We start from the raw sequence: 144,179 nt of genomic DNA on the forward strand, positions 1-144,179 counted from the left end.
AAAAGTAGGGCGTTAACCACTGACTGACCCAACCCATCCAGGGTTGAAATGGACCCCAATGGAAATAATAATTGTTTCATTTTAGTTTGTCATTAACGTGGGTTACTCATTCAGTGGATAATAAAAGTTATTTTTCCTCTGTTCTTCCATGAGGCCCGGTGAACAAACGAGCTCACTTGGAGCTCACAGTCAGTTTCAAGAAGAGTAGGGTGTTAACCACTGACTGACCCAACCCGTCCCGGCGATGAAATGGACCCCAATGGAAAATTGTTTTATTTTATTTTGACTGTAACGTGGGTTACTCATTCAGTGGATAATAAAAATTATTTTTCCTCTGTTCTTCCATGAGGCCCAGTGAACAAACGACCTCACTTGGAGCTCACAGTCAGTTTCAAGAAGAGTAGGATGTTAACCACTGACTGACCCAACCCGTCCCGGCGATGAAATGGACCCCAATGGAAAATTGTGTCATTTTATTTTTGTCTATGGGTTACCCATTCAGTGGATAATGAAGTAATTTTCCCTCTGGTTTTCAATGAGCCCCAAGATTGGTAGATCACATAAGGATGTGGTCAAAGAGCAGACATCTTGTGTCACACAAAAAATGCTTTAATGCGTGCACGGACATGCCACTATGGCCTAATATGAGTTCTTCAATTTACCAATACCATGTTAAAATCTTGTCAATCATCCAGCAGAGTTTAGTTCTTAGTGATTATATTTCCTATTTCGCGTTTCGAAGGAATCTTTGATTTTGAGCGCGTGCCAGATCAGGCGCGGATTCAAAGTTTTGAAAGGGGCGGCTGGAAAGAGTTGTTTTACATTTTACGGATGTTCCCATTGATGACGCAAACCGAAGGCATAAAGATAAGATTGTCATGGCAAGAAGTAGTTGACATCGCCATAATGTTTTACGGTCAGTCAGTAATACAATAGAGGTACGATGCTTCCCTATTTTTGTTATTATAAAATTATCTTATTTAAAACCTGAATGAATCATTCAGTCCATGCGGACTGCCAAATTGGGTATCAGATGCAACCAACCATCAGACTTAAACTTGAAAAGGATGAGGCCAAAATGCGGTAGCATACTGAGCGTACGGCTTTTTGACCCGCTATTTTCCGGGCACAAAATACCGATCATAATCCGGCCACCGTTACCCAGCTTGTTTCTACTGAGACCAGAAAGCCGTGTCTCGCACGATGCACGGCATTTTTTTCCTGTAAACCGGAAGTACGGAAAACAGATTTGACGGTTGTATCCTAAATTTAAATGTCTACATATGGCAGCTCATGGCATAGGACCTAATCACAATTTAGTGTTTTCGTTAATCCAAATTGCATTAATTTACCAGTGGATCTAGTAATTGGCCATTATGATAATTAATTTACAGCCAAAATATAACCAACTCATTAACTATAAAGAAGTAGGCCTAGACTATGTAAAGTCATATCCACTTTACTTCATCAAGTTCATGCGAGTCACACATGTGGCCAGTGTATATAATATCAGAAAGAATGAACTTACTACATTATAGGCCTATATGCCCCTACTAAAATACAAATAGAATATAAATCGTGTTATTTTTGCAACACAGATGACCTCGACCCGGCAACCGATCACACGGCTCGTTTCTACTGAGCGGGTTACACGCTTTGACCCGGCCTGATCCACCTCAAGAGGTGGATCACGAAAGGCGAGCACATGACCCGGCATGACACGGCAACCGATTACCCAGATCGTTTCTACTGGGCTTGTTACCCGCCATGACCCGGCACGGCACGGCATGGCACGGAATTTGGCCCTCAGTAGAAACACGCAGTATGTCACTATCTGGCTATTCCTGCCAGGGGTTCTCTTGTCCTTTGTTTTTGTTCCTGGTTAAGGCATGTTCATCCTATCATCCCAGACCCAGACAACTTGATTACTATAATTTTCATCACTGTGACTGTGTATTTTGTTCTGATACCTTCCGATAGGGATGCGACGAACATCATTCGAACCTAATGCCTATAAATTTAAATCTTCCACCCTTCTCCATCTAGAGAACGATGGAGGAACTTGAACACCAGCCTTATAAATCTGATGAGCTTGCTACCCTAAATAAGCAGATGGAAGACCTGAAGCTGGCCGACGAGATGGGGAATTACACCACCACCTGGAAAATCATACACTCGCTTTCTGGGAAGAACTCAAGGAGAGATGGATCAGCTCCAACCAGTGACCATGAACTGCTTGAGGAATGGAAGGAATATTTTAGCTCACTCCTTAACAACGACAGTGGCACAGCAGCTTCAGAACTTCCTGCACCAGCTGTTGAAAGTCTTCCTATTATCACTGAGCCCCCAACTCGTGATGAAGTAGTCGAAGCAATAGCAGCCATTAAGACCAACAAGGCAGCAGCATTGGACTGTGCTATAACTGCTGAAGCACTTCAGGGAGGAGGGGATAGCATGATTGATATGCTTCTCAAATTCTCTATGGAAGTATTCTCAACGCTGACACCGCCACGTCAATGGGTCACAAATGTAATCATTCCTCTACCGAAGAAAGGCGTCCTCTCTCTCTCATGACAAAATACCGTGGTATTTCGCTATGTCCATTGCCGCAAAAGTGTACAACAAGATCTTTCTGAACATGATCCGAGCTCACATTGATCCCAGCCCTTTACTGAGAAGCAACCAGGCTAGCTTTAGATCAGGTCGCAACTGTGCTCAGCAAATACACATTTTGAGGAGGATCATGGAAGGCTTCAAGGAGTACCAGCTTTCCTTGACAGCCACTTTTGTGGACTTCAAAAAACCCTTCGACTCCATCAACAGGTCCGTCATGTTTTCAGTGCTGCGGCATTATGGAATACCAAAGGTTGTGGTCAATGCCATCCAGGTGCTCTACAAGGACTCCAATAGTGCCGTTATGGTAGATGGAAGTATCTCTCAGAATAGCCTTTCCAAGTAACAACAGGAGTGCTTCAGGGTGATGTGTTGGCACCATTCCTGTTCATTATCCTGGTAGACTACCTTCTGAAGAAAGGTATCCTGCTAGGATGCTGAATGACCTAGATTTTGCTGATGACATTGCCCTGTTGGAATCTTCCATAGTCCGGGCCCAGTCACAACTTACTAGGACTGTAACTGCAGCAGCAGCAGCGCACATAAGACTGAATATATGACTGCAAACTGTAATGCCCAACCAGCACTTGAAATATATGGTAGTACCATCAATCATGTCACAGACTTCAAGTACAAGTGCTTGCCAGAGTCAAGATTCATCAACTCATGATTTCCCGGCCATATACTGCGTCTTGAAGACGGCGAGCCTGTGAAAGAATATGCCCTTTATATTCCACCACATGGGAAGAGGAAACCGGGATGGTCGCGCACCACACTGTACTTACAGTATGTCTATTATCTCCTGGGAGATACTGAAGGGATGCTGCAGCCAAACAAAATTGTTTCGCTTGCCTAAGATCGCAATAGTCGTAGAAAGCTTGTAGTCGCTCCGCAGCCGACTGATGATGATGAATCATTCAATGTCAGACCCTAGCTGTTCTCCTATGATGCCCAGGGAACAGGGTGAACAGACAGCCAGGCTAATCCAAACGGAGCTGGCTGGCTGCGAGGTCTTTGACATCAAAGATCATCAACACTGGTCCACGCAGCTCTCTCTGTTTTGTTTTTGTTTATTTGTTTTGTTTTGTTGTTTTGGGGTTTTTGTTTGTGTGTTTTTTTGTGTGTGTTTTTTTGTGTATGGTGTACAGACAGCCATGTTAACTGGCTGTTAACTGGCTGCGAGGTGTTTGTCATTACTGCATCTGCCCCAAAATTTGATTTTGTCTTTAACGTGTATTCTTCCATGAGGACGAACGAACCATCGGCGGCGGAACCCAACCCGTCCCCAGTGTTGAAATGGACCCAAACGGAAAACTGTTTCATTTTATTTTGACTTGAACGTGGGTTACTCATTCAGTGGATAATAAAAGTTATTTTCCCTCTGTTCTTCCATGAGGCCCAGTGAATAAACGAGCTCACTTGGAGCTCACAGTCAGTTTCAAGAAGAGTAGGGTGTTAACCACTGACTGACCCAACCCGCCCCCAGTGTTGAAATGGACCCAAACGGAAAAATATATTTCGTCTTTAATGTGGGTTACTCATTCAGTGGATAATAAAAGTTATTTTTCCTCTGTTCTTCCATGAGGCCCAGTGAACAAACGAGCTCACTTGGAGCTCACAGTCAATTTCAAGAAGAGTAGGGTGCCATTAACCACTGACTGACCCAACCCGTCCCTAGTGTTGAAATGGACTCAAACGGAAAATAATTGTTTCATTTTATTTTGTCTTTAATGTGGGTTACTCATTCATTTCAAAATTCAAATGCAGTAATGGAGAGAGTGAATAATAAATGTTTAATAAATATTGACAAATGCCTCCACCGGGAATGGAACCGATGACCTCTTGCACTAGAGTCAAAGACCTCAACCACTGGTCCATGCAGCTCCCTCTGTTTTGTTTTGTTTTTGTTTGTTTGTTTGTTTTTGGTAGGGTGTACAGACAGCCAGGTTAACTGAGTTTTGTCTATTTTGTACTGTAAAATTGGGTAAAAACCTATTTTTTGATAGTCAATGATGTGAAATTTTGGGCGCTCCCATACAAAATCACCCCATTTTTGACATTGCCAACACCGAATGACCCCTTTTTTCTGAAAATTTCTACGCCGATAGACCCCTAGTTTCGTACGCTGGTGGGCACAGGTACGTCACTTTCATATTCGAGTGACTCCCCCAGGGACAGACCACTGGGCCACGCTGTTCTCCCTGTTTTGTTTTGTTTTTTGTTTTTACGGTACTGAATGACACCCTTTAGAACCCCCTTTATAGAATTCTGTCATTCCTCTTCTGTGCCAGTTTTATTTGTCTCAATTTTTATCCTCATCAACCTGCCTTTGAATCACTTAAAATACTGCTGAGAGCAGACCCTTGTCATTGGCCAATAGCGATAGAGAGTTATTTGTGGACCAACATGCATTTTGAGCTGAAAATCACGTTTTTTGCCATAATGACCTTTGGCCCCCACTTGGTCATTTTTTACAGTTGTGGCACCAGCCTATGATCACAGTGAAGTTATGTTACAGTTAGCAACGGTGGCTCAATTTGAGGTTGACAGAATGAAAAATACGACTAAAAACAGACCTTATGCAAATTTATCTCAATTTACCTAATTAATCGCAATATTAGAATACGTTAGTTAACATAGGCCTACATCCAAGACTAGTACTAATATGCCTACTACTACTACTACTAGTACTACTACTACAACTACTGCTACTTCTAATAATTAGGCCTAATTATTATTAATTAATAAATGAATAATGATGAAAAACGATGATGATGATAATGATGATGATGATGATGATGATGATGATGATGATGATGATGATGATGATCAATTTAAAATTGGGTTAAAATTAAATTATGTTGAAATCAGATTAAAACTAAAAAGGTATTTTAATAATGGCAAGTTAAATTTGGCCAATAATCACTAAAACCAAAGGACAGTTATATTATGGTTATTGTTCCAAATTTACATGAATATGCCAAAATAGTAATAATCAATGAAACATACATGATGAGTGAAACTATATCAACCCAAGCTGAAATATATTTACATGGAAGTAGGCCTACAGTTTGAAGGCAAAAATGAATTGTCTCAATAGGTGCAGGGGCAGAACCCGGGGCAGAACCTACAGAACAAACATGTATAGGCCCAGTAAATGTTTACAAAACCGATAAGACCGAGTGACCCATCGGACATGCTAATCTTTAACATTTTAAGCCAAGTGGTTGGGTTGTCTGAAGTTTAAAGATGCAGTCGTTCTCAAGCATCTTTCTCATTGTGGTGTCCGTCTTTGGGGTTTGCCAATACCCATGGCAGATGTGATTAGCATAATGTCTTGGGAGGTGGATATGTCTTGCCAGTGGTGTACGGTCTGTTATGGCGAGCATCAGCAGAATGCTCAACCAACATGTTTTCCAGGCTATGACTAATCTCACCCTCATACTGCGCTTGACATTGTGTGCATGTGATAAGGTAGATCGCATTTTCTGTTTAGCAACTGGGGTGTTTATGGATGACATAACTTTCACCCGTGGAAGAACTGGTGAAAGTAGTGCCTTGCTGAGAGTGTAAGACTGGGCTTCCCAGTTTAGAATGAAGCGCATGGTTATATGACCTATATGAACCACATATAATTGAGCCTCTAGAGAAGCTGGTCTAGAGACAAGGATGAACGTGCTACCATGTGCTTGATGTTGGCACTTCTACGATAAGCAACATGGTTAAGTTAGCAATAGCTTTCTTAAATCCATCAGAAGAATGCAAATAGGTAAATATTTGTGAAGTATCTGAGAAAGCTATGGAAATGGCGGATGGTGTATGATGACCAGAGGTATGCACTCTCGATTGTCAAAATCCGACATCCTAGACTCCAGAGCTTCAGATCTAGAAATCGCAATAGAGCCTTGCTAATTTACTTGTTGATAACAAAGCTGGGATATCCTCTGACCTTAAGAAATCCTTCAAGCTCATCTACTCTCTTCTGAAGCGACTCAGAAGAGGAACAGATGCGATTAAACCGGAAAGCTAAGCTGTATGGGAGACTGGACTTGATATGTTTGGAATCACAGGAAGTTTAGTGTAGAAACTGAATGGTGCGAGTTTGTAGGTTTTGAATACAGATCAGTATGTAGTTTGTTATCTTTAATGGATACCAGTACATCAAGAAAGGGTATATCCTTGATTGAAGATTCTGGTGTAAACGTAATCGTAGGTTGGGATGAATGACAAAAGTCGATACAAAGCGACGAAGTTCACCAGGTCCATGTGACAACAGTCAGAAGAGATCATCAGAGATATATCAGTACCGTACGAAGGGCCATCTTATCAACTCAGGGCAGCAGGCGTTCTAGACGGCATGAGAAAAGACAAGCCATAAATGGGCCCCTTTATGGCTTGTCTTTTCGTGTACCGATTTACAAGAACGCCTGCTGTCCTCAATCTCCAAGAACCCCTCTGGCTCCGAAATATCGATGGTAACTTCTTCCTGCGATCATATGGACCGGATGAATTTCATCGCTTTATAGACTTTTGTTATTCATTCCACCCTACGATCAAGTTCACCTCAGAATTTTCAACCAATGATATACCCTTTCTCGATGTACTGGTATCCATCAGAGATGACAAACTCCATACTGATCCATATTCAAAACTTACAAACTAATACCATTCAGTTTCTACACTAAACTTCATGTCATTCCTACCATATCAAGTCCAGTCACCCATACAGCTTGGTTTTCAGATTGAATCGCATCTGTTCCTCTCCCGAGTCGCTTCAGAAGAGAATCGATGTACTTGAAGACTTTCTTAAAGCCAGAGGTAATCCAAGTTTTGTTAGCAACAGGCTAATCAGCAAGGCTCTATAGCGATCCCAAGATCTGAAGCTTTGGGGTATAGGATGTCGGATTATGATAATCCAGAGCGCATTCCTCTGGTCACCACATACCATCCGCCACTTTCATAACTTTCTCAGAATCTTCACAAATATTTATCTACCTGCATTCTTCTGATAGATATAAAAAAGCTATTCTTAACTTAACCATAGTTACTTATCGCTGAAGTGCCAAAATCAAGTACATAGTAGTAAGTTCATCCTTGTCTCCAGGCCAACCTCCATCAGAGGTCCAGTTACATGTGGTTTATATAGGTCATGTAACCATGTGCTTAACTCTAAACTGGGAAGCCCAGTTTCACACACTCAGCAAGGCACATCTTTCATCAGTTCTTCCACGGGTGAAAGTTGTGTCATCCATAAACGCCTCAAAGTTGCCAAACAGAGAATGTGATCTACCTATTACATGCACATAATATCAAGGGCAGTATGTGGGGGAGATGAGTCATAAGCTGAAAACAGATTGGTTGAGCATTCTACTGATGCTCGCCATAACAGAAATACACCAGTGGTAAGACATTTCAACCTCCCAGGACATTCTGCTAATCACATTATCTGTCATGTGCATTAACAAACCCACAGACAGACGCCACAATGAGAAAGAAACCTAAGAAAGACTGCATCGATAAACTTCAGATAACCCAACCACCTGGTTTAAATGTTAAAGATTAGCATGCCCAGTGAGTGATAGGTCTTATGGGTTTTGCAAGCATTTACTGGACCTATATATGTTTGTTATGTAGGACCAGTCCAAACACATATTGAAACAATTCATTTTCGGCTTCAAACTGCAGGCCGACTTGCATGCAAATATATTTCAGCTTGAATTGATATATACTGACTCAACATGTTGTTTACATTGATTGTTACATATTTTGACAAATTTCATGTCTCAGTATGTCCCGTAGCCAGGGGGTGCGGGAATGCCCCAAACAAAAATGACAATCTGAATGAAAATCTGTTGAAAATCGATCCTTTTGTGAAGAAAAAACATCCTCTTTTTTTCTTTTCTTTTTTTTTTTTTCTTTTTTTTTTTTTTTTTCTTTTTTTTTTTTGTTGTTAAAAACGTTACAAATCGACCCTTTTTGGAAGAAAAAAATCACAGAACGTCCATTTTTCGGTAAAAACGTTGAAATCTATCCCCCCCTTTTTAAAGGAAAATTTGTAAACGGTCCACTTTTGAGCCCGCACCCCCAATAAATCGTGGCTACGGTCCTGCTATTAACTATCCTTTGGTTTTTGTATCACTGACATACACACCATTCTTACCATGGCCCTTTGACTTCATCACCTATTCTTGAGTCATTATTCCCGGTCATTATTATATCTGCCTCTTCCAATCCGTCCGATACATGGCGTACATCCCGGCGTGCATACACTGCAAGTAATGGAAAATTAAAAAACAAAATATTAACAATATACTGAATTCAGTGATCCCAGTGAAAGTAGAAAAAAAATTAAAATTGTTTATAAATTGCTTAAAAGTGAAGGATAAGTTATTCAAATTGTCATTTGGTATTTTTTAAATGCAAAATTTGGCAAAAAACGAAGAAAACAGTAGTATTGACGAAGTTGATGCTTCAAAAACCTGATTTATGGGAAGAGGAAACCGGGACGGCCGCGCACACTGTACAAAATTGTTGTTGATGATGATGATGATGATGATGATGATGATGATGATGATGATGATGATGATGATGATGATGATGATGATGATGATGATGATGATGATGATCATCATCATCATTTAAAAAAAAATACAGTGTAGGCATATAGAAATGGCCGATGGCTGCCCACAGTTGACAGTTTTTTCACATAATGTTTCCGCCTTTTTATAGAATGTTTCCTGTTTTTACAATACATTCGTTTTTTTCACCAAAAAAAATCAAAACACGTGTAAAATCAATATTCTTTGACAAAATAACCTGAATATATTAGAAATGGTAAAATCAGAAACAGGTCTTGACATTGATAACAAATGAACCCTTAACCTAATAAGTTGTCAAAATCCTGCCCAGGAAACATTGTCGGACCAGGCAGCATGTTGCCTGGACAGGCAACATGGTATCCCACAATGCAACACTCAGTGCATTTTTCATCAATTTTAGCTAAAATAAAGGAAATTTGCATGCATATTTAAATTAAATTGTCAAAAAACCGTTATAAATTGTTTTGTTACTTGAATTATTTCCCAGTGGCGTAGATTTCTTTTCGACATTGGGGGGATGGGGTTTGAAAAAATTTCTTGAAGTAAAGTGAATTCAGCACCTTTTGGTGAGATAATAAGTTTATGGTACAAATGCGCGCTAAAGTTTGATATTTTGAAGCTAAATTGTTGAAATAAGGTGCAAAATGGAATAAATTCGCGAGAAGCGCGAAAAGATTTGCACTTTTGTTGCTAAAATGGCCAAATATGAGGTTCATTTGGTCAGAAACCCACATACAGGCGTCAACATTGGGGCATGATTGTATGGACCATTCCCCCTGACAAAATATAGGGGGGATTTATGCCCCCCCCCCGGGATCTACGCCTATGTTATTCCTCCTGGTGCGTTTGCTACTTGTTTAAGGTTTATATAGCAACTATTTTAAACTATTGCGATTTGGTAGTTCACAGCATCTTGCAAATGGTAGTGAGCTTTGGCAAAAATTGCCTTGATCATTTCATAGCGAGTGTGCAGAATTAAAATATTACATGTGAAGCCAGTTATGAGATACTGTATACAAGAAATGTTCAAATATCACGCCTCTATGCAAGACACTTATACAGGGTGTCCCCCCCCCCCCAAAAAAAAAGAGGCCCCTCATTGCGCCCTCTTTTTCTCCTATTTCTGAAAAGTTGATTAAATATATTTTGGTATGTTAAGAAACCTTTAATCGTTAGCTTTAATAAACCAAAACAATTATTTCAATCGGCTCGCAACTTTTGAAGATATGCCCTTTTGAATAAAAGTACTCGTTTTTCACTCTGTCCACGGATAGCAAACATGCAGAGTGGTTGGGATGGCTCATGCTGTGGAGTGGCCTGCACGATCACGAGACCTCACACCACTTGATTTTTTTTCCTTTTTGGCAAAATCCAAGATCTTCGCAAACGTATTACTGAATGCATTCGAAAGTATCCGGCGCAAAAGGATGGCACGCAACCAGGGGCGTAGCAAGAGCCTCGGGGGCCCATGGACAAGAAATAATGCGGGGCCCTTTTAGCAGGGCCGGATTTGCCATTGGGCCAGAGGGCCCCAAAATTGCCCTGTGCATGTTCCTCTTAGCCCGACAACACCATGTTTTAGACCAAAATATGGTAAAAATTGGAAAATTTTGCGCGGTTCGCGCTTATCATACTTCACATAGCAAAATGCACATTCATTTTGGGCTAAAATGGCCTAAAATTAAAAAATGTATTTCGCGTGCAAATGTCCTAGTAAGATCGGAACAAAATAATATATGCTTATCTCCAAATTTGCAATGCTTCTGCCACCACCGTCGATCTAATAATAGGCCCCCATTTTGTAAACCAAACTTGGCCTCTTGAGTGTAGGCCTACATGCTTTTCTCACGGTGAGTTTGGCGCCTGCAAATTTTGGATTCGGGGCCCAGATAAATTCAATCCTGCCTTTTAGCATCTCCTTAATCAGCGCTTATTTCTTTTTCTCTTTTGCTTGGGGCCCCTGAACCCTCGGGGCCCATGGACTTCGTCCACCCTGTCCCCCCGCTTGCTACGCGCCTGCACGCAACGCAATTGATGCAATGAGGACCAGGGCTGAAACCTGTATTCGCCAAGGAGGCAACCAGGTAGAGGGCAGAGCAGCACAGTAAACTCACTTCAGAAGAACCAAAGACAAACCAAACAGCCTTTTAGGGCTACCTTTTATGCTAAAAAGAGAAATGACTTATGTTGTAAATATTAAAAAAAGAAAGCAAGAAACAACAAAGTAAGAAAGTAAGAAACATAATAAAACAAAAAGGCATAAATAACCAAGAAAAAATAATTGAAGGTAAAAGCAAAAGAAGTCCCATTCGGCATCCATTTTACCCACAAATTAATGACACTATTAACACAATCCATTGCCCATAAACCCACCGGTAAAGCCCATTCCATAAATTAAGTTATTTATAAAGTTCTCATGGAGGAATGTTTGATATTCATGCATGGTATGTGTACTCCTTTTCAATCTTTAAAATAGCCAAACCTTCTCCGTGAACAGAGTGAACAACAGGTACATTTCTTTAAAAGAGCATATCTTCAAAAGTTGTGAGCCGATTGAAATAATTTTTTGGTTTATTAAAGCTAACGACTCAAGGTTTCTTTACATACTAAAATATATTTGATCAACTTTTCAGAAATAGAAGCAAAAGAGGGCGCAATGAGGGGCCTCTTTTTTTTGGGACACCCTGTATGAAAAAGTCATATTTTATTCAAGACACTTCAGTTTCGTAAGACGTGTCTTTGAAGCCAGTTTTGAGATAAGACTTAAATTGTGTCTTCATTGTTTCTATTTATTGTTGAAGACGGGTCTATTGTCAAAACATATCTTAATCTCTGCTGACCAGGACCGCCGCTATGGGATGGGGTGGGGGAGGGGTGGGGTGTGACCCCTCCCCATTCATAATTTTGTCGGCAAAACCATTTTATTGTCGGCAAATTATTATTTACAGGGGCGTAGCAAGCGGGGGGACAGGGTGGACGAAGTCCATGGGCCCCGAGGGTTCAGGGGCCCCGAGCACAAAAGCGAAAATTAATAAGGGCTGATAATGGACAGCATGGCCGGATTTACCATTGGGCCAGATGGGCCCGGGTCCATGGCCCTTTGCATCTTTCTTTTAACCCTAATATTAGCATGTTGTTTGCCCAAAATAGGGTAAAATTTAAAAAAATTCCGCGCTTCGCGCGCATTCAAATAGCAAAATCCATGTTGATCTGAGGCTAAAACAGTCTGAAATAGATTTTTTTCGCGTGCGTTGCTCGCAAAATAATGTCCCAGTAACGTTGGAACAAAATATGTTAGTTCCCTTATTATACGTAAACCAAAACGTGGCCACTGAATTGAGTGCACATGCCTTCCTCGTCATGTGATTTCGGTGCCTCCAAATTTTGGCCTGGCCCTGGGCCCTAAGGTATAACCCCGCCCTGGTTAAAAGGGCCCGTACTGCTCCTTGTCCATGGGCCCCCGATGCTCTTGCACGCCCCTGATTATTTAGTCCTATAAAAGATGTGTTACGTGTTACCAAGTTGTGCTGTTGCTATACAAAATGGGCCTATAGTAGTTAGTAATGAAACAAAAATGTTGAGGAAAACATTTGGCCATAAATTATACGGGGAAAATATTTCCGTCGGCAAATATGCTGTGCCCCCCCGCATCCGATTGGTCTATAGCGACGCCCCTGCTACTGCAAATCTGCTGCGCTGAGGCCCGTAGCCAGGGTTTTGTTATTGTTTGGGGGGGGGGCAAAAATGGGACATTTTGCCTTTGTGAATATTTCTTTTAACGTTTTTACAGAAAATAATGGACCTTTTCTGGATTTCTCCTTCCAAAAGAGGCTGATTTCCCAGTTTTGTTTGTTTTTTGTTTGTTTGTTTTTTTACAAAAAATGGCGTATTCTTTCGGATTGGCATGGTGGGGGCACCCCAAACCCCCTGGTTATGGCTGGCTCTGAATCCGTTCAATTTCCATGCACACACACCTGCACGTGTAGGCTAAAAGGCCCATTCAGTGATTTGCTCATCCGGACGATCATAAAAATCATCAAGATTTTGGTACCTTTGTCATTGTCATAGATGTGCTATTAAAATAACATCGTCTGCTAGTGATTCAGCTGGAAGCCGTCCGAATAAAGCATTATACCAGATTATACTAGTGCATTGTAATTTATATACTGACAGTATAATGTGGTGGAATATATATAAAGAGCATAATTCTTTCAAAGGCTTGTCGTTTTCAAGACGCAGTCTATGGCCGAGAGAAATTTGAGTTAATGAATCTTGACTCTGGCAACCAGTGGAGTGGTGTTGGTCACAATATTATAAATAGCTATAGTACAAAGTAATGTTGGCCTACATTAGGCCGATATACTTGAGGCAATGCATGAAAATGAACAAGCAACGATTCGTGGTTTTCATGAAGGCCTAAGATGTTTAAATCACATGAAAATTCACTTTTTGTTTGCGACAGTTTAGGCTAAAAAGGTTTGATTTTACTAACATTTCAAGATTTGTTTCTTCTTTTACCATTTCCAAAATTGGTTCAACCAAACAAACTCAAAGTCTCAAACACACGCAAATATGACTCAAGACGTAATAAAAATCGCGCGAGGTTCATCCATTTTTTTAGCCAGTCTCATTATAATCGCCCATTGCACGGTTCCAACAAGGAGAGCCTAGTCCGTCGAGAAGGACCACGCAATTGGCACAATGAGAGGGCGTGGATTATATCGTACTAACAACTGAGTGGTCCTTCTTGACGGACCACAAACATGGAGGTAAATAACATGAAGCTGAGGTTTGCCCACCCAGTAAATTATTTTGCCTACCCAGTAAATTCAACTTGCCCATTGCCCAAAAATGCCTACCCAGTAAATTATTTTGCCTATTAAAAATTGGGCACCATAATATAATTACCGTAAAGCTCTTGAAATCGGCTGTTGCTATTTGAAAGTATATATATATACAGGGTGAGTCAAAATAAAGTGCAATAGAGCAAATAATCGATATTCATGTAAGAACCAAGTTGAACTTTCCCATTATTGAGAGATTCTATAAATGCCACACTCAATAGTCACCTTCTGTGAAAAAATGAAGTGACTCGCTATTACCGTTTAATTTTTATGAGTCCTTTTGCTGCGATACCCAATTTCATTATTTGTCCACGAGGTACCATGTATTTTGAATGAGAGCACACAATGCACGATAAAGGCACCAGCTCTGAAATTGACTTTAACTTAAATAAGGTTGATTTTTGCGCTATTTTAATTTTGTTTTCTGTTCAAACAAACTTTCTAACATTACTTTAAGTCCTTCATACCTAACTCGATTCCAACTCCAGTTTTTTTAATCGCAATATGTCCACACTTATTGGATATTTTGTAATTTACTCCGCCTACAAATTTACATGATTTTGATAGATAATAAACATCTTTAAAGTAAAGGGAAGATGAAAATAACAACAAATAATGTTTCTTTTCCTTAAACAAGACCAAAGACAGTAACACTTTGCGTGCTCCATTTTATTTTAATGCCAATGAGCCTACATAATACAGTTGTTCCAAAGCAACCTTACACAGAATGGGCTGACATTCAAATTTTAGATGTCTCTTGGACAAACATTAAAATTGGGTATCGCTATAAAACCAAAAACCATAAAAACAAAACAGTAAATGCTAATTCTTTGATTTTTTCCATACAAGATTACTCATGGATATGTTATTTATAAAATGTATTAAAACCTAAAAGGTTCAACTCGATTCTTAAATAAAAATGATTATTGCACCTTTTTTTTTTTTTTTTTGTATTAAATGTATTTTATCGTAGCATTGCCAAGCAGAATAATGATCACACAATACACACAATTAATACGAAGCTAAAATTATTAAAAATATTCTTATCAATTTCTACAAAAAAACCCTGAAAGAATAATTGAGCCATGCATACATTTGAAGTCTTGAATGAGGTGTTTTTACTCGGGGGAGGCACTTAACACAAATGACCATTCGGGTATGTTCCACTAGAAAGACCCCCCCCTTTTTTTGTATTTCGTAGTTCCGAATTACCCCCTAAATTTGACCAAAATAAAGCTCCGAAAGACGCTTGATTTTGATAAATATTAAGCTCTAAAAGACCCTAAATTGTTCATTCCTCACATTTCTGTTTTTTTTCAAGCGATTTTCAACCAAAAGGTAAGAAACATTTTGCAGGGGTCAGGTCAAAGGTCATCTGGGGTCAAATATTATTGCAGTTTCTGAACATCTGTAAGGAGCACTTTTTTGCAGCTATGTTTGTGGTCATTTGGGACTAGTTCATTTTGATTTGGGATCAAGTTTACATGGATAGGAACTAAAATAATAGGTTTGATGCTTATTTTCAGCCCTCAGTTTTATTTATTATCATGGATGTTAGCTGTTTTGCAATTCAACAAATTGACCCTTCTCTAGAAATCACTTTTACATAACAGTAAAATTTGATTACAGCTTTGAGCACTCTATTGATAAATGTTTGTAAAATCAAAACGAAAAAATTAAATATCTCATTTTACTCTGGTATAGCAGCCTATGCACGTCATGTTTCCATTCATGTTTAATTGTGCTAGTGTGAGATGCGTAATTATCTCATTTACTTTTTTAGTTATGAATTTGTAATTAAATTTGTCAAAAATGCGCTTTTCTGCCATTTTAAGAGGTATTTAAAAAAAAATTCCAACCTCTGTTAGTAAAAGTAATTTCTACGAACATAATGACCTAAAAACAGTTTATTTTGGTTTTAAAAGTTAGGAACATTAGGGGCTGGCATTTTCTTCGAAAGGGGGTCCCAAATTAAAAAAAAGTCAGCGTCAATAAAATTGCGACCCCCTATTTCGGCAACAAAAATTGTATGACCGCTCCCCCCTACCGGTACACTTTACCCCTTAAACAGGCTAAAATTGTTTTTGAAATCAGTCTTTTTGAATAAAATAATTATATAAACACACTATCTGTGGTCATCTTGTGACTCCCTACATGTTGGTCATCAAAACTTTTATGACCCCCCTATTTTTCTTTCCAGAAATTTATGACCCCCAGTATATTTGAGACCCACCCCCTTCCGAAGAAAATGTCATCCCCTTAATTACTATCATAAAACATAAAAATAATATTAAAAATTAATTTCCCTTAGATTTTAGAGCCACTTTAATTAATTAACATTTTCCGGAAATTCCCGAAGATTCTCAAAAAGGAAAAAAATACGATATCTCAGAAAGGGGTGGTGATATGAAAGTCAGACAAGCACCAAAATGCGTATTTTGACTGGCGTAATAACGTTACGCGAATAATAGAGAGCTTGCAAAATGGCGTTACTTTAACTTTAACTTTAACCTCTGGAGGATTATAGAGGATTATGTATTCAAAACCACCTTGGTTGAATACATAATCCTCTATAATCCTCTAGACGTTAAAGTTAAAGTTAAAGTAACGCCATTTCGCAAGCTCTCTATTGGTTCAAAGTTAACGCCTCACTCACTCAGTCTACTGCCGAATCATGGAGCCCAAATTCCAACATTTGGTCTTTCCGCAAATTATTCGTATGTATAGGCCAAACTTTATATTTTCTATAATCTTGTGACCTGAGGAATATTTTGGAATAAATTTTAACCAAATTGGAACAAATTTGAACTTTGACCCTGAATAGGTCTACCTCGGAATGCTCAAGGGTTTTGACGGCACCCGAATTTTTCCGGGGTGGCGTGGGGGGAATTTTAGGGGGGAATTAACAAATTGTGCACAAAATTGCTTCAAAAAGTGGAAATTTGTGTGATTTGGGTTTTTGGCCTCAAAAGTGGGAAGGGGAAGAAAAATATGGGGGTGGGGGGGGGGGGGCAAGCGGCTTTCCACACCCCCTCTTGCATCCCCTCCCGTAGTGCCGCCACTGCTCAAGGGTGCCCACTGGACACCTGTTATGTTATAGGCCTATTCTTATTCAATACACCTTTGATGTCAATATGAAAGCAAACCATGTCAGTCATACCTAACTTTACACCTCAGTTTGAACATTCAAAACCGTTTACAGCATTTTTGGTTAAATTTGGTACACCTAACATTATGCCTGCATGTTTGTTGATTTCATTTTGCAGATCAACGACATGAAACAAATCTAAACATACACGGATAGCCATTGGATAAATGTTGATGTTCGGCATTCTGTTGTTGTAAGAAAATAACATAGTGGAATCCTGGTAAACAGATTTTGCAACGGGGTGTTGCTAAAATAATTTGCAGCATTTGGACTAAGTTTGTCCTCAAATAACATAACAAGCTAATATAACGTGCCAAATCAGTAGGTAAGATTTTAGAAGGGGAAAAGGGTGTCAAATGCGACTTTGAAGGGTGAAAACGTGACGAAAATGGAACCAAAAGGGCAAAAGGGTTCAAATCTATCATACCACTGCGGCCAGCATCCCACATGCAGTACAGGGAGGGGGGTGAGGACCCTCCCCCTTCGCTGCACCCAACATGATTGTATCGTCAGTACAGATATTGACATTGATCTTGCCAAAGGATTAGTGTTCCTTACTAAGAAAATAAACTGATAACGTAAACCTGTAATTTCAGACAGAAATTACAACTGAACAACAACTACACGTAAATTGTCCAAAACACTCTAATTTAATGGAAACTACAAACATGAAGGCCTATAAATGCCTTCATTTGTAACTTCTTTTGTCAATAATAACAAAGTATTTTAGCCATTTTGACTCACGTTTTCACTTTTGTAGGTCTTGTAAAATACTGCGGCTCCATGACAGTCTGGTATTTTAGATGAATTCAAGTTCAACTTACACCAGAAGCGAGCGAGTGAGCGAGCAAGCAAAAACAAGCAAGCAAGCAAGCAGTCAAGCAAGCAAGCAGTCAAGCAAGCAAGCAAGCAAGCAGTCAAGCAAGCAATCAAGCAAGCAAGCAAGACTAGAGAAGATCCTGGACTACATGCGCATGTACAACACCAGAGAAGCTGCTTACACGAATAAATGGCGCTAAAATTTGGAAAATGTTAAAAGCACTCGCAAGTATTTAAGATTGATCGATAGAAACAGACTCTACAACAATGCTCTATTAATGCTGGTTATAAGTATAGGCTACCACGATTAAATGGTGAATCCACATGTATGAGTAAGAAACTAATAATACATGGGTATTTAGATCGATAGGCCTACTTGACTCTTGACATTGAGACATAATACGCTGGTTCCCTCTGTGTAGGCTCGACTGAATACACTGATTATTTCTCAGTTTTACTGAGCTCATTATCAATCAATGTAGGCCTATTGTTATTCATTAAGATAATAATTGTTTAAAAAACCAACAACAACAAACGCATTTTCTTTTTATACGGAACCGCGGAAGGGCCAGAGGCTGAGGCGGTTAAATTTTTATAAAGAGGATTTACGATTATTTTTACGGCGCGATTTTTCACAATTTCATGCAAACATTTTGACTGAATATTTCTAACATCTAGGAAATTATAAACAAATGATTACGAAAGTTTTTAAATGATTTTTTAAAACTTTATTTTGAATTAATTAATTAAAATTTTCTTCTGAATATTTCTCAGAATTTCATTAATTTACAGCCAAAAACTATGTATATATAAAAAAGAAAGAAAGAAAGAAAGAAAGAAAAAAAAGAAAGAAAGAAAGAAAGAAAAAAAAGAAAAAAAAAGAAAAAAGAAAGAAAAAAAAGAAAGAAAGAAAGAAAGAAAGAAAGAAAGAAAGAAAGAAAGAAAGAAAGAAAGAAAGAAAGAAAGAAAGAAAGAAAAGAAAGAAAGAAAGAAAGAAAGAAAGAAAGAAAGAAAGAAAGAAAGAAAGAAAGAGAGAACCTTTTGGCGACAAATAAGTGTTGTAAAATTGCGGGGGCGGCCGAGGGGCAATTACCCCCACTGCCCCAGCTACGCCACTGTTGCTATCTGCAGTAGATAGCAATGCTAGATAGCTAGTATTTGAACGAAGATGTTGTTATCTACAGTAGATAGTAATGCTAAATAGCTAGTATTTGAACACATATATTGCTATCTACAGTAGATACAATACCGGATAGCTAGTATTTGAACAAAGATATTGCTTTCTACAGTAGATAACAATGATAGATAGCTAGTATTTAACAAAGATATTTAACAAAGATATTATTATATGCAGCAGATCTACAGTAGATAGCAATAAAGGGTATAAAACGTTTTAATAACATTAAACAATTTTTTTTTGAAAACTTGCTGCAAACCTTAATATTATTCACAATTTTTTTCCCAAAAATGTTTGTCCAAAATTATTTTAAAATGCCATTTGTAACGTTTTTTCATATAAAACGTTTTCATGATCTTTATGTAACACTTAAATGCTATGAAAACGTTTTGACCAATACCAAAACGAATTTTTTTTTTTTGCATTTTTGTATTTGCTGGGTAGTAGTTGAAGAAACATGTTGCTATCTATACAGTAGATAGCAATGCCACATAGCTAACATTTGAAGAAAGATGTTGCTATCTACAGTAGATAGCAATGCCATATAGCTAATACTTGAACGAAGATGTATCTACAGTAGGTCGTAATGCTAATGTTATTTGAACAAAGATTTTGCTATATACAGTAGATCGCAATACCAGATAGCTAGTATTTGAACAAAAATGTTGCTTTCTACAGTAGATAGCAATGCTAGATAGCTAGTATTTGAACAAATATGTTGCTATCTACAGTAGCAATGCCGGATATCTAGTATTTGTACAAAAATGTTGCTATCTACAGTAGATAGCAATATTAGATAGCTAATACGGTATATGTACAAAGATGTATCTACTGTAGATAGCATCATAGCAATGCTAGATAGCTATTATTTGAACAAAGATGTTTGCTATCTACAGTAGATAGCAATGCCACATAGATAGTATTGTATTTGAACAATTTTGCTATATACAATGTTAGAAAGCTGTTGATAACAATGTCAGATAGCTATTATTTGTACAAAGATGTTGCTATCTGCAGTAGATAGCAATATTAGATATAGTATATGAACAAAGATGTTGCTAGCTACAGTAGATAGCAATGCCACATAGCTAGTTTTTGAACAAAGATGTTGTTAGCTACAGTAGATAGCAATGCCACATAGCTAGTATTTGAACAAAGATGTTGTTAGCTACAGTAGATAGCAATACCACATAGCTAGTATTTGAACAAAGATGTTGCTAGCTACAGTAGATAGCAATGCCACATAGCTACTATTTGAACAAAGATGTTGCTAGCTACAGTAGATAGCAATGCCACATAGCTAGTATTTGAACAAAAATGTTGCTATCTACAGTAGATAGCAATATTAGATAGCTAATACGGTATATGTACAAAGATGTATCTACTGTAGATAGCATCATAGCAATGCTAGATAGCTATTATTTGAACAAAGATGTTTGCTATCTACAGTATGATAGCAATGCCACATAGATAGTATTGTATTTGAACAATTTTGCTATATACAATGTTAGAAAGCTGTTGATAACAATGTCAGATAGCTATTATGTGTACAAAGATGTTGCTATCTGCAGTAGATAGCAATATTAGATATAGCATATGAACAAAGATGTTGCTAGCTACAGTAGATAGCAATGCCACATAGCTAGTTTTTGAACAAAGATGTTGTTAGCTACAGTAGATAGCAATGCCACATAGCTAGTATTTGAACAAAGATGTTGTTAGCTACAGTAGATAGCAATACCACATAGCTAGTATTTGAACAAAGATGTTGCTAGCTACAGTAGATAGCAATGCCACATAGCTACTATTTGAACAAAGATGTTGCTAGCTACAGTAGATAGCAATGCCACATAGCTAGTATTTGAACAAAGGTGTTGCTAGCTACAGTAGATAGCAATGCCACATAGCTAGTATTTGAACAAAGATGTTGCTATCTACAGTAGATAGCAATGCCACATAGCTAGTATTTGAACAAAGATGTTGCTAGCTACAGTAGATAGCAATGCCACATAGCTAGTATTTGAACAAAGATGTTGCTAGCTACAGTAGATAGCAATGTCACATAGCTAGTATTTGAACAAAGATGTTGCTATCTACAGTAGATAGCAATGCCACATAGCTAGTATTTGAACAAAGATGTTGCTATATACAGTAGATAGCAATGCCACATAGCTAGTATTTGAACAAAGATGTTGCTAGCTACAGTAGATAGCAATGTCACATAGCTAGTATTTGAACAAAGATGTTGCTAGCTACAGTAGATAGCAATGCCACATAGCTAGTATTTGAACAAAGATGTTGCTATCTACAGTAGATAGCAATGCCACATAGCTAGTATTTGAACAAAGATGTTGCTAGCTACAGTAGATAGCAATGTCACATAGCTAGTATTTGAACAAAGATGTTGCTATCTACAGTAGATAGCAATGCCACATAGCTAGTATTTGAACAAAGATGTTGCTATCTACAGTAGATAGCAATACCACATAGCTAGTATTTGAACAAAGATGTTGCTAGCTACAGTAGATAGCAATGCCACATAGCTACTATTTGAACAAAGATGTTGCTAGCTACAGTAGATAGCAATGCCACATAGCTAGTATTTGAACAAAAATGTTGCTATCTACAGTAGATAGCAATATTAGATAGCTAATACGGTATATGTACAAAGATGTATCTACTGTAGATAGCATCATAGCAATGCTAGATAGCTATTATTTGAACAAAGATGTTTGCTATCTACAGTATGATAGCAATGCCACATAGATAGTATTGTATTTGAACAATTTTGCTATATACAATGTTAGAAAGCTGTTGATAACAATGTCAGATAGCTATTATTTGTACAAAGATGTTGCTATCTGCAGTAGATAGCAATATTAGATATAGCATATGAACAAAGATGTTGCTAGCTACAGTAGATAGCAATGCCACATAGCTAGTTTTTGAACAAAGATGTTGTTAGCTACAGTAGATAGCAATGCCACATAGCTAGTATTTGAACAAAGATGTTGTTAGCTACAGTAGATAGCAATACCACATAGCTAGTATTTGAACAAAGATGTTGCTAGCTACAGTAGATAGCAATGCCACATAGCTACTATTTGAACAAAGATGTTGCTAGCTACAGTAGATAGCAATGCCACATAGCTAGTATTTGAACAAAGGTGTTGCTAGCTACAGTAGATAGCAATGCCACATAGCTAGTATTTGAACAAAGATGTTGCTATCTACAGTAGATAGCAATGCCACATAGCTAGTATTTGAACAAAGATGTTGCTAGCTACAGTAGATAGCAATGCCACATAGCTAGTATTTGAACAAAGATGTTGCTAGCTACAGTAGATAGCAATGTCACATAGCTAGTATTTGAACAAAGATGTTGCTATCTACAGTAGATAGCAATGCCACATAGCTAGTATTTGAACAAAGATGTTGCTATATACAGTAGATAGCAATGCCACATAGCTAGTATTTGAACAAAGATGTTGCTAGCTACAGTAGATAGCAATGTCACATAGCTAGTATTTGAACAAAGATGTTGCTAGCTACAGTAGATAGCAATGCCACATAGCTAGTATTTGAACAAAGATGTTGCTATCTACAGTAGATAGCAATGCCACATAGCTAGTATTTGAACAAAGATGTTGCTAGCTACAGTAGATAGCAATGTCACATAGCTAGTATTTGAACAAAGATGTTGCTATCTACAGTAGATAGCAATGCCACATAGCTAGTATTTGAACAAAGATGTTGCTATCTACAGTAGATAGCAATGCCACATAGCTAGTATTTGAACAAAGATGTTGCTAGCTACAGTAGATAGCAATGTCACATAGCTAGTATTTGAACAAAGATGTTGCTAGCTACAGTAGATAGCAATGCCACATAGCTACTATTTGAACAAAGATGTTGCTAGCTACAGTAGATAGCAATGCCACATAGCTAGTATTTGAACAAAGGTGTTGCTAGCTACAGTAGATAGCAATGCCACATAGCTAGTATTTGAACAAAGATGTTGCTAGCTACAGTAGATAGCAATGCCACATAGCTAGTATTTGAACAAAGATGTTGCTATCTACAGTAGACACACAATACTATCTATCTAGCATTGCTATCTACAGTAGTGCTGTTATTTGTACAAAGATGTTTGCTATCTACAGTAGACAGCAATGGCATGCCACATAGATAGTATTGTATTTGAACAATTTTGCTATATACAATGTTAGAAAGCTGTTGATAACAATGTCAGATAGCTATTATTTGTACAAAGATGTTGCTATCTGCAATAGATAGCAATATTAGATATAGTATATGAACAAAGATGTTGCTATCTACAGTAGATATATAAACCAATGCTAGATAGCTATTATTTGAACAAAGATGTTGCTAGCTACAGTAGATAACAATGCCACATAGCTAGTATTTGAACAAAGATGTTGCTAGCTACAGTAGATAGCAATGCCACGTAGCTAGTATTTGAACAAAGATGTTGCTATCTACAGTAGATAGCAATGCCACATAGCTAGTATTTGAACAAAGATGTTGCTAGCTACAGTAGATAGCAATGCCACATAGCTAGTATTTGAACAAAGATGTTGCTAGCTATACAGTAGATAGCAATGCCACATAGCTAGTATTTGAACAACGATGTTGCTAGCTACAGTAGATAGCAATGCCACAAAGATGTTGCTAGCTACAGTAGATAGCAATGCCACATAGCTAGTATTTGAACAAATTGAACAAAGATGTTGCTATAAGGAAGGAATAAAGGTAGGAAAGAAAGAAGGAAGGAAAGAATGAAGGAAGGAAAGATGGAAGACAACAAAAAAGGAAGGAAGGAGAGAAAAAAGAATGAATTTAGGAAAGAGGGGATTTTCCTTTTCTTTCCTTCTTACATCCTTCTTCCCTTCCTTCTTTCTTTCCTTCCTTCTTTCCTTACACAGTTTCTTCCATATTTCCTTCCTTCCTCCTTTGCTTCCGTTTTTTCTTTTTCCTTCCTTCTTTCCTTCCTTGCATCCTTCCTTCATTCTTTCCTGTTTTCCTTCTTTTCTTCCTTCTTTACTTCCTCCTTTCCTTCATTCCATTTTCCTTCCTCCTTTCTTTCCTACCTTCCTTTCTTCTTTCATTCCTTCCTGTTTCCTTCTTTCTTTCCTTCCTTTCTTCATTCCTTCTTTCCTTCCTTCTTTATTTACTACCTTCATTCATGCTTTCTTTCGATCCTTCTTCCCTTCCTTCATTGCTTCTTTTTTCCCTTCCTTCTTTTTTCCTTCCGTCTTTCCCTTTTTCCTACCTTTCCTTCATTCTTTCCTTCCTTCCTTCCTTCTTTTCTTCTCTCATTCCTTTTTCCTTCTGCCCTTCTCTCTTTCCTTCTATCCTTCCTTTCTATCGTTTCTTCCTTCCGGCGTTCCTTCCTTGTTTCATTCCTTCTTTCCTTCCATGTTTGTTTCTTATTCCTTCTTTTCGTCCTTTTTAAGTTCTTTCTTATCGTATTTCCTTTTTCATTCTTAAAAATATTTTCTTCCTTCCTACCTTCCATGTTTTCTACCAATCCTTCCTTCCATCCTTCCTCCCTTATTTCCGTTGAGAATATAATTTCCTCAATAAAGAACAAAATTGGGCAACATCATACCGAGTGTTTCATTTACCCCCAACGCCATACGTTCCGCTTTTGTTTCATACCCCAAACTTGGGTTTACTTGGTATTGGAGTGCAAGAAAATCTCAAAGGTTGTCACTGACCATGAAGTGGTGCTACGGTTCAGTGAACAGTACTAATTGATTCCTAAATATTTGAATATTGTGCTGAGAATTGTCATACAATTTTGGCAATATGTTTGTTATCTACATAACATAAATGTTTTAAACAAACAAAATAGCAGATTTTAATGATGAAATTATGCAAATTAATAGGCTATTTAGCTAATTAATTAGTTCGGTGTTCCATTTACCCCACAACAGATCCACTTGAGGTAAAAGAAACACGGTTTACTGACTTTAAATAAATATAACATCATTTTTTGGTAATTGTTTAAATATTATGAATTTATATACTACAAATAACTAATTCATGGTAAATTAATTAGGCCCCCTATTGTTTTTTTTAAATCTGAAAACCATTTTTTTCTGTTATGTACCAAAAGAAAGTGTATTTTTTATGTGGTATTTTACCGGACCATGTTTATAAAAAACATGAAAACTAAATTATTGTTGCTATTCTTTTGTTTAGTCACAAAATATATGTTAAATAAAATATTCTGATGTCTTTTCAATGTAGGCCTAAATATAGTTATGAATATAGGCTCCTTGCAAGGGGTTGGGGTAACTGGAACACGGCCATGACCATGTAGGCCTATTTGGACCGAATACAAGAAACAAACTTGCATAAAATGGGAGTTAATCTGTTAAAACAAGTTGTAAAAACATATTATCTACTTATTGAAACAAAAATAAATCATAGCCTATATGAATAGGCCTACTCTTCCGACCGACCACAGAAAGTGATTTACTGCGTTCCATTTACCCCAATTTACCCTACATCGCCAGATAGGTCTACTGAATCCTAATGAGAGGAAAGTGAGGAATATTATTAAAGGGCATTTCGTGATCCACAGCCTCATCCCCCCCAATTTTTTCTAAAAAAGTTGAGATTTTTAAACCACTGGATACCTGGCTACATAATGTTTATGTACCAAATATTTCTTGCAGATTAATTCGTTTAGCAAAAATATCGCCAAATTTGAATTTCGTTCTGGTGCACCAGAACGAAATTACAACACATTGCCTATGGAGCAGTGTAATAATCATGCATAACTCCGGCATAACTCGCTAACGCAAAATCGGAATCAACTGAAATTTTGGAAATAAGCTTTTTTCGTGGATATCTAGGGCCTACTGAAAAATGTCATAAAAAGAGGATGCTAGGATCACGAAATCCTCCTTTAAATTTATCCATATTCGCCTAAATTTGAGCCCTGCATTAGCGGCCATTTTTGTTTTATGCAAATTAGCATTTCTTCCTACTTTCTTTTTTTCCTTAGGAAAATGGACGTGTTCAGGAGAAGGTGCAGTAAAAATAGGCGCTCTAAATTTGCGGTTTAGCCCTTTTCAAAAATTGGGCTACATTTGGGCGACTATTGTGGCAACCTAGAATACCCACGCTGCTGCGCTAAAAATAGCCAGACTGCCAGAGGAAGAATTTCGCAGTAATAAGCTTAACGTTATGCCAGAAGTTATGGTCCTATAGTCCCAAAAATGATCAGACGAGGACCAACACGAATAGTTCTTAAACTTGAAGATCTAGAAGAATTTGAAAACTACAAGCAAGAACTGCTGGAAAAGAGGAAACAAAAAGAGGAAGCCAGCGGTGAAGGACCCAGTTCCACAACAACAAGTGAAACCGATCTTGCAGCAGCAGCTTCAGCAAACGTTGCAGCAGCAGATCTTCTGTTGGACCCAAAAGCAAGACAGGAGAGAATTCGGGAGAGAATTGGTTACGATCCAAGACCGGTTCCTGCAGCTTCAAACAGAATTGGGGAACTCAGAGAATAGAGTTTGTTGGTGAAGTGAAACTCGAAGTAAGCTTAAGCTTATTTAATTTCAAGCTTCCATTCATTGTTTGTTGACAATAACAGCTTACCGAAGCGGAACTAATTTTCCTTACTTGAACTCTGTCTATCTGCGTGTCTTGGATAATCACAGGAAACAATGCAGGTTTGTGTGTTTAAAAATTCAAGCATGTCTTACTATAGAAAAATTATTAAATTCATGTATATCGTGGAACATTCAACTATGGCTCTACGCTTGCTACTCCGCGACTCATGGACTAATCATGCTAATCAATACACAAGCGTACAGCGCTACTCTTCTACTCGTCCATATTGCGAGGTTATCTGAGTACAATAGCTTACTACGCACCGCACAGCCACGCAAAGAGTATGTTCCACGATGTACACGAATTAAGTAATTTTTCTATTCCCTCGGTCGGGGCCACGTCACATCCATTCATGCATTGGAGTGAAAACAACTTATCGCATATTTTTATTTGCTGAGAATCGAACCTGGCACAATAGTGTGATAGCTTGTGATACACTCCAGAGTTCAGTGAATGCGAATGTTGTTTTCACTCCAGTGCTATTGTCAGCCGGTTCATGCTCGGATGTCCGACCGACAGAATACAATGTACATTCTAGTCTGCAAATAAATATCAAAATATAAAGCCACGGAGGATTTGGAAATCATTGATTAATATGATCGAATTGCTGCAGAATCCTCCCTAGACTTACTCTAGAAGTCTAGCTTTGAATTTGCACACAATCAATAGTTACACATTCAATGCTAGAGTGCTTTGCTGTGGTTTTTCGGTCAGAGAACGGTGTAATTTTTTGCACCGGGTGTTATTTCGGTTAATGTTGAAATTTGGATGAAAATTAAATTTCAATGAGTCAACTGTATCTTTTGAGTAAGATTTGCCCATTTTGGGTAGTGTAAAATGTTACTGAAGTGTAACTTTAGCAACATTTTGGATGCAATCGCATGTCGTTCGATCATCTGTGTTTACTTCTGAACTTCCATTGCTTTACACGGTGTCATGCTTCACCGAATACGACTAGATTTTGAATGCAATGGTCTCTAGCCTAGAATGTGGAGCTATCGGTGAGCAAATTCTTGGCTAGACTTCTCGAGCAAAGTACGCCCTGTGCCGCCCTCCATTGGTGGACAGAAGTTGGATCAACAAACATCATGCCGATTGGATCCCAGGGACTGTCTTTTGGAATTAGCAGGAGAGCATTAAATAACTCTTCTGGAGCCTTTCAGGAGAGCTGTTTAAGAGCATTTACAATAGAATGTAAGGAGAGAATTGTCAACTAAGGAGAGCTAAAAAAAGTAAAAATTGCTCTCCTATATCAGATTTAAGGGATCAGTAGAGAGCGATTGCTCTCGCTCTCCTTAAAAGGCAGTCCATGGGATCCAAAATGGGTCCACTCCTTGGTCAAAACTTGCTTCCAAATTTAGTTTGGGAGGATAGGGTGAAGCTTATTTAGGACCATTCATTAAGGTTGAATAAAAAAATTAATTTGTTTCACATCCGCCTGGAGCCCTCCTCACTTTCTGGGATCAGTCCGTATTATTTTTATTTTTCAATTTTCATATTTAATTTTAAGTTTTCAATATGGTAAGTCTAAGTTAGAAAAATGTTAATACTGATAAAAAGTTGATCATGAATCACTTGCAAGTGTTTTTGTGGAACTATTATATGGGTATAATCAGAAATAATGGCACCAAAGTGTGACAAAAGTGTCAAAATTATAAACAGTGTTCAGAGATGTAATTATTGTCTTATTGTAAGCAAAACATATGGTCGCATGTCATAAGTTGGGTACAATTTCCATTACATGGTCAAAAATGACAAAAAAAGTGTTTTTGGATATGTTGTATATATTGACAATCTCTAATAATTAACACCATTTTTAACCTTAACACATACTTAATTTTTGAGATAATGCTTAATTAGTAATAAATTAATACACAGGTGTCTATGTAAATCTCAATTTTCAAATGCGTTTTTCTTAAATTGGACCTCAATTACAAAAATGACTGTAAAATTTTTATTTTATGCAAGGATGTCATCAGATTTAGAGGATATGTTCTCAATACATTAATGCTTGAAATGAACTATTTAAAATAATTATACGTATGTTAATTACATTGTGGAGGTCAATGACCTTTTTACGAGTAATTAGCGAGATGGTTATTCTATTATTGAGGAAATGAATATCAAGAAGAGAAATGTACATTAGCATATTGCTAAAAATGCTGAAATTCAACTAGGATTTCATTAAAAATTAAAAAAATGGAACATATATATTATAACCTTTTAAGGTGGTACTACACACCTTGATAAATTTGTGACTATTTTTGCATTTTTCTCAAAATATAATATCACACTGGTAACAAAAGTTATGTATATTAGAGGTAAGGAATCCAGTTACTACACTGGAATTTCAGTGACTCAAGACAAGCGATACGTTATTTATGATAAGAAAAGAGGTACCGCTAGAATGTACCTCATTTCAGTAACATATATAATGAACCCCTTGTCTTGAGTCACTGAAATTTCAGTGAAGTAATTGGATTCCTTGCACCCTATAATATACATATAACTTTTGTTACCAGTGTGTAGTTACTTTTTGAGAAAAATGCAAAATTAGTCACAGAATTTATCAGGGGGTGTAGTACCACCTTAAGTAGTCAGTAATTGTTTTAGTTGTACAAATTCAAAATTCAAAGCTGTCAATACATCATACCCTCCCTAGATTTGAAAAAACCAGTAGTTTTGACATGCTGACATGTGAATTTTCACATATAGGCCCTATTGCACACTCCCGCATCCGCCTGCTCCACATCCGCCTGCTCCTCCACCCCTGGCATTTTTCATTTCAACTGATGTGATTTTTTTACTGAATAATGTATAATTATATGCTTCCGTAGACTGAAAGAGTATAATATTAGGCTTAAAATGAGGTATCAACCACTGCTGTAGGATATGGGGTTACGGAAAACCAATCAAATTTGTATCACAATTTTCAGAAAAGTGTAATCCCTCCACCCTTTTAGCATACCCAACTTATGACATGCGACCATATCTAAATTCAAGAAAAAATAAAAAAATTACTTCAGTAATATTACTAAATATATTTTTTCAACTGGTTTATTGGCAAAAGTAGTCCAAAATCTTCAGAAACATAACACAAAAGACCCATGTCATTCCTTGTTATATTTTGACAAAATTATGCAAATATGTAATTCTTTGAGTTTTAATTAATTATTTAGACACTAAACTAAAATAGTCATGTATAATTTTTCACATGGAAACAAAGTTTTGGAAAAAAAATTAAAATTTTCATTTAAACACCTAAAAATTTGTGGAAATCAGGAACAAAAGTTTTTATTTGTCAAAAGAAACATCTTAAATTATTTGTTGTTTAAGTTTATATCATGCAATATGATGTGCAAAAACTGTGTTGAAGTTTTTAGCATCACATTGTTCTTCAAACTGATGTAAGGATCTATCTAAGTAGTGCTATTGTGTAACACTCCTGACACTGTGCACTGCCTGTATGGCCCGAAATATTTGATAAACTACATTTTCTAAAACAGTCTTTGTAATTTTTTGTTGACAACATCTATGGCCCTCTCAAAAAAGGCACAGAATTTAGGTGATTTACGGTCATTTTTGTTTTTCGAGCCCACCTTGCATGTTTTTGTAACACTCCTGACACTTTGCTACAGTAACTGTATAGCCTCAAATATATAAATTTGCAAATCACATTTTCTAAAGTAGTTTTTGTAATTTTTTGGTGACACTATCTATGGCTATCTCAAAAAGGGGCAAAAATTGAATTACATTAGTTCAATTTTATTGTTGAGCCTACATTACTTACAATTGATTGTCAGGAGTGTAACATTTTGGTCCAGCTATGAAAACCGTGTGTTCATGTACATATTTCTTGAATATGAAGGTCTTTACATCAAGATTACAGCAGTTTGGCTTCAGGAATATATTTTCAGGGCTAAAAGAACACCAACAGACTGGTAATTTCTTCAGAAATTTGAATTATTGCCAATTAATTAATTCTGTGTAACACTCCTGACATTGCCTATTTAGATAGCTGTAGCAAACATGTTCAAGCAATGGCAAATATTTTTCTTGTTTTTGAGTTCCTATCCCAATGCACCAATAAAATAAAAAGTAATGTATGAATATTGCCAACTTGGTGTATGAAAAAAATCAAGTTGAATTCTGATGTAACACTCCTGACGAGACAGAATTTCTCTTTTCAACCCGCTCTAAAAAGAAAACGGTTTTGATATCATGCAAGTTTAATTTTTTCCAAGTTTGGCCCAAATGTTGCTTTTACTTTAAACAGACTGAAATATATTATTACTGTCATCATAACCTTACAATGCTACACAATCTGGCGAGAAGTGATTTTTGGAACATATTTTATTTTTCACACCACATAGTCTTCACATGTTCCCAAGTAGACTATTAAGCGACTAATATGAAAGAATTTGGTACTTAATAATAGCAGACACTTCACAAAATGCCATGAAAACCCATTCAACACTTTGCAACTTGTATATTTTTTACAGTGCATGATTAAAAAACAAGTACCTCTTTTCTTGTCACGCTAAAGTGTAACACTCCTGACCATATGGGGAAGAAAATTGGGCATATTATTTTTTACATGACAGCTATGACACTACAAATTGCTGTGGTTAAAGGGAAAATCATAACGCACTTTTTGAAAGATGAATTTCTTTGCTCGTCTTTTTCATTTGCATAGCAGGCATCAAAAACCAAACGGTGCCATTATTTTTGACTTTACCCATATAGGGTATAATAGGATCTAACAAATAATTAATCTTCTGTAATGAAAAAGGGCCTCATTGTTTTCCTGGCAGATGCTGAAACTGCTAGCAATTTCAATTTTATGTGAAAACTGCACTGTATTTTGTCAATTGGCAACAAAAAATTTAAACCTCCCTACCTCCTCACTTTTCCAAAACGGTGGAGATATGAAACAAAGTTTTGATTTTATCCGGCAATTTTATGTAGACTAAATTTATAACTTGTTAGATTTACAAATTGCAAACAAAATTCTGACCAGTATGAAAACATTTTATGAAATTTTTGAATACATGTAAAGAAACTTGGGAACTGTAGTCTGCAGTTGACACTCTTCTGAAGAGGGTTAAAACATAACTTTTCGTATGTTGTTATTTTATATTTAGGCAAATCAGGAGAAAACTTTGGAGACATCTTTGGAGAACATTACCAGTCGTGTGCAAGATTTGAAGACTGCTCTGACTTCTTTTTTAGCTAAACTTGAACATGAACATCAGACGCTCAATTGGTAAGTAATTTCAAATGGAGTCACCCATTCCGGTAATCCCATTTCAAATGGAATCACCCATTCCGGAAATCCCATTTTAAATGGAATCACCCATTCCGGTAAACCCATTTTACAGTAGGAATTCCAATTGAATGAACACAGCTTTCAACAGCTGCCACTCAATCAAACTTCAACGCGAACACACGACCTTGGATACAATACTAACCAATCACAAGTGCGTTGGCATGGTTTGATTCACTTCTGCGTTACTATCGCACATGCTGGCGTACATCGCGCAGTTTACGCAAAAAACGTCGCGCTATGTATCGCTGCGTTCATTCAATTGGAATTCCTACCGGAACTGCAAATTCATACTCGATATTCCCAGTGAGGAAGATTTTCCAAAGAGGGTGGATGCCTATGAGGTATTCCATATCAAATCACCTAATTTTCAGAAAAGGTTGGCTGGTCACCCTCTCAGATTTTCTTTAAAATCACTTATATCATAGACCTATGGGTCAAATGAACACATTTCAAACGGTAGGTCTCAACTCCTTGTCGTTTCAGAGTTATGGCTTGTTGAATATTTGATGTTTTTTGACGCAATTTGTTCACTTCCCATTGAAATACACACAAAATTGTCCTAAATACCAACCCAAATTTTATTATGTGGGAAATGAGCCACCATAATCAAACTCACACATATTCAAAATACTTCTATGATGTTCCTCTGTACCAGAAATCAAAGTGGTGTCAAGCCATCTTCATGGTTAAATGACTGTTTGGAGATCGCATTGAAATACACAGTAATGTTCTAATTCCCAGAATGCAAAGTTCATCAATTTACTGTGTATTTCAATGAGAGATTCAAACACTAATTTAACCATGAAGATGGCTTGACACCACTAAGATTTTTGGTACAGAGGAACATCATGCAAGTATTTTGAATTTGTGTGAGTTTGAATTATGGTGGATTATTCCACAAGGTCAAATAAGGTCACTGAACGGGGTCTTTTGGCTGAGGAGTCATATTTGAGCCCCTGTGAAATTTTTATTAAGCCAATGAGTGGTCTACCCTGCTATAGGGGGTCACACCTGAACCTATATTGCCTACTAAAGGCAAAATAGATGATGTCTGACATCTAGGATGAAGAAGAGGGGGGTCAAAAACAGGAATTTGTCATGTAATCCAACACGAACATGCATTTTTATATGTCTATATCAGCAAATGGGGGTGAGATACATTGTTTATGAGTCCAGAATCTGGTTATTTGGGTCAAAGACACCCTAGATTCCAATTTGTAGCCCTGTAGCTTACCCCTAGGTGAAGATATGGATGTCTAAACTCGGAAGAAAATTAATGTCGCGACATCGCGTGCCCAAAAAGGGGGGTCTGACCCAATTTTCAAAAGGCTGGTTCTCAGAAACGACAAGGAGTAGAGACCTACCGTTTGAAATGTGTTCATTTGGCACATAGGGCTATGATATAAGTGATTTTAAACAAAATCTAAGAGGGTGACCAGCCAACCCATTAGGTGATTTAAGATGGACTGACCCCTATGGATTTCACCTGGAATAGCTTATTGGTCCCTTGATCTATTTATACTAAATTATAAACTTTTGAATCATGCTCAAATTTATTGTAATTTATTAAATTTATAAATTTAAACATTTGCCATTAAACAATTTCATCTTGATCTTTTCTTTGTCTTTTCTGCAGGCCTACTGTCTTGGACAACTTCGCACTTCTCTCAGGTAAAGTGTTTTATGCAGGATACAAATTTGTAAACTGTATGAGGATAATAATAATGCTCAGAGGCATAGCCAGGGGAGAGCTGGGGGAGGGGGCACCATGCCCCAGAAAATATTCAGAGATAAAATGGGGACGGTAAAGACTAAATTGTTATTAAATATGACTGAAAATGGGACAAAAATGGGACAAATGGGGACGAAAATTTGGCTTTATCCCATCACACTAGAAGTCCGAAAGTAACATGTCCATATATTTGATGTCTATCTTTGGTTTTGATATATCAGTGCTCAGTAGGGGTGCATAGGTGTGTGCCAGCAAACAAGGACATACACTCGCACTTCACATTTAAACCATGTACTGTGGGACTGCCCAAGGTTCGTGGAGGTATGCAAAAGACCACCATTATTGCATGTGCAATGTATTTGTGAAATACATCCTTATACGCACAAATATACAAAAAAATATGGCAGAAAACGTCCCAGGTATGTCGATTGAGTACGGATTCAGGGATCCACGTGTGCATAGTCCTAAATAGCATCCATGTTTGGAGGCAATTACACGTGGGGTGGGGTTGTAAAGATGAGTTGACTTCTGACATCAATGCCTGGCAGTATGTGCACGCATCAATACAATTTCCATTGTGTTTTGCCTGGCAGTATGCGCACGCATCATATTTCGTTCAGGGCTTGTGTTTTTAAAACTCCCGCCACATTACAATAAGGCTATTGAACAGTGCAGTGGTTGCGTGGGGTTCACTCAAGCATATCGATATACCAGTCCCTTGCCTTTGTTGGTAAACATTATAGTCAACTCATCTATACTTTTATTGTGGATTCAACTTTACTGTGCCTTTGTTTTTGTTTTTTGCACAGGTCAGATCAACATGTTGAACAAGGTGCTTCGTCATGATAAGACGCCATCACTGAAGGAGTATGTGTTACTACCATTAAACCTAAAACAAGATAGAGATGAAGAACTTGAGGTAGGGGCAATGACATAGAATCAAAGAATACCGACTCCCCCCATATAGGTTAACATGTTGAACAAGGTGCTTCGTCATGATAAGACTCCGTCATTAAAGGAGTATGTGTTACTACCATTAAACTTGAAACAAGATAGAGATGAAGAACTTGAGGTAGGGGCAATGACATAGAATCAAAGAGTACTGACTCACCCAATATCTGCGTGCCACTCATGGAGGCAATTTATGTACCTCTGGTTTGTCTCGCGATGTGCCTGGCAAACTTGTTCAAAGAGTGTTATTTGCATTCTTAACTTTTTAACCCCATGAGAACTACCTGCCGATTGGCCAAAAAGAAGTTTTCATTATCGATTGAACCAATCGGCAACATTGTTAGAATAATTTCACCACGCAAAAAAATTGGGGTGAATTATTTGCAAAGCTCCATTCTTATTGGTGATTAAAGTGAAGATATCATGTAATTGACCAATCAGAGGCAATGTTAGATCAACAGGTAGTGCCCAGGGGGTTAAAAACACAAATTATTGTTTGATTTTGGACTCCATGAGCGACAATACCAAGATGGCAGATTTTACAAGAGCCTTCTTCTCTTCAAATTTAGCAATTGACATAATGGGTACTTCACATTGTGAAAAAAGGCCCTCTTCCTTTTTTCAAAATTTAAAAAGGCTGGACGCTAAACATGTTATTTTTACTTGCCCTTGGTTAATTGGGTGAAATGTTGATATGATAAGGAGATAAATGCATATTGGTTGAATCTGGATGAACCTGGTATGTGTTTAGCACATGGTAAAATTCTGTATCAGTTATACGAGCACACTTGGGGGTGACCAATAATTCTCTTCAAGGATATTCCTTGGTTTAAAGTGAACCAATACCCAGTGTTTGATAAATACTCATTATCTTTGCCTGAATTTTTGCTACAGAAAATGACAGAGGGGAGAGTGGGAGCCTTCAACCATGAAGTCGTCCCCAACTATCTGAGGACCAAACTCGTACCAGAGACTGAAGAGAGAGAACTGGTGTTGATAAAGGAAGCTGTTCATCTCACACCAGAGGTTGCTCAGGTAAGTAAGAAGCATTTTGATTGGATGCAAAGAGCACTATATCCTGGGGCTATATCATGTATTGAGCCAATCAGAGATATGGTAAGGGCTGAAGGGAATCAAGGGATTGTGTTTGCTTGTCACTCATGGAGGGCAAAATGGATGGATATCATCTGGATTAATATCTTACCTTTCCCAGAATCCTTTGCAACATGATGCATCACCTCATTTCATCAAGTGACACTCCCATTACTTTGTACAGGTTCACTCTGTTTTCATTCTGAGAATATACTGGCTAAACATGGGCCGATAGCAGGGGCGTTTATTCTTCCGTTAATCGCCCCCCAAAGGGGAGGGAATAATTTTACCTCTTTGGGGAAGAATTTTGCATTTTGAAAAAGAAAAAAAAGAGAGGGAAAAACAGAAGAAAGTCAACAGGATTCAAGGAAGATTAAAAATAAAATTAACTAATTTGGGGAAAAATGTATAACTGGAACATGTATTATTATATAATAATACAGGGTGGGTGAATTCATCAAGTGTCATTTAGGGAAGAATTATAATGGGTATATAACATTAGCATACATGTAGTGATACGGCCATTCCCATCCAAAAAATAATTATTTCAGGGAAACCATGGACTTTATCATAAAACAGGGAAAAGTTGGGTCAGTAATTCTTCCCTGCCTGGGCAATAGTGACTAGTGGTCATACTATAGGTAATAATGCACAGTTTGCACACTAAGATTAAGAGAGCTCTGCTTTGCAAATTTCATACAAAATCCATTTTCTCTTTAGTTTGGACATCTGCCTATAAATCTAGGGAAGCATTTGGGATTCTAAAGCTTTAATTTATAATAAATCAGGGGCATGCGAGTCACCACATATATAAAATAGCTGACAAAAACCAGATAGCAAAAAGCTCAAAACACCTAGCAAAAAGCTACAATTTTGGAAGATCCTATACTTTTATACAGAGCAAGTGTAGGGCCTACTGGTCATGCTGGTACAAAAAAGGCTGAAAATCAAAACAAAAAAGCGGAACTCTCACACCCCTGTAAATAATAAATCACAGCTAGCTCTGAAAATAATAAAGAGCCTAGGGGTGTTTACCAGCCTGTCTTCCCTTTGAACCATTAGTCCTTAGATGCAATGGTTCAGTGTCCAGACTGCACCATCTAGGAAAGAATTTGATGTTATAGGGAACACAGAATAGAACAACTCACAACACATATTCAGTCAGGGAAGGGAGAGAACAAGAAAATAAGGAAAAGTAGGCCTACATGTAGATAGCACCCGGAGAGACACTCAAATATGAAAGTGACATACCTGTGCCTGTTTTCAGAAAAAAGGGGTTCATTTGATGTTGGCAATATCAAAAATGGAGTGATTTTATATGGGAGCGCCTAAAATTTCACATCATTGACAATCAACAATAGCTTTTTACCCAATTTTACAGTACAACATAGATAAAACTCATTTATTTTGCTCAAAATGTGTGTGAAGCGCGCCAACATTTCAAATTGTTCTACATGTAATTGACTAATTGTTCAAGAAAGGGGGTCCTTCAGTGTAGACTAGTTGAAAAAAAACCAGGGTCATTTGGTGTAGGATTTGCCAAAAATAACGGGGTCTTTTCATGGGCTCATGACGTACCGTATGTCAATATATGGGAGTGTCCCCCCCCCCCTCGGAGATAGCAACCAAGCTAAAATTTTCCCTTTTTGGTCCATTTTGGGGGTTTTCAGTTGGGGAAGAATCTGGGGATGGATGTGACACAGCGCGGTAGGGTGAGGGAATAATTTCAATTTTCTGGAAGAATAGACACCCCTGGGCCCGATAGTCAAGAAATAAACATTTTTTGCAAGATCGGACTGCTCTGTTCATTGAGGTACATTTCGTCACTATCAACCCATGTTGCACTAGATTGCAGATCACCACAGAAAATTGAAATCAGAGAAATGCATTATGGGAAGTGTAAGATATTTTCTCTGAACACACGCTAAGCCATTAGTGCTAAGTACGCAAAACATTTTACAATAATTTGCAAGCTTGAAATTCAGTGATGATATTTTGCAGGAAATGTCTTGAATTCAGGAAATTTAAAAAGAAGTGCCAATTTAGGAAATTTGTGCCTCCCCTATTGAAAATTCCTGGATCTGCCCCTGATATCTCCTATGCCTCCACATTAATATCCAGCAAGTATTTTCTCTACCCTTCCTGTGCAAAAGGATAGCAAAAAGTGCATTTCCAAGATTTTTCCATGTTTTTCGGGAAATTTTGACAATACTAAAAAATTGGCATCTGTGGAAGATGCAAATTAATTGTGTTTAATCTCTTTGGTGCATTTTGTACTGCTTTTTAAAAATTACTAACTTTGCTGCAAAGTGATCACATACATTATACAGTATCAACAAACAAAGTGAAGGGAAAGGGATATACATGTTAATTTTGTTCACTTTTCACTCACACAAATAAAGTGGAGGGAAAAAAGGGATAATTTTTTTCACTTGTCAATTTGGCAAGTAGGTCATAAAATTTACCTATTCTTGCCCCTGTGAGAAATCTTGCCCTTCTGTGAGATGCTGGTTGCTCTGATATTTTTGTCAAATTTTACCCCCATGAAAGTTGCTTTGCCATTCCCCTTGCCCCTCCCTCCTTTTCCATGTACTCCTTTACATAATAAATTAAACCTAATTTGATGACAATATTTTACTCATTACAGAGACAAATCAATGCATTGAATAAGTTATCCAACCATGTACTTGACATCGTCAACAGTGCCAGAGAAGAAAGAGAAGCAGACACAACTGGTAAGGGTCAAATATTGTTCATTTATAGGTTTCATTACCTAAAGAGAATTGATCAAAAATTCACTCCTGAGGTTGGTATCTGTCAATAAGTTGACCAGTTCACTAGTCTGCCATTATAGCTAGAGGCAGTATATAACACAAATGGGTCAATGAGTTACATAAAAATTTGTGGCTAAATGTTGATCCCTCACTATAAGAGTTATTACCGTCAATTTGGTTGAAAAAGGAGGTGAGACATGATCAATTATGTTCTGGCAGTGAAACCTAATGTATGAGTTTGGTAGATGGCTAAATCCAGATTCATCTGTTTGTTTAATTCATGCTTTCCATGAATTATTTTGAATTAGAGAACAAGGGACCAGTGCATTTGCTCTATAGGGTGCACAATAGTAATAAATTTCCCTATACTTTGTGTACAAAATGGCCTCTATTCAAATGGCTCTACCTACCTTACGAAGCGACTCAATTTTTCAAAGTGATGTTTTCCTGACTGACAAACATACAAGCAAGTAAACAAACTAAATTAAATATATTGGTGACCATTGAATTTTCGAGCTACCGGACCACGAATGCAATACACTTTTTTCACCCAATTTTCAAAATAGAAGCACTTTTGATTTTATCTAGAAGCAGCCGGTTTAAGAAATACATGAAAATCTGAATAAAAGCCCAGAATCTTTTCCAATCTTGGCAGATGCTTAGATTCAAGCCTACATTTATTACCTGGCACAAATTTTTCCCAAAATCTGCACAATTTGTTTGGTTTTTAATATTGATTTATAGTTGGTTAACTTTTACCGAAATGTAAAAACACCGCAGATCAGGACGGAATCCCACAAGAGACATTATTTGGTGATGTGAAATCTTCACGGACCTCAAGATGTTTGATTTTATAATTTCCTAAGAGCTTTAATACTAATTAACATTATATAACTTCACTTTGAGTGACCGATCACAAGTTGACATTTTTGGGGCCAAATTCAACTTGGCGCCAAATTCAAATAATGTGCTATCTACTGTAGATAGCACATGTAATGGAACAAATTAAAATCAATTTATTTTGACAATGTTGATCCCAATCTGTAGGTCTATAATGTCTGAGACATGAAGTTAATTTGGTAATGCACGCAAACAAACAAACATAAAGGCTGCTGGAGCTCATGACACGGGCCTTGGATCAGGTAAACTTACCTTATGTGTGTGTAGAAGGGGGGGGTAGGCAGGCTAAACTTATGACAGACAGCAAGACAGACACACAGATATGACAGAAGCAGCAGGGAAAACATGACTACAAAGGCAAATGCATGAATTATACAAGTGTTGAATTACATGGGTCTTTGATCATGTGGGTGAAATCATAAGCTTAGCCTAGCCACCCCCCCAATCCAGGCAGTTACATAACAGTGCCACCATACCGATGTTTTCTCCATCTCCAATTTGGCTGCCTGTCATAATTAAGCTTAGCCTACCCTACACACACACACCCACAAAAGGTAAGCTTACCTGTTCATGCATTGACCTAACAGTGCCTCTATACTGATATTTCTCCAAGTCTCCAATAACGGGCCATAACTCACCTTAGCACTGATAGCCTAGTAGGCCTAAATGTTGCTTTTTTCTGCAATTTTAGCTATAAATTATATGAATTACAATCAAAAACACCTCATCAGTCAATATGCAAATGCTAATCAAAACTTGTTTGGCACAGGTCTAACTTGCTGAATCAAAACGTCTTCCGTATAGGCTCACACACGTACTCTCGCTTGACGGACCTCAAGATGTTTGATTTTATAATTTCCTAAGAGCTTTAATACTAATTAACATTATATAACTTCACTTTGAGTGACCGATCACAAGTTGACATTTTTGGGGCCAAATTCAACTTGGCGCCAATTAAATAATGTGCTATCTACTGTAGATAGCACATGTAATGGAACAAATTAAAATCAATTTATTTTGACAATGTTGATCCCAATCTGTAGGTCTATAATGTCTGAGACATGAAGTTAATTTGGTAATGCACGCAAACAAACAAACATAAAGGCTGCTGGAGCTCATGACACGGGCCTTGGATCAGGTAAACTTACCTTATGTGTGTGTAGAAGGGGGGTAGGCAGGCTAAACTTATGACAGACAGCAAGACAGACACACAGATATGACAGAAGCAGCAGGGAAAACATGACTACAAAGGCAAATGCATGAATTATACAAGTGTTGAATTACATGGGTCTTTGATCATGTTGGTGAAATCATAAGCTTAGCCTAGCCACCCCCCCCAATCCAGGCAGTTACATAACAGTGCCACCATACCGATGTTTTCTCCATCTCCAATTTGGCTGCCTGTCATAATTAAGCTTAGCCTACCCTACACACACACACCCACAAAAGGTAAGCTTACCTGTTCATGCATTGACCTAACAGTGCCTCTATACTGATATTTCTCCAAGTCTCCAATTTCGGGCCATAACTCACCTTAGCACTGATAGCCTAGTAGGCCTAAATGTTGCTTTTTTCTGCAATTTTAGCTATAAATTATATGAATTACAATCAAAAACACCTCATCAGTCAATATGCAAATGCTAATCAAAACTTGTTTGGCACAGGTCTAACTTGCTGAATCAAAACGTCTTCCGTATAGGCTCACACACGTACTCTCGCTTGAGGGTGCACAATAGTAATAAATTTCCCTATACTTTGTGTACAAAATGGCCTCTATTCAAATGGCTCTACCTACCTTACGGCGACTCAATTTTTCAAAGTGATGTTTTCCTGACTGACAAACATACAAGCAAGTAAACAAACTAAATTAAATATATTGGTGACCATTGAATTTTCGAGCTACCGGACCACGAATGCAATACACTTTTTTCACCCAATTTTCAAAATAGAAGCACTCGTGATTTTACCTAGAAGCAGCCGGTTTAAGAAATACATGAAAAATCTGAATAAAAGCCCAGAATCTTTTCCAATCTTGGCAGATGCTTAGATTCAAGCCTACATTTATTACCTGGCACAAATTTTTCCCAAAATCTGCACAATTTGTTTGGTTTTTAATATTGATTTATAGTTGGTTAACTTTTACCGAAATGTAAAAACACCGCAGATCAGGACGGAATCCCACAAGAGACATTATTTGGTGATGTGAAATCTATAGGGCAGCATATCAATTCTTCGACCGTGCTGCGCTGCACTGTTAGCTAACCCTGTATGCTGCCTTCGTTCGCTGAACACCGTTAAAAAATTGATCGTTTGCCATTTAGCTAAAGAGTTATACCTCTTTCTCTAATTCAGAATAATTAAATGTGTAACATTAATTTACCAAAGAAGGAATCAGGATTTGGTCGCCTGTCAAACTCATAACCATATGGATCACAGGCCCATAGCACCCCCTAAATCAACTTTTTTGCAAATGTTAAAAAGTGCTAATTTGAAGACATTTGTATGTGACATGATCAAGGGGAATTAGTCGGATGTCGCTAATATTGTTTTTGAGATATTGGTAAAAACAGTGTTCTAAATTATTCTTTTATTTTCAGCCATTGATAAATAGCTCATAATTCAGTAACGAGATGTCCGAAACTTCTAATTGAAAATTGCTGACATATGTGACTCATTCCCCTTCATCATGTCCACATTGTTCAAGTGGAATAGCCTAAAGTTGTTACATTTTTCATCATTCAATTTCCAGGTGGTAGAATACCATTCACCACATCAGCTTCCAATGATACCAGCGTCTTGATGAATTCCATGATAACAGGACGAGGACTGAGACAGATGCATCAAGTACCACAGCCAGGAGCTTACATGCGAACTGGACCTGGGATGGTACCGGGTCCGGGGCAATACCACCTCAAATACCTAGACCACAGGATCAACACGGTGAGAAGGGAGGCAATACTTTGGGATTGAACCAGAGAAGACATCTTACACTTCCCATAATGCATTTCCCTCATTTCAGTTTTGCTATCTACAGTTTGTCCACTTTGAAGTACAAAGTAAGGTACGCACATTTTGCGTAAGCACATCGTGCGTCATGTATTAAGACAGCATGTTAATTCCTTTTGACATCACGGCGCGCAGAAACTGCATAATTTACTGCGTACTTTACTTCGTATTTCAAAGTGGGCAAACTGTAGTGCAACATAAGTCGATAGTTATGAAATGTACCTCAACAAACAGAACACGCCCAGTTCTTGCAAAATATGTTTATTTCATGACTATCAATGCATGTTTAGCCAGTCTCTTATCAAAATGAAAACAATGGGAGTGTCATTTGATGAAATGAGGTGATGTATCAATTTGCAAAGGATTCTGGGTCAGGGTTGTAGCTAGACCAAGTTGAGTGCCGGCTAATTTTACTATCAAATTAGAGTGCTGGCTCGGGGCACAATCTTTTTAGCGAACATGAAGATAGGAAAGGGGTATACCCCCCCAAATTTTTGGTTTTTACTCTTTTCATGATGAATAAATCATTTGTGGGGGGAAATTTTTTTTTTTTTTTCGGCACCGACCGGCGTGGCTACAGCCCTGTTCTGGGTAATGTAAGATTTCTTCTCTGGGATTGACTATCTTGGTATTTTCTGATATCATTTGCAAAAGAAACCAAAACAGAGCACTAATTTTGCTCAGTGGGATATTCTAATGGTGTTACCTGAATGGATGACTCCTTTAAATTTACACCAGTTGTAATCCATACACACCCTATGAAAGACATGATCTTAATCTCCCACACAGGAAGTGTAGATTTCAAATGGAGTCACCAATTTGAAATTCACACTCCTTGTGTGGGAGATTAAGGTGTCTTTCATAAGTTGTGTATGGATTACAACAGGATTAGCCCATTGTGTCTGGAATCGTGAAGTTTGATACTATTTGTCAAGTTCAAAAACATTTAGCAGGTTTCTTTCCCTTATAAATATTGTTATAGTGAATTTAAGATAGGCATACGATTAAAGTTGAATATATGTCTTATCGTTTGTTGGTATTTATTTTTTTATTACAGGGCCTATGAATAAAATTCCCAGCTCCATCAAAACCAACATCAAGTCAGGATCAGCCATGCATCCATATGGGCATAGACCAGGCATGCAGTAACAGCCATGACAGCGCCAATCACAGGGTCAGAATTTCGGCGAGTTCTCGCAAAAATTCTTGTAAACATATTTGTGTGAAACAAAGTTGATTATTGCAAACTTTTGTAGTTTACACAGCAGTTGATTTGCAAGAATCAAATGATTCCTGCTGATTTGTTCTGCAAGAATCAAAATTGATTCTCACACTGTGAGACAAAATTCTGATGCTGCAACCACTCCTGCATCAAGGACATATCTGACCACAAATAGAACAAAATTATCATTTGACAGTTGACATTGCATATTTATATGCATGGCATCATCAACCATTATGGCAACTTGCTACCACAGAATGATCATAAAGTTGGGAGTTGGTAGGTTTAAGACATCCTGACTGCTAAGTTGATGTTATTTGTTTGCCGTGCACCAAGCCAGTATTCCTTTGTGAATGGCCCATTGTGCCAACCTTTACAAACAGAATGGTTGACTGCAAATCCGTCGGATAACGCTTTTTCAATGGGAAATGATGATGTCACGATGAGGTTAGCATTTATTCCGTATTGAAAAGCGTGTCCCGACAGATCTGCACTCGACCGGCCTCCAAAGGACATGTATACAGAAATACTATTGGCTTGGTGTGTATGAAATAAAGAATTCAAAGTTACCAACACAGCAACCAGGACATCTCGAAGCTACCAACTTGTGACTTTAAGGTAGTAGGTCATATATGCTTCAACATAAAAGGTTTTGAGATATTTTCTCAAAGTATCAAGAGATATTCTCAAGAAACCATGAACCAATACTAGGTCTGTTTGTACTCATTTTAATTCATTTTTAATGCTGATTCCAAATATGGTCATGTATAATTCTGAAATATTTGGAAGTTTCAAAGAAAATTTGAAACTTATCATCTGCAGTCAACACCTGGATGGGTCAGGTTAACATGAAGCACACAAAATATTCCATAGCTGACTACATAGGAACATAATGTAGAAGTGGAAAAGATTGGTGGACACTTTACACTTTACCACCAAGGTGTATCAGGCCAATGATAGGTTAATAAAAGTTAACTTGAATTTCCTGTCATATTTTTTGCGGAGAGCTGAGGTGACTCTTTCATTTATTTTTGCACATTCAATTCATTATTTAACACATGCTTTTTAATGGCAACAACAAATATCGAAGGTGAGAAAATGACGGGTCAATCAGTGGCGTAGCATGGATCATCATATGGGGGGGGACACCATCCATGATGAGGGGGGTGCACAAGCCATTTTGCGGTAATTTTCCTATGGGAGTTTCTAAATTTTGCAATCGATGGGGGGGGGGGGGGCGGAGGGGCATGTGCACCCACACTCACCCTCTCCCCATGTTCACCTATAATGCCATGCCACTAAGGCCAATGTATACACTATGACTTATTTAGCATATTGACCTCTATGCATGGGCAGAGATTTGTTTACACAAGAGACTATAAAGAAACTTTAAAAGAGACTTTCTGATGCGGCATGAAACTATTGCTATACCAGCAAAAGGATTTAACAGAATTTTAAACAGATACACACAACTATTATGTCCACTTGCGTGAGCTTTGGACACAACGACTCTGTGTCTTTTTCAAAACTGATAGAAACTGGTTATTGATCATGGTTGTCACATGACGAGCTGGCGATGTCATGCGACAGAACAGGTTCTTAGATCAGTGGTAGCTTTTAATAAATATTACTATTTGTAAGAATATCTCAATAAAAGTGATGGACAAGTCAATAAAGTTGTCATGATTTATTTTTTCATTAATGAAAAATTGTCATAAAAGAAGAAGAAAACTAGAGTGTTGTGTTAGCACATAGAAAAAATTTTAAACTGCATTCAATTGACCCTAAAGTTAAACAGAGCTTGAGAGTGGTTGTTGGGGTACAACAACAACAACAACAACAAACAGGTATTTAGGACGCTATTCACAAGGTACCATATCGTTTACAACAAATAAATGAAATACAAAGTTCTTAAAATAGAAAAGTCTTAAGATTTCCCTTGAAAATTTCTGTAGTTCCAGCAGTCCGCAATTGTCTCGGCAAATAGTTCCAGGCATTTGCTGCGACAACTTTGAAACTTCGATCACCAACAGTGACCAATTCCGACATCGGTATCACAAGCCGATTTGTGTCCATGGCTGATCGAAGGGGCCGGAATGGAACATAAACAGTGAATTGTTCAGCGATGTACTTAGGAGCTAAGTTGTTAAATGCCTTGTAAACATACAAAAGGACTTTGAACAGAATTCTCTGCTCAACAGGCAGCCAGTGCAGTTTATGAATAAGTGGTTTAGCTTCGACTCGGCGTCAACCGCAAACACAAGGCGTGCAGCATTATTTTGCAGTCTCTGTAAACGATCCTTATCCCTGGCAGATAGTAAAGTGAAGACAGCATTACAATAGTCCAGCCTGGAAATAACTAGAGCACGAACTGCATGGTGACATGTTTCTTTGTCAATGAATCTACGTATGTGCCAGAGATTTTTGATGTGGAACAGGATTGTCTTGCAAAGATTGTTGATGTGAGCCGTGAGGGATAAATTTACGTCAATAAAACAGCCAAGATTCCGGATGACAGGGGAGAGCTTGATACTTGAGCCACCAATGACAAGTTCAGTGTTTTTAGTATCAACAAGTTTTAAGTTGTGGTTAGATCCAGTAATGAAAAACTCGGATTTTGAGTCATTGAGTTTAAGGTAATTTGCTGAAAGCCATCTCCTGATTTCAGCAATACAGTTTGTTATATTAATGAGAGTGTTTTCCATATCTTTAGGAATGCGAGGATCAAAAGATGCATAAATCTGGCAATCATCAGCATAGATGTGATATCTTAATTGAATGCACGAAGCTGAATTTCCCCAACGGGGTTGGAATAACAAGTAAACAAAAGAGGGCCAAGCACTGACCCTTGTGGCACACCATAACTGAGAGTGACAGGTTCTGATAACGTGCCAGATATACACACCTTGAAGCCCAACCTTTAAGATAAGACTCAAACCATGCTTTGGCAGTACCAGTGATTGCATAGCTCTTTTCAAGACGGTCCAGTAGTATTTTGTGGTCTACAGTATCAAAAGCTGCACTCATGTCGAGAAGTACAACAAAAACAACCCGTCTTGAGTCAATATCAGATGTAATGTCAGACAGTACTTTGATCATAGCAGTCTCCGTACTGTGCAGAGCGCGATGCGCTGACTGCAATGGATCAGTAAGATTGTTTGAGTTGAGATGCTCAACAAGTTGGGTAGCAACACACTTCTCTATAACTTTAGCAACATAACTCAGGTTGCTCAAAGGGCGGAAGTTCTTCAGTATCTCTTTATCCAATGAAGGCTTCTTGATGAGCGGTGTCACAATAGCATTGTGAGCGGCAGATGGAAAAATACCCGAACAGAGGGATTTGTTAACAATCGCAGTGATTGCAGGTAGATGTTGGTCAATGTGTTGCTTAAGTAGCCAAGTTGGATGCGAGTCTAGAAAACAAGACGCATTTGATGAAGCAGTTATCACTTGGCGAACTTCGTCACAAGTCATTTCAACAAATCCAGTGAGAGGGACGCAGTTTGCTGGGCAATTATCAATGAACTGTGAAACATCAAGCTTGTCTGGATCATTATCCAGATTATCGCGAATGTCACTGATCTTGTTTGTGAAGAATCTAGTAAATCGTGTGGCAAGATCTGTAGGATCATCAAAAGTACTGGAATTGCATCTTGGCTGATAGTTTTAGATGTCTCTTGGACAAACATTGAAATTGTGTATGCTATAAAATGTGTCCTAAAAACAAAACGGTAAATGCTAATTCCTTGATTTTTTCATACAAGATCACTAATGGATATGTTATTTATGTTTTAAAATCTACAAGGTTCAGCTCAGTTCTTAAATAAAAATGGATTCTTTTCTCTATTGCACTTTTTTTGACTCGCCCTGTATTATGCCTATGAATCTTGCCCTTACCCTATATTGGCCCTCTATTTTTTTCATTTAAGATTTGGCCCTATATTTATCCCTATAATTATTTTTGCAAGGGGCTACTTCCGGGGGGGGGACATCAAAAATTTTTGGTGGGTATGTTCCCCCGGAATTTTGAGGTGGTGGTCTTTGGGAGCTGACGGCCTACTGGTAAAAGGGGGTCTTTTGGAGCTGCGAACAAGTAAAATGGGGACTTCGGAGCTGCGAACTTTCAAAATCAAGGGTCTTTCTTGGCTTTCTGGTTGAAAAAAACCCACAGAAATACGAGGAATGGGCAATTTTTGGGTCTTTTAGGGCTGAAATTACCAAAATCAATGGTCTTTCGGAGCTTTATTTTGGTCAAATAAAGTAAAGATATAATAAAAAATACTGTCCCCACCGTGGCTGATATAGGGGCCTAATGCGTGAACTGTCATATGGCGATGACTGACTGTGTGTGAGTACGTGTGATACACAGATGCACTATGTATAAATTTGCTGTTTATGTAATGCTTGCTCTGTGCAGAGACACACTTATGTCCTGGTGGGACCAGCATCGCATCATGACCATACTAAAAAAAATCCAAACAACCCCTAAATGTGGTTATTGAGTAACCCTATTATAAGCAACCCTTTCAAATAGGTCATTTCATTTGACCCCGAAATGTGGTTATATTTTGACCCCCGGTGGGGTTACATTTTGAAAATGACCACAGCTAATGGGGTCAATATTGAGTAACCCAAATAAGGCAAACCTTTTAAAGGGATCATTTCATTTGACCCCCCGAAATGTGGTAATAATTTGACCCCAATGGGGTTACTATTTGACCCAAATACATAGTCATTGCAATGACCCTCACCAATGGGGTCAAAATGACCCCGTCTGTAGTATGGTGTTTAGTTGATAACTATGCTGTGGTCAAAAATGACCCCTACTGACATTTTTGGGTCATCCTCATAACTCCTGGGTCAATATTCACATTTTAAAGTCAGGGGTTAGGGGGGCTCATAATTATTGCACAGCCCCTGCTACGGTGACATCCCGCTATCTCTAAGGTCCGCTATCTCTAAGGTTCGCTATCTCTAAGGTTCGCTATCACTAACGTGTAAAGTCTATGGAGATCAGAATCCCGCTATCTCTAATAGCGAAAAAGGATCGCTATACCTAAAAAAATGTCCGCTACTTCTAAGGTTCGATACCCCTAATGTCGAATAAGGTACACTAGTTCTAAGGTTCGATATCACTAATTTAAAATAAGGTTCGCTATCACTAATTTAAAATAAGGTCCGCTATCACTAATTTTGAATAAGGTCCGCTATCACTAATTTATTGAAGGTTCGCTATCTCTAAGGTTCGTTATCACTAATTCCAATAAAGGTCCGCTATACCTAAGGTTCGCTATCACTAATTTTGTTTCAGGTTAGCTATCCCTAATTAATTAGGTTAAGCTATCTCTAAGGTTCGTTATCACTAATTTCGATTAAGGTTCCCTATACCTAAGGTTCGTTATCACTAATCTTAAAAAAGGTCCACTATCTCTAATTTTAAATAAGGTCCGCTATCTCTAATTTCAAATAAGGTCCGCTATCTCTAATTTTTAATAAGGACCGCTATAGCGAACCTTATTTGAAATTAGAGATATCGAACCTTATTTAAAATTAGTGATATCGAACCTTAGAAATACCGAACCTTTTTCAAAATTAGTGATATCGAATCTTAGGTATAGCGGACCTTTTTCGTAATTAGTGATAACGAACCTTAGAGATAGCGAACCTTAGAGATAGCGGACCAAATTTGAAATGAGAGATATCGAAAGAGAGGGATGACGGGATTGTGAGAAGTAGAGATAGAGAACCGTATTTTAAAATAGAGATAGCGAACCTTAGAGATAGCGAACCTTGAGATAGCGAACCTTAGAGATAGCGAACCTTGAGATAGCGAACCTTAGAGATAGCGAACCTTAGAGATAGCGAACCTTAGAGATAGCGAACCTTAGAGATAGCGAACCTTAGAGATAGCGAACCTTAGAGATAGCGAACCTTGAGATAGCGAACCTTAGAGATAGCGAACCTTGGAGATAGCGTAACCTTAGAGATAGCGAACCTTGAGATAGCGTAACCTTAGAGATAGCGAACCTTGAGATAGCGAACCTTAGAGATAGCGATGGCGAACCTTAGAGATAGCGAACCTTGAGATAGCGAACCTTGAGATAGCGAACCTTAGAGATAGCGAACCTTAGAGATAGCGAACCTTAGAGATAGCGAACCTTGAGAGATAGCGAACCTTAGAGATAGCGAACCTTAGAGATAGCGAACCTTAGAGATAGCGAACCTTAGAGATAGCGAACCTTAGAGATAGCGAACCTTAGAGATAGCGAACCTTAGAGATAGCGAACCTTAGAGATAGCGAACCTTAGAGATAGCGAACCTTAGAGATAGCGAACCTTAGAGATAGCGAACCTTAGAGATAGCGAACCTTAGAGATAGCGAACCTTAGAGATAGCGAACCTTAGAGATAGCGAACCTTAGAGATAGCGAACCTTAGAGATAGCGAACCTTAGAGATAGCGAACCTTAGAGATAGCGAACCTTAGAGATAGCGAACCTTAGAGATAGCGAACCTTAGAGATAGCGAACCTTAGAGATAGCGAACCTTAGAGATAGCGAACCTTAGAGATAGCGAACCTTAGAGATAGCGAACCTTAGAGATAGCGAACCTTAGAGATAGCGAACCTTAGAGATAGCGAACCGTAACCAGCTACACTTCTCATCGTGCTCATCCTTTCACTTTGATGCGGCTCCAATTTGTTGAGTGAGGAGGTTCGTTTTATTTTAAGATTGGAGGATTAAACTGTAGGCCTAATAAATTGTAACATGCCGTAAAATGGGGTAACTTTGGGCACTTTTCCGAGAATTTAAACCACTGCTTCCAAACAAAACCAATTATATTTCTAATTATCTCTTTTTTGTGACATTTAGGGTTCCCTTCTACCAGGCCTGCTTCTACACAGTTGAAAAAGTTTTTTTGATAAATTTGTAAGGGTGCTCTAGGGGTTAAAAAATAGCCTGACCAAAGTTACCCCGCATTTGGGGCAACTTTGGTCACAGTATTACATTCCATGAAGGAAAAAAAAAGAGATCTTCGTTGTATATGGGCAAGTTGCTGTTTTTTGCGACATTTGTTCCCTTGCAAAATTAATCAAGCACACGTCCTTGCTCACAAATATTGATTTTTATTTTTTCTGATAAAAATGTAAAAAATGCTCATTTTTGGTCAAAAATCCCGTTTTTTTTCGTAAATTTCAAGGAAATTGGACATGAGCAACTATTATTTCTTCCAAACATTTCTTAACAAATTGTCACCAAATATGACTAAAAACAATATTGCTGTAGGAAAATATGACCATTTAAAAAAAATTGACCGACCAAAGTGAGCTGTCGCCGAAGTTACCCCATGAGAAGGGACTGAGGAAGAAGAACGGCCTTAAAAACTTCGGGGGGGGGGGGCATTCAATATGAAATGGATATAGGTCTAGGGCTGGCACTTTCGCACTAAGGGGATTCGGTGAGAGCAAAATGTAAAAAAATATGGGGTCATTGGGCAGGGCCGGATTTACCGGTACCTTTTTGGGGGCCCTGGGCCAGGCTAAAATTTGGAGGTCCCCAAACGCACCGTGAGGAAGGCATGTGCACTGAAGTGGCCAAGTTGTTAGATGCTACTAGGACATTTGCGCGCGAAAGAAATTCAATTTTATACTATTTTAGCCCCAATTGAAGCTGAATTTTGCTATATAACAGGCCAGTGCGCGCGAAGCGCGAAAATTTTGCAATTTTTGTACCCTATTTTGGCCCAAAACATGGTGTTTTTCGGCTAAAATAGAAGATGCATACTGCACAGGGCAATTTTGGGGGCCCAAAAATTTTGGGGCCCGGGCTCGGGCCCATCTGGCCCTATGGTAAATCCGGCCCTGTCATTGGGTGAGAACCGTGACCTTTTTTTAAATGGAGTCTTTGGGTGAGAGAGGCCCTATGTCACAGGGGAAGTTGCCCAAATTGGTCCAGAATTGTCAAAATAGTATAAAGTTATTCAAAGTTTCACAAACTTGCTTAAAACTTCCTCGAAATTGCGGTAAGTTGCACAAAGTTGCTTTTTAAGTTTCTCAAAATCGCGTGAAGTTATTCAAAATTTCACAAAATTGCTTTACATTTTCTCAAAATTGCTTAAAGTTGCTGAAAAGATGCTCAAAAGTTTTCAAAATTACTCAAAATTGCTTCAACTCCCGCGCAAGCTGCGTAAAGTGAGCGCGGATTCCATCAAATTGTCAAAAATTTTCCAGTGCAGCACAAATAGGTCATGCAACCTCACGCACTTTTGGGGAACTTTACGTAACATTAAAATTTGTTGCAAAATTTCGGACATTTTTGGAGAATTTTGACACCTTTGGGCAACTTCCCCTGTGACATGTGGCCTTGAGAGCCACCGAGGTCGGTACCGTATATCTTTGGTGAGCAGTGAAACAGCGCCACAGAAACCTCGAAAATCGTCTTTCTAGTTGTAAATGGCTCCAAATTTCTTTGTTTTTTCAAAATAAGTAACAAAATCAGTGATAATAAAAGTTGCTGTTCAAATTAAACTCAGGGTCTTTTGGCGACAGATTAAATGGAAAAGTCTTCGGGTGACAGGGCATCATGTGTGTTCGTAAAAAATGGGGTCTTTGGGTGACAGCGATGCTGAAAAAGGGGGTCTTAACAGCCCTACATACGCGTTACCTCCAAAGTTGGCGTGCCCCCCCCGGGAAAAACTCTTAAATAAAGAAACCCCTGATCTGTGGCGCACAATATGACGCGTGACCGTCCTCCTCTGCTCTGAAAATATCATCTCTTTGCGCCCTCTCCTGACCAATATTTGCTCACTCGAATTGCATTGTGGGAAATTACTCAGCGGCGATTTCAAAATAAAGCTTTCGCTGGTAAGTTTTATTGGCAACTTTTTACATTTTTAGACTACATAGCGTTTTTTTATGATTATTTAAACATGTCCATTTCGTACCGGATAATATGAAATTGCAGTGCAATATTTTTTATTGGTTAAATTGGTATGGCTTTTATGCAAGAACTACCGGTTCTTATCATGTAAACATTTATTTTTTTACTATTATCAAGCTGCAAAATTCGGCACCCTCGGCGTAGGCACTTTTCTTTTAGACCACCGAGCTAAATATAGGGCGATAGGATTAAATTACTCATGTACTAATTTATAAACCTGGCGATCTTTTCCTAGACCACCCTCCCTATAGTTAAAACTTGTAGTAAAGTTCTACAAATTTCGAACGTCGAACGTCCGAGGACTTGTTCGGTCTGAGCCGTGAGTTCCAATTTATTGGAACTACCTCGCTAGAGAGACTAAATAATGAATAATTGTATTGGAAGGAGGGCAGGGCTTCAATAAATGAGGGAAATTATATATGGGGTAAAAAACAAAGTTAGAACAACTTTTTGAAAATAAGTGAAAACGGCTAAATTCTACTATAGAAAAATTACATAATTTGTGTACATCGTGGAACATACTCTTTGAGTGGCTGTGCGTAGTAAGTTGTTGTACACACAGTCACAGGTAACCTGGCTAATATGTAGTCCGAATAATCAGACCCAGAAGTAGAACAAATATTAATTTTTGACATGATCCTGTTCTGGGTCTGAACTGTTTCTATATTCGAAATCTTGATGGCAAAGTGGACAAAAGAAGCACATGGTCCTACACAAGCCTTACATTAGACAGGCGCCGGGCGATTTTTACCCAGTGGTTCCAACCTTTTGGCTCCTGGTTCAAGTGAAAAATGCATAGACCAGGAGCCACTAAAAACAAGTGTTTGGCTCCTGGTATAAAAGCTTAAATTGGCCAGTATAAACTATAATTGACTGATTTTGTGCTCAGTTGGTAGGTCAACATACATGACAAACCACTATATTGCTTCAAAAAGAAAAAAGAATAGCAGTTTAATTAATCTTACAAGCAACTAAAATGTCCTTAAAGTCCTCAGCAAGTAAAGTATTAATACTAGTCCAGGTGCAATTTAAATTTATCTTGCCACTTTGACCTTCTTGAATCCCAAAACACTTGTTCATTGAAGTTATTGCACTTTTTGAACGCAATTTTCTTATCTGGTTCAGTTCATGAAAAGAGTGGGTTGCCAGTTTTATTCATTTGATTTACAAATTTAAGTTTTTTCTTTGATTTTGTATGATTTAAGTTTTGTCTAACATGTAAAAATTATAAAAACTTATTATTTTTGTTTAAATTGGTTGGTTTAATTTTGTTTACACTTTGGTATACACATAATGCTGGAATGGATAAAAACCTTTAAAACTAATTCATTTCTTCATTTCTTGAAATTGCTCCTGGGTTTGCAAAAATGGCTCCTGGTTCAGCAAAAATCCCAAGGACCAGGAGCCGCTTTTTGGCTCCTGGTCTTGACATGCTTAATGTAAGGCTTGGTCCTACATGTACGGTACTTCACAGTTTTTTAAATGTAATCCCCTATTCATGTTGCGTGAATCACTCTATTGTTGACCATCCTTTTGATACTTGCTTATTTGTACAAGCGGAACAGTTTTGACAGACCCTTTGTCTACCTCTCTGTTTGTAAACAAACGAGGAGGCCGAATAGGAAAGTCAGCGTAATAGTACGGCACTGGCTAATATTAAGGCTGGCATTTTCGGTCGAATAAACGGGTACCGCCGAGATTACATTACCGGGTAGGAAATACCCTCCCGGTACCAAATTCAAAAAAATTTTTTCGGTTTTGTAGTGTCCCTGGACCTAGACCTAAATGCTAGGATCATTCATGGTTGACCTAAAAAAAAAAAAAAAAAAAATTAATGATTTCAAAATGCATTCAAATTCAATACATTTTGAAATCATTAATAGACTATGACATGAATACAAATTATCAATTTTCATATAAAAAATAACAAAATATCTTGAAATTTTTTTTTTTTTTTTTTTTTTTAGGTCAACCATGAATGATCCTGGCATTTAGGTCTAGGTCCAGATTTGCAATTTCGGGTACCCGGTTACCCGCCCGAAAATTGCGGCGGGTACCCGGGTACAAAATTACCCGAAAATGCCAGGCCTAGCTAATATGTAGGTATGAGAGGCAAACCTTAGTTAACACATTTGCTAGTCAGCCAAATTCGCCTAGATCGGGGCCTAAACACAATACTGTACATATTGAAAAGAACAGATTGGACAGGCTGGTCAAGGAGACCTACATTTGTTTTCTATACTTCACTTGACCCAAATATATGATTTTTTATGGTGATGAGACACTCACACATGATATGGAATTATTTTAGGTGGGATTTTGATAGCAGTTCCATTAAAAAAAGCTGCTATCATCATGAGACTAAGATCTAGAAACACCCCGTAATCTTTTTGATGATTTGTCGATCTTTGACAAGATGTAACTTTGCCACGGAAAGTGCTATGACAAAAAAGGTTTTCAGTTTTGGCTTTCTTTACTCAAGGGCTTTAATTTGATATAAAATGATGCAGTTTGATGGCCAATTTAAATTCACCTGGCATACCTATAATATGGACGCGTAGGAGAAGCGTTGCACGCTCGTGTATTACTATTAGCATGATTGTCGCGGAGTAAGAAGCGTAGAGAAGTGTTCCACGATGTACACAAATTTAAGTTTTTTGTCTCAAAAAACAATTAAAAAATTTATCGAAAAAGATGATCAGATGAGTGGAAAGTGGCAGAGAATTTGGGATTTTTTAAAGAAAAATACATGTTTTTCGAGAAATTCGGCCATCTTGAATTTAATGCATTTGCGTCATGCAGTAAAATACTGACAAATGGGCTTGAAAATGCTTGATACGCGAGCGTAAATCAATTTAGGATGTGATGGCGCTTTGCATAAAACACTCTTTTCACAGGAAATTTTAATTATGCCAGTTTGAAGATAATCATATGTGGCATATCCTCAAGAAATTTGCGCATTATATTTCTTTTCGTTTGACCATGGCACCATTTTTCGTATCCTCAGGAAGCCTTCCATTGAAACATACACGTTTTAAGGGGGTACTACACCCCTGTGGTAAATTTGTGGATATTTTTGCATTTTTCTCAAAAAATAATAACACACTGGTAAAAAAAGTTATGTATATTATTGGAGCAAGGCATCCAATTACTACGCTGAAATTTCAGTGACTCAAGACAAGCGGCTCAGTATATGATAGGAAATGAGGTACATTATAGCGGTACCTTATTTCTTATCATAAATAACAAACAGCTTGTCTTGGGTCACTGAAATTCCAGTGTAGTAATTGGATTCCTTGCCCCTATATTATAGTATACGTAACTTTTGTTACCAGTGTGTTATTAGTTTTTGAGAAAAAAAGTGCATTGACCCCTGTACAGTTAAATGGCAGCGTTCTATGAAATATTCAAATGGCTGCCAAACTCAAACCATACTATGTAGACCACTCAAATTTCTTGAACAGGTACTATGATTATCTTTATATACAGTCATTATGAGTCATACACTGGTTGAAATTTCTGTTTGATAGAGTGTTTGAATGTTAAATGCAAAGTGCCCTCACATTCTTATTTGGACATAAAATGGCCATTTTAAGAAAATGACAACTCCAATTTTAATGCAAAGCAAAAATGGAAATCTAGACATCAATTACATTTACATACAAATCAATACCGGTACCAACTTTAACAGAATCAGGCATAAAATGATGATTATTGATGAAAATATTGATTTAGACCCCCACAGACCCCCCTGTCCAAAAACTTGTTTTGGCCAGCACCAACTCATTTTTTGGCCGATTTAGATGAAAATGGTGTCAAAATGCTCAGATCATACCGCATCAAATAAGCTAGTTCCTTAAGAAATTTGAAACACCAATTATCCTTAAAACCCACCACTATTCACAATGACATTTCAAATTTAATTTAGGGGAGATTGGGGTTAGTTGAAAATTTTTTCACAAAATCATCTTTTTAACGCAAACCGATTACTTTCAAGAAACACTAATTATATCAGTATAAACATATACATAATACATGCTACAAATACAGCCTTAAACTTTATACATGTAGGACCTGCTTATGATTATTCATATAATACAATTTGAAAATTGCTGTTTTTGAATTATTATGTCTTCACATTGGGACCTGGATCACTATTCTGAGTCTCTGGCGTGTTTTGCTCGGGAAAAAAATTTTTGGCTGGCTCGGGTGGACGATTGTTTGTCATGTGCTGGTCGACGGTTGTCTACCTTGGTCTGTCGGGGTGATTTCTGTGGGCTTCAAATTTCCTGGGGATTCGAGTAGTGATTTGGATTTTAGTGTGTTGTTTATAATTATCATGCTTTTGTTCATTATATGATATGCTATTCTGTTTCTCTTATCAAGTGTAATTGCTTTATAATGTTTTTAAATGTGTTTACTATAATTATTTTGTATTGGTTGTATTATGCCTAATAGAATATGTTCTTTTGTAGTTTTTGCATAATGTATTAGTAAGTTTAGTTCTCTGTTCAGCGCATTGAGGCCTGGCATAATGCGCTTTATAAATTACTTTATTTATTTATTTATTTAAAATTTGAAAAAAAGTGTTTCAACTAACCCCACCCCTGGGGTAAGTTGAAACATAGGGTGGGGTTAGTTGAAACACAGCTTGTAAAAATTTCAAAATAATTATTATTGTGTTGTTAGGGTTATACTTCCCTATAAGAAATACAATAAAACTTTTATTTAACATTATTCTGAGACTTACTACTAGTGCTTATGGTACTCAAAAAATAATCCCCTGAATCTTCAAACAACGTGGAGATAACGCATCTTTTCTGATTAAAAATTAGTCAGTAAGTCAAAAAACAGATATTCCTTTCCCAAGCCAACACTGGTGGGGCATCGGTGCCGTTGCTAATTTGGTGGATGACCTTACTACAATGTAATACCTATTACTAGGTGCCAGTATTTTACCAAATTAATTTTTTGTGTCAGAAAAAAATACAACGTTTCAACTTACCCCGCGTTCCAACTAACCCCAATCTCCCCTACACTTTTAGGTTACCTGTACAGGATATTTGAAATCAGTGCTATCAAGTTGTAATAATGCATCGTGGCAGGTCGTCATTGACATCAGGAAGGCGGTCCTCGGCAGGTCCACTGCGCATCAAGCAAGATGGTGGTAAGTTGGTATGAGGCAGGAAGATGTTGATTGATTGTGTATTGGTGTATCCAGGGAGGCAGGGGAGTAGCTTAATTTGGTATAAAAATTGTGGCAAGGCTATTATATCATATGACATGATCAAGGGGAATGAGTCAGCTGTCGCTAATATTGTTTTTGAGATATTGGCAAAAACAGTGTTCAAATCCTTTTGTTTTATATTGTTTTCAGCCATTGATAAATTGCTCATGACTCGGTAGCCAGATCTCCGATTTTGGTGGGGTTTTCATCAAAATGTAGCATTTGCAGACATGCCAACTAGTACGGTTTCACCGTATTTTGTACGGTAAAACGGTAGTACGGTCACCCCCCAAAAAATACGGTATTCCAGAATTTTGACCAAAATAATAAAATGTTGTGTCTTAAAAAGATAAACAGCTGCAAGATTAGACTACCGACTGAATTACTGGTATCATTTTCTTGGTCTGTTAAAGTGGTTGCCTACATCGTTTTTCTCTCGACTTTCGGTGATGCATGCACATTAAAAAATTATTATTTAATAGGCCTACAAGATGCTTTCCGAAATAATTTTCTTCCGACTTGCAGATTTTTCATGCACATTACTGTTTTTTATTATCCACCTAATGCTATGTCTTCTGAAGGTATTTAGTTAACTATTTAGCTCTTTTGGTGCAAAAGAATAAGCATAAAAGAAGGTTTCCGACTTCCTTTTACTTCCGACTTTCGCACTTTCATGCATGCACATTAAAGAAATATTTAATAGGCCTACAAGATGGTTTCCGAAATAATTTTCTTCTGACTTGCAGATTTTTCATGCACATTAATATTTTTTATTAACCACCTAATGCTATGTCTTCTGAAGGTATTTAGTTAACTATTTAGCTCTATTGGTGCAAAAGAATAAACCTACAACTTCAGACCTCCTTTTACTTCCCGACTTTCGCACCATGCATGCACATTAAAGAAATATGTATAGGCCTACAAGATGCTTTCCCACTTTGTTTATTCAGATTCAGATGATGATGATCAATGATTTTCTGAACTTGAAAGTTTTAACAAAGCATGCTTCTATCAACATTAGAAGTAACACAACCCAATTTGTTTGGTCTACATACTTTATCCAATTTTGTGAGGTCAAAGGTCACATACAAGGTCAAAGGTCGACTGAGGTCACCAAATCTTTTAAAAATTAATTTTCAACTGTGCATCATATATCCGGAATTCAGCTTGATCAGTTATGTAATTAAGGAAATATGACGACTTTAAGATGGCCTCTTTCCATGTAAAGTATAGCAAAGTAGCACTTTCAATGAGTGATAACTCGTAAAGGAAGCATCTTTCTGTATTGATTTATTACTTTGATGGAATGGTTCTTTGGTATTGCCAAATTTGATTGCAAATTTGTAAAGTGGGCCCCTGGACCCGGGCCGTTACGTGCTCGGGCGCACAAGTGCCACTGCTCCCTCTCAATTATGTGTTCTACTTTTGGAGTTTCTAGGTTTGGCAGGTATGCAAAAGGTACATATTTAAAAAATACGGTTTTAGGGTGCAAAATACGGATTTTTGTTCTTCTGAGTACGGAAATCTGGATTTAAAAGTTGGCATGTCTGCATTTGTAAAGTGCCAGAAAATGATACAAATAAACCCTTATTGAAAATTGCCGACATGTGACTCATTCCCCCTGATCATGTCACATGAGGTTACTGACTTGACAATTACAGTCGGTAGGGTTGTTTTTAACTAGAAGAAGCTGAATGATCATAAAAAAATCACAGAAATCTTGAAAAAAATCTGCAAACTTTTTCATAACATTTTGAAAATTTTCAGTCAAAGCCAATCCACTTTGGTCAAAAACGTTTTTAAATTGCATACAGCTAGTCAGCAAAATGTTGTTAAAAATGCATACTTCAGAAATCAAAATTTTCGTTAGTTGGGCAATGGGTATGTCGATTATTATTTTGACCTTTGGCCTAAATGGGTTACATGACATCATTCTTATATTTAACAGCATGGTAAATCTAAAAAAATATGAATAAACTTTACAGTATCTGGATGATAAGGTACCGGTACCATACCAGTTTATGGATGTGACCCTACAGTCAGTGTCTGTGTAGCACTTGGTCCCTGAAAATGCTTTGCAGTATTTTCAAGTAGGATAAAACTGCTCAAAACTTATTTCGAGTTGTCAACTTTCACATGAAATGAAAGTGTCCATAATCAGAATCACCACATGATTATTGTAGGCAAAATATTAATTACAATTTTGTTGATACTTTTTGACACCAGGTGTCCAGAGTACTAGCAGTGCTGGTGGCCGACGATCGAGTGCTGGTGGCCGACGATCAAGTAGCGATCGAGACAGAGGGAGAAAATCAGTTGGAAAATTTGGACGTGGTAGGCCAACATCCAGGTATGTTATGATAGGCAAGCTTTGTAAAGTGGACCAGGACCAGGAGCCATACATTTGGAAAAAATGGTTCTTGGTCTTTTGACTTTTGAACCATTTTTGCAGGACCAGGAGATGTTTCCAAAAATCAGGAAAATAATATTTTATTTTATTGCATGCAGAGACTCATCCGTTGTAACATTAATGCTATGGCTATACCTGGCCCTGAGCTGAGTGAGCTCATAATTATTTCTCCTCAGATCGCTTTAATTATAATATATTTTTTAACCTCCTGAAGTTCATGATCAAGACAGGTTTTACAGATCTCCATGTTTCCGTTTTTCGCCTCCTAATATTATATCTGTCATTCTGTGTCCGGCATGTTGGGTGTTATCAAATTAAAGTGCTAGGTTTAGCTGTAAATTTGAGAAAAAATATTCCTGAAGGATAGTAGCATGCCAGTAAATTTCTATCATGCTGTAGCCTTGGTATATGTAGTTTTTCTTGTTTTTTTCACATGTTTTTCACCCCATGAGAACTACCTGCCGATTGGCCAAAAAGAAGTTTTCATTATCAATTGTTAGAATAATTTCACCAGAAAAAAAATTGGGGTGAATTATTTGCAAAGCTCCATTCTGATTGGTGATTATAGTAAAGATATCATGTAATTGACCAATCAGAGGCAATGTTAGATCATCAGGTAGTGCTCAGGGGGTTCATCAAGGTTGACATGTACCTGACAACATCTTAGTAATATCACATTTTATGTCATAATTTCAGACCATCCAGTGGATATGGAAGGCCTACTTTTGGTGGCCATGACCATACATTGAAAGACCCCAGGACTTTAAACAGCAGATCTTTCATGCAAAGGGAAATCAAGGATATAATTGAGGTAAGAATCATTGGGCTATTCCAGTTGTAATCCATACACCCCCTATGTAGGACACAACCTTAATCTTCCACACAGGGAGTGTGAATTTCAAATGGAGTCACCCATGCAGTGTTGTCTGCTCCAAAATGTGGTTATTCCAGTTGAAATCCATACACCGTCTATGGAAGATGTGATCTTAATCTTCCACACAGGAAGTGTGAATTTCAAATGGAGTTACCCATTCAGTGTCATCTGCTCCAAAATGGGTTTTTCATTTGAAATCCATACACCCCCCCTATGGAAGACATGCCCTTAATCTTCCACACAGGGAGTGTGAAATTTAAATGAGACTACCTGAATGGGTGACTCCATTTGATATCTGCACTCTCTGTGTGGGAGATTTAGGTCATGTCTTTCATAGGGGGTGTATGGATTTTAACTGGATTAGCCCAATGTACCATTGTAGTTTAAAGCAACGTGTTTCTACTGAGCAAGGGGATGCAAGTGATGTGTGCCTTGTGAGGGATTGCAGTAATGGTCCCAGTAGAAACAGCCGGTGATGCATGGTAACTTCGCCGTCATTCACCTTTACATGAGTTGCAGGGTTGCAATTTCATCATATTTACAGGGCTCCTGTCCTCCTCAAGATTATGGGGAGGGCAAGTTAGCGCAGCGGTAGTTCCCTCGCTTTGCACTACTGAGGTCCCGGGTTCAAGCCCGGGCGCGACCCAAGGACTCATGTGCACTTGGTTTATCCCGATTCCATGCTCGCTCTCGCAGGTTTTCTCCGGGATCTCCTGTTTCCTCCTGCTTTCAAAAAATCGGTGATCAGTTGTTTGGTTATCAAAAACTTCCTTCACCCAATGGAATTTGGGGAGCTGCACAGATAATTGGTGCATGTTACAAGCTAAATGCGGATAGCTCTGCACCTGAGGTTCGGCTGCATAGATAATGCGATCTGATTGTGATTATTCACCATGGCAGCGAAATTACGGCGCTTTGAATCCTTCAAGATCTAGCTGGAAAAAGGCCCTATATAAATCCGAAATTTATTTATTTATTTTAATTTTATTATGCCATATATAGTCAGTTTTTGAGAAATCAAAATATTCTATAAAATCATAATGTGTGCTTTCACTTGAACTTGAAATTATAAATACAGATGTTTATCAAAAGTATTCAATAAATCATCATAAAATGGTTTATATTAGTCGCAATGAAAATACAGTATGTATGATATCAAATGCAATATCTCAGCATAATTATAATACGGATCACTTATTGGACAATTCTAATTTGGATCCATTTATTGACTGCAAATTTGATAAGCAAGCACGTTGCCCAGAAGCTTTGTCCTGTACTGAATACCTGTGTAATATATCTGATTAAAAACTTAAGTGTTTAATTTTTGTATCATGTTTTCCAACCCAGTTCTTAACAGAAAATGGGTATTCACATCCGCTGTCAGTCAAGCTCCTGACCACGCCCACTACAAAGGATTTCTTGAAGATCTTCCAATTCATATATGGATTCTTGGATCCAAAGTACACACTGCCAGCCAAGCCAGAAGAAGAGATACCACAGGTGTTTAAGACATTGAAGTAAGTATCTCCTAGATGTGGATGGGGCTGAATGGGTAGGGGGAGTCATTGAGAGTTGAAATAACAAGGGAGTCTGGAATCTATATCGCCCTGTATGTTATGTTACAGTCATTTGGCTATTCCAGTTTGTGGGAGCATGTGTGGCCGAGTGGATAAGGCGCCCGACTCATAATCCATAGGTTGCGAGTTCGAGCCCCGCTCGTGCCAACGTGTTGTGTCCTTGGGCAAGGCACTTTATCCTCATTGCCTACTGGGGATGGGGTTGGGTTGGATTGGATGTTTGTATAGTTGTTTGTTTGTTTGTTGCAATATTGGCGCTGATTAAGCTGCTGCCTGCAAATTGCATTGTGTCTGTTTAGCAATTTGACCTGCGGGTCACCATTAGAGTTTGAAATAAAAACAAACTAAAAAAAACAAACTATAAATAAAAAAAGAAATACATATTATACATTAGGCATTTATAATGCTTCATTTCATTTAGACCTGGCGCAGCAAATTAACAATATGACAAATACAATAATGCAAAGTGAAACAAAATATATACAACAAAGAAATCTAGTATATACAACTATGGAAAACAGGACCTTAATCTCCCACACAGAGTGTGTAGATTTCAAATAAAGTCACCCCTTCAGGTAATCTCATTTGAAATTTACACTCCCAGTGTGGAAGACTAAAGGGCATTGAAGTGTATGGATTTCATCTGGAATAGCCCTGATGAATCATATGGGATAAATACTTTCCAACATGTTGGAGACAAAGTGTTTATTTGTGTGTTTTAACCCCCTGAGCACTACCTGCCAATCTAACATTGCCGCTGATTGGTCAATTACATGCTTTGCAAATAATTCACCCCAATTTTTTTGTGTGGTGATATTCAACAATGTTGCTGATTGGTCCAATTGATAATGAAAACTTCTTTATGGCCAATCGGCAGGTAGTTCTCATGGGGTTAATTTTTTTTCCATGTTGTCTTTTAGGTATCCATTCACTATATCCAAGAGCCAAATGTTCACTGTGGGAAGCCCACATACTTGGCCGCACATCTTGGGAGCCTTGCATTGGCTCATGTGCTCAGTTAAGGTAAGACCACTGATAAATTTGATAATTATTTAGCATGTTTTCTGTTATGAATAACATATTGCTTATCAAATTGTGGAATAGGCTAATTCATTTTTTTGTAGTTTTGAGAAAAAGTACAAAATATGGTTCAAGCATAATAGGGATGGGTTATTCCGTTTATTTTCCTACACGTTTAACCCTTCAGTAATGCGTGCGTTGAACGTATTAACACACATTGATCCAGCCCCGTCTGGCGGCAAGATTTCATGAATATACGATAGTTGTGGTGCACCTCACAAAACCGGAATTTCTAACAGAATATGTTAGTACCAATGGCGCCGTACATAAGGTAAAATTTGTGAAAACTCACAATTTTTTAAAATAAATTGCTCCTGGTTCATGTGAATTTTACAAGAACCAGGAGCAGTTGGTGGCTTTACGAGGGCAAATTTGCTCCCTGCGCCCGCTTATTTCTAGGCTTGGGAGTCATTAATATACAATGTTCATGTATTTAGTGTTTTAAGATCACATAATTTCAAAATGTATATCGTTGTATGTTTACAGTTTGCATTTGCCACTGATCCGAGGTCCCTGTTTGATAATCCAAGCGATGGTGATGACTTTGAAGGTAACAAAGTTTCGGAGTCAGAGGTATGTATAGTGCAGTTTCCCTATGTAATTGAATAATAATAAATACCGTATTGTTTGTAATAAACGCTCCCCCTCTTATAAACGCCCCCTCTAATAAACATCCCCTCCAATATTTCTGTGGAAAATTGACAAAAATGCAAACATTTCCATGTCAAATTGTGTGAGTAAGCTTAAAACTTATGTCAGTCATGCAGTGACGATTGCTAAATTGCATGGACAAAACCTATTATGACTCAAACTTCCATCCATTTAATTGCCCAATTATGGTAGAATGTCACCAGATATCATTTTCCACACGATTTCTGTGGGCGGTGCCATGGAAATAGCATTAGTAAAGTTGTAAATCCCTCCTTTCTACAGGAGTACCATTGGGAAATTGAACCTGATTATTAAATTTTTTTTCAATGGCAATTCACTTCTAATAAACGCAATAAACGCCCCCCTTTTTTGGAAAAATGCAACAGACCCGGGGCGTTTATTAGAAACAATACGGTAAGATAAATAATAAATGTTGTCATTTATACAGCGCCTTTTCACATGTATCAAAGCGCTTTACATTTATTCCACTGTTGTTAGAATATGTCAGCTGCCATGCAATGCCCAAGGCATGCTCATACCTTTAGGCAGTGGTCAATGGACAATATTTTTTATAACAGCTCCCCATTTCACCCCTGGGTACCAGTAGAGAGAGGCAAGTAAGGTAAAGTGCTTTGCCTAAGTGCACAACATGATGGCACTGCCGGGGGTCGAACTCGTAATCCACCGATTGCAAGGCAGAGCCCGTACCGCTTTGTCACTGTGCTCTCTAAAACTAAAATTACATTCATTCAACACAGTCTGTTGTGTAAATTATTACCTGTGTACTCTACCTATATTTGTTTCAGTTTCTCTTCAACTATTACGAGAATACCTACTCAGAGTTTCTGAAAGGAGTGGACACATTTGAAAAGTTTGAGCAAGACCTGGCTGAGAATATGAGTAAGTGTCTAACAAACCACCATGGGCTATTCCGCTTGAAATCCATTCACCCTCTGGAAGACATGACCTTAATCTCAGGGTGTAGATTTTAAATTTACACTCCCTGAGTGGAAGATTAATGTCATGTCTTCCATTGAATTTGTAAAGATTTCAAATGGAATAGCCCAATGCATGGCAAATTTTGCATGTTTATGCGACTGGGTGATAAGTTGAAGATGGGGAAATTCGTCGGGTGCATTACATGGTGACAGATGTTGGACTCCGCCAGAAAAAAACTTTTACGTTAGACGCGATCAAAGAGTATGCCAATTTGTGATCAACCATAGTGGAACACTAACAAGTAAAATCCTCCAAAAGTTGCTGTATTGTGAAAAACTAGTATCTAAAGTATCTTGAAACATCTATCACATGAAGAATTATTCGCTATTAAATGAGTAAAAGATTGCAAAGTTATACGTCAATATGTGAAAAACATGAAAAAGTGTCTCCCGAACATCCATCACACATCCGTCACTATGACGTGCGCCGATGTCGTGCATGTTAATCTGGTTTCACGTGTTGCTCTATGAGGATCCGTCACACATCCGTCAGTATGTCTTGTACATAAAGATCGGATCAGGAAAAGACTTTGACGCATCCGTTGGTTATTTACGCTTATTCACTGAAGACTACCCCTTGTCAACAGAGAATGAGCAGACTTCGCCTTTGACGCCTTATCTGCTAATGTGGAAAAGGGGGCGGCCTACATGTCTTATTCTTAGGTACTTTGTCCAGAAGAAGTCAGAGCTACTCCTGATGAAAGCTTGACAGTTCTAAACTTAAGCTTAAAAAGTTACCTTTTCAGAGTCTGAGTTGTAGCTTGCAACACGTGGCTTGCGACACCATCACGGCGTCTTCATTCAGCGTAGTGATTTTACTCCTTCGGTAATCTGACCACCCGGTGGGTGTTCAAGTGACAGCAGATCGTCATAGATGGCGGGCAGGTCGTATCCGGCATCCCTGTTGAGTGTTGGTCTTTGGGTCTTGATCTCTAAGGCTTCTCTGATCTTTCGATTCCAGAAGTTATCCTCCCTGCCGATAACTTCTACATTGTCCAAACTGATGTCATGCTGGTGATTGGATTTATGTTCACCAATCGCTGTCAGTGGGGCTGTGGTTCTTGTATGTTCTTTAACCCTAGTGGTGAGGGCTCTCGCTGTCTCTCCAACATAGGTGTCCGTGCACTTGGGGCAGCTGATCTTGTAAATAACTCCACATTTATTAGCGTCCGGGGATTTGTCCTTGGGATGGACAAGAAAAGATGTGACGGAAGATGTGAGTCAACCTTTCTGACAGACCCTTGACATAATCACTACACGGCATTGTCAGACGGCGAAACCACTAAGTCCAACTCCACCGCCAGTTTTGTTTTGTCTCCAATAACTACATCATCTCCTTCTTTCAGCCAGGTTTCTGTTATTGCAACGATATCATACTTATGTTCCAGCACAAGATCAACAAACTCAGTGGACTTGTTTCTGATGGACTGTGTATTAATGAGACACAACTTTGCTTGAGCTGGGACAGAAACATTATGTTCCGGTTGTAATTGCGAGCGCTCTTTTACATGCTTACCAGCACGACACCCTCTACGTACAAGGTGTGGGTTTAGATTAAGAGCTGTGATGTTTGACCATGTTTGCAGTGGACGATGTTGGTTTGGTTTTGTGTTTAGTTGTAGGAGTTGTTCTTTTGAATATTCCTTCTTACAGTTGGTAGGAATAGGGGTGAACATTTTCACTGTTTGGACCTGGATTGGCCTGAATGTCACCACATGCAAGTAATTCAGGTTTATAAGTAACAGAAGAGTTTTGATACAGAAGCACTGGTCTTCCAATATACTTATGATGCTGAAGAAGTATAGGCCTACACCAGCCAGTAGATATTGAGTTCAGAAAAGTACATGGTAGCTGATTCTTTAGTCCAGTACAGAAAATGATAACAGGTAGATATTTAACAATCATGGTCATGTTCCTCAATAAGAGCGATAAACTGTGATATGCAGATTGTAGTGGCTGATCCATACTATGTAAAACTCACCGAGTGTGTCCAAGTGATGAATCTCAAACCAATAATCCAATTCAATCAATGTTAAATGTTATTCAGGGGTCAAAACTCAAAATTGCTGCAATTGGTTATGAGCTATACCATCATGCAGTCAAAGAGTGAAGCTGATAAAGAAAAATTGGTTAGCACTTTTTGATTTAGGTGAGTGATTTTTAGCAATTTTGAAATATTTTTTGAATATCCCCATTATTATTTTGTACTACAGAGCTACAAGCAGTTGGAGCCACTGGAAACCTGGAACACTTGGCAGCTGAAGAACAGAGACTTGCTACCGAGTTACAGCTGTTGGAGCAAGAACCGGTCAGTATATATCGTTATGAGGTTGGCAGACGGCTGAATCCAGATTTGTCTTTTTGTTAAATTCATGTTACGCACAAATTTAATCTCCTCAACAAAAGTTTGGAAAGTTTTTTAAGCATCTATATCTCAGATTATTTGTGACATGTTCATATTGTGTTGCATATCAATGGATAGCTACATTAGGCCCCTTTACAATGACACCACATTTGAAATAATCATCTTTTTCACGGCTGAGTACACATCTTGTGAATGTAGTGGGGTCTCAAACAGAATGTGCCAAATTGACCATTATTCTGTGCAGCAAGCTGTAATCCCCATATCTTCACAATCTGGGACCTAATGCAATCCAACAAGATGAGAATGCTAGCCCCCATAGAGCCCGGATAGTCAGAATATGGGAATAGAGAAAATGGAATGGCCTGCCATCAGCCCAGACCTCAACCCGTCTGAACACTTGTGAGACAAGCTTGGTCGTGCTGTGCGTGCCAGTGTAGCCAATGCAATCACATTGAATGACCTGCGACAAATCCTTGATGAAGATTGGAATGCTATCCCACAGCAACATGTGACTAAGCTGGTGAGCAGCATGAGGAGGAGGTGCTATTGTGGCTGCATATGGGTTTTCCACCCACTAATGGGGTTAGTGTTGGTTGAGCACAGAATAATAGTCAATTTGGCACATTCTGTTTCAGACCCCACTACATTCACAAGATGTGTATTTAGCTGTGAAACGAGTTATTGTTTCAAATGTGGTGTCATTGTAAAGGGAACTAATGTAGCTTTTCATTGATATGCAACACGATATGTACATGTCACAAATAATTTGAGATATAGATGCTTAAAAAAACTTTTGTTGAGGAGTTTATTTTGAATTGGATCACAATGAATCAACACTGTAGCTCAAGATGACAGCAACTCAATTTTTACTGTGTTTAGCGTGATAACTAAGCGTAAGAGGGCGGCATTCAGGGTTAGCTAGTGGTGCAGCGCAGCACGGTTGCCGCTGATCACTGTTAAAGAAATTGATGTGCTGCCTTCCGGACCTAAAGCGCTAGTCCCTTGCTCTCTAATTCAAAATATTTCATATGTAACATGAATATAACAAAAAGATGAATCCTAATTCAGCCATCTGCCAAACTCTTTTTTTTTTCATTTTCCATTTTCCATTTTTTTTATAACAATGATGTGAATTGAGATGAAAACAAATAAAATTTGAACTTGAACTCATAACGATTTGATCAGAGATGAAAAAGATTGGTGGGGGAATGTGTGTGCTGTGAACCCAGAAAAAACCTGCATCATCCAGTGGATAAAATCGAAACAAAATGAAAATTTAATCATCAAATATCGTAAAGATTTGCCTAATGGAGTACTTAGGCTCCTTTGCCTTGGGTTAAATTCCATGTGCAAATAGAGAGCTCCCTCTTCTGAAATCCCAATAAGAATTAAGGTTCTGTGCCCTTTTACGGAAGGTCACTTTTAGGTTGAACTTGTGCCTGAAATTCCACTTATGTCAAGGTAGCCCATAGCACCATTAGGTGAATCTTTATGGTATTCACATTTTGTGTATTAAACAAAGAAATTAGTCCTAAAGAATACCGACTCAAAGTTGCTCTGCGGGTTGCTCTGTCAGCCATTTTGGTTTGTTGCTCATGGAGGGCAAATATAATTGAAGACCGAATTAAAAACACTAGTTTGCGTCTGACGTCAGGGCAAAGGCACGTCGTGATTGGTTGCTGACCTGCGCAGTGTGGCATTTTTAGTCTGGTTGACAAGACGTCATATGCAAACTAGTCCTTTAAATTCTGTCTTCAATTATAGTGTACCTTTGGCATTAATCGGCTCAAGCCTAAAATGGAATGAGAATTGGCACCTGTAAGCTGGATTGAGCGTTACATGCAGGTGCTTAGCTTAAACGCAGAACAAAATCAAACACACACTCTGAATTGACGTCTGCCTGGCATATAGACCACTTGACATGTGACGTCATTGCCCGGCAGTATCGCCAATTATGGCAATTTCCATTGTTCTTTGCCCTGCAGTGTGCGTGACGCATCGTAGTTTGCCCAGGGCATGTGCATTTTAAATTGCCTACCACATTTCATATAGTACAAGAAAGCCATTGAACAGTGTAGCTGTTCGTTCGAGCATATCGATAGACCAGTCCCTCGCTTTTGTTGATAAACAGTGATGTCAAGTAGTCTATAGGGAAATAGGTAGATTAATTTTTCCTCCATGAGCGACACACAAACATGGCAGATTCGATACTCTTTGGTTCTACATCACTGGTATTAACAGTAATTCACAGAAGTTCCTGTGGGACAGGAATCCTGACAAGGACTATTTTGCAAATTTTACCGGTAACATGATCGAATATTCGCTACCGGCAAATCTGAAGAATAGTGACAAGGATTACTTTGAAGTAGCTCTAACTTTGTGAAACATTGAATAACAATAAATATTTGTTATCTTGCATTACAGTGTAAATTGACTCAGTTACACGAGCAAGCGCAGATGATGAGCAGTGACAACGAACGCTTCCACAAGTACCTACAGGAGCTGGCGGGACATAAGCGTAGTATGGAACAGAAATGTCAAGATCTAGATCTACAACTACAACAAACAGGTAGGTTTCTATTTCTTTGTTCTCTTTTGTTCCCTTGTAGCTCTTCTCTTCTCTTCTCTTCTCTCCTCTCCTCTCCTCTCCCCTCCCCTTCCCTCCCTTTCCCTCCACTCCCCTCCTTTCTCCTCTCCTCTCCTTTCCTCTCCTCTCCTCTCCTCTCCTCTCTTCTCCTCTCCTCCCCCCTCCCCTCCCGCTAAATATCTCACAAAACATGCAAGGAATAGGCAAGCTTTTTGCACCATATCCTTTAGAGTACATCAAAGTCTAGGAGAGGTTTTCAAATTTTTTAGAAGATTAAGGTCATGTCTTCCATAGAGAGTGTATGGATATCAACTGGAATAGCCCCTTTGAACTGACCCGATATCTTTCTCAATTTTTATTTTCAGAGCTGGAGTCGGATCAATCCGAAGCAGAAAAGAATCGTCTGGAACATTGCTTGACTAATCAGGAGCTATCTGCCAGTGACGTACAGCGCCTATACGCAGAGATGCGCCAACTCACTAACATGCTGGATGATTTGGAGAAAGGGACACAGGAATTGGACCAGGAGATATGGAATGAGGAAAAGCAGATTGCTAAGAAACAAGAGCAGGTGAGACTTGAGGATGGACGTGAAGGTTCATTGTAGGTTGATTTTTAGGTAAAGCAGGTCGCTAAGAATCAAGAGCAGGTGAGACTTGAGGATGGGTGTGACGGTTCATTTTAGGTTGATTTTAGAATGCAGATTTACACAGAAATGTGCATAAAATGGTTAAAATGATCCAAGAATGTAAAGAGGTGTCAACTACGCCCTGCTTCATCCATCGGATAAAAATTGTACATTATGAATAACATCATTCTATACTTATTATTCACCTCTCTATGTTTCAGTTGGAGCAGCAAGTGAGTCAATACAATAGCATGGCAAGAACACTGAAGCTGATCCCTCCTACAGCAGAGAACGCTCACGGTGTCGACTATGAGCTGAGACTCAACTTCCATTCTATGTCGGATCACGCTGGTATGATGGATTTCAACAGTACAATAAAGGTATGTCAAATTTGGCTGTTCCAGTGGTAATCCAAACCCCCTATGGAAGACATGACATTATATTCTACACAGGGAGTGTGAATATCAAATGTGTTTACCTGAATGGGTCGAGAAAGTCAAGAAAACACATGTGAAGCTGCTATTTAATTAATTTGCACCATGTGAGTAGTTTGTTTGCTTCAATTATGTCAAATTGGATTGCGCTGCAATCAACAAAATTTTATCCAGGTCTATGTTAGATGGTGAATTCTTTTTCTGCACTGAGCATTTCTAAGCCCCTACCATTTTGGAATCCAAGTCATGAGGCCTATTGAAAAAAATAACTGGCACTAATGGAAAACAATGAGCAAATTAAAAAAAAGAAAATTAATAAAATACATATTAAACCTCACTACAATTGGTGAAATAAAGAGAAAGTGAAATATGAGGGGAAAGAAAAGGGGAAAATACTCACCTCAGCAAGGAAAACAAGATGCGAAGAGACCTGGAAATAAAATGTTATCATGTGCGTCAGTGTTTGTCTGCAAGAGGACACACATACGATTTTTAACTCTAAACTGCAGACTTAACCTGCAACCGAGAACAGTCCTCAGTCTCAAACTGCTGCAACAGACCTCAAATGCATAGTAAATGCATTTGAATGATATTTGCTCAAAACCGTGGACCATGTGTGTAAAAAATACAGTTAGCAGGTGATGACTAAAATTCTGTTTCCTGTCATACACAGAAATAAATCCACCATTTAAGTCCACGGTTAGGCAATGAAATCATGATACACACGTCCACGGCTAGATAGCAATACACACTGTCCTTGAGTGAGTGAGTGTAAGAAATGTGTATTGATATGAGAAAAGAAGAAGATAACAGGCTGATTCTAGAGTACAAAGAGGACTATATTATAGGAGCCTAATCTATATGTTATAAATCTATTTCTTTTGTAGCCGGCTCTTGTACAGCTAAAGAAGCAAATTAATGATGAGGTGTTGAAACAGATGGAGCAGAAACTGTCAGAAGAGGAGGCACTTGAACAGGTTAGTCCAGACTTACATGACTCAGACTGCATAACATTCAGATCTCATATGGGCTTGTTTTTTACATTGAAGTGAAAAACAGGGACTGATTATTTGGGAAGACAAGGTTAATTATTTTAAGGTTGACATTAAAGAGTTAACAGCACATCTGGATTTATTCATAAAATGTTACACAAGCTCAGCATTTTATGGCATAACAGAATCCATGATAATAAAAGGTTACCTGCCCAAATCCTAGTATAAACATTTAGTAATTGGTATTTAGTTCCTGCATAAACCTGCCTGTTGACCAGGCCAACGATGTTAGAATTTTTAGGTAGATTCTGAGTCTTGAAAATGCTCGCTACATATCTTTTAGAAAAATGTTCCCAGAAAATCACATTTGTTTGTCGAGTAAAATATGTTATTCTTTTAACAATTGTACATTTTTCTTGGAACACTATTAGGTAACAGAAATGGTTGAGACGAAAACAGAAGAATATGCCAAACAGGAAACACGGTTGCAACGTTTTGAGAAGGATATCCAGAGCTATAAAGAGGTATGTTGATACAGGTTCTTTTGGAGGGTCTGTCTGTCCCTCTTTTGGGGTTTTCCAAAGTGAAAAAGAGGATAGTCCTTCTTGATTATGGATATTGGACCTGCCCAACAAAAATTCATATCGTTTATTTTCATTATTAGTCACTTAAATTTGATTATCTTTATAACTATGAACTATTATATTAACAAAGTGTGTGCGACTATTACGCAACAGGCCTACGCATTCAGCACAATACATATGCTCACGTCTACATGTGTGTTATGTGTTATTAATACTTGTGATGATGTAGGGTCATCTGCAGCCTGATATGGTCGTCGTTTGATTGCCCAATCAGATTATGTGTTTACGAACTAGCACTCTCACTGAATTAGATTGTAATTTTGAATGTATCCTTTTCAAAATATGTCATGTTTACTGCAGATGACTTGTATTGGGCTATTCCAGTTGAAATCCATGCACCCGGTATGGAAAACATTCCATAAATTGGCCACACAGGGAGTGTGAATTTCAAATTTAGTTACCATAATGGGTGTCTCCATTTAAACTGGGGATTTGCCATTTGGTCTAATACCATTTGGTCTAATATCCATTTCGTCTACATCCATTTCGTAAACCCATTAGGTCTATATCCACTACGTCCAATAATCATTTGGCCCTTTAACCATTTGGTCCGATAACCATTTGGTCCGATAATCATTTAGTCTAATAACCAATAAGTCTAAAACCATTTAGTCTAACAACCATTTAGTCTAATACTTATTTGGTCTATAACCAATAGGTCTAATAGCCATTTGGTCTAATACCCATTTGGTTTACACACCATTTAGTCTTACAAGCATTTAGTTTATTAATAAATAGATGAAATGGTATTAGACTAACTGGTTATTAGACCATACGAGTATTAGACCTAACGGTTATTAGACCATACGGTTATTAGACCAAATGGTTATTAAAGAAATATTAGACCAAACGATTATTAGACTATATGGTTAGTAGACATACTGGTATTAGACCAAACAATATTAGACTAAATGGACATTAGACTATATGATTATTAGACTAAGTGGCAATTAGCCTTGCTGGTAATAGACCAATTGAATACATCTTCCATAGGGGTGTATGGTTTTCAACTCAACTAGAATAGCCTGTTTTTATGTACTTAGCAACATCAGCCATTAAGTGTAAAATATTTGTTTGATTCTGCAATACAGCGGAAGGTAGGCCTGTTGCCCATGGGGGTCGATAATAAGTAAAGTGCAGGGTGCATTATCGAACTATAATTTGGTTCATCTCAAGTTTGATAGTGACATATGTGCGTATTTCGCTCGCTGCAGTATCAAATTGCGTGCGTAAAGTCAAACGCCATAAGTGTACACGCACACGTACGTGGGCGGTTTGTTGGCACGCTTGCAGCGCAACCGCGAAGTAGCATTGACGTCACTACCAAACTTGAACTGAACCAAATTATAAAAGTAGCACAAGCGTAAAGGAGCGGAAGCTAATGCATCAATGCTGACAAGTTGAGCACTCCGTGTATGCTCAGATGAACAAGGTCGCCAGGTCTGAACGCTGTTCTGGCATCAGCTGAATTCATGCACGCTCATAGAGCACAGACACGGAACGTTTGAATCTTTGTATTTAATAATCTTGAGGATTCTGTAAAATCATGGCATGAGCAGCCATCTTGGACACGCAGAGAAATGAATATTCCCATTTATGACTGACTTTGCTTATTTTCTGTTTGCTTGTTTTTGTTCCTGCGGATAATATTCTATCATTTCTGAAAAGTACTAAATCTTGTTCTTTTTTGCATTCTCTGTATCCATCAGAAATCAAAAGATGAGACCCGAATCTTGACAGAGCAGTTCCAGTCCATCGAGACAAAACTATGCGATTACCAAAGACACAGTGACATGGATCTGGCGGCAAAGGAGCAAGAGTTTCATGAGTGTCAGATCAGGTAGGAAGGAGCTCTATAATCCAAGACCAGATTAAAAAGACTACAGAACTTTTTTTTTTGGATTAAAAAAATATTATCCTGTTTTTCCAAATGAAACATAGCTCAATCCTAATCCTTTATTTAGTTAGTGCTAAACTGGCAATGAAATTAAAATTTTAATATTTTTGCAATTTGAGGGAAAATGGACTAAAAACATGCAATTTTGCACATTTTTTTCCAATTGTAGTCACAAAATTGTAAGACTTGGCACAAGTCTAAGCATTCAAAATCTTGAGTATAGGGTAAGAGTTAGCTCATAATTTTAATATTTTATGTTATTTTTGCTAATTGGTTATGAAAAAGATTGGAAAATGTGTTTTCCAAAAATTAGAATGCATAACTTGAAATTAGTCTTTGTGCTTGACTGTCACAGAATACAAAAAAGGTCGAAAAACGCCCCCTAAAAATGCATGTTTTTGGCCCATATTTCCAAATTTTTTTACTTTCATTGCCAGTTAGGACTAACTAAAGGATTATGATTTAGCTATGTATCATTTGGCAAAACAGGATAATATTTTTTTAATCCAAAAAAATTAGTTCTGTATTTTTCTGGAATGGGGAGTAGTGTACACCTGCCGCACAGAATTAGAGAAGGAGAACCCAGACTCCTACATGTATATCACCACATACAATAGCGCCATCAGCTATGGGGATAAAATTGGTGGTATTGTTGTCTGCACGCACCATAGGCAAGGACCCAAATTATTTGGGCCCTTGCGTATGGTGTGTGGAGACGACCGAAAACAATTCTGTGTCTCATCTGAAGCGTTTTGGTTTTGCCTGCAGATTGTATCAAGTGCGTCTCTCAAATGCGCCCATTATCCATGTTGCGCATGCATGACAATGGTTGTCTAGAGCGCATTCCGAGGGAAACCAAATACCCACAATTTTTTTCTCTGTACCTGTATCAAGATGGCGGTCAAGTCCTGGTTCTCCTTCTACTCTTGTGGTCTGATGTCAGGACGTCAGCAAAGGTGCAGCATGCATATGATTGGTTGCTGACCTGCGCAGTATGGCATTTTTGGTCTGTTTCACAGATCGTCATTCGCAAACTAGTCTTTTTAATTGGTCTTGAATTATAGTGTTGGTGCTGTTGGGAGGGGGCATTTCCCCCTCAAACAAGGCCCTTTGCCACGATTGGGGGGATTTTAATTGGAATAGCCCATTTCACAATATCAGAACAGGCTACACTTGATGAGCTTAGATGCAAAATGCGATGTGTGGCATTTTCAACTTTTCTGAGAAAAGGCCACTTACAAAAATTGACACCCTACTTTAAAAATTTTAAAGTGAATTTGTGAAATTATGATCAAAATTAAATCGTGTCACAATTTGTTTTCCAAGTATTTAAAAAAAAAGCTGCATCTTCATGGATCCCATCTGCTGATTTTATTATTTTGGAAATAATTTTCAACATTATACTATTTTTTAAATGAATGGCTGAACAGTAATGGCGAGTTTAAGCTATGCCTAATACAATGCACTTAATGTTTTCCCGACGTTCATTTATTGATCGCCATCCAGCACTATGTGACACATCCTGATGTTTGCACCCATCACTATGTGATACACCCTGATGTGCAGGGTCATATATTTGCAACCAGTGTAATTTTGCAAGAATTCTCGCCATATAACTTTGTATGATAAGCTGAAATATTTACGAGAATCCATTGAGATTCTTGCAATTTTGTTGACAAGAATCTTTGTGAGAATGGAGTCTCAGATTCTTGCCGAATTTCTGACCCTGATGTTCATATCCATCACTATGTGATACACCCTGCTGACTTTGCAGGGAACTTTTTTCAGTCCATTTTGGAACATTGTAATCCAAATTTCTGTGCCATTTCATATTTTTGCACCAGTTACAGGCTTATTGAGTAGTTCTAAATGGAATATTTGGGTTCATTTTTTTCAGAGCTGAGCAAAGAGTAAAAGAGATGAAAGAAGAAAAGGAGAATTATCAACACTTCTTGTTTGCTGCCATCACACAGATATTGGAGCATAAGGCTCTAATACAGGTAAGGGTGCTAGAGAATAGAGACATTGCGATTTCCAAACGTAGACATCGGACGTACGTTGATCTATTCAAAACCACTCTCCTGTATCGAAGCTAGGTCACGTATTTAGCTATTTTTGAAGATATTCCACGTGCGAAATAGACGTAGATACATCGTTGAAAATGCACAAAATTTGCCCATTTCACAATATGTTAAAGACAGTAAAAGATAATGAACATACGAAGGAAAGTCTAATTATTATTATGATCCTTTTTGTTTGTAACAAATCATTATAATAAAGGTACAGCGATGTGTTAAAAATGAACTAAATTTAAACGCAATATTCATATGCAGAGATTGCCCATTGAAATGTGTGTGATACTTTGCGTACAAAAAATGACATTGCGATTTCCCATTTCGTGACGAATGAGCACAATCCAGTTTGGAACCGAGACTAGCAATATTTAACACCGTATTAACGTACGTAAAAACGTACGTTCCAGTGCTGCGTTTGGAACGTCTCAATCTCTCTAATATCTCAAGTAGTGTTGTAAGCTTGTAGCTACGGTGGACAGCAGTGGGTGATGCAGCCCAACACTCACTTCTAAGTTAGAACCCCAGCGGGGGTGAGGGTACTCAAATTACAGGGGTGTGCAGCTAGAACCCATGTTTATGGATTTTATTTACCTTAAGGGTGGTAGAGAATTACCAACACTTCATGTTTGCTGCCATCACACAGATATTGGAGCACAAAGCTATATGTATATTTATATTTATTTTGTATTTTTGTAATACGGTACTCAATTCAGCCTTTGGCTGCGATGTATCTGTTTAATAAAACCTAAAAAACAAAGCTCTAATACAGCTAAGGGCAGTAGAGAATATCTCAAGGTGCAGGGTTGTAGCTATGATGAGCGGTAGTGTGGGCGATGCAGCCCAACACTCCTACCGAGGGGGGGGGGGAGGGTACTCAAATGACATTGGGACAGGCTGTGCTGCTGGAACTTTCAAATTCCTACCCATTTTAATGGATTTTATATCAATTTTTAATCATTTGCCATAAAATGTGTATTACATTGCGAATTTAAAAAAATCAAAATTATTTGATATCAGAAGGACATTCATCATATTCAGAATGCAATTCGATATGTCTGATGTACTCTAATGTCCCACAATAAATACTGTCCAAACGCTCATACCCCATCCCTTTTCAAATTGGAACCCATGTTTAGGGATTTTTTTACCTAAAAAATGGCTGATTTGACAGTTTTTGACCTAAACAACTTTTTTAGGAGGGGGTAGCACCCTACAGTCCAATCTCTGGACAAACCCCCTAAATGTTTAATACCGCACCCAAGTCCTCGGCCACCTGTCCAAGGACCAGGAAATGGATATGTTGCCCATTACATCCCTCCTCTTGGAGCACATCCCCCACCCACCCTCTTGGTGCACATCCCCCACCTACCCTCTTGGAGCACATCCCCCACCCACCTTCTTGGAGCACAGCCCCACCACCCTCTTGGTGCACATCCCCAACCCACCCTCTTGATGCACATCCCCAACCCACCCTCTTGATGCACATCCCCCACCCAACCTCTTGGAGTGCATTCCCCATCCACCCTCTTGGTGCACAGCCGCCACCCACCCTCTTGGTGCACAGTCCCCACTCACCCTCTTTTAGCATATCTGGAAATATTTCTCATGTAATTTTGGAAATTTGTCATGGAAAACTCAGGTGCTGGGAATCTTTAACCCCCTGGGCACTACCTGCTGATCTAACATTGCCTCTGATTGGTCAATTACATGATATCTTCACTTTAATCACCAATCAGAATGGAGCTTTTGAAATAATTCATCCCAATTTTTTGTGTGGTGAAATTATTCTATCAATGTTGCTGATTGGTCCAATTGATAATGAAAACTTCTTTTTGGCCAATCAGTTCTCATGGGGTTGAAGGACAATTTTACCAAACATTGAACTAGAATTGTTGTCACAAATGTCACTTTTTGCATTTGTTTTGCATTTAAACGCATTTTGTCTCGTTTCTCTGTAAATTATTTGTATTTACATTTTTCTGTTTTCTTGATTTCTTTCTCAGAATCGCATCACAGAATTAAAAGAACAGGCTAAAGCTATGATTGCAGAAACAGAAGCACTTGAATTGCCTGAACCAGCTCCAGGAACCAGTGCATCAACATGAACTATATTGTGACATATATAAGCAGAGTATGTTTTATGATTATTGATCCAAACACAAGAAATTATACCTACCTCGGAATTTTCAGACGGCTCTCCATCTTTCATCAGCGAGAGTGAGACTATAATACATATTATCAGGTCATGACCTTTTTGACCTTAGACTTGATCACAGTCTTGAAGAATTTTCAGATGGCTCTCCATCTTTCATCAGCGAGAGTGAGACTGTGATGTTTATCATTAGGTCATGACCTCGGTCATGACCTTTTTGACCGTAGACTTGATCACAGTCTCATAGACTCATGGAAGCTTGTACTTGCCTCCATCTTTGTTAAGAGATGGCTGGTTAACTGCTCACTCTTGTTGATGAAAGATGGAGAGCCATTTGAATTTCCGAGGTAGGAATAATCAGGGTTCTCACGGTCCTTGAAAGCCCTTGAATTTGAAAACACCTTTTCAAGGCCTTGAAAGTCCTGGAAATTTGCACAAGGTCCTTGAAAGTCCTTGAAAATTGGTATTTTACCTAAAGTATAATTTGTACAAAATTTGGGAAGTGGAGAGGAGCTGTCACTTTCGTTAATACGCAGCTTTTTGTGTTGTGGTAAGTCCTTGAAAATCATGCTTTTGGACCTTGAAAGTCCTTTGAAAAGTCCTTGAATTTTAAAAAGCTTCAAGGTGCGGGAACTCTGAATAATTCTGTGTGTTTTTGGACCCAATGTGTGAAACTTTAATCATTCAATATACCAACACAGTGACCACTTAAGGGTTCCAATTTCAACCTGCTTAATCATGAAGCTCCTATGGCCAAGTGGTTAGGGCACAAGTCTTGTAAACCTGAGGTCCTGGGTTTGATTCCAACACGGCATCACTTTCTCTATTTGTCTCCTTTATTACTTGCAACAGCGAAACTGGTGAAAAGTGATGGCCTATTTAATATTGTGGATTCTTAAACACTTAAGAACGCTCTTGCAATTTTATTTGCGGCTAAAAACAATACTTTTATTCTTTAAAAATACTGTCAAAGTGGTTATTTTGGCATGGAGTTATTTTTGCGATTTTGAGGTTTTTGGAAATCGTGCGAGTTGTTTGTTTCATGGAAATTATGTCAAGTATATAATTATATACTTTTTATTTGAAATATATTTTTGCCTATTGTATTTATAGTGCCCGCATGCCCACTGGCGAAAATAAAACTCGCGAAAAAATAACTACTTTTACTGTAAGAAAAAGAAGAGTTTGGGTGCAAAATATGACCTACACTCAGTGGCTACCTTGTGTTACTGTATTGTAGGAAATTTTTGCAAGGTTTTTATTTTCATAGTTAATTGTAGGACTGCAAATTTTAAATATCACAAAATATTTGTTACCTATTGGCTTTAACATGTAACTGTTTGAAACCACAGTTAAAATGTGCAAAATTATCACGCTTTTTACACTATTTTGTTAATCGTTATTATTATTGATAAGTTTATGTTTTACGTAGCGCAGTGGTGTAAGATTTTGTCTCATTATCACAAGGTAGCTTGATGTCATGGGTTCAAATCTCCATCATAGACTAATAACCTATACCTCTGAGCACCCATCCCTAAACACTATATCTTTGTACATCACCTAGCCGTCCGATTACCACGTGGACAGTAGCCGCATTTGCAAATCCCGTTATGTGTATGCGATGATCATCAAGCAAGTGGAAGAGACTAAGTCTCTACGAGCTTGATGACCAATGGGACAACCGTCTTGTTGTCAAGATTGTGAATCAGCCAAACAGCGAAATTGTTTGTCACTTTGTTCACGCTCAACGCACGCCACAACTCTTGATGAATTGGGACATTTACTGTATTTTAGTTTTTTGTTTGTTTTGGCATGGGATGAGTACTCTGTTGTCTTTATTTTCTAATAGGGGCTACTATTTATTATTAAACCAAATTGTGTAACAGACTAATTGGAAATGGCAAAGTTGCTCCCATGAATGGGCAAAATTTGTCACAATTTTTGCAGATGGCCGAATCCAGATTCTTCTTATTCAATAATTATGCTAAATTTATACTTCGCATGAATTGTTTTGAATTTGTTTGTGAACAAGCACTTTAGCTCGAGAGGGTAGCAGCATATCAATTTTTGTTAACATTGATCAGCAATGACATTTCTTGACATGCTGCCATCTAGAGGTAATTTGCTTGATCCCTTGTTCTCCAATAAAAAAAAAATATGCATAATACTGGTTTCATACTTTCTGCCGCTTGCCGCTGAGCGACGTGACGCTTCATCATGCCGCTTGCAGACAAGAGCGGCACACAGCTGAGCGGCAGCGGCATGACTCTAAAAGCCACTGTTGCTGCTAAGCACTCATATTTTGTTCTCAGAGTTTGCTTTTGAATTCAACTCCCAGCGGTGTTGCAGCTTGGGCAAAGCGGTGGAGTGATCCATGTATCAGCTTGCTGCTGGTCACCGCTAGCGTTTCTGATGCAATTGCGCAGTGAAGCAAAATCATCTTCAAAGCGGCAAGCGGCAGGAAAGTTTGAAACCGGCATAGCATGAATTGATCAAAAAGACAAATTCAGATTCTGTCATCTGCTGCATTCATAACGATATCAACAATTCAGGTGGATTATTTTGTTCATGTGGCTATTATATTTGAAGACATGACCTTAATCTTCCATACAAGGAGTCTGAATCTTAAATGGGGTTACCTGAATGGTTGACTCCATTTGATATCTACACTCGCTGTGTGGGAGATTATTTATTTATTTATTATTATTACACAATACTTATAGGGCGCTCTACGGAGCACACAGCGCCTTACAAAAGCGACAAATACACAGATTAAGGTCATGTCTTCCACAGGGGGTGTCTGGATTTCAACTTAATAGCTCATCATATGTTATATCGAATGAAACATGTTGAAACCTAAGATCTTACACTATTTGGTCACTAGTTAAAGCCATATTATAACATTTGCTGTTGAGGACGCCCTCACTGATTTTTTAAAATTCATTTTTTTACACAATTATATTGTACTTTATTAAACCAATATACCCTGCAAAAATCAAGACTCTAGGTGCTGTAGTTTTGTCAAAATCCGATATTTTGAATAAAGCGCCGGAACCGGCGTCTTATTATTACGATGGAATTATTAGTCGAATGCATACACGATGTTCATAACACACAGTGCGGGACGGTGATCTACACAACAAAGGGTCGTACCATAACATGACCGAAGGAGTGGTACGACATTGGCGACATACTGCGCTGGTAGTAAATTCCAATTTTCTTTGCTTTGACGTAGTTGTTCGGCTAAAAAATAAAAGGGGATATATCTGACAGTAAAAACTAACATTTTATGTCAAAGAAATGCTGATCTATTTTGTATGATAATGTTATAATATTGCTTTAATTGAAATTTAGATCTATAGTTATCACCCACAACTGATGAATTTGTTTGGAAAATCTAAACTTTTTTTTCAAATGGAGTATATATAGCCCATTCAAAAGTTGAATTCCATTTGAGAAGTGCATGGTATAAGTGTTACGCCTGCAATCCAGGAACTCCCAGATGGGTTGTTCAAATATGAAAACCACACCCCCACTGAAAGATTTTGGAATTCCAATTAAATTCATCAGTATAAAGTATTCCATATCCAATCATTTTCATCCATAAAAAGTGGGAAAGGTGTGCAATATTTTGGAATTCCATACAAAATTGTCAGATTTAGGCTAAATTATTCAAATTTCAAATGGATTTTGAAAATGTCAACAATTTTCAGCTGGAATTTCACAAAAAAGTAGCCAAAATTTCCAGCTGGATTGACCATACAGCGCTGCTGGAATTGAGATGGCAGTGAAATCTTACACAGGGGGTGTTTGGATTTTAAATGGACTAGCCTGATACACCTGAAACAGACAGGTGAATATGTAGATACATGCACCTCACTTAAAAGGGCATTTCGTGATCCACAGCCTCAACCCCCCACTTTTCTCTAAAAAAGTTGAGATTTTTATATCACTGGAATACTCTGGCTACATAATGTTTATGTACAAAATATTTCTTGCAGATTGATTCGTTTGGCAAAGATATCGTGAAATTTGAATTTCGTTCTGGTGCACCAGAACGAAATTACAACGTATTGTCTATGGAGCAGTGTAATACACATAATCATGCATAACTCGCAAACGCAAAATCGGAATCAACTGAAATTTTGGGAATATGCTTTTTTCGTGGATATGTACTGAAAAATGTCATAAAAAGAGGATGCTAGGATCACGAAATACTCCTTTAAGGGCTGGGGTATGAACGTTTGGACAGTATTTATTTTGGCACATCAGAGCACATCAGACATATCAATTGCATTCTGAATACTGAAGAATGTCATTCTGATATCAAATAATTTTGATTTTTGAAATTCACAATTTCATACACATTTTATGGCAAATCATTAAAAATTTATATTTTTGATATTTAACAGTACTTGAAGTAAACTTTATAAATCTGATGATTTATACTTAAAGAGGGGCTGGGTTGACCAGGCAAACTTTCAAGGGTAACCCAATTAAGTAGGCTTAAAATATAATCAAGCCAATGTTTAGTTATTGTTCACCTCTATACCAACAAACTTTACACAGCTCCTAACCTAATGTGTTTTCCAGATATTTATAGTGGCCTTTTTAAAGTGTATGTAGGTGGGATGAAAAGTCCGACAATCAATTGAAAATTTTGACCTTTTCAGATTGAAGATATGGATTTTTTTCCCCAAACACCAAAAAAAAAAAATTAGGTCTTTTTGGGAAAAAAATCCATATCTTCAATATGAAAGGTCAAAATTTTCAATTGACCGTCGGCTTTTCCTCCCTGCTACATACACTTTAAGAATATATCATTAGATTTATATAATTTACTTCGAGGACTGTTATATGTGACTGGACGCGGCGAATCAGCCGTAAAGTCGGCCCGGTCAATTTTGTTTTATTTCGTGTTTAGAAAATATATACCATAAGCTTTAAAATGGTATATCATTTGACTTCAAACGATATCCAAAAGCGGGGTTACGATTTGTTGAACTCTGTTCCTTCGACAAAATTGTATTTTTTATCGGTTCTACATGTGTCTCTTTTTCTACATTTCTGGTAATAAATATCCAACAGTCATAATTGGCGGTCATTTCAAATCATCCCCAAGTCAACGAGGTTTAGAAATATCCTGTCATTGTTCTTTGTTGATTATACATACCTAGACAAAATACAATGCTTTGTTATCTACCACTTGAACAGGATTTAGCCAAAGCAAACAAAGACAAGAACTATTCTATAGAAATAGGTAGAAGCTTATTATCCTCTTCAGCAGTAGTATTATTGATTGATTTAAACAGCGTTTGATAAGATACTTGTCGCAATCTAATTGATACACCTATGAATACGACCTTCACATACATTTTACACTTTAACTCAGAATATAATTTGCCGAGTTTACGGCTGATTCGCCGCGTCCACTCACATATATCAAAAATTTGAAAAATATCGAATTTTTATAATTTGTCATAAAATTTGTATTATATTGTGATTTTCAAAAATGAAAATTATTTGATATCAGAAAGACATGCTTCAGATTCAGAATGCAATTCGATAGGTCCGAGGTGCTCTCATGTCCCACAAAAATACTGTCGAAACGCAATAAACGCTCATTTTAGATCCCTTAATTGGGGGTATTAATTTGTAATATATTGTATTATTTTGTAACATATTGTATTATATTGTAGCTTGTATAATGAAGAAAATACAACTTGTATAGAATATTTACATCAGTTTGAGTCTACTGTTATTGTCTCTCCATTAATTATTGACTTGTGTGTTACATGTACAGTGGAAACTCATTAACATGAAGTTGTGCGGAATTCAAATGTTACTTCTTGTTATCAGGAGTTTGTGTTATCCAGTTCTAATAACATGTGAAATGTATGCTTGGGAATGTTAAACATAGGCTACTTGTTATCAGGAACTTCATGTTAAAGGGGCATTTCGTGATCCACAGCCTCATCCCCCACTTTTCCCAAAAAAAAGTTGAGATTTTTACACCACTGGATACCTCTGGCTACATAATGTTTATGTACCAAATATTTCTTGCAGATTAATTCGTTTAGCAAAAATATCGCCAAATTTGAATTTCGTTCTGGAGCACCAGAACGAAATTACAACACATTGTCAATGGAGCAGTGTAATACACATAATCATGCATAACTCGCAAACGCAAAATCGGAAACAACTGAAATTTTGGAAATAAGCTTTTTTCGTGGATATCTACTGAAAAATGTCATAAAAAGAGGATGCTAGGATCACGAAATACTCCTTTAAGAGGGTTTGTGTTAACGAGTTGCCACTGTACTTAAATTACAAACTGTATTGAAATGATTGAAATGGGATATGTGATTAAAATTGCTAGTAATGGTATTTTGTGCTAATAGAAAGGGGCGCATGTGAACTAATTCAACTAAATGATCTGATAATTTGAAGTCAATAGGTTGTTGCATTTGGGAGCTATTGTCATTTTAATGAAAATCTACATATAGTTTTACTCACCCAGCACAAGTTCAATGGCCTCACTGTTCAAAATATTTGTTGCATAGGTGCTCTCAATCAATAACTTAAGAACAGGATGTTTTATCTTTATGATCTAAAATTCTTGGAGAAGAGAAAACGGCTATTTGCAAAAATGACAAGTCTTTGGTTCCAATCATTTTGATACAGTTTAAATGGTCAGAGAAAAATTACTGTTTGTTTGTCTATTTTTAAACCAGTTGGGATGATTGATCTTTTTTCTTTTTAATTTAATTTAAAACTTCCAAACATAACTTTTATGAGATAATTATTGTAAGCAGAGATCATACATACATGTTTTAAGGGTATACGAGGTACTGTTGGTCGAAGCAGCCAAAAAAAAAAAAAAAATTGATTTTAATTATCTGAATCAATATATTATTGAAAAATAACACTTTGGGTGTTTTGGAAAAGTTCATTCTACAAATCATATACTTTGAAAACTTAATGTATTGTTGTTAATGAGTTATGTACGTTTTACAAAGGTGTTGTTGTTTCAGCCCTCTTTAAAACATAACTCAAGAACCACAGGACCTACAAAAGTATATCTGTGATATTTGAATTCTTCTACACGCTCGCTATGAACTGAGCAATGCAATTGTTGCTAAAGCTCACTACCATTCGCAAGATGCTGTCAACTACTTTTTTTGCTGCTTCAACCAACAATACATCGTATACCCTTAAGCGTGTTGAAAGCTTCTTTATTTTGAACATGCTGCAACATTTCTAAGGCCTTCCATTGGTAGGCTGGTACAGAAAGTGTTGACTTTATATCAAATAAAAATTCCTTTAAAAGGAATAGGGTGGGCAAATGAAAAATTGTCAAGAGAAATGAAAGGATGAGTAAGTCAAGTTCACAATTAAAAACAGGGAAAATATGACACAACATCGATTTCCAATAGGGGAATAACACAAAACGTATAAACAAAGTTAAAAGAGTGTTTAACTTTATACGTTTATACGTTTGTTATTCCCCCATTGGAGCCCAGCATACACAAAAACGTTTTAAATAAGTTATATTTTGGGTTTTGGTTTAGGTAAAAACGTTTTAATAACATTAAAATGTCGGGTTATATAAAGGTCATTATAACGTTTTAAAACGTTTTGTATGAAAACACACTACAACAATATTTTTAAATGTTTTCAAAAAATGTTATTGTAAACTATTTTTGCAAACATTTTTGCCAAATATTGTGTCAATATTTAAATAACATTATGTTAAAATATTTGAACCCAGCAAACACAGAAATGTTCTTAAATGTTTTTTCAAAACCTTTTAATAACATTTAAATGCCGGGTTATATAAAGGTCACGAAAACGTTTTTAAAACGTTATTGAAAATATTTTGGGCAAACGTTTTTCGCAAAATATTTTTTCAACCCCAAAATAACATTCTGCTTAGAATGTTTTGTATCAAGTTTTCAAGAATGTTTTTGGAATGTTATTAAAACGTTTTTATATCCTTTATGTAACCCGACATTTAAACGTCTTCTGTAAAACATGTTTGTTTGCTGAGAAGTAGATTATCTAAAAATGTTTTTTTAAGGTTATGAAAACGTTTTATACTCGTAATATACCCTTTATATAACCCGACATTTAAACGTTTTCTGACAACCTTTTATAACATTTTGCGAATGATGTCCAAAACGTTTTGTGTTTGCTGGGAGGTTGTGTCATATTTTCCCTGATTTTAATCTGATCTATTGCTTATCCTTTGTTCTCTGCTGGTCAGTTGGAACAGATTTTCCCTGTTTTTATATTAACCCTTCACATCATAACACAAGACGTTTTATGTTAACATTTTATATAAAACATGGTTATAAAACTTTTGTAGATAATAGTTATTTAAAACATTTTCGTAATCATACCTAGAGGGTTTTTTTTATCATCAGATAGAAAGACTTCTGCTCATCTTCTCTGGTGAGACAACAGGGCTGGGGTATCTTATCTTTCCATATCAAAGTTTAAAAATCTGTCATATCAATTTCCTCAATATGTTGTATTGCAACTTATGAGGGGAAATGTTTGATTTTACAATATTTCGATATTATTTTTTAACTTTGTAACTTTATTATGATTAACATAACTGTATTTCAAAGCGTCAAACTATTATCATTATTTTGTCCCAACAAAAATAATCCAGGGAATAAAATATTCATTCATATGTTTATTTATTTTATTCAACCTGGGCCATTTCTACTGGTGCACATGCATTCTAATAATTTGTCTATAATACCTTATACAAGCATCAGCAAACACTATTTGTCACAAGATTTGAAAAGTAAATAGCCTATGTACACACTGAACATACAAGCTGTATTCAAGTACATGCCGAAGCTGTCAGTATAAAATGATATATATGACCTTCACGATGCTATTAATTTAGCCCAAAGATTAGGAAAACTAGCAAAACTGGTGAACTGGTACTGTTGAAATAAAAACATCTGCAAATCTTGCTGCAATTTCCAAATAGTATTTCTATTACTTAAATAATTATTTTTGTTATTTATTTTAAGGGATCTAAAATGAGCGTTTATTGTGTTTCGACAGTATTTTTTTTGGGACATGAGAGCACCTCAGACCTATCGAATTGCATTCTGAATACGAAGCATGTCTTTCTGATATCAAATAATTTTCATTGTTTGAAAATCACAATATAATACAAATTTTATGACAAATTATAAAAAATTGATATTTTTCAAATTTTTGATATATAACAGTCCTCGAAGTAAATTATATAAATCTAATGATATATTCTTAAAGTGTATGTAGCAGGAGGAATGCCGACGGTCAATTGAAAATTTTGACCTTTCATATTGAAGATATGGATTTTTTCCCAAAAGACCTAATTTTTTTGGTGTTTTAGGAAAAAAATCCATATCTTCAATACGACAGGTCAAAATTTTCAATTGATCATCGGCTTTTCATCCCACCTACATACACTTAAAGTATAAATCATCAGATTTATAAAGTTTACTTCAAATACTGTAAATATCAAAAATATCAATTTAATGATTTGCCATAAAATGTGTATTAAATTGAGAATTTCAAAAATCAAAATTATTTGATATCAGAATGACTTTCTTCGTATTCAGAATGCAATTCGATATGTCTGATGTGCTCTAATGTCCCAAAATAAATACTGTCCAAACGTTCATACCCCAGCCCTTAATACAAACATATTACTGCCTATGACGACTTTATCGTATTACTTACATATCAAAATCAAGTAATAATTACAAAACTCGCCGTAAACTATCATCTCTGTGGGTGTTTGGGATATAAGCGGCACGAATATTTTCTCAACACTGCGGTATGTGAAAAAGTAGGTCAATAGTCAGAGAATACAGGGTGGGTGCACGCCGCACCCACCCAAAAAAAAAAAATTCCCACCGGGGTGACACCCCTCAAGACTGGTCAAAATTCCTATTTTGGGTCTATATCTCGAAATCCCAAGAAGGTATGAACCCCGGGTGATACTACAATATACTTTCAAAACCCCATGGTTCAGCTATGGTGCGGTAACCGCTCTAGTTATATTACGCATGATTTTTTTTAAAGACCCACTAGGTGTAGGGATTATGTGAAACCTCTTTCAGAAGTTGTGAATGGCTGAAGTTCATTGTCAAATCCCAGTTAGGACAAGTATCATAATTTTGAAAATTGTTTTAAAACCGGGTTTAAAACGTTTTAAAAGATATTGTGTTTGTTAAGTTGTTATTGTGGTTCAACACCAGGGGTTCAACAATTGTGGTTGAAACGTCAATTTTATGTGATTATCATAACGTTGGCTTGTTTAATTTTTCAAAAATTGTTACGCTCAAAGTTTTCACACAATTATTATTGTCCATCCAGCCGATCACAGGTCGATCCTTCATGTAATTATTTCGTGTAAGCTAATCCTAACCCTAATCCTAACCCTAATCCTAACCCTAATCCTAACCCTAATCCTAACCCTAATCCTAACCCTAATCCTAACCCTAAACTAACCCTAACCTTAACCCTAACCCTAACCCTAATTTCGTGTAAAATTACATGAAGGAATAACCCGATCGGTCACAGAAAGGTTTACGTGCGTGTCTACCAACCATTTTCTGATTGACAGTTATCTCATGTGTCAGATAACATTTAGACAAGGAAAATTAATTGTTTTAGATTCAATAATAGCTTCTATTAATACTCATTTTAGTAAATCGCAGATCGGTAATTCAAAGATTACAGATTACGAGATTGATATGGGGAACGATTTATTTATATATATCATGAAAATAAAGTCCCAAATGTTTACTTTTCCCATCATTATATAGCATTGTTTTTAAGTGATTTGTTATTATCAACAGTATCCATATCACTGCAGATCAAAGTTGAAATTTACATAAAAGTAATTGGATTAATGAACCTTCCCCACATAGGTTATTATGCCATAATCATGATAATGGTGGCGTGAATGAATAGCATTACAATAAATATTAAAACAATTTGCTTTGGGGCAATTGCAATTTAGCTTAAAATATATGCGATTCCTTTGGTGAATAGGCATAGGTAGAAACATAGGCCTAATTCATTTCATTGTATGATCATAGTACAGATTTGCACGAAGTGCCCAGACTAGTCTGGAAGGGGCCTATATAACCCGCGCGGGCTATATTTAATTGGGGTGTGTCGGGAGATGGTGTAAAATAATTGTTTTCAAGATAGGAAAATGTGCTTTCCATGAGTTTATATTATGGTGGTCATAATGTAGTGCATTTTCCTAAAATGGCGGAATTAAGGAGCTTTCATAGGCCTATATACGTCAACAGATGACACAATTCAATGTTTAAGGTAAAAGTGGTAAATCTGTTGAAAACAACCTATTCACGCACAATTTTGACCAAAATGTAGGTTTTAAAAGTCAAAACCAGAAGTGATAGGCCTATTTACAATATTTTTCAAATTTTATGTCATTAGATGAAAGAGCACACTTATATTGTCCATAATTATACTATTTTTCATTTCAATAAGCAATGACCAATTCTCTTTAAATTGCAAATCTTGTGCGAAAAGTTACTATTTTCGTCTGTTTTGTATGAATGAATGAGCTTCGGTGCATGTCTGATAAGTACGAGGCACTTAATATCATCTTCTCTATCATTAGAAAAGCAAATTTGGAGGTCCTCTTTTTGGGGCCCTTGGTTTTGAGTCCTCGGTTTTGGGATCCTCGGTTTACCACCCCGTGCCCCCCCTGGCCGCCGCCTATATGATTGCAGTTGACTGTTGAGACGGACCGCCGTATTTCCAAATCGTCCCGCTGACAAATACCGTAGTAGACCAATTTTTCCCTCTCCAGGGCGCTCGAGAATCTACAAAACTGGAGGAGGGGAGGGTGAGAGGGTTGTCTGGATCACCATTTTTTTCAAAACCTTACCACTTAACCCTAGAAATACGAGGGGGGGGGGGGTTGCACCAACCCCCCTAAGATTTTTTTATCCGTCATAAAATAAACGCACGCGTTTCAACGCCCAAACGACCTAAGCTAATCGTAGATACGGTAGGCCTATATATCCTTTGCGCTCATTTTGGTGATAAAATTTTCACCCCAGTACCTTACCCGGGGGTAGGACCGGCCATCAAAGATGACCATAGAGGGGGGGGGTGGTGATGAGGCCCCGATGATTTATAATTATGATATAAAAATCAAATAATTAAATATATTGCAATTTTCAATTTTTGATCCGAGACAGCGACGTAGCCAGCTTTCTTGGTCGGGGGGGGCTAATAATTGGCTAATGTGGAAAGCAGAAGTGAACATGGCTACTTGTTTAGCCACTACATTAGGGGGGTGTCTGAGGGGATGTGCCCCTCAGAAGTAAGAAACTTTTGCAAAATGAATACCTAATTGAAGCGATTTGGTGGCCCATTTTGGCACTATTAGTGTGTAAAATTTTAGTTTAAAAAAGCCAAAAAATTGTGAAATGACGGTCCATGAAGCCTTTTGTGGAAAAGTTTTCCTATTGTAAGCCTATTAAATTACATAAATTGGCAAATGTGGAAAGCAGAACCGAAAATGGCTACTTGTTTACCCACTACGCAGGCAGGGCCGGATTTACCATAGGGCCAGATGGGCCTGGGCCCAGGGCCTCCAAATTTTGGGGGCCCCAAAATTGCCCTGTCACGCCTGTACAGTGTGCATCTCCCATTTTAGCTGAAAAACACTGTGTTTTAGGCCAAAATAGCCTACAAAAATCGCAAAATTCAGCTTCAATTTGGGTTAAAATAGCCTTATATTAAAAATTTTTCGCACGCTTTGCGCACAAATGTCTTAGTAAAATCTAAAAACTTGGCCACATGCTTTCCTCACGGTGTGTTTGGGGCCTCCAAATTTTGGCCTGGCACAGGGCCCCCAAAAAGGTAAATCCGGCCCTGTACGCAGGGGTGTCTGAGTGGGGATGTTCCACCCTGAGAAGTTGAAGCCATTTGGTCCCGGCATTTGGTGCATCATATCATATTTACACTATTTAAATCATTGCATAAACAGAAAAAAGGGTCCGAACTCAATTAGCAAAATGTTACACAGGTCCACTGATATGTTAGGCCTATAAGACCTGCCCCCTGAATCCGCGCCTGCGGGTGTAGAAGTGAAAGTGACCACTTGTTTATAGGCATATAGGGCCTACACACAAGGGTAGGGGGTGTCTGAGGGGATGTTCCCCTTCAGACGTTGGAAAATTTTACAAAATGAAGGTCCAATTGAAGTCATTTTGTCAAAATTTTACTTGAGATTTGAGATTCACAATTACTAAAGCATGCATGGATTGATGTTGAAATCATTTTTTTGGTGATAAAATGTGACAGGCCTTGCATATAGGCGGGCCCGCAGGAATTTTCACACGCTTATGGGCCGTGGACCCACCTTCACGCAACGCCTAAAATAACCAGAGGCCTATTATATAGACGACTGTGCCGTTTTTGTAGGCATGGGCAGTGATGGGTATACTCAATTACATGCAATTTAATCTTTTTCTTCTTTTTTTCTCCCTTTTCTCTTCTTTTGCTCCCTTTCTCTTTTCCTTTTTTTTAGGGGTGGGGACCAAAAGTGGGGGGGACATTTGATATTGTGTCCCCCACTTTAAAAAGTGAGGGGGGCGTGTCCCCCTGTCCCCCTCCCGATTTACGCCCTTGGTTACGTGCAAACTCAGGATAGTTTTCTACCCGTATCCGAGCATGATAAGAAATATTGTTTGTTATCTGTACAGTAGTCACCCTCATACTTGTTTTTGTTTGATTTCAAGCATTTCTGGGAATGATGAGATAAAGAGAATGAACAAAACAATAAACGGCATCTAAATCATAGGTCGATGGCTGATATGTCTAAATTGACACATTTGTCATTTGATACGAAGATTTCAGCAGTGACGTCGTTTTTTTTTCTCATGGTTGCGGGCGGGCATAGCCAGCCTCATGTTCACCCGGAAACTTTCGTCTGCGGCATAGATAAATTGCAAGAAAACATAGGCCTATAATACCCAGCCCGGGGGGGGATCCAGTGTTTTGTAAGGGAGGAAACCTTGTTGTAAACGCTGCACAAATTAAGGTAAAAATCGCCAAAAATATTGTCAAATTGCTCCTTTTTTAGTACCCAGTGAAATATCAGGAATTAGGCCAAAAGATGTCTCTTAAACCATTTCAATTGTAGGAGCATGTGGACCTTAAAAAATGACTTTTGAATTTTTTGCATTTAACTCGAGAACAGTATGTCGGAGACAGGTCAATCTATAGTGTATGATGACAGAGGAATACATTGGTATGGATTTTAACCCAGAGTTGACCGACTTTGAAATTTCACACCGTACATAAGAGGTCATTTGGACTTATGCAAATTACTTGGACTTTCCGGGACTTTTGATAATTATGTTCTTTAATATATTTTTCTGATATATGGTGATTACAATGATTTGTTACAATTAGTGGTGAGTTAAGCCCTTATTTTCCTTAATTTGCTTGGGCTTTAATACAAGGAGTTATCAAGAGGGCAATTGCATTAGACATGCCACTGTAGTTATTCGCTAATGCGCTTCGCTTATGCTGGTTTCATACTTTCTGCCGCTTGCCGGGTTTGTATACAAAACGACATTAAAACAGCATTAAAATTGTATATTTTCAAAATATCAATGGAATATGTCTGTAGGGGTTAAAACAGGCATTTGTAACCGAATTATGTCATTCATCAGTACATAGGTATCAAATTCAAAATGGCACACATAATGAGGTCCAAAATGGCCGCTAAAATACTCAAAAGCTTTGAAAAATGTATTTGGTCGCCATTTTGGGCCTCACTTTGGGCGCCATTTTGAATGTGAAACCCGTGAATGACACAAGGTTACAAATGTCTATGTTTTAGCCCTTAAAGCCATATTCCATTGATATTTTGAAAATATACAGTTTTAATGTTGTTTTAATGTCGCCTTTAGCATGTTTAGTATCATTATGACAGAGGCATAAAAATGGCATAATTATTTTAGCAGAACGAAAACGAAAAACTTGCTTATATAGCGTTTGTCGCAACGACAAAGCGCACACAAAAATGTTGAACTATATAAATTAGGCAAACAAAATCCTACAGGCCTGTACAGTAGTAGCGAGTCATTAAAAATATTTTTCCCACCGACCGACCCATCCCAAAAGTCCCACTGGAGGGCAAGCAACAAATTTGTTTTTGGCATTAAAGGATAGGACTAATTTACCATTGTGTAGTTTGTTCTGGCCCTATAAGTGGAGCCAATGGGCACAAGTGCCTGACTGACTCTGCTCCGCGATACCTCATCGATTCAATTAGTCTTAAGCCAACACCTTCCAGTGGCCCTGTTACAAGATCTGCCCTGGACAGAACTCTCCTTAACATTCCCATGTGCAAGTTAACCTGTGGTGATAAGTCATTTACAGCTGCTGGACCGTCCATCTGGAACAGCCTGCCACGGAACATACGGGAAGCTTCTTCTCTCACACAATTCAAAAAGCTGCTGAAAACTCACTTGTACAATTTTTAGTATTTTTCATTTTGTCTTTACATTGACTTTTGTTTTCCACTGGCTGGCTATTGGTTGTTGTTGGTATTGTAGTTTTGTGCGTTTAGATCAATTTTTTGCATAAGCGCCTTAAATCACCTTTATGTATGTATGTATGTAATTCCAAATGACTTGTCAAACTTGCTTGTGAATTGCCGCTGCCAATACTTCAGAAATAAATAAATACATTATAATTATAAAGTTTTTTGACCATGCATAATGTTACATACATCGTGATAATAATGAAGACTAGTGATACTAGCCTGCCACTTCAAAAACTGATAAGTATAAAAATATTATATCTAGGCCTAATATTGACATTCAGTGTGCGCATTATTTGTTTTACGTGCAAATTTGGAACAAACAGCATCTGTTATAATAATAAAGTCCACGCATTTTGCGTTGTCGCGATAAAAATGAAATAGCTTTTGAACAAAACAATAACAATAATAAGGCTTAACGATGTTTTCTGATGTCTGGTCCGGGTTGATGGCTGATAGCTGAGTTGATAAGAACTGAATTATATTTACATTCAAAGTTGAAGCTGTAATATTTTATTGACAAGAGATGCCCAACAATGATTAGGCCTATATTGTTTTTCTTAATGACAATCTTGAGTTTAGAGTTAGTACTTTTCATTTCATTTTATTTAGCACTCAATATACATCAAAAATTGCAAACAAAAAGAAAATACAATAGATTGCACATTATGGATAAAATACTTTAAAATCTACTGTACATGTATGTAATTCAGGGTACCAGAATAAACTATTGCACGAGGTGACAATGGAATAAATACCAATGAGTACCAAGGATAGCCCAAAAAGCCTTCCGAAGAAAGCTTAATTCCATTGGGGTCCTTGTAAGAAAATAATGAAAATAACGAAAATGTTGAATACTACCAAAATGGAAGAGAAATGTGAAAAAACCTTTAGGTCCGTATGCACAAAACAGGTCTAACTTTACACCTGATCTAACTATGGAGATTAGTCTAGGGAGAAGGAACATTTTGGTATTTACACACCTTATTCTCTATTATTTTAGATCCTTATAAGGGCAAATACATGTACATAGCTTAATATTGGATGGCTGCAATTTAACTTTTGGACATTGCTAGGAGTAAAGGAGAAAGAAAAGAGTAAAAGCTAGGATTCCTCCCCAAGTCTAACCTTCATAGTTAGACCAGGTTTAAAGTTAGACCTGGTCTAACCTCTTTTATGCATACGGACCTTAGCTCCTGGCTTATACCATGTTCACCTTGTTTGCTTGTAAAAGTTATTCCAATTCATGGACTAGTGCTGCGAGTTCCGTGAGAGACCTGGGTCAACATGGGACCCGGGTTCGATGCAAATGTTAACTACGGAAAGCCCAATTCAACAAAAGTTGTTCTTCCTTGGGGCCGTGCATAAACAATCATACATGTACAAAATAACAAATAATTACAAAAGCTTATTATCTAGACTTAAACATATTACAAACTCAAAATTATTAATTGTCAAGCCAAAATGATACTTATGGTTACATACTTACCATGCTTACAGGCATGGCTTTATGATTTTTTAAGATTATTTTGAAGGTATACAATGTTGGAGAGTTTTGGATATTATTTTCTAGTTCATTCCAGCTTACAGCACCTCTATATGACAGACTGCGCTTTTTGTACTCTGTTCTTGGCAGGGGAATAGTAACATTGCTTTGGCTTTGACGAAAATTATAGCTATTGTTTACGTGACTGAAAATATGATTCAAATAAGGAGGTGCAAGATGATTTAAGATTTTGTACGTTAAAATTAAACAATTTGAGTTTTGTCTGTCAATTAATGGACATCTAAGCACGGACATCTATGCTAGGTGTGTCCCATGTGCACCACAGATAGTTCTTGCAGCCCTGTTTTGAATAACTTGAAGTTTCTTTGAAACAGTAACACCACAATTTCCCCATACAACATTACAATAATCTAAGTGCGGCAGAACAATAGCATTATACACAGTACATAAAATATCCTTAGGGAGACTATTTGCCCTGCATTGTTTGAGCATGAACATACCTTTTAGACTTTTTTTTACGTACATTATTGATTTGCTCATTCCAAGTTAATGTGTCATCAATAATTACACCCAGATGTTTACATTTATTAACTTTCTTTATAGTTACACCATTTATGTTGATAGATAATTCATTAACACTGTTCTTAATTGTATTGAGTCTTTGTCTAGATCCTATTAGCATAAATTCAGTTTTATCAGTATTCAGACTGAGTTTATTACTTTGTAACCAATTATTTATCATTTTTAAATCATTATTAATACATTCCGTGATATCATTTGACGAGTTAGAGGCATAGTACAACACAGTATCATCTGCATACATATTAACTTTACAATGAGAAACATAATTTGGTAAATCATTTATATAAATGAGAAAAGCGAGTGGTCCGTCAATTGAGCCCTGGGGCATTCCACAAACAGTTTCTTTAAAGTCTGAGAGAGTCCCATTTACAGATGTACATTGGGTGCGACCAGAAAGATAACTAGTAAACCACTTAATACAATATTCACCTACTTTATACATTTTAAGCTTACTCAAGAAGATATTACAGTGTCAAATGCTTTCTTCAGATCCAGCAGACATAATCCAATTAAATTACCTTTATCAATTTCATTATACCAGTCCTCCGTGATGTTTATAAGAGAAGAAGAAGTGGAGTGAGATGGCCGGAAACCAGATTGGTTTTTAATTAAACAATTTACATTTAAGTACTTGTACAGTTGATCAAACACGGCCCTTTCAATAATTTTAGAGATAACAACTAGAATTGAAATAGGTCTATAATTGCTAGGATCATTGGGATCACCAGCTTTAAATACAGGAATCACCTTTGCACGTTTCCAGCATGTAGGAAAAGTACATGATGCAAAAGAATTATTTATTAAATAAGTTACAGTTGGTGTGATTACTGGTGATGCTATTTTCAGTAGTCGAGATGGAATGTTATCTAAACCAGTAGCTTTATCATTTGCTAACTTATTGAGTTGGTCAGACAGACCCACTTTCTCCAAGAAACAGGCTTTTCTTCAAAGTTCCACTTTATGCATTGACAGATGTGTCAGATTCATGGACAGCAAGTCGACAGAAGAATAAATTGCCAGGAAACAGGGGACCGTTCACAAACACTTGTAGGGGGGGCCTGATGCAAAAAGGGGGGGGGGCCCTGAAAATTTTTGACCCTCCTAAGGGGGGCCCTAAAAAAATGACCACAAATTTTCCTGGAAAAATTGAGTTTATATGCTTTTCTATGGGGTTGACCCATAATTTTCATGTCAAAAAGGGGGGCCCTGAAATTTTCGAGGTCTGTAAAGGGGGGCCCTGAAAATTTTCGCGATAAGCTTTTTTTGCATCAGGCCCCCTTACAAGTGTTTGTGAACGGTCCCCAGGCTTTTCCGTACAGTTCCATGACTTTGTACATTGACAGATGCATTCAGCAAGTCGACAGAAGAATAAATTACCGTTTTGGGAAGAGAAGAGCACTTGTTGCGCTCGAAATAATAACGCATTATTGGCTATATATGCCAATTGACTGGCTCACCTTTCCTTGAAGGCACATACATGTAAATTATAAAACGCATTAGAAAACCTACAACCACTTCCATAAAGGTCCGTTCATATACCACGCCGCAATTGCTTTGCGGTGCGGTGCGTTGCCGCACCGCATCGTACTGCAAAATACTGCATTTTGGTATCACAATAAAGTTAAATATATTCAAACTTGGAAATGCGTTGAGTTGCGGCAAAAAGTAATCGAGATATTTGCAACGCATCGCACATAGTATGAACGGATTTCAACTCAGATCTGCCAATTTGTACTCATAAAGGCTACACTGTAAAATATAACCGTTATTTTACGGTAATTTCCCGTAAACTTTACGGTAATTTACCGTAAAATCGAATGACTATTTCCATACTGCAGTTACTGTCCGTTTTCCTATAGACGAATCCAAATACACGCATTCCTACACCTGACTAGCAGCCTTTAGTTGGGTAGCCGTCGGCTACAATGCACTCAAAATGTGAAATGATTCGGCCTTGGCGGAAATTTTAAACTGCATTCCATCACCCGTTTTACACCTTCCGCGAAAACACAGGTAGACAAAAGAATAACACAATACAGTTCCTTCGACAAAACACACAGCATGGTCTATTCGTTGTTGAAGTGACATAATAATCGGATTAACTATACGCGGTATTTATGCATTGATGTACTTGCGAACAAAAGGACTATGTATATGAATAGATGCGACGGGATTATCTCCATTATATATATTATTAGCTATTATTCTATTAACCCTCCTCGTCCTTGCATCTTCTCTAGGTGTTAGGCGGCTTTTATTTGCACAATTGGACGCTCAAAGCACCAGGTTGGTGCTAGCGGCTACCCAAAGATGTCCGACCAAATCCTGACCATGACTTGGCTACTTGGATTCGTCTATAGAGGAATCCAAATTCACGCATTCCTACACCTGACTAGCAGCCTTTAGTTGGGTAGCCGTCGGATACAATACACTCAAAATGATTCGGCCTTGGCAGAAATTTTAAACTGCATTCCATTACCCGTTTTACACCTTCCGCGATCGCGAAAACACAGGTAGACAAAGGAAATATTAAAGTTTACAACACAATACAGTTCCCTTCGACAAAACGCACAGCTGGTCTATTTGCTGTTGAAGTAACACAATAATCGGATTAACTACACGCGGTATCTATGCATTGATGTACTTGCAAACAAAAGGACTATGTATGAATAGATGTGACGGGATTACCTGCGGAATTATCTCCATTATATATATATTATATATTGTTACGAGCCGTACTTGACTCAAGGCCAAAATCACCTTTTACCCGAACTCACACGAATGCATAACACAAATATACTGTTTGTTTAAGCTAACAAAATCTAAGTCTTTAATTGAAAGCACGTTATTATTAGTACAATATATTACAAATGCACATACACAATAATCAAATATAATCACTCTTTAACTATTTAGTACTTAGCCAGCATTCTTCTTCTTGGTGATCATAAAGTTCTTGCAATGTTCTGGACGGCTGATGTATATATATATATCCTTAATCACTTGTCCTGCAAAAATCAGCGAAGTCCAGTGATCACTTGCGTTTATAAATATCCTTGCGTATGAAATCCTCACACAAAAATGGCGTCGCTTTCTCCTTGCGTTGCTTTCTCCTCCAAACGTAACTCCTTGCGCTGCTTATTCCAAACTCAACTCCTTGCGCTGCTTTCTTCAAACTTGGTGCTATTTCCACCTTTCACACTATATCTTCAGGAAGCAGGACTGCGATGCAGTTGTCCGACTTATATTGACAGTTGTGTTGCTCCTTTAACCAGACTTCAGCAAATCGGCAGAAGAATATATTTTCCTTTCTTGGAAGAAGGACGTTCTTTGACGTATTCTAGATCTTCTCCGACAACACTGGCAAATAGTAGTGCATTGACTACTTAAATTAATTCTGGTTCGCAATTTCCTTTCTTTGAAGGAATTGGACTGTAAGCATATTAGCTAGCTAGCCCAGATCAACACAATAAACTGTGACAATAATTGTGACCATCTTCTTATAATATATCAAGCATGGGAAAAAAACCCATTCTATTATGGGCCATTTCCTACCTTCACACTATGCTCAATCTGGGAAATTCCCAAGTCTTACTTATAACATTAACCTTTCTCATTACATCATTTCCTTAGGGGAATTCCATTACATCACTGTCACTTTACAACCTCAGGGGGTTTCCAAATATTCCAAATTAGATATGATTCAACTGGTTTTGCTCAATTTGAGAGGGGAATTCCCCCAAAATGTCATCACTCATGTAACTTTGTAAACAAAGATAAATCATCAAATTAAATTACTCAGGGCACATCACACCCTCCCCTTAAAAGAATTAAGTTTGAATGTAATGAAAACTTTCTTAAATGTTTTCTTCTTTTACATCAACTTCAACATAATATTAACTTTGAGTGCTTACTCAACATACACAGTAACTACTTGTCACACAACTTCCTTTCTAAAGGAATTTTTGTTTGTCAGTTTTTATGCAATTCTGGACAAGGCATCAGCCATTACATTGTCTTTTCCCTTAATATGTTTGATGTCCAGATTGTACTCTTGCAAGGTCAAACTTCACCTCACCAGTCTTTGCTTTTTGTTCTTCATCCTGTTGATGAAGGTGAGGGGATTGTGATCTGTGAAAACAAGCACAGGGTATACTGTGGTACCCAAATACACATCAAAATGTAGCAATGCTAATAGCAATGCTAGACACTCCTTCTCAATTGTGGAGCAATTTCTCTGGTGCTTGTTGAATTTCCTTGAAAAGTAACAAATGGGGTGATCTATTTGATCTTCACCCTCTTGCATCACAACACCTCCACAGCCTATGTCACTGGCATCAACAGTCAACTTGAACTGTTTCTGAAAATCAGGGGCAGTAAGTATTGGTGAACTCATGAGTATTGATTTGACTTTGTGAAAAGCATTTTCACACTGTTCTGACCAAATGAATTTTGCATCTTTCTTCAACAAATCAGTCACAGGACTTGCTATCTCTGAAAAGTTTGGACAGAACTTTCTATAATAGCCAACCATCCCTAGAAATCTCATGAGTGCCTTCTTGTTTACGGGTGTGGGGTATTGCTCAATTGCTTCAACTTTGGCTTTGATAGGTTTCACCTGACCTTGACCTACAACATATCCCAAGTATGTGACTGTGGCATGGCAAAACTCACTTTTTACCAGATTGACTGTCAACTGTACTTCAGACAGCTTCTTAAACAATTGATGGAGTTGTTCCATGTGTTGTTCCCAAGCTTGACTGTAAACAATCAAATCATCTACATACGCTTCACATCCCTCTATGTCTGCCACAATTTGATTTACCATTCTCTGAAAAGTTGCGGGTGCGTTTTTCAACCCAAATGGCATAACTTTGTATTGGTAAAGACCAAATGGTGTACAAAAGGCAGACATCTCTTTGGCACGGTCTGTGAGTGGAACCTGCCAGTACCCTTTCAAAAGATCAAATTTGCTAACAAATTTTGCATTCCCAATTTTGTCAATGCAATCATCAATTCTTGGAATTGGGTACGAGTCTGTCTTTGAATGAACATTTGCAGCTCTCATATCTGCGACCAATCGGTATGAACCATCAGGCTTGGGAACAAGAATGCATGGTGAACTCCATTCACTACTACTTGGTTCTATGATATCATTGTCTAGCATGTAATTGATCTCATTTTTGAGATGTTCCATTTTCAATGGATTGACTCTGTAAGGATGCTGCTTGATTGGTTTTGTATCACCAACATCTACATCATGAAATGCAGCATTTGTTCTACTTGGCGTATCAGGAAATATATTGTCAAATTTGTGAATCAAATTTGCAATTTGAATTTGTTGATCTTGAGAAAGATGACCTAACTTTGAGTCCAAATTAGTGAGCACATCAGAATTGTTAAATTTTACATTATACTCTTCGTGCTCCAGCTCTTTATCCTGGTCAAATGTGACATCAGAATTGTCATCTTTACTCTTGTCTACATTGGCCATTTTGTCTACATCGGCATGTTTGTCTACATTATCAGCATGTTTTACTGTACACACAGGTTTTGGAATGCCACTGTCACTTCTTTCAACATACTCTTTGAGCATATTTATGTGGCATAACTGCCTGCTCTTGCGTCTACCAGGAGTCTTGATAATATAATCTACTTCACCCACTTTTGACTCTACCTCACATGGGCCATGATATCTGGCTTGTAATGGGTGTCCTGGAATTGGAAACAGTACTAGAACTTTGTCACCTGGTTGAACACTCTTTCTCTGGCATGTTGATCATACCATTGTTTCATTTTGGCCTGACCCTGTTTCAAGTTGTCTTTGGCGATATCAGTTGCTCTGTTAAGCCTATGCTTAAAATTGGAGACATAATCCAATAAATTGATATCTGATTTCTCATTGAGCCACTTTTCTTTCAATAACTTTAAGGGCCCGCGCACTGTGTGTCCAAACACTAACTCAAAAGGACTAAATCCCAAAGTTTCCTGAACAGCTTCCCTAGCAGCAAACAACAACAAGTGTACTCCCTCATCCCAGTCCCTATGAAATTCCAAACAGTATGTCCTGATCATGTTTTTCAATGTTTGGTGGAACCTTTCTAGTGCACCTTGTGATTCTGGATGGTAAGCACTTGAGGTATACTGTTCTATACCTAATTGATACATGACCTGTTGAAATACTCCAGAAGTAAAGTTTGATCCTTGGTCTGACTGTATGGACTTGGGGAGCCCCACAAATGTGAAGAACTTGGTTAAAGCTTTCACTATAGTCACTGCTTTAATATTTCTCAAGGGTATGGCTTCAGGAAAGCGTGTTGACGCGCACACAATTGTCAGAAGGTATTGATTACCTGACTTAGTCTTTGGTAGGGGGCCTACACAATCAATAATAACCCTACTAAATGGTTCATCAAAGGCTGGAATTGGCTTTAATGGAGCAGGAGGTATTTTCTGATTAGGCTTCCCTACTACTTGGCATATGTGACATGTTTTGCAATATTCAGAAACATCTTTTCTGAGAGTGGGCCACCAGAAATGTCTCAGAATTCTTTCATGAGTTTTCTTAACACCCAAATGCCCTGCCATGGGACTATCATGTGCTATGTTAGTAACTTCAGTGTGGTAGACTTTTGGTACCACACTTTGGTGCACTACCTTCCACTCTTCATCGGCAGGTACATCAGGTGGGCGCCATTTTCTCATTAGCACACCATCTTGTTTGTAAAAACAGACAGAATTTTGTTCTGCTTCTTCTAGGGTCAATGTCCTTTGATTGATCTCTTTGAGTTCTGGGTCATTTTGTTGCTCCAGAATCAGCTTGTCATGACTTAATGGGTCTCTCAATGTTTCCCCAATTTGTTCTTGCTCAGAAGCTGTGTCATTTTTAGGGGTATTTTTATCCCCAGGAGAAGGAAGTTTATCTTCGTTCTCATTCAACTTTGACACAAATGTGTCTTCCAAATTGTAGCCTAAGTCATCAATTTGATTGTCCTCAATTGTTTCTAATGAGGCCTTCTTACTCATTGCCCGTGTCACTGCACATGCAAGAAACATCTCCTTTTCCTCACTACTGTCATCCTGTAAACAGGGCTTATCTGTAACTATTGGGTCAGGAAAAACCCTCCCCCCTGCCAAATCATTTCCTAGCAACATGGACACTCCCTTGACTGGCAATTCATGTCTAACTCCTATGGTTACAGGACCAGAAACCAAGTCAGATGTCAAGTTAATTTTGTGGAGAGGTATATTAAGTATTTCCATCCCCAATACCCTGGATCAAAGCATTACCAGCTGAACTATCCTCATTAAAATTCCTTCCAGAATCATAGACCGTGCACAACATGTGTCTCGCACAATCTTAATGGGCTTTGGACTACCATTATCACCTAGTGATACTACTCCCTCTAACACAAATGGTTCAAATTCTTCACACACCTCCCTTTTGTGGGAATTCTTGTTTCTTGATTTCACTGACTTGTTTCTTTGATCCAAATGACACTGCACATCCTACAGTATAATACTAGCAGTTTGCTGCTGTTTTTGTGCATCTTGTTTGGCTTTTAAGGTCCGACACGTGGTCACTGTATGTCCTGGGTTCTTACAGAAATTGCAAAATAATTGGGATTTAAATTCAGTCCCACCTGTTGGTCTGGTACCTGAACTCCATGGGGTCCCTCTACCACCAGCACTATGCTGTGAATTAGACCAGGATCTGTGATTAGACTGAGATCTCCCTTCTTGTGTACCACCCTGATTTGCTCTAGGTTGATTATGGCTGAACCTGTTTGAATAACTTCTGTTCTGACTAAATCTACTCGCATTCAATTTGTGAATTAAGCCATAGTCGTCCGCCATTGTCGCCGCGTCACTTAGCGTCTTAATTTTGCTAGCGCTTTCATCCAAGTGGGTTTTAATGTCAGCGTGGACACATTTTTTGAACTCTTCTATAAGAACCAATTGCTTAAGTTGGCCGAAATCATCTTTGACTTCTTTTGAACCAAGCCACCTGTCAAACATTTGTTCTTTTACTCTAGCAAATTCTACATGGGTTTGACCTGCTTGCTTTCTTGAATCTCTGAACTTTTGTCTGTATGCTTCAGGCACCAGCTCATAGGCCTTAAGGACTGCCTGTTTGACTTCTTCATAATTGTTACACTTCTCTATTGGTAGAGCTGAGTAAGTTTCCCTGGTCTTCCCCACAAAGCTACTTTGTAACAGTAGGGTCCAATGCTCTGGAGGCCATTTCAAATTTGTAGCTACCTTTTCAAAATGTTGGAAATACTCGTCAACATCTTTTTCTTTGAATTTAGGCACAAGCTTTACATACTTTGTAACATCAAACCCTGACTTTGAGGAGAAACTTGATGAGTATTTGTCACCTAGCTTTGCCAACTTCTCTTGTTCAAACTTGTACTTTTCCTCAATTTCTCTTTCTTTCAAACGTGCTTCCAAATTGAGCTTTGCTTGCCTGTCCTTTTCTTCCATTTCTAGTTTGGCTAATTTTTCCTTTTCTTCCATTTCTAGTTTTTGATGCTCAAGCGCCATCTTTTAGTGGCGTGCTTTGTCTTCCATTTCTAATTTCTTGTTTTCCATGTCTAGTCTTTCTTGTCTTTCTTTAATTTCCATATCTAATCTTACTTGTCTTTCTTGTTTTTCATTCTCTAACTTGATAATTTCCAGTTTGTCTTTTTGGTCCATTTCTATTTTCCTCAGTTCTAATTGAATTTCCAACTCTTTCAATTTAAATGCCGGGTCCCCACCAATTTCAGTTTCTACTGCAAGTTTCTCTTCCAAATAGGATTCATCAAAAATGTCCTCCCCGACCAAAACATCAATCAAGGCATTTTTGATTATTTGCTTTCTTGTAGCTTGCTTTACTTTCAAGTCATAATGTTTGGCAAATGCCAATAAATCAGGCTTCTTCAACTCATCAAACTTCTCCCAATTTATAGTTTCAAGAAACTCTTCTACTTTGAACTCTGCCATACTGTACTTTCACTTTCAAGACTCAGTATATTAATGTCAACTTTTTTTACAGTGTATTTCCCGGACGCGCCCCCAATTTTGTTACGAGTCGTACTTGACTCAAGGCCAAAATCACCTTTTACCCGAACTCACACGAATGCACAACACAAATACACTGTTTGTTTAAGCTAACAAAATCTAAGTCTTTAATTGAAAGCACGTTATTATTGGTACAATATATATATTGCTCAATTGCTTCAACTTTGGCTTTGATAGGTTTCACCTGACCTTGACCTACAACATATCCCAAGTATGTGACTGTGGCATGGCAAAACTCACTTTTTACCAGATTGACTGTCAACTGTACTTCAGACAGCGTCTTAAACAAAATCAGCGAAGTCCAGTGATCACTTGCGTTTATAAATATCCTTGCGTATGAAATCCTCACACAAAAATGGCGTCGCTTTCTCCTTGCGTTGCTTTCTCCTCCAAACGTAACTCCTTGCGTTGCTTGCTCCAAACTCAACTCCTTGCGCTGCTTTCTTCAAACCTGGTGCTATTTCCACCTTTCACACTATATCTTCAGGAAGCAGGACTGCGATGCAGTTGTCCGATTTATATTGACAGTTGTGTTGCTCCTTTAACCAGACTTCAGCAAATCGGCAGAAGAATATATTTTCCTTTCTTGGAAGAAGTACATTCTTTGACGTATTCTAGATCTTCTCCGACAACACTGGCAAATAGTAGTGCATTGACTATTTAAATTAATTCTGGTTCGCAATTTCCTTTCTTTGAAGGAATTGGACTGTAAGCATATTAACTAGCTAGCCCAGATCAACACAATAAACTGTGACAATAATTGTGACCATCTTCTTATATATCAAGCATGGGAAAAAACCCCATTCTATTATGGGCCATTTCCTACCTTCACACTATGCTCAATCTGGGAAATTCCCAAGTCTATTAACCTTTCTCATTTAATCACTTCCTTAGGGGAATTCCACTACATCACTGTCACTTTACAACCTCAGGGGGTTTCCAAATATTCCAAATTAAATATGATTCAACTTGTTTTGCTCAATTTGAGAGGGGAATTCCCCCAAAATGTCATCACTCATGTAACTTTGTAAACAAAGATAAATCATCAAATTAAATTACTCAGGGCACATCACAATATATATATTATTAGCTATTAATTATTCTATTAACACTCCTCGTCCTTGCATCTTCTCTATAGGTGTTAGGCGGCTTTTATTTGCACAATAATTGGACGCTCAAAACACCAGGTTGGTGCTAGCGGCTACCCAAAGATGTCCGACCAAATCCTGACCATGACTTGGCTCGTTGGATTCGTCTATACACAATACACAGTGCTCTCACCATTGACGCGCGACCTTTACAAATAGTGTATGTTAGAAGTATATGCATTTGCCTAGTTAACATCACTGTGTGAAAAATAACCGGCCAATATTTAAAGTATTCTCCAAACTTCTAGCAAATATATTTCTCTAACATGACCTAAAATTACAGCTAGGTTAGATGTTCAGAAATAGTCGCACTTTCGTAAAATATGAGTGAGGGCAAGGCATAGCTAGCTCATAGCTAGCCAACTCCCCGTGTTAATTGAATGGAGATTTGATCGAAAATATTGGTAACGGACCGCTCAGTTCTGAAGGATGCCACAAAAAAAACGGTACAAGCTACATTTAAAGTATTCTATGAAATTCTAGAAAATATAGTTTTGTAACATGTCCTAAATATTTAGCTAATTTAGGTGTTTGGAAATAGTCGCACTTTTGTGTTTTAGGAAGGATATGTAAACGACAGATAACACCAAAAAATATGAAGAAATTATTTCTAAACCGTGTTAAGTCAACAATCATTATGTTGCTCATTTTCAAGAATGCTGGTTAACAAAAAGCAGACCATTGTCTCATTTCGTGAACAAAGGTCCACATACCATTGTTATCTTGCGTTTCCTTTATAATCGGTTACCCAACTGAAACTATAATACCGGCTCATTGCGATACCGCACATGTAAAACAGACACATGTGCACAACCAGAGAAGATCTGATTTAATCAGTTGAGCTGTTTTCAATGAGTGTTATCTTGGTTTAATAGCTTTTAATGGGGTTAAGTCCTGCAAAGGTCGTGGTGAATTCTACTGTAGACATGACTGCATCATGCACTATAAATAGGCATGTTAGTACCGTTAAGTTCCGTTTATACTACACTGCAATTGCTTTGCGGTGCGTTGCCAATATATCGATTACTTTGTGTCGCAACTCAACGCAACTCGTCGCATTTCCAAGTTAAAATGTATTTAACTTTATTGTGATACGGCAATGTAGTATTTTGCAGTACGGTGCAGCGGTAACGCACCGCACCGCAAAGCAATGTATTTATTTATTTTTTATGTGTAAAGTTTTGCATCTTCCATTGTTTTAAATAGTAAATAGCAATATTGTCCTAACAGATTGTGTTTACTTTAAATGCAATTTCGTATAATCTACAATGCATATTACGGCAACAACTGTAATTTTAACGATAGAATGTTGACAACCGAGTTGCCAGGTAAACCGTATTTTATACAGGATTATGGGCATTCTACCGCAGGCCTAATTTTACGTTAATATACCGTATGCTGATTATACAGTAGAATACTAATTCTACCGTAAAAATTGCGGTCAAAATTTTACAGTGTATTGTAGCCCGTGAGATCTGTATTCAGATGATAGTAATTGTAAACTTTTTCAATAAATTCCTACTCTATCCACAGTAGACCATATGTGGCCGTACACCACGAATGAGCCGTAAAGTAGGCAAATTGTATTTTGAGTTACAGTGTAAAATGAACATGATGGTCGTCTTCATAGGTACCTCAATTTGGTGCGACATGTATCTTATTTTGATAAATGAATGAATGAAATGAATGATAGCGCCATTCAAACACCTTTTAAACCAATCAATAATCCTATTGCTGAAGAGGATAATAAGCTTCTACCTATGTCTATTCGCCATCGAAGTGAGGTAATAATCGGATTAAGTACCATAGCAATAGATCGATGAACACAATTTTTGAATAGACCACCCTGCACTACAAGCAAATTGAACTAATCACATGTGTATGTCTGCAAGCATAGATTGAATACAATACAGCTCTTTTCAAATATACTAATCTTACAGGTGCGAGTGATCAGCCTTTCTTTGACATCTATGGTTCAATGCATAGGTACCGCGCGAACGTTGTAGTGAAAGCAATCTATTCTATTCAAAAATTGTATTCATCTATTGCTATGGTAATTATTCCGATTATTACATTACTTCGACGGCGAATAGAATTCTTAACTAGCTCTATTCTTTGTTTGATTTGGCTAAATCCTGTTCAAGTGGTTGTTACAAAGCATTGTATTTTGTCTAGGTAATTAGGTATGTATAACCAACAATTAACAATGAAAGGACATTCCTGAACCTCGTTGACTTGGGAATGATTTGAAATGACCGCCAATTATGACTGTTTGATATTTATCACCAGCAATGTGGAACAAGAGACACACGTAGAACCGAAAAAAGGTACCATTTTGTTGAAGGAGCAGAGTTCAACAAACCATAAACCCGCGTCTGGATATCGTTTGAAGTCAAATGATTTACCATTTTACAGCTTATGATATATATTTTCTAAACACGAAATAAAACAAAATTGACCGGGCCGATTTTACGGCTCATTCGTGGTGTACAGTCACGTATGTCTTACTTAGTCGATTTTCGTACCTTCGAAATCTTACTATATTCACCGGAATCTGTTTGTCTGATTGTTTGTCTGTCTATCCGCCTCTTTTGTTGGAGACTATAGGGGTCACACGTTCCTCAAACTTGGTGGGTGGTTGCATCTTGATCCCAGGCAGAACAATTATGTATTGGTTAGTGGGTCAAGGTCACCCGAGGTCATCCAAGGGTCATTTGAGGTCAAATGAGCAAAAACTGTGGTATGGGCATGCAACTTGGTGGGTACAGTCAACATTTTAGAGCCAAATTTTTGGAAGGTCATTTTGGGGTCATCCGGGGTCACCCATGGGTCATCTGAAGTCAAATTACTAAACGCTGTCGTATGGGCATGAAATTTGGTGGTTATACAGTTATATTTAATCCGTCAGTCTCCTAACCTATACGCACGGACGCTACACTGTGCGGTAAAAACCAGGCGGCGAGTGGCATGATGGTCGCAGAGAACCGGCAAAACCGCTCGGCCGTATGACATTTTCCATATACTCGGTTAGTTTTGTGGGGCTCATTATCGAGCCCCAACGGTTTTAGCTTGTATTCATATTATTTATTAACATAGGCCTATATGTTTGTGATATTTCAAGCGTTTTAAAATTTCAAAATAATCCCATTCAATTACACGGTTGACGTTGGAAATTTACTGAAATTAGAGAATGCACGGCGCACACCACCTGGGTAAAAACGAACAAGATTGTGGGTAAAGTAGGACGACGCCGCGACAGGGCCTGAAGGAGGTAGGCTAGGTATACAGTAAACAGTTAGTGCCAATAAAAAAAAATTGGAATAAACAGTTAGTGCCAAAAAAAAAAATTGGAAGGTCATTTAGGAGTCATCCGGGGTCACCCAGGGGTCATCTGAGGTCAAATTACTAAAACTGTCGTATGGACTTCATGCCCATACGACAGTTTTTGGTAATTTGACCTGATGACATGGTGGGTACAGTCAACACTTAGAGCCAAATTTTTGGAAGGTCATTTCGAGGTCACCAGGGGTCATCTGAGGTCAAATTAGTAAAACTGTCCTATTGGCATAAAACAGTCACCATCAGCCAGGTAATCGCAACAATCGCCGAGAACCGCCAAATACGGGTAACCGCCTATAGTAACCATACTTTCAGTCTGTCACAACGGCAGCCGCTCTTCTGACGTGATTAGCAAAAAGTTGTTCGATGTTCACCCTCTTGTTAATCGCAAATCACTTCATGTTTTCGGCGTATATAATTTGCCCCCATTTTTAATAATTTTTACTTCTCAGCATACTCAGAAAAAGCAAATTTGATTTTTAAAAGGACTCCTGCTTTGCACAACTTGTTAAACTGAAAAAAATAAGTATTCTTATTGGAGATGTCTGGCCGGGGGGGGCACTTCAATTTGAAATGGATATAGGTGTAGGGCTGGCACTTTCGCACTAAGGGGCATTCGGTGAGAGCAAAATGTAAAAATATGGGGTCATTGGATGAGAGCATGATTTTTGGCATTCGGTGAGAGCAAAATGTAAAAAATATGGCGTCATTGGGTGAGAACATTACCTTTTTTTAAAATGGAATCTTTGGGTGAGAGCCGAAACAGCGCCACAGAAACCTCGAAAATCGGATTTCTAGTTCTAAATGGCTTCAAATTTCTTTGTTTTTTTTCAACATAAGTGACAAAATCAGTGATAAATGAAAGTTGCTGTTAAAATTGAACTTGTAAGGGTCTTCGGGTGACAGATCAAATGAAAAATAGGGGGTCTTTGGGGTGACAGAACATGTGTTTGTAAAAAAATATGGGGTCTTTGGGTGACAGCGACGCTGAAAAGGGGGGTCTTAACAGCCCTACATACACGTCACCTCCAAAGTTGGAGTGCCCCCCCCCCCGGGGATGTCTGATGCTGATTGATATCCGCTTAAAACCGAAATACAGACACATTAATAAATTTGTTTATAGAAGTACAAACCAAATATGTGGCATCGGGGGTCGATGCTTTGCGTCACACGCGAGCGCGACGCGACGCGTAAAGAGCATGGTGCTCAAATCGCGCAGCAGTTGGCGCGCCAAAGAACATTGCACTGAAATAATTATTCTCATACCTCCCGTTTCCGAAGTGGACAGACTATAGTGGTTTATGATTTTCTCGACGTTTTAAATTCGTATCTCTTTTAATTCCTTGGGCTCAAATAATCAATCGTAACGATTGCGATGAGGAACAGCTATATACATGATAAGGTCGGGTAACCAGCCGCCGATTAGCAGATCGTACTACAGAACATCTCCGCTCCATTTCTAAGAACTTTGCTGGTTTCCCTGTTGCTCGTCATTTCAATCCACCTTCTCTTTGTAATGTTAGCCACTTCAGAGTTTCTGCTGTTATACAATCTCGCGGCTCCAATAAGGACAGACTCATTGCAGAACACCGCCTGATATTCAAACTCGGCACTATGCAACCTCGTGGACTCAATATTAAGTTTTGTACATTCAATTTGTAATTTTCTTGTTCCACCCTGTTCACCCTGTATTTTTCTTAGCTGCTTAAGGGGTTTGTTTACATCAGCTTTCTGGTATAGATTTTTTCTTTTTGTTGTGTAATTGTACTTTAGTTTGTGATGCATTGTAGTGTAAGTTTTTTCTCTGGTTGGCCTCACACTTGTTAAAGGGTCCAACCCGAAACGTTGTGTTTATCTATACCTCTTGGTATATATATATTTTGCACTGTTTCTAACTTTAATCTCTACGACTATATACATGATATAGGCCTACATCATCATGTTTTGATGAAACCAAGTGTATGAAAATATTGGATCCAAAACATAATAATGATAAAATTGGATGCTTTACGCCAAATATTTATTGGTCTCGCTATGCAGAGCTATGAGTTTTAAAATATTGGACTCATAGCGAGGCTCAATCGTTCCAATTTTATATCAAAATTGGATTACAACATCAGATAGATTATCATTAGATGTAATTTTATTTAAATGTTATAATCCAGTTTTGGATGGTCCCTGATCTTAATCGCTAACAATGATTTTTAACATATGGGATTAAAAATGGCTTAGATTGATTTTCAATGGATTAGATTGAAAATTTCTAATAAATTCTAATTCAATCTGATTTAGAGTTTTAAGCATAAAAAATTATAAATCCCTTATTTCTAATCTATTAGTTTGAATATTTCTAATAGATTATAATTACATCTACATGTATATAAAATTATCTAAATGTTTTAAACCAATTTTAGATCTGTCCCTGATCGCAATCGCTTTTGATTTTTTATTCCAAGGATTTCTATTTTATGTCGAGCATATCTTGGCATTAACAGCTGAAATCTAGGAGATAACACTGACGAAACTTCGGCCAGGCACAAGTTACCTGGTAAACGAAGGGGGTCGCCGTAGATAGCTGGTCGGGAATTTTTACAGGACAGTCAAGTGTGGCCAACAATCGGACTTATTACCCTGATCGGAACCGACTGAAACGAGGTCTTTTATCATGGGTCATCTGCCCCGCCATTACCAGATGAGCCACGGGGAGAGCGGATTTTTTTGGTCCTGCGGGGAATTGAACCCGGTACCTCTTGCACCAAAGGCAAAGAACTTAACAAGTGTGCCACGCTGCTCTCACCATTTAACCATAATGCATAATATTATTATTATTTAAATTACATACTGATGGGGAATTGTATTTATACCAATTCAGTGGCCAAACAACAAACAAACAAGCAGAAAAATACAACATTATTTTAATTTTTATTCGGATTAATCTTTTACTTCAAGCTTTCATGTCATACATTATATCCGTATCAATATTCATCCATGTCATTGTTGATACATAAAATATGATAATGAAAAGAATGATTATATTTATATAAAAATAAACTCAACCCAAAAAGTATCGAAACGATTGTAAATGGTCAGATATATCGGGAACTGAAATATATAGCAAAAACTTATGTATATACCTCTTTTGTTGCTCTACGATATCATTTGGTTGAGTTATGGGCGCTTGAGTGGCTTCAAGTCGGATTTTGAAAGTTGTACTTAGCTCCTATTCAAGTCAAATGGGTTCGTCGTGTACACCCCCTCCAGTGGCGTACCGTGGCCGCGCCAGCCCCGGGGGGCTGAAGAGGAAACAATTTTGCCGCCCCTTCCTTAACAGTCCGAAAAGGTTGACCCAATTTTTTTCACGGTCGTTTGAAAAAGTGAAGAGCAAAAAAAAAAAAAAAAAAAAAACATTCGTTTTGCCGCCCCTGTTTTTGCCGCCCCTTCTTGTTCCGCCGCCCCTTCGTTTTTGCCGCCCCTCCTTTGACCCCGGGGGCTGGCGCCCCCAAAGCCCCCCAAAAAAATACTCGCATGGCCCTCCCCACACACACAATCAAGACAAAGGACACCGATATGCTCTGTTTACTTAACCATGAACTTTACTTTATTTTCTTCAATACTTGCTACCCTTTACTTATCTCTGACTTATCTCATGAACTTTTTCTGCTGACATTTTAATACTTGCTGTGATACTCTCTATCACTGCCTGGATTCGTCGTCGCATACTCTGAACAAGATGTCTTATCTTTCCTTGGTCAATGTCTCGCCTTTTCCTGAGCAGGATGCGCCGAAGGCCTTCTAAGGTGGTGTCAGACTTGATTGCCTTGTTAGCTTTCCTCTTAAGAGTGTCCCACAAGTGTTCTAGTGGATTAAGGTCAGGGCTCTTTGCAGGCCAGTCGAAAGTATCAACCCCCTCTGTTTACAAGAACTCTCTGGTTAGGGCTGCGTGTGTACAGTACAACGCATTTGGCTTGAATAGGAGCTAAGTGCAACTTTCAAAATCCGACTTGAAGACACCCAAGCGCCCATAACTCGACCAAATGATATCGTAGAGCAACAAAAGAGGTATCAAAATGCGCAGGAGAAAGCTGCGCTTTATATACATTGAATAAGTTTTTGCTATATATTCAGTTCCCGATATATCTGACCATCTATAATCGTTTCGATACTTTCTGGGTTGAGTTAATTATCTGAAAATTGTATTTAGCATTAACACGTGTGGGATGGGATTTCATTATGTCATAGAAATGTTGACAATTAGCACATGATAAAAATCATTAATACCTAATCATCAAAACTCTTAGCCTTTAAACATGTTAACACTCTTTCAAGTGCAACTTGGAACCTTTTTTGTTTCGTATTTAGCACCGTATGCAATGCTAAGGTTCTATAAAGAACCTTCAAAAGTTCTATAAAGAACCTTAGATTAAAAAAACCCACTTTTTCTGTTCTATACTGAGAACATATGAAGGTTTCTTTATTAAGGGTTCCTTAAAGGTTCTTTAAACTTAATGTTCTATAAAGAACCATTTCTTGGCTAAAGAACCTTTTTTCATTTACAAAGAACCTCATTGGTTCGACGTGGATGCTTTATACAACCAAAATAGTTCTTTAGCCAAGAAAGTGGTTCTTTGTATAACCATAAGCTTAAAGAACCTTAAACCCTTAATAAAGAACCCTCCAAGTAATATAGTGTTATTGTGTAGAAAAGACAAAATATTTAGCCAAAAAAAAGGTTTTATAGAACCAAAAATGGTTCACACTGCTTTTTACTTTTTTAAAACTTTGCGATAGTCCTTCGAACGCATAAGTGGGCAAAATCTTCTCAAACATAAATATCTTACTGATGAAAAGGTTTTGATATTACGTGTTTACCGTAGTTTTCAGTCGTGAATGTAAAAATCCAATATTTACGAAGATATATGTGACCGTACACCACGAATCAGCCGTAAAGTCGACCCGGTCAATTTTGTTTTATTTCGTGTTTAGAAAATATATATCATAAGCTTTAAAATGGTATATCATTTGACTTCAAACGATATGGTTTGTTGAACTCTGCTCCTTCAACAAAATGGTACCTTTTTCGGTTCTTCATGTGTCTCTTTTTCCACATTGATAGTAATAAATATCAAAAAGTCATAATTGCGGTCATTTTAAATCATCCCCAAGTCAACGAGCTTTAGGAATGTCCTCTCATTGTTAATTGTTGGTTATACATACCTGGACAAAATACAATGCTTTGTAACTCACCACTTGAACAGGATTTAGCCAACGCAGACAAAGACTAGAGCTGTTTAAGGATTCTATAGAAATAGGTAGAAGGTTATTATCCTCTTCAGCAATAGGATTATTGATTGGTTTAAAAGGTGTTTGACGGCTACTAGCCGAATGAGATACATGTAGCACCAAATTAACTTGAAGTACCTATGAATACGACCTCAACTCCGAATACAATTTGCCGACTTTACGGCTCATTCGTGGTGTACGGCAACATATACCATATATCATTTTTGACAAGACAAACTACTCAAATTAAGTTAAAATAAGTTGGGTCATTTATAACAAGAACTCATTCATTTTTTAAATGACAAGGTAATGTTATCAAATTTCTTGTCATTTTGATGAGAATATCCGATTCATTTTGAAGAGCAATCTGTTATCAGTGGCGGGCTACGGGGGGGGGGGGGGGCAAGGGGGCATTTGCCCACCAATACTTTTCTACCCCCCCCCAACGCAATTAGCCCCCCTCTTTTGAGGCAAAAACACCAAAATCACACACATTCCCACTTTTTGCGGCAATTTTGTGCAAAATTGGTTGATTTTGCCCCCCTGAAATTGACTTCTCCCCCATGCCCTCCCGCCACTGTCTTTTATGTCCCCATCTGAATAGTTTGACAAGTTTCTATTCAAAAATTGTTAGTTCGTTTTAAGAGTGAAGTTTTCTTTTATTTGAAAGGTTTAAAATATTGTAAATTGCCCATCGACGATATCACGAATATTTCAATTGATTTAGCCTACATACACGTACAGGCAAAGTACTGGAAGTTATATGTGACTGATGTATGATCTATATACGAACAAGCTGGTGTTATTTACATTTGCGGTATTGAGCATTAAGGAAGTCCCTATTATTCCAGTCAAAATAAGTAATCACCGAAATCCCACTATTTTGTACAAAAATTAAATTTAAATCCAAGTTATGCCCTCAGCACCGGAACAAGTTCCTGGTGCCATCACTGACAATGGCAACATTTTTGTGGTGCCTACTTTTGCATGAATATTTGGAATCAACTCAAGGTAAAATCAGTGAAAATTTATACTAAATAGTCCATTGCTGCAACTTTAGAGCAAAAAATCCGAAATTGCACGATGAAACTCCGATTTTCCAAAATGGAAACTTATTAATCGCTTATTCATTTAAGTATACTTCTCTTTCTATATAATGGCTATATACATGCATATTTGTAAATAAACGGTACACTTTGGTCACTGTACCCTAATAATCAGTTACTCTTATCATGCTTATGGATATCCCAGCAAACACAAAACGTTTTCAAAACGTTTTAAATTGGTTTTAGTTTTTTTTGTGTGTGAAACGTTTAAAAACGTTTTAAAAACGCTGCCATGTAACAGTTCAATTGTTGATTACTAAACGTTTGCACCAAAATGTTTTATTAACGAAAAAAACCCGTATACAACGGCTCTTAAGACATTCATATTGGAACGCAATCACAGCGTTTAGACGTTCCAATACAACCAATTATTTTCGTATGTATAAAGCATATAACCATAAGCTTAATGAACCTTTAAGGAACCATTAATAAAGAACCCTCCAAGTAATATAGGTTTCTTGTGTAGAAAAGACAAATTATTTAGCCAAAAAATGGTTTTATAGAACCAAAAATGGTTCACACTGCTTTTTTAAAACTTTTTTTAAAACTTTGCGATAGTCCTTCGAACGCATAAGTGGGCAAAATCTTCTCAAACATAAATATCTTACTGATGAAAAGGTTTTGATATTACGTAGTTTACCGTAGTTTTCAGTCGTGAATGTAAAAATCCAAAATTTACGAAGATATATGTGACCGTACACTACGAATCAGCCGTAAAGTCGGCCCGGTCAATTTTGTTTTATTTCGTGTTTAGAAAATATATATCATAAGCTTTAAAATGGTATATCATTTGACTTCAAACGATATCCAGAAACGGGGTTATGGTTTGTTGAACTCTGCCCCTTCAACAAAATGATACCTTTTTCGGTTCTACATGGGTCTCTTTTTCCACATTGCTGGTAATAAATATCAAACAGTCATAATTGGCGGTCATTTCAAATCATCCCCAAGTCAACGAGCTTTAGGAATGTCCTCTCATTGTTAATTGTTGGTTATACATACCTGGACAAAATACAATGCTTTGTAACTCACCACTTGAACAGGATTTAGCCAACGCAAACAAAGACTAGAGCTGTTTAAGGATTCTATAGAAATAGGTAGAAGGTTATTATCCTCTATAGGATTATTGATTGGTTTAAAAGGTGTTTGACTGGTACTAGCCGAATGAGATACATGTAGCACCAAATTAACGTGAAGTACCTATGAATACGACCTCAACTCCGAATACAATTTGCCGACTTTACGGCTCATTCGTGGTGACGGCAACATATACCATATATCATTTTTTGACAAGACAAACTACTCAAATTAAGTTAAAATAAGTTGGGTCATTTATAACAAGAACTCAATCATTTTTTAAATGACAAGGTAATCTTATCAAATTTCTTGTCATTTTGATGAGAATATCCGATTCATTTTGAAGAGCAATCTGTTATCAGTGGCGGGCTACAGGGGGGCAAGGGGCATTTGCCCACCAATACTTTCTTCCCCCCAACGCAATTAGCCCCCCCTCTTTTGAGGCAAAAACACCAAAATCACACACATTCCCACTTTTTGCGGCAATTTTGTGCAAAATTGGTTGATTTTGCCCCCCTGAAATTCACTTCTCCCCCATGCCTTCCCGCCACTGTCTTTTATGTCCCCATCTGAATAGTTTGACAAGTTTCTATTCAAAAATTGTTAGTTCGTTTTAAGAGTGAAGTTTTTTTTATTTGAAAGTTTTAAAATATTGTAAATTGCCCATCGACGATATCACGAATATTTCAATTGATTTAGCCTACATACACGTACAGGCAAAGTACTGGAAGTTATATGTGACTGATGTATGATCTATATACGAACAAGCTGGTGTTATTTACATTTGCGGTATTGGGCATTAAGGAAGTCCCTATTATTCCAGTCAAAATAAGTGATCACCGAAATCCCACTATTTTGTACAAAAATTAAATTTAAATCCAAGTTATGCCCTCAGCACCGGAACAAGTTCCTGGTGCCATCACTGACAATGGCAACATTTTTGTGGTGCCTACTTTGAATGAATAATTGGAATCAACTCAAGGTAAAATCAGTGAAACGATTTAAACTAAATAGTCAATTTGCTGCAACTATAGAGCAAAAAATCCGAAATTACACGACGAAACTCCGATTTTCCAAAATGGAAACTTATTAATCTCTTATTCACTTAAGTATACTTGAACAAGCCGTTCTCTTTCTATATAAAGGCTATATACATTCATTTTTATAAATAAACTAAACTTTGGTTACTGTACGCCTAATAATCAGTTACTCTTATGGATATACGCCATAATGCTATATTTCAAAATATAGAAACTGGATTCAGCCTTTCCAAGAAAACATCAGAGCTAACAACATCGGCTGATGACGAGGAAGTTCCTCGAAAGCGCTCCCGGTAAGCAAAATAAACAAGTAGTGTTGAAGTTTAAATTAATAATTATCATGATGGCAAAAACAGTTCGGCACTACAAGCGATAGATGACGACATCGCTTTCTACAGTTACATTATTTTGAAAAGTGATGGTTTATATTTATTTATGGTTCGTCAGTATGAGATATTCATAACGAACGTCCAGAACAGGCTGAAAGTTGGTCGCATTATTTAAATCAAGAGTACACAACAAAACTATGAGAAATGAAGTGAATAGATTCATCAGGTTTGTAAATCAAATCAAAGTAGTTATTTGTGCTTGGCAAAACCAGTAAGTTTTTTACTTACTAATATTTCGTCCATCACGTCGGAGGACTTCATCAGATGTGAGCATCTGTTCCACTTCCCCGGGAAACTGGCTTCCGGTTTTGAGTAGTCTTACTTCCAGTCTTCAAAAGTGAGTCAAATACTTAGGAAATAAGTGCCTTCCTCTCTAAGAGGGGGACCAAGACCATGAATAGAGAGGAAGGCACTTATTTCCTAAGTCACGTATTTGCAATAGCAAATTTCTTTATGGAATTTCTGGAACAGCAAGCAATCGCGACTGCCCCGAGTGATTGTAAGCCACGGTATTGGCGTCGCTATGTGGATGATGTACTAGAAATAATCAAAGCAGGCCAAGTTCAAAACTTAACTGATCACCTCAACACAATCGACAAAACAGACAGTATAAAATTCACCTATGAAGAAGAGAAAGAAGGAAAAATTCCATTTCTCGACACGCTAATTGTCCGGAAACCTGACGGTTCGGTAAAGCTTCTGGTATACAGAAAACCAACACACACTGACCAATATCTCAGTTTTAAGTCAGAACACCCTCTCCATCAGAAAATGGGTGTAGTCCGAACCTTGTTTGATCGCATGTACAGCGTGGTCACGGACGAAGCGGATAGAGCAAATGAAACATGTGCGAGGAGCCCTAAAAAACTGTGGCTATCCAAAATGGGCAGTGGACCAAGTGAAATCAAAAATGCAACTTAAAACAAAACCAGCTGTGAAACCTACCGCAAAGAAAGACCAAAAGAATGAGGACAAAACCAAGGGTATGGTAGTGCTCCCTTATGTCAATGGAATTTCCGAGCGTGTTCAAAGAATTTTCAAAAAGCATAAAGTCGACACCGCTAAGAAACCTCATCAAACCCTCAAAAAAATCCTGGTCCACCCCAAAGACAAAAGAGGCAAGCTAAAAACAGGCAATTGTATTTATGAGATTGGCTGCCAAAATTGCGATCTCACTTTAATATGCATGTTGGCGAAACTACACGTTTGTTTAGGATAAGACTTGCGGAGCACAAAGCGGAAGTAAAGAAAGCCAACGAGAAAAATTTACTCGGTCAGAACGTAGGGCATCCGAGCAAGAACAAACAAAGTCAGCCATATCGGATCATGTCGCAAGGACAAATCACGTCGTCAATTGGGAGGACTCCAAGATACTTGGCAAGGAGCATGTCAGAAAGTCAAGAGAAGTACGAGAAGCGACGGAGATCAGAAAGAGGGGGACAAAGACCATGAATAGAGAGGAAGGCACTTATTTCCTAAGTCACGTATTTGACCCACTTTTGAAGACTGGAAGTAAGACTACTCAAAACCGGAAGCCAGTTTCCCGGGAAAGTGGATCAGATGCTCACATCTGATGAAGTCCTCCGACGTGATGGACGAAATATTAGTAAGTAAAAAACTTACTGGTTTTGCCAAGCACAAATTACTACTTTGATATGAGAAATGAACATATGAAACTCAAAGTTTCTCCTTCAAATGAATGAGAAATACTAATTAACGTGTCAAAAACCTGTCACATTATCGTGTTAAATTGTCTCGTTTAAAACAATGTGACAGGTTGTTGACATGTTGATTAGTATTTGTCATTCATTTGGATGAGAAAGATTAATAGAAATGAGACAATTTTCAATTATCATAGTTGTCCAATTCTCATCAGTTTGAAAGAATTCTCATTTTAAATTTCTACTATATAGTGATAGCATATGCCAGGGTTATAGTCGCCCGGCGACTACATGTAATTCAATCTGACGAAGAGAAGAAATAAGGCCTTTCCCACAAAATATTGTGACAGGTGCATCAGCTCAGTAAATCAATATCATATCTTATTCCTTTTTACACATTCCCTGCAAAATATGACATTTTCTCGTCATAAACTGAGTAATAATAACCACGATAACTGGCTGGATCAATTTTAATTTTTTGTTCACGGAGTGAACATTTCCCCCACTTGAACCCGTGGCACATCTCATATGCACAGTTTATCCCTTACATACACTGCGTCTTGAATAGCTAATGTAGCCAGCCCATCAACCCTGTGATTAAGAGGCTAGGAAATAATTCCTAATGTCTCATACCCAGGTTTGTATCCCTTTATCTAATCCTGTCCCACATGACAAGGACTTTTTAGCACATCTTATCTTGTATTGAGACAATGGCAGCCAGGACTATCTTTTTTGCCTTTTTTCTAAGCATGTTTACTACTGGATTGAGCCATCACATGATTATAATAGGCTTTACTGATTGGCGGGTAAGGTCAATGCTATTGTTTATTTTGTGATAAGGCTGTGCATATTACTGCATATATGAAAAATACACTGCATATTTTGATACAGGCGATTTACTCAATTACTTCCAGCTGACGAAATTTAGTTCCTGTTATCTACCCAGTAATGTTTGCTTATCTTAATTGGAACACTTATAATTATTGGGCCAAGCTTATTATCTGCATGGTATAATTGAATTTCAATAGGCCTAATGATAGCGTATTGATTTGAAAGTTTTATAAATTGTAAGATCAGTGCAGAGTAGGTTTGATATGAAAATGGAAAGTTGGAACAAATTACTATACACCTTTTCCCTGAACCGTGTCTTTATGAAAGACTCTTCTTGTTTTAAAATGATATGCAAGATCTGGGTGTGCTTTCTCCACTGATTTTTTTTCGCTATTGAGTCACATTATATTATATAATCAAAGTATGTCTTGAATATACAAAGAATTACAGAAACCAATATTTCTGTAACTGTAACTGCAGATTTCACACCACCAAATAGATTTAAGCATTAAAATGAGCAGAAATTTGCATAATTTTAGCCAAATTTGGATTGGTCATGATTAGTAATATTATTTCCTGCAAGTGTACCACAGATGGGCGAGATCAAATAACTTTTAATGATTTTAAGCAGCCTTTTCTTTACAGAAACACTGGCATGGTTTTGCCTGTAAAATAGACAATTCCCAGACATCGTAGACTTCGAGGGCCAGTCGTAAAAAATAATGACGGTCAACCTATATTTTTTCCCAGCCAGAGGGATCAGGCAAGGGCTGATTTCAACCATCATAGCTGTCGCTTAAAACTGAGTCGCTCCTGTGAAGAAAAAATGACGTTTTCTTAAGGCTAATTTAGCACATATCTCTATGGGACTCTGATTTGGTGGTGTGAGATCTGAAACCGATACACACATTGACAATACGAGTATAGGCGGTAGATGAAATAGCGCGTTTCTTTCATTTAACCTCATTTTGTTTGGTTCAAAATGAAAGGGGCATTATCTGATAGAAAAAACCTTTTTTGTATGGAAATATTACCATATTGTTTTTCTTAATCTGGCCACAAAATATTGCTTGAGCATTACAAATACTTTAAAAAATATTTGTTAGTATTCATGTTTTTTTTTTGGTTTTTGTATTTTTTTTTTTAATGAAAGCATCGATCCCCCGGGCATCGATCACACCTAAACATTCGATCATGTCCTAAATTCTATTAAGGGAAGGGGTATGAACGTTTGGACAGTATTTTTTGTGGGACATTAGAGCACATCAGACATACCGAATTGCATTCTGAATACGAAGCATGTCCTTCTGATATCAAATAATTTTGATTTTTTGAAATTCGCAATGTAATACACATTTTATGGCAAATCATTAAAATTGATATTTTGATATTTAACAGTACTTGAAGTAAACTTTATAAATCTGATGATTTATACTTAAAGTGTATGTAGGTGGGATGAAAAGCCGACGATCTATTGAAAATTTTGACCTTTCGTATTCAAGATATGGATTTTTTTTTTCCAAAACACCAAAAAAAAAATAGGTCTTTTTGGAAAAAAAATCCATATCTTCAACATAAAAGGTCAAAATTTTCAATTGATCGTCGGCTTTTCCTCCCAGCTACATACACTTTAAGAATATATCATTAGATTTATAAAATTTATTTCGAGGACTGTTATATATCAAAAATTTGAAAAATATCAAATTTTAATAATTTGTCATAAAATTTGTATTATATCGTGAATTTCAAAAATGAAAATTATTTGATATCAGAAAGACATGCTTCGTATTCAGAATGCAATTCGATACGTCTGAGGTGCTCTCATGTCCCACAAAAATGCTGTCGAAACGCCATAAACGCTCATTCTAGATCCCTTAATCTTTTTCAGGTGTTTTATTTGTGAAAAGAGTGTCGCATTTGCCTACTTAAAGCTGAAACAGCTTAACAGTAGGCTACTCAACAGAGCTACTCAACAAAAGGGCAAATGAGTTCTCCCCGAATCTGTACGAATTACATTGAAACGGTATGCTGGAAACCACGTCGGCAGGAGAAGCAAGAGGTAAGCATTAAAACAATCAAATACCGGTATTCAATAAGGTTGTAATGGTAGCTTTCAATGGATCATAATTCATGGCATTTCCATTTGACAATGCGCCTGTATCGTGCACGAACCACTGCCCACCTTTTCTGGACAAGCAACACATTACGATGGCCTGACGATGGCCGGCCTTTTTGGTTTGATCGGCACAGAGCATTTGATCCGGGTGGGCTTTATCGAAAAATCGCAAACTTGGATTCGGAAAATGGGATATGGTGGGTGAATTATACGCACTTAGGGTGAAGAAGACATGAGTTACTGAATTTGGAATTGAGTGTAATTCCACATTTATCAGATGGTGTCCTTGGCGTTTCACGGAATCCATTATATCTCCCGAGTGTGTAATGGCATTGCCACATACGCCGCCGCGATGATAATCAACTACACCGACGAAGCTTTTCCCATTATAGACTAGTGCAGATGCATCAAGGTAATCTTGTCCTCTGCTTGGATAACCCCAATAGAGATCAAACACTACCTTGTTCAGGTTTGGTGCGACAGCAACTAGAAGGACCATCAAGTGTATGGTAGAATTCGGCTTAACATTCCATGTAGACAAGGTGGCCAACGAGTTGTCAGGCATAAAATTCTGTAAAAAAGCAAATTACCAACTGTTAATTTGCTGTTCATAGTGTGAAGACATGAGTTGACCTCAAGGTTTATCAACAAAGACTGGTATATCGATATGCTCGAACGAACTGCATAATAACCACTACACTGTTCAATAGCCTTATTGTAATGTGGCGAGCCCTGAACAAAATATGATGCGTGTGCAGACTGCCAGGCAATGACGTCAGAAGTCAATTCATCTATACACTTTCGCCTGACATGGAATATGATCATACAGAAAATAATTATAATAAACTATATCTAACTATATATCAATGTTAGTGGATGTGATCATCATCGAGCACTGAAAATGATCAAGGTCATATTAACGTCATTTGAGGTCAACTGAGTATTGGTTGTCGGAATACCCTGAAACTTAGTGATGTGACCACAATTAAGTGGGAGTTTTATGGGAGAATCCGAACCCGGGGGCCTGCAGCGCCAGCCAGCCAGTACGTATCACAAAACGATCAATTCGTGCTAAGTTTCACATGGTTTTACTTGCCCACGGCGATTGATAAAACCATGAATGAATATTGGTTTGATTGACATCTGTCTGTAAAAACAAGGGGGAGGCCAAACATTTTGAGCAGATGTACGTGAGGGGGGACGCAGATTTTTTTGTCAAAACTCCCTCTCCGCCTGGTATAATTATTGCACGGTCCCTAAGCGCTAACATTTTTCAAGGTCATCTGAGTTCAACTAAGTAAAGATTGTTGAATTGTCATGAAACTTGGTGGACGTGATCACCATTGAGCACCGAAAAAGTTCAGTGTCATGTCAAGGTCAACTGAGGTCAAGTGAGTATTGATTATCGGATTGTCATGAAACGTGGATGTGATCAGAATTAAGTGCCTAATATATTTAAAGGCCTGTAAAGGTTATCTGAGGTCAACTGAGTATAGTATTGGATTATCATGAAACCTGGTGGATGTGTTCGAGCAGCAAAATCAAGTTAAAATTAAAACAAATTACCAGCATTCCAGGTACTTTACAAAATTATGAAACATGAAACATAACTGCAATCAGACTTGGATGCCTTGTATAATTGGAGTCTGATGTGGGACCTCAACTTCCATCCCTCAAAATGTCAGGTTATTACCATGTCCAGGCGCATAAATCAAGTTCAATTTGCTTATAAGAGATGCCATTAAAGATCTTGGTGTTAATGTTTCAAACAGGCTTGACTGGAGTATTCATGTAAAACAAGTGGTTAAAAAGAGCAACCGAAAGATAGGGATGATCATGCGAACAGTTGGTTTTAATGCACAAGTTAAAGTGACTAAGACTCTTTATACTGCCCTTGTCAGGAGTGACCTTGAGTATGGAGCTGTCTTTGGAGTGGGACTTCAAAACAAAATGTCCAGCTTATTGAAGGTGTCCAAAGACGGGCTACCAAATTCATTATGCACTATCCTGACAAGGACTATAAAGAGCGGTTAACCAGTCTTGACCTTCTTCCACTATCATCCAGAAGGGAACTTGGTGATCTTGGCTTTTTTCATAGATGCAAGTTGGGCCAATATGATTTAGATGTAGATAAGTTTGTTGTTTTTAAAAGTAAAAACCAACAGAACCATCCCACCACTAGGCTCTCTGCGGATCCTCTTATGTTATCTTTTCAGAGGTGTAAGACTGAATCCCACAAACAATCATACTTCAACCGCATTGTTCCCTTGTGGAACCAGCTGCCTCTGGAAACCAGATTATCCAATTCCATTTCTTCTTTCAAATATCAAGCTCTGGATTTTTTGAAGTCTCAATTTTATTCCAAATTTGTTCCTTTTGATACCTGCACTTGGTTTTCTACTTGCCGGTGCCCAAATTGAAGGCCCATTTAAGATCTTGCCTCTGGCATTCCATTCTTTTTTCCAAATTGTTTAGGTCTTTCCTAGGTGGGATGGTTCTAGAGGTGAATTTACACCTGTTTATCCCAGCCTATTCGCTGGTCTTTTAACATGTTTTTTTTTTTTAAAAAAAGCTTTTATATTTATATTTGTCAAAATTTTGATGTGCAATAATTATATATGTACCAGTGATGAAGTCTAATAAATAAATAAATAAATAAATAAATAAATAAATAAATAAATAAATAAATAAATAAATAAATAAATAAATAAATAAATAAATAAATAAATAAATAAATAAATAAATAAATAAATAAATAAATAAATAAATAAATAAATAAATAAATAAATAAATAATGATATTCACCAGTGGTGTTGCCTTTTTTAAAGACAGTTGTTCTGGACTTACCTGTAGTTCTTTCCCACCGTAAAGTAGACTTTGTTTTCCAGCTTCAACTCCAAAAGGCTGACTTATCTGCTCTTTAAGACTAACAATAGAAGTCGAAGACGAATATGGAAACTGTCTACTATCACCATCAAGTCTGGCAATCGTGATCTTTCCAGAAGCACCACTGGACGCTGCTTCTACGAACTTTATCTCCGGAAAAAGAGACTGTAGTTGACTATAGCATTTTCGTAAGGTGAGAGAATTCTTATCGACAGGTTTGTTGCACTGTGAGCACTGATTCTGTTTCTCCCAATAGTTTGTGACGCACTGGAAGTTAAAATAGAAAATTCATTCATGCATTCATCTTTTCTTTAGATATCGTGAAATGTGAATATTGTTCTGGTATACCAGAACGACATTAAACACATTGTCTATGGAGCAGTTTAATTCACATAATCATGTATAACTCGCAATCGTAAAATCGGAATCAACTGAAATTTTGGGAATAAGCTTTTTTCGTGAATATATATCCACTGAAAAATGTCATTAAAAAAGAGGATGCTAGGATCATGAAAATACTATCTTGGTTACTAGTATATATGTTAATGCAAAGGTCAAATAACTTTAAATCTGAAGGATTATAACATTAAAATAAATCACCAATTTTCAATGTATCTGTACTATGATGTGCCCTGAGTAATCTAATTTAACTTTGTTTGCAAGCTTAAAGTATTTCATGAGAGATAAGAGAAAGGGGAAACCAGGAGTTTTTGTGTTATGACATGTTTTCGGGGAACCCCTTTGGTTATAGTAAACAAACACAATCAGAGCTATTCTGGAACATTCTTTATTTTGCATCGTTGGGAACATCCCTTAGATTGTAAATGGGTAATATGACATAATTTTAGAAATTCTCCAGGAAGTGAATGACAGAATGTCTATTAATAGATTGTATGTATAAAAGTGAAAAGCCTGAGTCTGCTCTTTGCAGAATGTCATGAGAGATAGTAAGCTCTCTATGTGTTGGTCATGTTGTGCTTAAAAAGGCGGTACATTTAAACCATTTAAACCAGCTAAGTGTTAGGATGACGGCGCAAGGAGTTTGTGTGTTTGTGGAATGGCGCAAGGAGATAAGGGTTTGGAGAACTGCGGAAAGAGTTTCAACTTAAAAGTGTTAGGATAGCGGCGCAAGGAGTTAAGTGTTTGGAGAAATCAGCACAATTTCTGTGCGAGGATTTTATACGCAAGGCTATATAAATGCAAGTGTACAATGGACTTCGCTGATTCTTGCAGGACAAGTGAATAAGGATATTATACATCAGCCGTCAAGAACATTGCATGAAAAAGAAGACTGCTGGTTAAGTACTGATTAATTAAACGGTGATTATATTGTATGGGCAATTGTTGTTATGTACCAAACATATTTTACTTTCATTTAAAGACTTAGATTTTGTTAGCTTAATCAAACAGTGTATTTGTGTTGTGCATTCGTGTGGATTTGGGTAAGAGGTGATTTTGGCCTTGGGTCAATACGGCTCGTAACAGTACATATTCACAAAATATTATAATGAGGTAATTAGCATATTTTACCGCTTGGGACTGATAACAAAATGATTATTATTGAAGAATATTGCCATTGTCATAAGAGGTGTTTATGAAAAACTTGATTTATTACATTGTATTAGATCAAATATAATGGCAATTGATATGCCGACGGGCAAGCTGTAAAACGCAACAATTGTCCAAGCATGTCCAAGCTGAAACAGCGGATCAGTTGATAATAAAGTTATTTTGGAAATTAAATGCAAATAGGTATTAACGACGATTGGCGAATTCAGCATATAGGCCTAGATGGTATACAAGAAGGAGCAAAGGTCATTGGTATTTGTATAGGCACATCACCTTGGTGGTACCTCAGTATTCAACGTTATTTTCATAATAAACGCCTGTTTAGTGATCTATATTTGATTACGTCACGTAAAATTACCATTATAATGACGTCACGCTTACAAGTATAGACCACTTGACATGTGACGTCATTGCCTGGCAGTATGCACACGCATTATGGTACTTTCCATTGTTCTTTGCCCTGCAGTGTGCGTGCGCATCGTAGTCTGCTCAGGGCATGTGTATTTTAAATCTCCCACCACATTTCATATAGTACAAGAAAGCCATTGAACAGTGAAGCAGTTCGTTCGGGCATATCGACAGACCAATCCCTCGCCTTTGTTGATAAACAATAATGTAAAGTGGTCTATACCGCTTGTTAATCATGTTAATTAATATTTTGTGAAACTGGGGAACTGAATTTCATCGGCCTTACCCGTAAACAGTGCAGAGGTGCATGGTCGCAGTCATCCCTTAAAGTTGTCGGTGGAAATTCATTTGATAACTTGTTTTTGAGACATTTTTGCATTTCATTTTAAACATTCGGGGGCTTCACGACTTCAGCAGACCTGGTAATACAAATTCAATGCACATATCGTTAAAAAGGCAATTAAAAACAAAAATACGTTTCATATCATAGGACTATAGATCACAGAGGGATGGGGGTTGACCCCGCAATATTTTGATGAGGGAATGGTCTATACAATCACCCCCTCCTCCCCCAATGTTGACGCCTGTATGTGACTTTCTGACCAAAATAACCTCATATTTGGCCATCAGCTTAAAAAGTGCCATTTTTTTAGCTCTTTCGCGCGAATTTGTTTCACTTTTGCACCAGCAGTCATCATTTCATAACTGTCTCGTTCGTATTATAAAGATTGGGTATGTGGTGTTCATATTTTGATTTTTCTTAGATGCCTTGAATCATAAAAGCAGGCCTATATTAAAATATATAATTCACGCGGTAGCAAGTTTGAAAAATAAACGACTGCTAAATCTTTAATCAACAATTTATTGTCATAGATCAAGAATAAAATAATTTCAAACATGCATTTTTTGTTTTGTTTGTTTCATGGACTACTTCGTAACCTAATGACCTTCCAAGCTTGGCTACATTCATAAAAAGAAAGGAACTCTACCAAAAAACCGGGAAAAAACGTTGACAACGTAAAGAAAGTATCAAGTTTACAAACCCCCGGCTCACTTTTTGAAACTTGGTCCCATTTTGAACATCAACAGCAAATAAGTGTTTTTGTTTTATTTTATTTTCAACAAACTACAACGTTTTCAACAGGATGATACAAAATACAAAATAATAACAAAAACAAAAGCATCACTGCCATTTTAGGCCTACTTGTTATTCATTTAATTCAATCATTAATCATGAAATTCATAAGAACAAGAGCAAACAATAACACTTTCTGGTCGATCCATAAATCTTACAAACTAAAATGATTAAAAATCGCAATGATTAAGATATGAGCGATTACATAACGCATGCGTCAATTCACTTCATTCCAAGTTTGAAAGAAAGATCATTCAACACAATGCGCAATAGTGGTTAACTGTCAATGGGCTTCATGTTTTGTTCTGTGAAATCCGTTTCGTTCTTTTTAAACAATCTGCTTCTTGTAAAACTTGATTAGGTTTTGTTCAAATTTGAAAACCTAAACGATATTGAAAATGAAAGCTTGCATGTAAGATGATGCTCGGTACTAATATATATCTATCGTTAATGTTAATATAAATGTTACATAAAAAGTTATTGCATTACAAATTCCAGCTGGCTCACACACATTAAACATGTTAAAGTTTTTGGAATATTTCGTAGAAATTGTAATGCAAAGTTTAAATCTTTTAAACTTCAACATTAATGTTGCATGGTATCAAAAATCACACGTAAACTAAAAGCACTTGATCATTGTCATTCTTGACTCAAATATATGTTTTTTGGAAAGTTAAAATATAACATATTTGCAGTTTTCTCGGACAAACTATTATTGATCTTCAGTAAAAGCATGAATATCATTACATCGTCGGATTATGAAATAGATAATGTGGACTAAATTTAATGAGATACACAAACTTTATAGCAAGCGGTGGTCGAGTATGAAAAAAAAAGCGCCTGTGATCAAACTGGGAATGAACTGCATTGATGCGCGCATTATGTAATTGTTAATTTCTTCCGGATCAAATAACCGGATCAAATAAAATTTTCTTACATGATGCACAGTAAAATAGACTATGCGCTACATTTTAAATTTTTTTGATTCTGATGTCTACTTCTCGACTTACATACAATTATATTCACTCGGTAATTTTTTATGGGACACCCTGTAGTGGGGTCATATTCGGGCTTTTCGTAACCACGGAGAGCAAAGGAAGGTTTGAAGGTGGATTCTGGTGCTAAAAAGTATTTAGAAAAAATGAGCTCCTATGTCCCTCCCAAAAGTGTGGGCTAACTCCAGGAAAGAGAGCGCACCACCATTAAAAGCGCCATTGAAATACACAGGGAAAGACGCACTTTTGGATCGCGCTCAGCAGTTCAAAAACGTAACTCAGCTATCAAGTTTAATTGGTATCAAATTAAAGCTAATCATGTATAGAATATTATTCTTTTAACAGAATATATTGGTGACCATCTACTTTTTTGCTATTTTGCCGCAAAGAAAAAGTGTGCAAATTTAACCTTAAAAAATCACTCAATTTTCGAAACCGGACATTGTCCAAATTCGCGCCAAAACTTCATCTCCGAAATAAAACATTGGGACTTTTTCTCATATTTTGTCATGTAGACACTTGTCGGAAGCAAATGAGCTGAAAATGGGCAAATTTTGACTATACGTTTTGAAAATAAAGCCGCAACAAGCTCAAATTAGCGGTGGACTATTTTAACCGAATTTCACTGCTACATAAATCGTGGAGTGAATCTTTTTAAGGTAAACTAGAGACAGTTTCTATTCATTTTGCAAGATTTCATCCCTCTGCGACATTCCGTTCGGAAGAAATGATGTTCCAAAAATCAGCTCGGAGTCACCAAAAGACCGTCCAAATCTCAACATGTCATCAACACGCAGAGTTTTGCAGATGTTGGACAGAAAATTGAATGTTTGATGCCAAAAGATACTTTCTAATTTTAATTTTTTAGTTGTGAAAAGTACAAAATGTGTGTATTCATGTTTTGAATATCTTCAATATAGGCCTATTTACATAATTATGTCAAAGTACCCCCCTTCTCTTTCCCTGTCTTCAAAACAAGGCCTACTGATATTGGCAATTGAAGCAAAAATACAAATTTTATGCGTTATTCTGATCTGGTATAAATCTACAGCAAAAACACTCACGAAAGTGATTTTTCATGCTTTTCTTAACGTCACAGACTTGTATTTTTTGGATGAATTAAAAAAAAAAATCCTAGAATTAATCACAAAAGTCATTTAAAGCGTTTGCGAATGAAATAAAATGATTTATTAAAACTTCCGACCTATTTATATGCGTTTTTTGTACAGAAGCGCGTACACCCCCAACACACATTGAAAGCCTTTTATAAGAGAGCGCACCACCATTAAAAGCGCCATTGAAATACACAGGGAAAGACGCACTTTTGGATCGCGCTCAGCAGTTCAAAAACGTAACTCAGCTATCAAGTTTAATTGGTATCAAATTAAAGCTAATCATGTATAGAATATTATTCTTTTAACAGAATATATTGGTGACCATCTACTTTTTTTGCTATTTTGCCGCAAAGAAAAAGTGTGCAAATTTAACCTTAAAAAATCACTCAATTTTCGAAACCGGACATTGTCCAAATTCGCGCCAAAACTTCATCTCTGAAATAAAACATTGGGACTTTTTCTCATATTTTGTCATGTAGACACTTGTCGGAAGCAAATGAGCTGAAAATGGGCAAATTTTGACTATACGTTTTGAAAAAAAAGCCGCAACAAGCTCAAATAAGCGGTGGACTATTTTAACCGAATTTCACTGCTACATAAATCGTGGAGTGATTTGGTGGTGCGCCCTCGAAACGGCAAAATCCAAAATGGCTACCGGCGGCCATCTTGGAATTCAGAAGATTACATAACTTTTGAATATATCAACCTACAAACATGACTGAGGTGTCATTTCCTACTATTATTGATCTTCAGTAAAAGCATGAATATCATTACATCGTCGGATTATGAAATAGATAATGTGGACTAAATTTAATGAGATACACAAACTTTAGCAAGCGGTGGTCGAGTATGAAATACAAATTCCTTTAAAAAAGGAATGGGGCGCCCCATGTGAGCTTGGACGTGATATGGTGAATTCCATGGCATGGTGTTTAGATTTGAAATTATAATGATCTACTCAGGGAAGAGTAGAAGATGATCAAATGCAAATGTGTTTGATTGGGGAAGGTGTATCACAGGACCTTTTTGGATGAAATAAATTGAAGTGGAATGAAGCTGTTGTGTCAATTTGCGATTATGTGGGGTGGGGGAGTTCTGTTTTTGGGGCATACCGTAGAAACCCGTCTATAAGGAATAGAAGCGACTGTGATGATAGCATATTTCACGCTAGCGCCCTCCACAATATTATATCATTATGGAATTTGAGCAAATCATTTACCGACACAAGCAGGTATATAATGTATTATTTTATCTTTATTTCGCATCTCACGAGCATAGCTCACTTGGCAAGGCATAAGACTTTGGTTCTTTAGATCGGAAGATGTTGAGTTCGAGCCTCATCACGGTCACACAAACTTTTATAAACAAAATATTGTTCAAACTTTTCATTTATATTTTCTTGCATTTTCTAAAGACTCCGTTCGTGATCATTTTTTTTCATATTTAGTTTAATTTATTCTATTGTTTTTCTTTTATTGTTTCTTTTCTTTGTCTTTTTTTCTTGTTTAATTTAATTTTTTCTTTATTTTTCTTTGATTCATATAATATTGGCAGGATAAGGAGAGGAGGGAACTAAAGACCCATTCAGTGATTTGCTCATCCGGACGATCGTAAAAATCATCAAAATTCACCTTTGTCATTGTCATAGATGTGGTAACATAGCCTGCTAGTGGTTCAGCAGAAAACCGTGTGACACATAATATACATTTGGCTACATTTTATTATACGATAAATACGAATTTATTAAACATGGTAACAAATATTCTCTAGCAGATCGGTTATACGATGGAACTGGTAGGCATAGGCCTATTATAAATTCGGGATATTAAATATCTTCCTGACGAGACAGATCTGCGCATGTGGTCAAAGACGATTCCTTACTAGCCACAGACCGTCCGCTGGAATTAGTTGAATCGCTATGGCTGTTGGTCGGACCTCTCATCTCTCCACATCGATTGTGACCTATCCCCGACATTGCCCTTATGAACTCACATCCTCCTGTTTTATTCCAATACGCTGGCGAAGTTACGTAATAATCGGATTAACTACCATAGCAATAGGTGAAAACAATTTTTGAATATACCGCGTTATTCAGTATCGAAGTTACGTAATGTTACTATGTCAACGGGATCACGCGCTAGAGTAATGAACCACGATCGAAATGATCACCACATAAAGTATATGGCACTCGAAGGCATACCAAAGTAGCGTGATCCGGTAACCAAGAGAATTACGTAACCACTTCGATGCTGAATACACTGATACGTTCAGGCGGTACCTCTTCGTGGTTTCCTATTGTCCTGCCTAACCACTTGAATCATAAGATATCGAACTCATTGTTTCTACCTTTTGTTTAAAACCGAACATTTGTGTCAGTCAGTTTCGGTTTTGGTTTCAGTTTCTTATAAGTGGTGTGGATCGTAAAATTATTTGATTTGAAGTTACCTACTCTAAGTATACAAAAGAAATGTTTAAATTTCGCAGTGCAATATTCACGAGCAGAGAAGTCGAACAAAGCAGTCTACATTTGAAAGCATTGATTTAGTTTGAAAGCATTGACTTGAGACTACGAATTAGCCTAAGCTGATTTCACTGTGAAAATATATAGACCATCGAAATATTTCCACAGACATTACAATAGGCACTTGACAGATTATGACTTCAGTGATATAAACACTTTTATACACAATTCTATTTATGTGCATGTCGCATGACGGAAGATCAATATCATAGAAAGCTGGTTTAAACTAACTTTTATTCAATTTATTTATTAGAGAATAGAGAGAGAGAGAGAGAGATAGAAGAGATCGCCAGGGAAAGAGGGTATGTGTGTGTGAGGGGGAGGGGCAAGGGGAAGGGAGAAAGAGAAACAGAGGGAGAGAGCATTGGAAGTGGGAAGGGAAGGAGGGGAGAGGGGGGGCTCAAGAGTGGAGTGGAATAATAGGGAAGAGTCGATATCGAGTGTGGGGAGGGGGAGGGAGGAGGTTATATATAGGTGGCGGAGGGAACATAGGTAAGAGGTATGGGTTGTGCTTTCCGGGGAATAATCTAATTCATAATCAAATCATCTACATCATCATGCATCGTTTATATTTCAGGCAAATAAACAAAACACCCCACCCCCACCCCTCAATATATGCACATGATGTCTATGCATAACTTATCAAACTCGGGTGTAATTTTATGGTGTCATGGAAGTGTGCCAGCTACGGCAGAGAACATCAAAAGTCGTCCGCGTTGATAGATATCGATAATGAAAATGTTAGCACAATAGGCTATACGTATGGTTATAGGCCATTATACTTTTGATTATATATACCCTCTTGTGTCCTCTCAGCACAATAGTGTTATGATTGCATACCAGTTCATCTCCACATTTTAATCCCTTGATTTTTGGTTTCTGAACAATAGAGAAACCAAAACTATATATTTGAAATGAGGGATTGAACCATATCATGCTGCACCTGTAAGATCTTTGAAAAGACCAGTATTGTATTCAATCTATGATTGCAGACATACACAGTACAGGTGATGAGTGTAACCTGCTTGTAGCGCAGCGCGATATCAGAGAGTTGATATTCTTGAGAGGGCACTCTATTCACGTGGTTTCTTTTCCAACGCTAAAAGATCACGAATTTTGGTGGTTTGCAAATAAAAAGTGTCCGCACTATCGATTGATTACGTAACTGTTATGAATAATTTATTAGGTTTTTCAATGCAATCGCCTCGACCCATTAATACATATTATCTGTATTATCAAAGTACTTGGAATAGCAATCCGGTGAGTTCACTGAACTACGCCCTAATACTGATGGCGTTTTAATGGCGTTTAATGGCGCTAATCCTCTCCATACACAGATGAACAAATACAATAGATGAAGGTCAACACGTATGACCTCCTATGTGACATGTTATATGTGATGTACAAAAACCTGAATATCATAAAGATCAGTATTCGTTTGTGCATATGAACTGCACATTTACGTTGCTAGATACTACTCATTATATATAATGACAAATATTGGTATTATGACAATACGGTATATACATTGTATATAAAACGACCACACCACTCCACGCCATACATAAATTCTGCCAGTCACATTTCCCCAATATGAAATTTTTTTAAAGTAAAATTTTACTTTTAATTTTACTTCATTAAAGTTTGGCGGAGGCGGGGTTCGAACTCACGGCGGCGGACTGCTTTGGATACACTACGAACCCAGCGCCTTAGACCACTCGGCCACTTGGCTTCTTGGAATTCATTTGAAACTTATTGAAGATATAATCGCAACTTCAACATATGCCTACCACGTGACAAGCAAATGCAGAAAACGTACCATATTTTGGAATTTTATTTGCCTAAAAACATTTATGTGTATTATTAGCGCTCAATTATTGTTAACTGCGTGTTTTATACAAAAAAAATCCAATCATAAACATGACAACTGTGCGTCTGTATGGACAATACATTATATCGATTTTGACACGTGCTTGTGTCTCAGTACATTTCCATGGTCAGTAAAATACTATAGAGGAAAACCTACCGTTTTCTTGTATACACGTTCGATGTTTTTATCAAATACATAAAAAATCCATTTTAGACCCCAAATGTTTTTCAGGAAATAAAAGATTAGATTACCATAAAAACGAAACAGTAATCTTTTGCCGGGTCTAATGTAATATTCACATAGGATTTTCAACGTTTTTCTATCCTTATTCTTGCTCAATTAAAAAAATATTTTGGCGTATATAAAATTGAAATAAAATTCTCTGCTTCTTAAACGACATCAAATGTGCCACAATTGGGTATCACGAATCGTTATATATGATGTGCAGTTAATATTCATATTTTCTTTTATACAGAGGATGCTTCAGTTTTGACAGGAAAAATATTTTCTTGAAAACCCTCTCACTCGGTTATTTTAAAAAGGTAACCACGCTTCCCTAGAATGTGCAATAAATTAGCATTAAAATTTTTCTTATTCTAACAGCAAGCGTTTCTAGAATGTATTTTGGCGAAATGTGGTGTATAAAACGACTAATAGATCCTACTATCATGGCGTCAGGTCAATGTTCATCATACCCCGTATGTTTCTTAAAATTCATTCATATTTGAGACAAATTGCTGTGCCAATTTTATTGGTGCACAAGTAGATCCGTGTTTTTTTAATTTTCATTTCCTTTTAATGAAAGAATTAAGGTTTTCCACTGCACGGTGGCCACAAGGGTGATACTAATTTTAATGCTATATTTTCAAAACGAATACGTGCTCCCGGTTGGCTCTATAGCGATTTCACAGAAAAGGTATTTCTAGTGCAATGCAGCGTCGGACTCTAGCTGAGAGCGTAGCCTAAGTCATTCCGGACTCCAAAAGGGCTCTCCATACACAAATGAACAAACACAAAGGAGGGTAGTCTCCTCCGTGACCGGCTTGATTTCGATGGAGCGGAACCAAATTGGCTGCGGAGGAGACGGGTCATTTTTCCATGCAAATTTTTCAGTGTCAGCCGCCTGGCGATATGTTCAAAATTGTTTTCACCTATTGCTATGGTAATTAATCCGATTAATTACGCAACTTCACCAGCGTATAATGGCCGAATAAATTTTGACCATCACTTGGCTTGTTGGATTCGTCTATACTACAATTCGCTGTCGAAGTGACGTAATTCGCTACTTGCACGGTTCCGCCATTATGCACTATGTGCGGGAGAGCCTCGAACTGGCAGCATACATGAAAGGAAGAATTATGTAACCTTACACAGAACGTTATGACTAGTTCAATTCCCATTCATGTATGCTGCCAGTTCGAGGCTCTCCCGCACATAGTGCATAATGGCGGAACTGTGCAAGTAGCGAATAATCGCAATAACTACCATCAAGCAGATTGCACTAATCACCCGCGTATGTCACCAAACATAGATTGAATACCACTCTTTTCATAAATACTAATCTTACATGGCGAGTGATTAGCATTTCTTTGACAACTATGGTTTAATGCATAGGTGCCACGTGAACGATGAAGTGCAGGGCTATATATTCGAAATTGTATTCATCAATTGCTATGGTAGTTAATCCGATTAATTACGTCACATCGACAGCGAATAGCCTATAGTATGGGTTCAAGTGGAACAAAAAATAGTGTATGTCCATTGCTAGCTATGGTAATTAATCATGTTAGTGTTTACATCACTACTTCGGTGAAGACAAGAGAAGTGTGCCTTCTCTACCAACGCCTGTGATATAACAGGTGCAAGCGAAACAAAATTGAATGACCAGAATAGTTTCCTTTGTCAGATGAATTGATTGAAGTTTTTGAAGACACTCTATTCTTGATGGGACAATAGATTCAAATATGGAATAATTATTATTCCTCATCTATTTTTTTTATTGAAAAAACTGCAATTGTGGCAACAGAACAATATTTATTTTGATTTCATTTCAAGTAGAAACAAAATCGTGCTTAAGCCAAAAACGCACCCTACCTCAAGAATTGGGATGGCACAAAGGTGCAACATAGGTTTTTATTGCAAAGACGAGGACAGACAAGTAGTTACAACACATCTGTCTAACCGTGGGTTTCGCTATTATTTAGAATAAATGCTTTTACTAGTTTCTATAAAACCACAAAATTACTAAAAAAACTATAAAAAAAACTATAAAAAAAAACGCACCTAAAATTAAAAGTAGAAAGGTAGATTTGAAGAAAGATAAAAAGAACATGTCAAAAAGTTAAAATTAACGAGAATGAAAAAACGGAACCGGTGCCCGGACCATGCTCTCTTCAGCATGTCTTCAGTTCCAAAGTCTGACGCTCTATCAATTGAGCTATACGATCCTGATATACGAAACAGTCGTTATTATGTCAATACAATTGATTGGTGTTACAACATACTTAGATGGAATGCATAGCCACATATATTTGCTCAAACTCCAAATACAACAAGCAACCAATTTTATTGAGGGCGTTTCTTAGGTATATCCTTGTAGACGCAGGTTAGGTCAAATTTTGCACTGTTTATTTAAGGTTATTGGACTATGCCATTGAGATTAGGCTATTGTGGTCCATAGTGTTGGTCACCGTCTATCGGGTTCTAAGAGGCGGTAAACTGGTTTAAGCCCAGTACAAAGGTCAGGGTTAATTTGGTGTTTTTATAAGTCCATTAATTTTGTATTTTAAACAAAGAATATACGCACAAGATTTTATCCCGTGCATATCAGAAAACAATAATAAAATCAAATCCAAGCAAATTGTGGTTTTATTTCTAAGCTGGGCATAATGTTTTAGCAAAACAATTGCGAAGTAAATATAGCAAGAGTGAAATTAGAAGCTTTTCACAAAGTCATGCCTATAGGGGGGCGCCCGCTTAGGCGGGCGCCACCAAAAAGCGCCTGTGATCAAACTTGGAATGAACTGCATTGATGCGCGCATTATGTAATTGTTAATTTCTTCGCAACCACTCAACCGGATCAAATAAAATTTTCTTACATGATGCACAGTAAAATAGACCATGCGCTACATTTTAATTTTTTTGATTCTGATGTCTACTTCTCGACTTACATACAATTATATTCACTCGGTATTTTTTTCTGGGACACCCTGTAGTGGGGTCATATTCGGGCTTTTCGTAACCACGGAGAGCAAAGGAAGGTTTGAAGGTGGATTCTGGTGCTAAAAAGTATTTAGAAAAAAAATGAGCTCCTATGTCCCTCCCAAAAGTGTGGGCTAACTCCAGGAAACGGCAAAATCCAAAATGGCTACCGGCGGCCATCTTGGAATTCAGAAGATTACATAACTTTTGAATATATCAACCTACAAACATGACTGAGGTGTCATTTCCTACTATATTTATGATCAGGAATTCATTCCAAGTGTTATTGTTTCATTTTAGGGTCATCTTCGCCATGAAATCCAAGGTGGCCGCCGATAACCATATCGATTATTTTCATTATTACACATTTACAGACCCACTCTACCTAGAAATTTATGTTATTTTCAATTAAATTTATGGCTAGAAATTCATTCCAAAGTTTTATTTTGCGGTTTTGAATTCAAATTTAGCTTGCAAATTCCAAAATGGCTGCCAGCAGCCATTTTAGAAATTTGAAAATACCATAACATTTGTACCATACGACTTAAAAACATGCATATTTGGCTGGTTTTTACGGTTGTTCCAGTTCTTCATGCATTCTATACTCCGAGCTAATAGTAATAGTACCACTAAATTATATACATGTAGATACGCTTATATATATTACTAATTATCTTCTTACTCTTATTCTTACCTCTACTGCAACTTTCGCCTTTTGTAGTCAAAAACTGATATTACTAAATGAAAATGATTTCTGCCCAGTGAGTGAAACACCACCGTATTTCCAGCAGGTGACTATTTTATAAAAGCAAGCTATTCATCGCGATTGCGCACATGCACTGGTATAAATTTTGATTATTATTAAAGGGGCATTTCGTAATCGTTTTGTGATGTCGCCCTCTTTCTCTCTGAAGTAACCCTATGCCGAAAACCTTATGATTCTGCCAGATGTGTTTTTCCAAGTAGACGTTAGAGACTTTCCCTTGTTCGGCGGGGGTTAGGCAAAATTAATAGAGTGATTTTGATACCCTATGACTGGGACTTTTCAAAGTAACCTACATACTTACTTGTGTAGTACCCATTCTGGGACCTTTATTGACGTTATTTGTAACCTTTGTGATCTGGCAAAACAAGAAAATATTTATTCTAACACTGAAAAGTTCTGTATTTTTCTTGAATCAGGAGTAGGTTAGCTAGTCCTTCTATGAAAATGGAGGATAAGTAAAGTTTGCCGTTAAAATGAGTTTGAGATTAGGGTGAAAATGTTTTCGATTATAGTAGGGTATGTGAACCATGAGAGAAATCTGTCTTTTGGAGGGGACACTAAACCGTCTGTACCGTGTATGAAAAAGCTATACCTGTACTGGACATGTAGCTCGCAGTTTGTTCGTGAAGATTAGCTTAACCCCAGACTGTACCAGCCCGTCCAGGTGTTCTAATAAGCTTCACATGAGGCTTTCTTGGGTTATCCAGGGTTGTTTAGCCCGAAAAAAATTATATCAAATAAACTTTAAAAAAGTAAACTTGTAAATCTTATTGTCTCTAGGAAGTTATAACAAGATAACTTCTCGGTGGCATGTTTAAGCTTTCATAGATTTTTTGATATCAGGTGGGACCTTTTTAAAAAAAATCCTAAACTACAACAGAGAATGTGCGATTTGTGTGCAAGTACATTAGCTCATGCCTACTTTTTATTATCCGAGAACCAATATTCGTATAATATGATATCACTATTTCATCATGTTCATATAAATTGAAACAGTGACTATCCGACAGTCATGCGCCGTTGCAGTTTGCTATTTTATTTGCACACAATCATGTATATTCCGCGGCCCCTGGACATGCTGGAATCGGTCGTTTATAATACGCTACACTGTTAGAACACGCGGGGTAAACTGTTATGGGGTAAAATTAGGTTCATACACTTTGCCCAACATTGGGTAAAGTTACCCAGTGGTTGGGTAAACATTATTAGTTGTGTAAACAGTGCAACACCACATAATGTATATCCCTACTTTTTAGATGGTATATAATATCGAAACGACGCCACATAAAAGTTGCAAATGTTGAATTAGGTAAAGGCAATATATTACTAATCAAAATGATAAAATGTACCCAACAATCTAGTAAAATAATTATCCAATACCATTAGGAATTCACCCGATACCATTGGGTAAAGGCAAAATATGCTGTATACAATGATTGGCATCCATCAGTTTTCATTGATAATGGATGCGCCTGACACATCAAAATTCAACATTAGATCCAAATAATTTGTAGATTAATTGTATATAACATGTTATGAACTATGCATTCTGGATATTTCAAGAGTATCCTCTGTTGTATTTGGAAGAGGCAATCTTTTCAATAAATATCAAAATTGATGTGTACCAATCATTTTGATACACCCTGTATACCACCCAATAAATGGACACAATTTACCCAATAATGTTGTAAAATAATCGCTCAAGGCTATTAGGAAATTACACAAGTACATTGGTTGAAGGCAATATATTACTAAACAAATGGATCAAATGTACCCAATGCATGATGTAGGAAAATAATTACCCAATACCATTTGGTAAAATAATATTACCCAACAAGTTGGTAAGTTGTTTACCCTAATTCTGGGTAACATTTACCTAAAAGGGTTGTTCATATAGCACTCAGCGGTTGGGTAAAAAGTTACCCAAGTTGGGTAAAATTTACCCAACCGTTCTAACAGTGTACTACTGTACGGAATCAAACCTTTATCGCCTATTTGTCATTTCGTAAACTAATTGGTAAGGAGCTTTAATTTTATGCATAGCCCGATAGCTTGCAAAAAATTGACCAATTGAAAGGCGGAGAAAGAACGCGGTATCCATTGACATCTTTCTGAAGTCACGTGGATCAGAAGTGACATGCGCTATAACGAGCCAATCGCCTTGCATATTGACTGTGATGATGTTTAATACAAGTTATCTTGCTATACAAGCTTATACAATATATATGCAGAACTGACTATATAATTACATTCTTTCCCATAAAGTAATCATTACAATAGTTTGTCATACCATCATTACCATGAGATTGTTCTCTAACAGTACATTACAGGTTCACGCTGTTCATAAGTAAGATGTGACGATTTATTGGACGGTTTGTTATACCGGTATCATCATGGCTGAAAAACAGAGACATCGCCAGGTAAGCGTAGAAATAAGCATTGATTTAGTGATTTGGGCCTAAATATTTCCGCTTTTTTGGTTGATTTTTTCTCAGTTGTATAAGGCATATATGTACAGGTTTAACTGTACAGTTAAATTTCGTCTAGATAATGGGTTAGGTAAAATAATACAGGGTGAGTAAAAAAAGTGCAATAGTGCAAAGAATCCATCTTTATTTTATAACCAAGTTGAACTTTTTAAGTTTTATATTGTTATGTGTTTGATGTATTCATTGGTGACGATATGTGAAAAAAAGTAATTAGCAGTTACCGTTGTTTTATAGCGACACCCCATTTTAATGCTTGTCCACGAGACATCTAAATTTAGAATGTCAGCCACTCTATGAAAGGTATATTTGGACCATCTGCCATTTTCATAACATCATTGGCACGGAACACACAAAGTTTTATTAATATTGTCCCTGGTCTTGTTTAAGTAGAGACCCAGCAAACACAAAAACGTTTTTAAAACGTCGCTTCATATGGGCAAAACTGAACTGATTCTATTTTGATCCAAGCGGAAACTAAACAAATATCCTGATTTTTCCATCATATATGACGGTCAAAAGCGCAAAACATTCTGTAGTTTATCTTGGGCTCGAACTAAATCAATATCTGGATGGTGATCAAATTGTTTTAATATAATTAAGAGAGTAAACTCTCGGCTAAAATTCCTATATAGGCAAGCAAATTTTTTTAATCACAATCTGCTCAGCTCTTGTTCTTTGCCTTTTTGACTATTCACTTTCATTTTGGTTAGACTATGCCATAGTCGAATTTTGATTTAAATAAAAATATTTTATTATTAATCATGATGAACGCATCCTGTTGGAGCTCAAAATTATACTGATGTGTATTATAATTAATAGTAAAATGGTCATAAAGAGTTAATATAATTAGTGACAGTAAAAGTAAGTATACTTATGTTATTGAATGCAACATATCTTGAATAATGGCTCACTTTAATACTGGACAATTCTGATTTTGGAATCTACCAGTTTATTCGCGAAAGCCCGAGTAAAAAATCCCACTTGGGAAGCTAACAAACAGAGGGAGTACGGTACTACGGAGAAGTCTTCATCTTGGTATGCAGGCATTTCAAAATATTATGCTCAAAGACTTCAATG

General features: G+C 37.4%; 3 protein-coding genes across 4 annotated transcripts; 2 read left to right on the forward strand and 1 right to left on the reverse strand.

Annotated features, from left to right (window-relative positions):
- The first annotated feature begins 26,746 nt into the window (after window positions 1–26,746).
- LOC140140834 (mediator of RNA polymerase II transcription subunit 8-like) lies at window positions 26,747–44,993 on the forward strand. 2 transcript variants are annotated; one of them, XM_072162588.1, is made up of 9 exons: window positions 26,747–26,912; window positions 31,998–32,119; window positions 33,819–33,853; window positions 34,724–34,746; window positions 34,900–34,986; window positions 35,760–35,900; window positions 38,605–38,692; window positions 42,381–42,571; window positions 43,695–44,993. In XM_072162588.1, exons 1-9 carry the CDS (start codon window positions 26,907–26,909, stop codon window positions 43,701–43,703), a joined length of 702 nt encoding a protein of 233 aa, XP_072018689.1. In that variant the 5' UTR covers window positions 26,747–26,906; the 3' UTR covers window positions 43,704–44,993. The 2 variants fall into 2 exon arrangements, with proteins under 2 accessions (XP_072018689.1, XP_072018688.1); XM_072162587.1 differs by lacking the exon at window positions 34,900–34,986 and having other exon boundaries at window positions 34,724–34,833.
- Window positions 44,994–52,701: 7,708 nt separating this feature from the next.
- Window positions 52,702–82,269, forward strand: LOC140141582 (kinetochore protein NDC80 homolog). The gene is made up of 17 exons (XM_072163494.1): window positions 52,702–52,719; window positions 57,841–57,962; window positions 60,249–60,372; window positions 61,129–61,243; window positions 62,654–62,823; window positions 63,804–63,906; window positions 64,450–64,536; window positions 65,421–65,514; window positions 67,826–67,920; window positions 70,402–70,546; window positions 70,930–71,135; window positions 71,414–71,572; window positions 72,514–72,603; window positions 73,050–73,142; window positions 74,972–75,102; window positions 77,057–77,159; window positions 79,238–82,269. Exons 2-17 carry the CDS (start codon window positions 57,887–57,889, stop codon window positions 79,337–79,339), a joined length of 1,893 nt encoding a protein of 630 aa, XP_072019595.1. The 5' UTR covers window positions 52,702–52,719; window positions 57,841–57,886; the 3' UTR covers window positions 79,340–82,269.
- Window positions 82,270–124,106: 41,837 nt separating this feature from the next.
- On the reverse strand, window positions 124,107–129,389 carry LOC140141583 (uncharacterized). Its single transcript, XM_072163495.1, has 3 exons — window positions 129,297–129,389; window positions 126,995–127,300; window positions 124,107–124,718 (listed from the first exon to the last, which is right to left on the reverse strand). Exons 1-3 carry the CDS (start codon window positions 129,387–129,389, stop codon window positions 124,107–124,109), a joined length of 1,011 nt encoding a protein of 336 aa, XP_072019596.1.
- Between the last annotated feature and the right edge of the window lie 14,790 nt (window positions 129,390–144,179).

This window comes from Amphiura filiformis, chromosome 19 (assembly GCF_039555335.1).
Source record: "Amphiura filiformis chromosome 19, Afil_fr2py, whole genome shotgun sequence".
In the NCBI taxonomy this organism is placed as follows: domain Eukaryota; kingdom Metazoa; phylum Echinodermata; class Ophiuroidea; order Amphilepidida; family Amphiuridae; genus Amphiura; species Amphiura filiformis.

Excerpts from the sequence above, each read along its gene's own strand:
- LOC140140834 (XM_072162587.1), top strand. Across the intron at positions 32,120-33,818 it reads GAACATCAGACGCTCAATTG|GCCTACTGTCTTGGACAACT; the intron begins GTAAGTAATTTC and ends TCTTTTCTGCAG. Across the intron at positions 38,693-42,380 it reads AAGAGAAGCAGACACAACTG|GTGGTAGAATACCATTCACC; the intron begins GTAAGGGTCAAA and ends TTCAATTTCCAG.
- LOC140141582 (XM_072163494.1), top strand. The coding sequence starts at position 57,887 with ATGCATCGTGGCAGGTCGTCATTGACATCAGGAAGGCGGTCCTCGGCA. Across the intron at positions 72,604-73,049 it reads AAGAGGAGGCACTTGAACAG|GTAACAGAAATGGTTGAGAC; the intron begins GTTAGTCCAGAC and ends GAACACTATTAG. Across the intron at positions 77,160-79,237 it reads AGCATAAGGCTCTAATACAG|AATCGCATCACAGAATTAAA; the intron begins GTAAGGGTGCTA and ends TTTCTTTCTCAG.
- LOC140141583 (XM_072163495.1), bottom strand. The coding sequence starts at position 129,389 with ATGCAAAAATGTCTCAAAAACAAGTTATCAAATGAATTTCCACCGACA. Across the intron at positions 127,301-129,296 it reads CACCTCTGCACTGTTTACGG|TGCGTCACAAACTATTGGGA; the intron begins GTAAGGCCGATG and ends TTTAACTTCCAG. Across the intron at positions 124,719-126,994 it reads ACGGTGGGAAAGAACTACAG|AATTTTATGCCTGACAACTC; the intron begins GTAAGTCCAGAA and ends GCTTTTTTACAG.